This window comes from Myotis yumanensis, unplaced genomic scaffold (assembly GCF_028538775.1).
Source record: "Myotis yumanensis isolate MYYU_CA2020_CCGP unplaced genomic scaffold, mMyoYum1.0.hap1 SCAF_12, whole genome shotgun sequence".
NCBI lineage: Eukaryota > Metazoa > Chordata > Mammalia > Chiroptera > Vespertilionidae > Myotis > Myotis yumanensis.
This window is the reverse complement of record NW_027223763.1, coordinates 13242169-13386347: the sequence shown is the minus strand read 5'-3', so window position 1 is coordinate 13386347 and position 144179 is coordinate 13242169.

The window sequence follows — 144179 nt, the reverse complement described above, 5'->3', positions numbered from 1 at the left end:
ACTGATTGAGTGTGAGTCCGTGGCAGGTGCAGTGGGGCCGGGATGAGCGGGAGTGGCAGGTAGGAGCTGTAGGCAGCTTTGGACTGCGGGTTTTGGCCCAATCCCTGCAGGCAACCCTGAGGGACCCCACCTGTGCAGAAATTCGTGCACAGGGCCTCTAGTAAAGATATAAGGACATACACATTAGGTATTTCTGAGTAAGTTGAAATCCACAATGTAAAAACATGTTTCTTTGTTAAAGCTGCCGTTAGTGATAAACACTGATACCTCCAACTGCATGATTAATCCTCAAGATGACCCTGAGAGGCAGTATTGTTTTTCTTTTACATATGAGAAAATTAAGTTTAAAAGATAATTTTTACCAAGACACGTAAGTGGTAAATGTCACGCACAGTTCTGCGTATCTATTTTCAAAGCTTATGCTATATGCCATTAGGCTACAGTCATGCTGTCTTGTCTGACTGGATATAGACCAACTTGTTTAACCAATTCTTGGTCTTTAAATAATACTGGAGAAAACTACCTTTGAACATCACTGCTAGAGATACTAGCCATGTGATTTGGATGCATTATTGAAACTGTAAGGGGCTCATCTATTGTATTCTTCAGAGTTGTTGATACTGTCACCAAACACTATGTAATAGACTAATAACATGATTACAGGAACACTCAGATTAAGATGGAAAGAAAACTGGACTCAGTGTCCCAGGATCTGATTCAATCCCTGGTTCTGTCCCTACTAGCTGTGCATTGTTAGGTAAATCACTTGCTTTCTTTAAACCTTAATTACCTTCATACAAACAAGAGTATATCATTGAGCAGCCTTGACTATGAAGAGTCTATTCTAAAACACAAAACAGACTGCCTGGCACATGGCTGGTGCTCAGCATAGGTGTAATCTCATTTGCTGACCTGTGAGACAGACAATCTTTTGTTCTTGTCCCAATTTCAGAACTTGTCTGATTCTCAACTGAGGTTCCCTCATGTGCAGCATGGCGATAATTCCTACCATACATTGGAGAGTTCTTTGAACATTAAATCAGATGATGTAAGTGAAACCTGTAAGTAATATGAAATTAAAGGTTGGTGATAACTTACTTTATAAAAGCTTAATATTGCCAGGCCCTATGTTAATCACTTTATGAACATTATCTTGTTAAGTCATCCCAATGATCCTATCAAATAGGCACTATATTATGTCCAATGAAGAAAATTAAGTTATACAGTTAGAGAATAGCAAAGACAAGATTCAAGTGCATAGCCAGCACTTTTAACCATTATACTGTGCTGCCTCCACTGCATGGGGTGGTATGCATGGAGATAAGGCGAACAAAAGAACCTCAATTTCCTGCTGAGAATTTTTAAGTACTTTCCAGAGACAATGGGTCAGGCTACTCCAAGCCCTGCTCCAACTTCCATACCAACCTCATCCCTCCTCATCATGCAGGAGCTTGATTTCCTCATCTATCATTTCCTTTTTAATGACACCCTCCCATTCATCTGCCCTTCCTTCTTCACACCTCTTGGCATGTTGACAGTGGCTGGAGTTTCCCATTAAAGCAGTCATTCTTGTAGAAAAGGGAGCTGACATGATTAATGTCAGTTGGTGACTAAAGGCAACAGCATGCATCTCTGCACTCAGGTAATTGGGAGAATGGCATGGCCCAAATACATCTGGAACTCTTTCCAAAAGTTTGCCGGAACACGGAGAGATCAAATTTTACCATTTCAGGCTTTGCTTTTTTCACATACATTAACGTTCAGGGAATCTAGAATCAGGGAATGTTAAAACTGACTGTGGCATTTGTAAGAGTCTGTTTTAACATGCAGAGAAAAATGACAGAGAGAGAAGAAGGGTAACTTGCCCACGGTCTCTGAGATATTTCAGTGCAACAGGCAGGATATGAGCCCGTTTCTCTCAACTTGAACCATTGTGAGAAACTGATTTTCATTAGAAATCGTCTCTATCTGCCTCCACTGGGAATAGTGATAAAGTTGAAACGACTTCCATAAGTGAGTTCTCCATTTTCCCCTGGAGTGAAGCTCCTTAGGTAGCTAGCTGATAGAATTTTTAAAAAGTATCTCTCCTTTTAAAAAGAACCACTTCTTTCCTTGCCCAACACCTTTCTGCTGGTCCCCCGTGAACACGCCATTCTATGGGACTCCCGAGTCTCTCTCTGACTCACCGCTCCACTGCATTCTTTAACTTTATCCTTTCAAAGGCACAAGGTAGCATTATGTCCTGAATATAGAATGGAAAGTGAGAAGTATCTGGACAAAATAACAAGGGAGAAAAAAATGGCACTTCTGCCATGCATGCCTTTTCAGATATAAAATAAAAATTATCTGTGCATTACCTGGGAATGAAGTTCACAAAGTAGGGTTTCTTCCATCCTGCCCCTCCTATATATAAACTATATATACGTTCAAATGTAATCCCATTACATAAAATCAAAGTTAAAAAAAATGGGATTCCAAATTTACTATATTTGCATCTATACCTGTGTGTTTTCATGCTGAGCTAGCCATCTGACTTTGGTCAAGTCATTTTACCTCTCTAAACTTCAGTAGCCTCAACCATACAATGTGGAGGAATGACTTGATATTTTCTATTTTTAAATACATTATTTTATTGATTCAGAGAGGAAAGGAGAGAGAGAGAGAGAGAGAGAGGCAACAGTGATGCTCAATCACTCAGCCATGCCAGCCGGGCTGACGTGGTATTTTCTAACTTCCCTTATCTATGTATATAAAAGCCTAAGCAACCACTATGACAGGATGACAGGCCAATAGCTATCACGAACACTGACCACCAGGGGGCAGACGCTCAATGCAGGAGCTTCCCCCTGGTGGTCAGTGTGCTCCCAAAGCCAATCCCCCCTGGTCCCACTATGACAGGATGACCGGCCAGTAGCTATCACGAACACTGACCACCAGGGGGCAGACACTCAATGCAGGAGCTTCCCCCTGGTGGTCAATGTGCTCCCACAGCCAACCTCCCCCGGTCCCTCCCGCTGGCCGGCCAGATCCGATCAGCCCCAATAGGGACTGAGCGAGATGGCTCTGATCGGTCCAATCGCTGGCCAGGCCGAGGGACCCCACCCGTGCATGAATTTGTGCCCTGGGCCTCTAGTGTTCTAATAATGTACAACTGCATGTGCTAATTAAAGACCCAAGTGCTTAAAGGAGAAGACAGAAAAGCTGGGGTGGTGATGAAGGAGAGACAAGGAGAAAACACATAATTCTGAAAGACATAATTCCACATTAATAGGTTAAAAGTGTGGTAAAGGAGAGTAGACATTTGTCCCTTATGCATTCTTTCATCATTTAAAAATGGATTAATCTTCTCTTATATAGTCCCAAGAGATTTAACTAAAGTCAAGGTGGGATGGTTCAAATGACATATTTTAGATTAAGTGTATACATGACTTTTCTAACTTTCACAGCTATCCAGAAATTGGAATCATCAAAAGACAGCACATTGCTGATCAAGTAGAAACAAGGTGGTCTTTTATTTTTATTTTTACCAGATATATTCAGCAGGAACTTGGTGATTTAAAAAGTTGATTCTTAGTGCAATTGAGTTGAAGTATAACTAAATAGTTTAGGAGTCTGGGAGTCTTTGATTCCAAGATATACTTGATTCCCTAAGTCAGTGATCTTCTGATTCAGTAAGTAGGTTCTAAGTGTTGATATCCATCTGAGTATGTGCCCAGACAAATTCAATTTTCATTGTGCTTTGTTTTGTTTTCCCCAAACCTTGACTAAGGAACATTAACATGGATTTTCTTAGTCACTGCCTAAGTCCTATATGCTTGGCTATGATTTCATCTTTGAAAATAGAGTAATGGTGATGATAAAAGTTAACCTTTATTAAATGCTTACTATATGCTCAATATATGATGACTTATTTATAGATTATGCAATTAAAATAACCCCTTGAATTGAATGCTACTTAATTATTACCCCCATTTTATAGATGAGATCTCTGAACATTATGTTGGTCAGAGTTCAGTGGTGATGAAGAAAGTGATAGAGGAGACTATTATAACATTAAGTTTTTATCACAGTCTTATCAATTTATATTCATAATATCATTTATGAAAAGAATTGTGGCACAATAAAAAAAGCCATGAATTTAAGTCTTGATTCTGCCACTGAGTATCAATATTGATAGTTACTTTATCTGTCTTAATCTGTTTCCCCATCTGCGAAATGGGAATAATCATAACTTATTTATAATTATAATAATTCATCAAGACAGTGAAAGAGAAAATCGATGGCAAGCTTTATTTAGACTGTTATATAAAACTGATTTGTTGCTGTTATATTATTGTTGTATTTATGGCTTAAAATGCCTTCTTCACTCTTACTTAAGTGTCCTCTGCTCACACTGCTAAATCTCTTCTCTAAAAATCTTTAGAGATTTTTGAAATGTAGCCAACATGATATTTTTGAATGTACATTTTTGGGCAGAGTGTCCAGGTTCAAATCCCTACTCTGAAACTTGTCCCTCTATCTGGGTCAAATGATTAAAAAACTCCTAAAGTTATCATTTTTATTAATTTCTAAGAAAAAGAATAATAGTAAAATCTATATTTAGAGTTCAAATAAAACTAAAATTTAATTAGATAAGCAAAATGTTAATTATAATATACTAGTGGCCCAGTGCACAGATTTATGCACATTGAAAGGAAATTAATGAGAAGAAATATTTTAATATCGCGATTTGCCCTTTTTCTATAATAGAGGTATCAGAGATGAAAGAAAATTAGTAAAATGTATATGGAAATAATATATAAATTGATTAATAAATAAACAATAACAACATGATATAACAACAACAAAGACATGATACAAAACAACAAAAACGATATAAAAACAACATTGGTAGAAACAATGATTGATAAATAGATTAAACTTATTCTAATATCTCCCTATATACCACATTAAGAGTAAAAACACTTTCAGAGTGCTTGACTAATTTCCCTTGTGATGAAGTATTTACAACTTTATCTTTAATGTCACACGCTCTTTGAACTCGAGAGAAAGAAACATATAACTGACCATGTCTGAAAACGGGTTCAGGTAGGAATATTCCTACTCTGTCTACAGTTTGTCCTTGTGACTTATTAATAGTCATTGCAAATGCTGGTATCATGGGAAACTGTCTTCGAATTAATTTAAATGGGAGGCCAGTGTCAGATGGGGACAGATATCGCACATGCACGAGTCAATGTTTATTTTTAAATTGCCAGTGTGTGTCATGTGTACCAGCTGGTTTCTGGGTCACACAGTCGGATGGACATACAGTCGGTCACTTAGCCTTTTATATATATATATATATATATATATGAAAGAATAAATGTTTAATTGTGTTTGTCACCATTATTACCATCATCAACAGCATTTTTCATGCATATATTATAAAAGTAGTTTTGGTCCAATAATACATCATCTATATTTTATGTCTTTGTCTCACATAAGGCACAACTCTTACAAATGTGTCAATAAAATTTTGCTTATTTTTATATCCACTCATTTATTGATGGACACTTGGGCTGCTTCCAAATCTTGGTTATTATAAGTAATGCTGCAATGAACATAAAAAACACCACCTTGTAATACATTTACATAATGGAATACTACTTGTTCATGAAAAAGAAGGAAATTTTATTCTTTGTGACAGCATAGATGGACCTGGAGAGCATTATGCTAAGTGAAATAAGCCAGTCAGAGAAAGACAAATACCACATCTGGAATCTAATTAACAAAATGAACTAACAAGCAAATAGAGACAGACTCACAGATAAAGAGTAGGCTGATAACTGTTGGGAGTGGGGAGCTGGGTAAGTGGGTTAGAGGGAGTGAGCAAAAAAGGGGGGAAAAAGGAAAAGCACTCATGGACATGGACAACTCTGTGGTGATTGCCTGGGGAAAGTTGCTGTGTTGAGAGGGGGGAAGTGGAGGTCAAGATAGGGAGGATAAATAGTGACAGACAGATTGGACTTGGGATAGGGAATACACAATCCAATATACGGATGATATGTTGTAGAATTGTGCACCTGAAACCTGTATAATTTTGTTAACCAGTGTCATCTCAATAAATTAAGTTAAAAAAATAAATATTTGCTTAAACATTTTTGAACATCCCAATAAGTTCTATTTCTTAAATCATAAACTCTCAAAATTTGAAAAAATTTTGGTCACTGTTTTTGTCTGATTTTCAATCTGGCACTTGAATTTCATAACAGAACTATTACCTACAATTCTCTCCATTAATAATGACTTTTGATGGCCTATAGGTCTAGGAAATTTTTTTAAAAAAACTGTTTGAGCTGAGTAGATGAAGAATTTCCATTACTATTGTGTGTGTGTGTGTATGTGTGTGTGTGTGTGTGTGTGTGCATCCTTGAATATTGAAAATACCTCCAGAATCTCTAATAATGCCTTATAGGGTATTACAGTTTCAATGAGTTCAGGATGGTACATTTCTTCTCTACAGTATTCTTACCAATTAGTTGTCACATTGATACTTGAACCCCTTCAGTGGCTGGAGGTTTATTGCCCTTCAAAGTTATATCTATTCTCTGATATTCAAAAATTTTTAACCTGAGTACCATACCTCCCCTAGGTATATATATATATATATGTGTGTGTGATTCAGAATGAGAAAATTATATACTTGCTCTATTGTGACTCCTCAGACAACACCTGGACACTTGAATGTATTTTTATACATCATATTTGAGAGAGAAATAGTCTAGAATCTTACTATAGAAGACTATCAAAATATTTTCTCTTCTTTCTGTTAATGTGATGTATTTTATTGATTTATTTTCCTAGCTGAAGTACTTTTGCATTCCTGGAATAAATCCAGCTTGGTCATAGTGGATAATCTTTTTAGTAAGCTGTTGGATTTAGTTTGCAATGTATAAATAAGATACATTGGTTTGTATTTTTATTTGATATCATTATTTAGCTTTGGTATCAAGTAATTCTACAATAATAATAGAATTAGGAACTGTTCCCTCTCCTTTTTGTATGCTTTTGGAAGTTTTTGAAGGGTGGGTATTATTTAAATGTTTGGTAGAATTTGTCATTAAAACCATCTGGTCTTGAACTTTTCTTTGTCGATAAGGTTTTGAATATGGATTAAATTTCTTTAGTTGTTATAAGTCTGTTGAAATCTTGTATTTCTTCTTGCGTACGTTTAAGTCATCCTATCTAATAAAAGACAAAAAGGGTAATTGACCATACCTTCGCTATGCTTCCCATTGTCTAATCAGGGTGATATGCAAATTAACCGCCATCTCTGTTGGCGGTTAATTTGCATACGCAGGCTCCAAGCTGTGGAGCGAAGCCAAATGGCCCCGAAGCTGGCGAGCAGCGAGGCCTCACAGCCCCGGGATCAGCAGAGCTGGGAGGCCTCATGCCCCTGGGATCAGCGGAGCAACAAGGCCTCACGCCCCCGGGATCAGCAGAGCTGCGAGGCCTCACGGCCCCAGGGCCAGGCAGAGCAGCGAGGCCTCATGGCCCCGGATCGGTGGAGCTGTGAGGTGTCATGCCCCCAGGATCAGCGGATCCGTGAGGCCTGATGGCTGCGGGGGAGGGCAGGCAGGGGGCTCTGGCCGGAACCCAGACAGAGCGAAGGCCTGGATCCCGGGTGCCAGAGGAAAACTGGTGCCAGCAGCCAAGGGAAGGGAAGGCCTATTGCACGAATCTCTTCGTGCAATAGGCCTCTAGTTTACATATATCTAGGAATTTGTCCATTTCATCCAGAGTATCTCATTTGTTGGCATGCAATTGCTTATAGTATTTTCTAACATTTTCCATTTACGTAAGGTTGGTAATGATACTCTTTATTTCTAATTGCAATTATTTACTTTTCTCTTTTTTTTTGTCACTCTAGGTAAAAATTCGTCAATTTTGTTGATCTTTTCAGAAAAACAAATTTGGTTTGACTGATTTTTTTCTATTCTCTATTTTATCTTTGCTTTGATATTTACTATTTTCTTCCTTCTGCTCTCTTTGGGTTTAGTTGGCTCCTTATTATCTAGTTCCTCAAGTTATTACAAGTTATTAATTTTTGGTGATTGATTTTGAGACATGTCCTCTTTTTTAACATAAGCATTTTTAAATATACATTTGGCTCTGAGCACTGCCTTTGCTATACCCTGTAGATTGATATTACTTTATTGATATTTTTACTTTTTTATACATAATTTTCCTGATTTTTTAAAGTTGTTTGTCTATATTTCCCTTCAGACCTTTGAGCATGTTTATGAAAGTTGTTTCTTTGTATAGTAAGTCCTATGTCTGGGCTTCCTTAGTTTAGTTTGTTCCTTTCACTGAGTCCAGTGTTTGTTTTTAATGCCTTTAATTTTTGTTTTGAAAACTGAACAGTTAATGTAGTTACTATGAAAATAAGATATCCTTTCTCTGAGTTTTCTGTTTTTCTTTTTCATTTTCATTGTGAAAGGCTGTAGGAATACATTACTTAGTGAGTTTTCCAAACTATTTTTGCAAAGACTGTATGCCTTGTCATGTATGGCCATTGACATTTCTGTTCCTTTAGTTCATGCTCAGCTAATAATTTGACAGGAATTATCTTAAAAACCAGAATCTTAAAAATATCAACAACAAAAAAGAAGCACACACAAAAAGTAAAACCAAATACCTTTCTCATCCTTTGCTGACTGACTCTGCTGAGGTACTCTAACACTTAGCATGGGGCTCCCTCTTAGCCTAAGGTTCTATCTAAGGTGAAATCTTAGGGTCTTCTTAGGTCTTTGAGCATGCATGTTGCCCTGGGTATGCATGTAGCTTTCTACAACTAGATAAAGATGGTGTTATTGAACGTCCTAATTTCCCAAAGAAGATCCTCCAGGTTCTCTTTCTGAGCCTTAGGAAGCCTATCCTATGTCTCCCCCATAATCTTTACCTTAGGCATCTGTGGGTTGTTAGTTCACCTTGCAGCATTTTCTGGCAATGCTCACAACATTTCTTCCTACATTCCAAGCTAGACAAAACAAAGTTGACCAACATAGTGTCAGTCCTTCCTTCAGTAGCCCCAGAAATGTATTTTAACCCTGCTCCCATTACTATTTGTGGTCTTAGCTTCTTGATAGTTGGGGGAATTGGATAAAAAACTCTTTCATTAAACTGAAGGCAATATTGAGCTTGTCAGTTGATCACATAACCATTTTGTATTCTGAGCTCATCATTTGCCATACAAGAAGATTCCACTAGTCAATATTTATGAAGAATATTATTAGGAAATTATTTTTTAATAACATGGCCAACTAATATTGAGAGCAATTCATACCTTTATCCTATCTTCAAGACTTGCTAGAAGAGAATATATTATAAATTCTAAGATTCCCTGTAGTACATATATAATTAAAGGTAGCATTTAACAAATGCATTTACTTAACAAATTTTATCCCTATCTTCTCACACCTTAAGGAATATCTACTGAGAATTCATCGGAACAGAACATGGTAATTCGGTAATAATGCAATCCCATTGTCTCAAGACGATGTTCTTCTAGAGTAAGTTCCTACTCAGCAAAAAAAAAAAAAAAAAAAAAAGTAATAACTCAAATATTCTACTTTCTCACTCCTTGTTTAGGTCTTTCTCAAAGTTAGGTTTTATATGATTTGGCCAAGAAGTAAGTTTTATTATAGCTACTGTGCACCAATACTGACATCTGGTGGTTTCATGATCTAAGTGGCAGGTCTGACCCAGCTAAGCTCCCAAGGGGACATGCTAGGCATGACGGTGGGCTGGTGATAAATCAGGTTACCTAGAGGCCGAGCTTATCAGATGCATTCTCCTTATACCTCCCCAATGCAGACTGTGGATGCAACGGTACAAGAGCCATTCTTTATGTTCTCCATTCTTACCTGGTGCTTCACTCTGCCATCTCACCCTTGTCACCCATGGGATGAATTATCCAGACTAACTAATTTCACAGACAGTAAATTACAGACATAGCCAACGAATCTCCGTCTCATTAGGGAAGGTTAATTTAAGTAGACAATCAACAAAAATACAGGAGAAAAATTCAGCTTACATAGAAGATTTCTCTACATCTAGACTACACAATAAATTCACAACCTCAACATCTGCCATTACCAGAGAAAACACTTAGGAGGGAAAAAAAAAGAGAGAGAAAGAAAAGAAAATTGACTCATGGCAATTTCCTCTGATGAATGTTGAATTTCCAATTAGCATTTTAATTACTCAACCCAGACTCTCAGCTGTCTTGAAGATAACAAAACTCAACAGCAAGTTGTCATATTAATTCTGAGAAGGGAAAGTGGCCCCTGACTTTGAAGCACAGTCACTCAAGTTTTGCCCATTCTCCTCCCTATAAGCTACCTGATCAAGTGCTCAATGAAAGCTTTCATGGTTATATTACCTTGCTGGCAGCACTATTTTGTACTTGTTCCAGGAAACACAGTCTTCCCTCTTCCTTGCCATATGCCACTGGGCAAGATTTTTTAAAAATATATTTTATTGATTTTTTACAGAGAGGAAGGGAGAGAGATAGAGAGTTAGAAACATCGATGAGAGAGAAACATCGATCAGCTGCCTCCTGCACATCTCCCACTGGGGATGTGCCCGCAACCCAGGTACATGCCCTTGACCGGAATCGAACCTGGGACCTTTCAGTCCACAGGCCAACACTCTATCCACTGAGCCAAACCGGTTTTGGCACTGGGCAAGATTTTACAAACATTTGGGCCTACAGCTAACCATGTGAAATAATAAAAATGTTGGGTAAGGTGGCATTGAATGCCTTCTGGTCAAATTCCATGGATGTTTCCATAGTACCTGTAGTTTTCCCTTTACTTCAGAGCATTGACTTTTTTAATAAGTAAGCACATTCAAATGTCCTTTGTTCCACCTTGCTGTTTTTACATGTCTTTATAATTTATGAAAAAGGTGAGTTTTTGTGCATTCTCTGAAGGCCTCATGAAACAAAATTCCATGCACATCCATACGACTGATTTCAATTTTACATAACTTTCATTCATTTGTTCATCTCTCTAAACATTCAGTATTAGGCTGGACTGGGAGAGGGAAGTACCTAAATCACTAGACTGGAAAACCTCACTATATTCAATGATGGTCATGCCACAAATGAATAACTGTGTTCAGTTCATTAACTCAGTAAAGTTATCTGGGGAAGGGTATCTGGATTGGTAAAGGTTTAGAAATTCTAACTCATAAGGAAAAAAGGTAGATTTAGGGTTATTTAGCTTGGGGAAGACTTGATTGAGAAGGGAAAAAGCTGTAATAATAGCTGAGTTTAATAATATAGACATATATTTTAGCATATGAAAGACACAGAGAGAGGAAGTTTGGCTTAATTCCCTTACCATTAGAACTATCATCTTTGAATGACAATATGTGGCAAAATCTGCATGATGTTCAGCCAGGGCAGTTATATAGAGTGTTTCTACACTGGACGGGAGTTTGGAGTAGACAGCCTCTGACATTTTCCCCCTCTCTAAAATAATGTGACTTCTAATTATGCTGCAATTAAAAATGATGATGCAAATCTATATTTATCGACATGGAAAGATGCCCATGACATATTGCTGAGTGAAAAATAAAACGGATTTTAGAACAGTATGTTAGATATTATTCCATCTATATAAAATTTTGTGTACATTTCTGTATCAATCCAAAGAGAAATGTTTAATGGAATGCTCACTCAAACATGAACTGGCTATCTCTGGATGGTGGATTTCAGATTATGTTAATTTCTTTCTCTGTTTAAGTGGTTGTTACTCCTTATACTAAGTACATATTGTTCTTAAAACAATGAAGTTAATTAGAGTTTTAAAAAATGTATTTGGTGACTGCATAACTTCTTGACAATGTGTCTGGATTAGCACAAACTGTCAATAACTGAAATTGATTTGGAACCTGGGTGATCCGATTGACCATCCTTTTACCCACTGGGAAGCCTTTAGAAAATAATTTTACCTGATTTCAGTTTTCTTCTCTGTAAAATAAGGGTTAAACACTATCACACAATGAGCATCGATTAAGGTCAGATATAAAATGACCTTAATTAGTCTGAGTGCATCTAAAATGCTTGCCATTGATAAGTGCCTCACTGCTTCATAAACATTAGCTATTTTTGTTAAATTAACAATATTATTTTCTAATTCATTAAAAAGTATTTATTATGCATCTGAAATGATTCGCAGTTGGCAATATGAAGAAACCTGTTTTGGGTTTTATGGAAGTTTTTTGGGTTTTTTTGCAGGTGCTAGGAGCCTTCCTTTAACATGTCCTTGAAAATAAGCTCTTGGTTTGTCAGCCCACAGACAAACTTGTCCAATATTAATTTTCTCTCCTTAAAACCCCAAACTTGGAGAATCCTATTCTCCATTTTCAACATGAAAATTTGTAATGGGATTACAGAGGCAGGATCAGAGGCATAATGATGTCCCTTGTATTTTCTTCTGGCCTCAGACTAGGGCCTCTGTCAACTGCAGGTTTGCATGTACATGTGACAAACAAAGCATTAGCCATGATGAAGTGGCATCCCGAAGGCATAACCTGTGGCTGGAGATATATGGGGCCTGCCAGGTCTTTGCATCAAATATCAGGAGTCGTCTCTCTCATTTCTCACCAGCCTGAACTTGGTGTCCTTTCTTCCAACCTGCTCCTTTAAATTTCATCATCACTGTGCTCATGGTAAGACTTAGGTAGGATTTATCAATAGCCAGCAAGAGGAGCCCTTCACTTCTACTTTTCCATCAGGGCTGGCCCATAGGAGGTTTTATTACACCATAAATTAGAGCAGGGAAAGCTAATATACTCTATCCATTTGTCAAGAAAAAAAAAAAAGAAAAGAAAGCAGTAGCTCTTTACACTGAAGTTCCCCGTAGCAAATCTGTCACCTCAGTGAGTGGGTTTTGAAATATCAAAGGTATTTACTGTCAGATGCAACCCTGGAATGGAATAGCGAAGTGCAGAGCGGGTTGCAGGGCTGCCTCAGCACAGCGTGAGTTCTCCAAGCAGACTGCACCGGGCTTCCCAAGATGCCACCATGTGCAGAAGGAAAATCTCCAAGTGGACTGAGTGTGGTGAGGGTGTGAGGACCAGAGCCATTGCCCTCAATGTGCTCTAATATGTCCTAGTCCCTGGGAGAGAGCAATGTCCCCTCCAAGGAAGGTCTATTTCAGAGACTCTATTTGATAGAGCCAGGCAACATGAGGCCTCAAATTTGTTTGCTTGTTTTTCTGCCCAGCCTCGGTTCCAGGAAAGCTTTTGATGTGGTTTCATATATATTGTGTGAATATTTAGGAGTTATTCCATTTATACATCAATATGTCCTCACTGTGAGTCTATGTGGTTGGACCTGACTCAGGGCCTGGAAATTTGGAGACAAATAAGACAAAAGTCCTGCCTTCCAGCAAGCTCAGATCTTTACCTTGGTGACAGGTACTCCCTCAGCGTACAATACGGCCATTGCTATTGTTGGTTCTGTGTAGGATGAAACAGAAAACGAGGTATACATAATCTTAATTCCACTTGGGGAAACTGGAGAGAGTAACAGAAAAATGTATTACCTAAACTTGAAATTTGAAGGGGTATAAAAATTTTCCTGAGGTGTAAAGAGAGGACGTTCCATAGAGAAGAAATAGAATATGCAGAAGATCTGAGATGGCATACAATCTGGAAAAGCACATAGTTGACTCAGCACTGTTATATGAAAAAGGCAAAGAAGTAACTTAGATGGAAAATATAGAGTAAAAAGTGTCTTCTCACACCAATCAATCTGTGTTTCGTTAAAATGGGCTGCGAGAGGTGAGCAGGTTTGGATGAAGATTTCTGTGACATTGGATACACCATGTAACCTCTTAAATCTCAGTTTCCTTACCTAGGAAGTGGGGTTTATAACACCTACCTAATGGGACCTTTGCGAGGATTAAATGAGATACCATGTCCACATTTCTAGCACTATTTCATAGTCAAATATAAATCTGGATCTTGAACTCAAACTCTTTCCTCACCAACAGCTGTCACCAAACTCTACCTGGTGGTATAATCTTGCAAATTTTCCTACATACTGAAAAGCCAACATGTGCGAGCGCGCGCGCGCGCGCGCGCACACACACACACACACACACACACACACATCTTAAGGGGTTTGGAATAAGGGACAAACTATCAATCAAGCCCATTATCTACATCTTCTCAGTGAATCTTCATAAGTCTGTGCAGTAAGTGTTACTAATGTTGTCCTTTAATATGCTCAGATAAAAAGGTGGAGTTAACTTTGACCCTTTTCTTTCTAACTCACATGAAGTTGAACAGCAAATATGTTTAGTGCTGTCTTCAACATGACCCAGAATCCATCCCCTCCTCATCAACTACACTCTCACCAGCATGGCCCAAGTTACCATCACCTCTATTTAAGGTAATAAATTGTCTCTCTGTTCCCTGCTTGCTTATTTGCAGTCTATTTTTAATACAATGACTGTGGAAAAATCCTATGGAAGTATGTCAGATCATGTCACTTGTGTATGTCTTTGCCTTTTCTTTTCTCATTTTCTCCTCTCCTCTTTTCTCTCTCTCACACACACATATACACAGATATCTTTGTCTTTATTGTTCAATACTAATTTCTTTAGATTTCTCATGCCATTATTTTACTAAATTTAAAAATTTAATTAACGTTTACCCCTTTTGCTTTTTAATATAAAGATTTTGAACTATAAACTTCTTTTAGGTATCATTTTGGCTATAACACAAACTTTGGATAGGATTTTCATAGTTATTCAGATCTAAATATTTTTTAATGTTCATTATAGTTTATTACTTGACCCATGGGTAATTTAGAATGTCATTTTATTTATATTTGTGAATATACATATATATATATATAGATATAGATATAGATATAGATATAGATATATATACTAGTGGCCTGGTGCACAAAATCTGTGCACATTAAAAGGGAATTAGAGGAAATATTTTAATATTGCTATTTTCCCTTTCTCTATAATAGAAGTGTCAGAGATGAAAGAAAATTAGTAAAATGTATATGAAAATCTTCCTCCTGTCAGAGTCTGGGATGTACCATAAGAATCAGAGTCAAGTCCCTGCCCATCCACGTGTGCCTCGAAATCACACAAGACCCAGTCCCAGACCCAGACCCAGACCCAGACCCGGCCAGTCCCACTCCCATTGGGCTAGATCCAGACTCAGCCAGCCCCACCCCCGTCAAGCCCCACCTGAGGTCTTCCAGCCCGGGCTGGGGGGCACAGCCTCAGGTCCCCTGACACGAGGCGGGGTGCATGGCCTGAAGTCCACTGGCCCGGGCCAGGGCAGGGAGCACACCTTGAGGTCCCCATCAAGCCCTGCCAGGCGGGGGGCGCAGCCGCAGGTCCCACAGCCTGGCACCAGGACATGGGGTGCAGTCTCAGTTCCCCTGGTCCAGTGCTGGGGTGGGGGGTGCAGCCTGAGGTTCCCTGTCAAGCCCTGCCATGCAGGGGGCATGGCCCAAGGTCCCCCAGCCTGGCACCAGGGTGGGGGGCACAGCCTGAGGTCCCCTGGCCTGGCACTGGGGTTGGGGGCATGGCCTGAGGTCCCCTGTCAAGCCCTACCAGGTGGGGGGTGCAGCCTCAGGTCCATGCTGATTGCTCGTTAAAGCTAGTTATGTTTACAGGAACTCGACCTTCACTGTGGATGCAACCATCTTGTGTTACTGAAACCCTGCCTCCATTGTGGGTGCAGCCATCTTGACCATTTGGCGTGACAGTCAATTTTCATATTCCCTCTTTATTAGATAAGATATATATAAATGTGATTTTTTTTCTGATGTATGTGTGCATGACTACACATCATGCATATTTATTTATTTATATCTACTTTCATCTTCTTATACAGTGACATAGCAATTTTGTTTTGGTCAGAAAGTTTAGTGATATAATATTAATTTTGTGAAACCTATTGATACTTTTTAAAAATAGAAAATGATTAATTATTTTAAATTGTCCAGAAAATAATTGTTGGGGCCATATTCCACTAACCAAACTTGTTATTTATGTTGTTTGAATCATCTATATTTGCAATCAATTACTGAGAAATGTATTACCATTTCTCCATATGATGTGGATTTGTCATTTTTTTCCCCACAGGTCCATATTTTTTTAACTTTACATAATTAAAAACTGTATTATTAAGTGGCTTTAAGTTTAAAATTACATTTTCTCACAAAGTGAATCTGTTTTGTCTACAGAATAACCCTATCTACCTCTTCTAAATATCTTTTTTTATCCTTAGTATCCAGGTTATCTGAAACTTGAATATCATGCCATCTCAAAGGCTGTGTCTTCCTGTTATATCTTCCCATTATGATTTTCCAATATGTGGGTACATTTGTGTTTTAGATTTTCTCTGGTAAAGAGTCTATAAGTGGATTTTTAAATGCATTTTAATCTTTTAAATGCAGAGTAATTTTTTTGCATTGATCATGATTATTGATAGAGTTGGAGTTGTATCTTTTTATTGTGCGCTTCCTATGGATTTTAATTATCTACATTTAACTCATTTCTTTTTTCTCCTTTCTTTTGAAATGAGTCAATTTTCTTCTTTACTCATTTGGAAGTAATACATGCTACTGTTCTTATAGCAGTTACCTAACAAATCTTAACGTAACCATCTAAGCTAATAAAATATAAAATTAATCAATGTATTAATCTCTCCATTAAAAAAATCCCTGATCATATAAATAAACTTTAATTTGGGTCACATTCCTTCTGATTTATAAACTTTTGATGAGTAGGTTCAGACATCAATACATGTCTTGTGATTTTGAAACCATTTGGGTATTTTTCCTCCTACGTCATCCAGTGATAGTGTTGTTCTTTAGGGTTTTGCTTAATGTATATAATCTATCTGACCTCACATTATAGCCCCAAAGCTTTTTCATTTCCTTCATTTCCTTAAAACCCTTGGTTTAGGCCCCCAGGAACTTACAGGTGCTCTCTGAAGAATATTGTCTAGAATGCTCTTATTTATCCCTTGTGTCCATACTTTTATATAGTCTCTCGCCTCAGATTTATTTCTCTGATGTGTTTTTAAGATGCATTAAACACAAAAAAATATATATGATTTATTTAACTCAGCATACTACATTTTGTGTACTGACTGAGGCCTCTGAGTCCACCTAGTCTGCCAAAACTATATGTCTTTGGCCTTTTACACTTTCATGAGAACTATAAGACCACAGTATCCAATTTCAACATAGAGCAAAATATAATTAAACAAAAGAAAATCAATTAATTCTTGAGACTGTAATCGATAGTCAATAAACATACTACTATGTTTGAATTGAAGTGACAAATTCATAATATTGTTTTTTCAGTTTTCTGGAACTATGTCCAGAATTGGGAGGAGTTGACAACTGATTGAATATTAAGCTACCAGGATGTGCAAATTAATAAGCAATTTAATGAATTCATCTACATTAAATCCCTGAACTCTGAAGTTCTTTCCTCACGGGAAAATACAGGAGGCTTCATAAACAAGCGTAAGCAAGCGACATTAGACTTTCAATCATTGGGCAGGTAATTAAGGATTAGAATCCCTGGCTCTTCTCCTCATGTTTATTAGGTGTTCTTCATTAATCAGAATCGAAGGGCTCCAAAGCTGTCAGCTGGCGTGACTCCCTGGACAGCTTAGAAGCCTTTGCTCCTGATGTGACAACTTCACTGGGAAGATAGATCCTTGGAAGGTCCTTATTTGGGTCTCCAAGACTTAGAAACCATGCCAAGCGCTGTTCCCTGGTGATCTCTACAGCAGGGGCTTTAGCCAGACTTGAGTTTTAGTTCCAGTCCTGCCATTTTAAATCGTGTGATCATGGATTATTCTTTCCTCCTTTATGCATCTGTTTTTCCCTCTCTTGAGGTGAGGGATTTAAATCTTAGTCCTTCCCAATCTAGAGCTTTTAGGAGTCTGAAAGATTCAAATGACTGTGGCCACTGCGTTGACATGTATCTCATTTTGTTTTCTATTCATGAGCAAGAGAGTGAGGACAGCCATGAGTTAGCAAAGGGAAGTCATTCAATTCATGCATTTACATGGTGGTTGAGCAACATGGAACAGTGAGATAAGAAGGTCCAGCCTCATAAATATGTGCCCAGGATCTCCCCACCCAGATTCTTCAAGAGGCTCAATGTGTCACAAACATCTCTCATGAGCCTGGGAAGGAAAACCAAATGCATTATGTGTCTGTCATATTCTAGCCGATAAAATATCAAATAATATTCCTTCCCAAACCTGTGAGACAAGCATTCTCATCCTAATTTTGCAGGAGAAAAACCAGGGCTCAGAGAAGCTAAACAGCTTAGCCTTGTGAAATGAGTAGCACAAAGCACTCATTGCCAGGGATAGAATGGCACACTCGCCCCCATGGTCACGTCGTGTCTGTCACCTTTCCCTGTTGATGGACTGAAGTCCTGGTCCTACATCTCTCCTTGCAGGATACTGGGTGTGAGGAAGGACCATAACACCCCCTCTTGTACTTAGTTCTCCCAAATCAAAGATGAGCAACAGTATTATTTTCTCCCACATCATTGTTTGTATTATGATTTAATTAGAAAATATATGGGCACAATCATCGAAAGGTTTAAGTACATAATAACTAAGATTAGTCCTTGGGAGATGTGTCCTAGGATCACAGTAGGACTCTGATGTAGAGACTGGGGACCACACACCCTGGAGCTAGATGATCACAATTAGAAGTCATGTTCCCCACCTGCAAAAGGAGGATAATAAGAGCAAGTGCGTGTCAGGGTTGTGGTGAGGCTTGAAAGAGTGAATCCATGTGCAGTACAGGACCCAGACCTGGCACACAGAAAATGCTCAGTAAGGTTAGCTGCTATGAGTCCTACTATGTGCCTGGCTCCTGGGAGTATTTTAATAATACTCTGCTCCTCTCTGCTCATGTAAAAAACTACTTCCATGTGGTTGTGAGCACTTGACTCATATAAAAACTTGGCACATTCTTTTTGGCAAAGCTAAGTGGCCCATAATTCTTCCTTTTTAATCCTCCTCTCTTTCTTTATTAATGCACTTATTTATTGCATCTTTCCACAAATGGTATCACGTGCCTGCTTATGGGTGCAGGAATCTCACAGGATATTCTGGGAAGGTGAGGAGGAGGAGGAGGAGGAGGAGAAGGAGGAGGAGGAGGAGGAGGAGGAGGAGGAAGAGGGGCCCTGTTGGAGGTGGAGAAGGAGAACAGCTCTCCCAAGTAGGAGATCCAGTCTTTCCACACAAGACAGTGCCTTAGGGAGGAGGCGGGGCATGAGCTGCAAAGGATTTTGTTCAAGGCAGAAGCAAAGCCCTCAGGGGATTCCAAGGAAGCTTCTCTTTTCCTTTTATTGGAGTTCTGTGCTAGAGCTATAAACCCTCCAAATGAGTTGAGATCATTAGGGAAGCTCCACTGATCACTGGTGAAAAAATATAACAATTAAAACCAGAAGCCTCAGAGTGGGAAGCCTGGGGAGAGGCACAGGGGAGGGGAGGGAAACGGGGATGGCTTTTAATACTTAATAACAAATACTAATAATGGCAGCGAGTATGGGACTAATTAAAAGTTTCTAAAAAGAGAGATTGAAAGAGACAGAGAAAGGAATCCATCTGTAATATTTTGCCTGCCTGGAATCAGGAAGCACTACAGCCATGGGAAGGGAGTGAAGAACAAGGTGTCTGGTATTTGGTTTCAAGGTGGTCTTGAGTGACTTGAATGACCTTGGCAAGCACCCCCGGTCTCTCTGAGCCTTACTTTTCTCATCTGTAGAATGGTGCCTGGCATTTTGGCTCCTCGGGTTTAGAAACACCTGCGGGCTGTATTATACTCCATATATGAACAAACTGTTGTCTATCCTCTGAGGAGAAGCATTGCCTCAGAGTTATTACAAATGACCTCTAAGTTCTCTGCAACTTGGCAATTTTATGTTTCCACCAAAATAGATAAGTAAATAAAAGATGTGATATCTGAACTGGTATTTCAAATAGATAGAGAAAGTAATGGGACTTGAAGTTTAAATGACATTCTTGAAGGACTTTTGCCCCAAAAAGTTCCATTACCAATCTGTAATAGTCTCTGAATTTATTCCCATTAGACATTCATTCCTTTGGTGTAATCTTGCATGTCTTCATCTTTCTCTGATGAAAGTGCAAGTGTATGATAAGTCATCACGTACCACTAGCAATGAACTTCACATTAACGGGCAAATTCTTTCCTAAGGAGGCAGTTTTATGGTCTGAAGGAAAGGAAATAATTGACAAATTGGAAATTTGTAATGGCTCATATAATGCAGGCTTGGGTAGAAAGAGTGGGGCAATTGAATCTATCTCAAAAAATGTCACTGGTCACGAAGCACAGGTTAAAAAAAATTAATGACTATTGAATACCTACTGTGTGTCAGCTGCTTTAGATGTGCACGTCAGTTATACTGCATAAAAAAGCAAATATCTTAAAGGCAGAGAATTTAAAATGCAGAATGAATACACAATTCACCAGAACTCAAAGGACAAATAAGAGTGAGAGGCAGGAATGGACTCCAGGGCCCTGTTCTTGGTGCCCCCCTGCCCCCAGGCTGACCTCTCCCCTGCTTTCCATGCTCTGGGTCCCAGGAGGCCTTCAGGATGACAGTCAACCACAGCCCTGCCAATGAGTCTAGACCAGCGTGGGCAAACTACGGCCTGCAGGCCGGATCCGGCCCATTTGAAATGAATAAAATAAAAAAATAAAAAAGACCGTGCCCTTTTATGTAATGATGTTTACTTTGAATTTATATTAGTTCACACAAACACTCCATCCATGCTTTTGTTCCGCCCCCCCGGTCCAGTTTAAGAACCCATTGTGGCCCTCGAGTCAAAAAGTTTGCCCACCCCTGGTCAAACTTCACAGCTCCTTCACAGAGTCACCTGACTTTCCAATTTGTATTTTTGCAGCTTGAATCCACACTCAACACATTTTCGTCCTCTATCTCCTTTGAAATTCCCTAATAACTAATTGGTTGGTGGATGCCTTTTCCTCACAGGAGTTTTTTGATGGCATTCAGTTTTATGAATCAAAAAAATTACCTGATCATGTTTTAAAAACAAAGATCCTGAGGTCCTACCTCAGAGACTGACTCAGAATGGTCTGAAACCTGGGTGATTTTTAAGCAGCATGGCCCTAACAACCCCACCACAGGCATTTCTGATGTAGCTACTTTCAGGGGCTGCTCTTGGAGCAGAGCAGAGATGAACTCTGAAGTCAAGTCTGGGTCCTGCCATTCACTGTGAAATTCATACCTTTTTCAAACTGCTTCTGACAATGAGTTGAAACATCTATAAAACTATTGGGAGATTATCTACCTCATGGTGTAACCTTGAGAATAAAACGAGGCAGTATATTAACTCTGAGCTGAGAGTAAATGGTTTGTAGCAGTGGGGTAGAGGCAGCGAAGTATAGAAATGCTGGAGTCAGCTCTAGCCAGGGCGTGTGCGGGAGGCAACCTATCAATGTGTCTCTCACACATCAATGTTTCTCTCTCTCTTTGTCTCTCCCCCTCCCCTTCCACTCTCTCTAAAACATTCAATGGAAAAATATCCTCGGATGAGGATTAACAATAATAACAACAACAAAAATGAATGCTGGAGTCAGGGGGGTTGGCCCATTTGCTCGCTCTTTAATGTTGAATGAATTGCTTAACTTCTCTCTGCCTTTGTTTCCTCCTCTGAAAAATGGGAATTCCACAAAGGAAAATGGGAGCATAATGTTACAAATGATAACGTAGTTGGTACCTTTCTCAACAGGTCACTGTGAATATTATATACAGTGATACCTACAAAGAGCGTAGAACCCTGACTGGCACTGCCTTTTATTATTAACATTTCATAAATAATAGTTTCCTAAGGGTAGGAAATCCATCTGGTTCTCTGTGGCATGAAGCCCAGTGCTATGAGCAGAGCAGGCAACATTACCAAACGCCATGAAATAAAATAAAAAGCCAGTGTTGCGAAGAAGGGGGAGGTGGGCCCACAGTCAGAGAGATTCTTAGATGGTATCCAACGTTCCCAGAAGCAAGCAGGTGCCTGGCAGAGGCTTCCTCCGGCAACTTTTACCCCATCTTCCAAAACCAAAGCACATTCCAAGAGGGTTTTCATCCATATGCTTCTCATTTACTCGTTCCTCTCAAATCATCCAAATATTATTGGATGAAACTATTTGATGCCCCACGAGTAATACGAAAGAATCACAACATGATTTTCTTAAGACGCTTTTTACTGCCAGACAAGAAACAGCATGTTGGTAAACAAACATGTCAATCAAAATGCAGTGACAGGATAGTATCATCCTGATTTCTTCCCACCGCCCTAGCGCCCTAATGTGCATCTCACTCAGTTTCCCTCCGTTTTCCTTTTCCCTTCCCAGGGTCTGTGCGTTTCACTTGCTCCACCCCGATTTCAACAACACCTTGAGGGGAAAGTAGAGTTCACTCTCCAATTGTGCAGCAAAGATAAGCAGGTCTGACACTTGTTTCTACACATATCTTTAGAGGAAAGAAAAATACCAGGAGGAGTTCTGGTGTTCAAAGGCAGATAACTGCATATTTAAAAGACCTGAATAACACACCTAATCTTCCCATATTTATTAGGAGTTTTTAGCATAAATGTGGTAGAGACCTGTGCATTCACCTCCACATGTGAATGTCTCCTCTACTGTGAAATGTTAGTAAGTCAGATTGGAAGCTAAGTCTTCTTTTTAATATGTTTTATTGATTTCAGAGAGGAAGGAAGAGGGAGGGAGGGAGGGAGGGAGGGAGGGAGAGAGAGAGAGAGAGAGAGACATCAATGATAAGAGAGAATCATTGATCAGTGCCTCCTACATGCCCCACACTGGGAATCAAGCCTACAACCCAGGCATGTGCCCTGACCAGGAATCGAACCATGACCTCCTGGTTCACAGTCCGATGCTCAACCACTGTGTACCCTGGCGGAGGCAATGAACTCTTTAGGCAGAAGATGGTGATAGTGTAAGGGAGGGACACTTACTCTACAGACATGCAGAAAAGGACGAAACAAGTTTTGTGGGTTTGTTCATTAAGTGTTTTAAGTGAAAGCCAATTTTGATAGGATTTTAACACAAAATTTGGGTGAGCTATGGACTGGCAGTGTAGCGAGACTAAAGACTCAGAGGCACAAAATGTTAGGCAATATTAAGGAAATAACTTGTTCTGTTCAATCAGAATAAACTATCCCAAATTTGGTGTGTTTGACACCAGTGATAGGAAACTCACTATTTGTCCCAATAGTCCTTGGCACACATGGAATAAATTTTTTTTACCTTCAGTTGATACAGTGGGGCCTTGACTTACGAGTTTAATTTGTTCCGTGACCAAGCTCGTAACTCAAATTACTCGTATGTCAAATCAAAAAGTGAACGAGTGAGACACATGATGCTGGGCTGATGTTGTGGCATTCACTGTGACGTTCGCTGTGCCAACTAGGAGTGGGGTATCTGAAGCTGGCTCATAACCCGAATTTTAGCTCACAACTCAAAGCTAAAAATTGGCCGAGAGACGGCTCGTATCTCAAAAAACTCATTAGTCGGGACATTCATAAGTCAAGGCCCCACTGTACTTTTGTGAATCAATTAGATGACACAGAATTAAATATATGTGGTCTTTCCTTAAAATACTAAAGACATTTAAGGAAAATAACTATTTATTGATTCACTCAACTCATTGATTCCATACTCCAAATTCTGAACTAATTACTGGGTGTCGATGGTGATCAATCTGACTCAGACCTGGCCCTTATATAATAAGTAATGAAAACGCACTGTGATAGGTGCGTGATGAGAGAGCTTCAGGCGCTGAGGCATTAAATCGGGAGGAATATCATCCTGATTAGTGGGAGTGGTCTATTTCTGGTCTCCAAAATTATGTTGTCTCTTGTTTGGACTAAATCTCTCTTCCTTCAGTTCCCTCTCATTATCTTGTTCACTTTTCTGTGACCCTGTTCTAATCTACCTTCTCTTTTTAAATGTTTTAAATAGTACCAGGAGCCCCATCGGAACAGGGCATATTTGTCACCTGACACTTTTAATATGCTAGATTTCTATTTATGAAGTTTCAACTTGTAGCAAACATTTATGTTGGGTGGCTACTTTCATTTCTTCATTATTATGATGTTTAGATTAAGGTATAATTGACCTATAATATTACATTAATTTTAGGTGTACTGAACATAATGATTTCAATATTTGTATCTATTGCAAAATCATCTCCACAGTAGTCTAGTTATTATTTTGATTTTACCATCAACTACAACCCCAAAAGCTCACCCAGGCACACATACATACAACACACACAGCCACAAATATACGTGTACACACATTTTTGTAATTATAAATTTTTACAATGGGTGCAACTTCTATTTTCAGAACTTTCCTTTTATATTACTACATTCTCCCATTTTAGATACAGTTTCTTTCCTCCAGGCTGTTCAGATCACTTCAAATTCTGATTCTGTCACCCAACATATCATTACTATCATGTCATCTTCATATTTGATGATCATGAGCCCTCACTCTTCATCCAAGACATTGACAGAAAAGTTGAACAGGGCAGGACGAAGGGCAGAGCCTGCGGGTTGTTGGCAGCCCCTGTCCTCAAGATTGGTGTTGATCCATTCATTGGCACTCCTGCAGACCATCTTTCAACCAGGTACAAAACCAGTCCATCCTACCTCCATCAGCCCCCATTCCTCACTCTTTTCTACAAAGACATCCTAGAAGACTTTGAGAAATGACTTGTGGAAGCTAGATATGCTGTGTCAACTTCTTTCCCTGGTCTACCACGGGAGGCTGTAAATACTCTGGAGTTAAATGAGGTCAGTCTGGTTTGACTCGTGGAGAGTTCACGCCATGACCAAGGTGGGTGTGGTCCTCTCTTTGCCAGATTAGGACTTCAGAACGTGGGGGCTGTAAAGGATTGCAGAGATGAGCATATCCATCCTCATCCTTCCACAAGTGAGTCTCGGGCTTGAAATAACGGCCCCTGGTTACACAACTAGTGGGAGCTTGAAATGTAGTTATAACTTACATTCCCCTTTTCACACTGAGGAGGAGTGGAATTGACTTCAGAAAAAGCATTTCTCAAAATACAGTCTATGGACTATTACTTCTAGGCTAAAAAAATGTTCCCATGTTTAAATGCATCTGAAAACCTCATGCATGGCTGAACCACAGTTTCTTCAGTTATTATGCAAATATTTACTAACTAGAGGCCAGGTGCACAAATTCGTGCACAGGTGGGGTCCCTCAGCCTGGCCAGCTATCGGGGTCAACCAGGGCCAGCCTGCCGGGAGGAGGGACCTCAGGAGGTTGGCCGGCTGCAGGAGGTGGCTGTGGGAGAGCAGTGACCACCAGGGGGAAGCTCCTGCGTTAAGCATCTGTCCCCTGGTGGTCACTGCACATCATAACTGCTGGCCGGTTGTCTGGTTGTAACGGTTGCTTAGGCTTTTATATATATACATTGTGCCCTATACATCAGACCCTATATTAGGCACGGCTATGATAGCAAATAAGATCTCAGATAGATTTCTTTCTAGAGGGAGAGATAAATATTAAATAACAAATTACTCAAACGGAAATATTACTACAAATTATAACTTGCTCTGAAAAAAATTTATAGAGAGTTCTAAGAGATGGGAAGAGTGTAAGATATGGCTTATCTGAGAAAATGATATTTAAATATGTGAGAACACTCAGATAAGAAATAGCTTGTTATGTTCAACAACACGAGAGAACAAGGGGAGGGTGTTAGCCTTGATCCTGGGAAGAACACACAGAGCTCAAGAAGGGATTTGTTGGCAATGTTAAAGGAAAAAAATATATAAATATGAATAGAAAGCTCATTGATACATTTTGAGCAACAGAATGACCTAACCTCATTAGCATCTTGAAAATATTCCACTTGCTGCTCTGTGGATACAGTATGGTAGGGTCAAGAGGGAAAACCCAGGAACCTGTTAGGGAAATCTGGGCAAAGTTCTGGAATAGGAAATATAGCCTATTGAATATGACCTATCGTAGAAAAGAATCTAGTAAACAAACTTCTAGCCTCCGTCGTTGTTTCCCAATATTTTTCAAGTTAATTTGACCACAGTCCATTACTTAAGTAATACCTATTTCCTTCCATGAAATTCTGAGGAATACACTTAAGAGATGCTGCTTTGGGGTATCTGAGGTTCTAAAACTAGTACAGCTCTTGTCATTTGCTTGATTTGGAATTTTATTTGCTTCTTTATTTTCTTTATCAGCACATGAGTCATTTGTTTATGAGGGTCACCCTGGTGCTAGCTGCTTTACTTACATTCGAATTGCCAGTTGTCAGGCTTAGAAAAAGCCAAACCCATGAAGTAATCCCAATATGTAACCATGTTTACTTGTGTACCCTTTCATTCCTCACCTCCCTCAGCTCACACTGTTGTCTGTTCTCAGAATAGAATTCTAATTGCTCATTAATATGTAGGAAAACTAACTCCTACGTAAAAAATTACCTTCCAGACTAATTAACCAGCAATGAATTTCACATTTGGATACATTTCCATGTGTGGAAGTAATCTTATTTTTAAATAAGGGATGAGGAATAAGAGGACTAGAAGGAGGCAGTGAGGTGTCGGTGTAAAATAATAATCAAAGTCCACATGGGTTGTGTGGTTCCTGTACATGAGCTCTGTAAGGCAGGATTCTGACACTTTAGTATGCACATGGATTACCTGGGGCCTGGTTGAGTGCAGGTCTTAATTCAGTAGCTCTGAGTGGAGCCTGAGATGCTGCCTTCCAGTGATGCTTCTAGACCTTGGACCACACTTTAAGTAGCAAGGGTGTTAAGCACCATTTCAATTTCACATTTTATGGAATCCGCATATTACTTGTTTTAGCGAATGGCCATAGAAAACCCCAACTCCGACCATCTTACACAAGGACACAATGCACCCAGTGATAGGGCAGTGCCAACTATGATCGGTCATTATTTCTATAAATTCATCAGAGATGCAGGCTGCTTCAGTCTCCCCCCGCTGCTCTCCTCAGCAGTGCCCCCATTCTAAGGCTACTTCTCCTGTTCGTGACATAGATAGAGCCATGCCAATGTCCTATTCAGATATAACACCATCCAAAGGAAAACATGCCTTTTCTACAGTTTTCTTAATAATAATAATAATAATAATAATAAAAATAAAAATAAAAACCCTTGACAAAGGGCCCTCAGAAGATACCCTTCGAGTTTACTGGCCAGATCTGCATAAAATATTTGTCAACAGTGGACACTGTAGATATTCTAACATCTTCCTTCAGCCCATGCCCAGGACACCTGCAATTTATTGGGCAAACCCATTTATGCCCTGATTTCTTCCTAAGAATCAGCATCTCTGAGGCTGATAACCACCTCTGTATTTTGCTCAGCCTGTGGGTCAAGCTGGAAATGCCATAGTTGAGGTCCTAAGTAACAACATTAAACAAGTGAGGGTGGGAACTAAAATTCCTTAGGGGGTAAATTCTGAGTCCTACATTACATCTGCAGCAGCAATACCTCCCAGTGGCCCTCAGAGGAAACGGACCCATTCGCTCACCCTTGGTGGCTTTTGTTACTTTCCCTTCTCACTACATGGCTCCTTCACACTCCTTCTTAGGATCATGTCCTGATAACTCACTTGAACCTATAACCTTGTGTTGAGTTCTGTTTTGGGGAAACAAGTTCAAACAAGTTAAAATATCACAACCAGGCCAACTGGGGAATGGAATACCCCAATTGTTTTAGATGAATGGGTTGAAATCAGGGATCCCAGACCAGCAACATCAGCATCTGCTGGGTACTCATTAGAACTACAGATGTCAGTGTCCCTCCCCAGGCCCATGGGGCCGGGCTCTCTGGGGTTGGAGCCCAGAAATCTGCATTTTTAACAAGCTACCCTGATGACGTAGGTGCTTGTGAGGTTTAAATATTATTGGTTTCGATTAATCGGAATATATCCCTGGCTCTAGGGAAGAAACTTCTCCCATGAATCATCTGATCATGAGGGGGAGGGATAGCTATCTGGAGGAAATCATGTTTCCATTAAGGACAGTTAGGTGTGCTGGCAAGGGACAATAGATGCTTCAAAACCACCATTTCTGCTTCTGGATAGGGAAGTGCAGAGCATAACAGCAAGTTGCCCCAAACCTCAGAACTGGAAAACAGGAGGCGTAGGTTTTAACCCTGACCTATGACAACAGTCACAGCGCTCCTGACCCGGTTCCTATAGCTCTGTGGTTGCTGACGGTTTTGAGGCAGGGTTGGAGAGGGAAGGCCACTGGGGACAAGGTTTCCCTTGCCAGTATGTGTCCTGTAGTGGCAACAAATCCCATGAAAATGCAGATAGGGACAGAGTGCTGACATTTACATCTAGCATGAAACCCATGAACATAATAAGGGGAGAGGTAATAGTGCAACATGAAGCTTTTATTCATGTTAGGCTAACACCCTAGGGGAAAGAGTTCATTGTATTGCTGTAATGTCAGGCTTTCTCCTTTCCTCCTATGGGCATAAAACGGGGCTGCCTCTGATTTTCAATCAGTAAGTGAGAAAGCAGTTGTGGAGTGCCTCGAGTAGGACCGCATGAGCCATGAGGACCACGAAGTGCATGTGCAGAAATGTACAAGACATGGACCTTCCCAGGAACTCAGATCTATTTGGAAAAGCCACACAAATAATCATATTTAGATTTAACATCTATTGAGTGATTGAAATGTTCCAGAAGCTATGCTGAGTGATTTTACACATATTATTTCATTTAAAGACACACACACCATCCACTGTGGTGGGTGCATGAAACTAATATGAAATATTATTGAATGTCAACTATAATGGGAAAAATAAAAATGAATGAATTTAAACACACACACTTATTAATAAAGGATAACACAATAACAACATAAAATCAAATACTAAATTGTGTCCAAAATGGTTCTGAGAAGAGATAAACTATCATGAGAGAGAAAGAAACTATAAAGAGAAAAGCTATCATTAATTTACTACATGATGTTGGCCAACTCATTGCTCTCATTGGACAGTTTCTGTGGAAAGTGAGGGCATTGGATGAGATGAGTTTATCCAAAAATTGCATTCTGTGGAAGATCCCTCTTTAGGACAATAGCTATGCAACAACAACAACAAAAAGGTTGGGAGGCACAAAACAAAAACACGGAGGAAACATTTAGAAATATGATCCACAATATTAAGAAGGTGTGTTTCCCAAAAGACCTCTCAGAACCTTGAAGGTGCTTATGTGTTTTGTGAATCTCCTAGAAGAAAACCGTTTTCGTAGCATTTTGTAAAATTATTTTATTACAAAACCCGATATTATATGGTGCTCAGTAACTTCCCTTCATATCTTAGAGCCACTGTGGAAGATGTCGGAAATACGTCTCAGGGATAGTGGCTCAGGTTGGCTCACATAACCAACCTTTAAAGGATGATTCAAGTTCACTTCAGGGACCAGCAAAGCCACTTACAGTAAGGATAACAGCATAGAGAAAAATTGCTAGAATCATGTGTCTCTTCTCTAAGAGTGTAGACGGTTACGTACCTTGTATTTATCCAATAAATTTACGGTGTGTTTTCAGATACATCTGCTAATTTAAACCCACTGGCAACCCAGATTTATCTTTTTGTTCTCCATTTTAATTTATTTCAGTGAGAAAATGGAAGCTTGTAATGGTAGCATCAGACTTCCCCAATGCACTTTCTCTGTCTACTTCACCCCAATTGCTTCATTTTTGCTGAGCTTAAATGCTTATTAGGATTTCTGCATTGTAGAGTATACTGGGCTTTGGCTTTCTGTTCTCCAACCTTGCTATGTATTCTAGACTCTAGAATAGAGCCCAGCCCTGGGCGTGGTGTCTGTATTTAAATGCCCCCAACACTACATGAGTTAATCAGTTGCATTTCTCAAAGATCTTTGAGAAATCAAAAGTCTGCCTGGTAGGGAGTGCATTCTGAAGGCAGATGTCTAATGGGAGAAGCAGGAAGTTCAAGGCTGGGAAACCAGCTGGCTGGGCTCAGTCCCAGACCCTCTTCCTGGATGGTGTCAAGCAAGTCACGCCTCTTCTTCCAGGCTTTTGTCTCTTTGTATTTATAAAAAAAGGAGGGGAGCTTTCTGAAGCTCCCTCCAGATCTCAGTATATTTATTTTTTAATGCCAATTGACCAAGTCAAACTTAGCAATCAATGAGGTGATGGGTGTCACAACAGATAGCCCTCCTGGCCATTATTTGAATCAGGGCACTCCAAACCCTCTCAACCCCCTGTTCCTGCCAGAGAAGATGAAAGTGTCGTTTCTGACCTCAGCACAGGCCTTTGCCTTGAACTCTGCCATGTCTTTCACTTGACCATTTCCAGCTAGTTCTTTGTCCCCCGGCGAGACCAGACTTTTCTGAAAGAGTGTAAACTTCTCTGAATGATATTTGAAAATAAAATAGAATTGATTTCACAGCTCCTTGAACCTCTCCTATCAAGAATTGATTTTTTCCCTCTTCTGTTTTACACACTTGAAAGTGATTTGAGTGATGGCAGTAGAAACTCCAATACATAAATGTTCTTCAGCCTTTGTCCCTTTCTCTTAAAAATTATCCCTGAGAAAAGAGTGTGCGCACGCAAGTGCATGTATTTGTACAAGTGTCCTTTCATAGATTCATCTGCATTTGCCTGTGTTTCCATGAGCTCATCGATCTGCATGCACTGTACAGCTGTCTTTGTATTTCAATGTCTGTGTGCACTATGTAGGCAGCAAACACATTTATTTATGCAGGGAGTTTTTGTTTTGTTTTGTTTTTGGTAAGTGTGCATCCTAATGCAAGTTTCCATATGTGTACTTATAATCATGCATATTTTAGCACAGGAGTGTTTTGTATACATCTAGTTGCCTGTTTGTAAGCTTGTGGTCTGTGCATCAATTAGCTTATATATGGACAGGTAGGTTTGTGTCTAGGGGCTGTGCAAGAGTGTTTACCTATATGCACAGGTCTGTGTAAGTGCCTAAGTAGTTAGCTTGGCATTTCAAAGCACACCGAGCTTTACTATTTGCCTTTCTCCCCAAAGACAGAATAACTAAAGTCAACTTTTCTTGGATGCAGCAGACAGCTCCTGCGGGTTTGGACAGTCATTATGGACCATGGAGCGCGCTCTCTGCCAGCCCAGTACTAGCTGTCACTTCCTGGGGCAGGATAAAGTCACCCAACTGGACTGTATCCTAATTGTCTGGCAAGAGAAGGAGGTGTGGCAGATGCTACCGATGGACCCAGTCACCCCTCTCTCTGCCGCAGCCCAGGACCTTGGTTGGTTCCCTCGATGTCACCCCTGGAATATTGCACTGGTGCTGGGCCTCTGGTGCAGGACTATTTTTGAGTGACACACAGGCTGGCTGAACATGGAGCTGATTGAAATGCTGGGGTAGCAGAAGCTGTCGGTGCCAGAGAGGCCTTGCACACCTATTTCCCATCCCTTGCCTGCCTAGATTTGTGTGAGCGGCAGATTTGTGCTTCCTGTCAGTCAACCTGTCCACTCGTAGCTGGAAACGCTGCCAGAGTGGTCAGTTTGTGACAGTGATGCCTGGTAGGGGAGGAATTGGGCTCATGTTCAAATAGGCTGTTTGCTTCCTTTAGCAGAGAGCAGGAGCCTCGCATGGGTCCTGTGTCATTACCTGGGGAAAAATGCGGCACTCATCGGTTAAAGGTAGAGTATGACTCAGAGACTCACCACAGACACTGAGGAGAGGATGGGCTTTTATGGTCTGGGGGGGAAAGGGGTGTGAAGGTGAGGGGTTTGGATTAAAGAACCGCATTCTAGATTGGTAGTATGTACATCTAGGCTCAGGTCTTCATTCTTCCCCTAGTGGGTGGCAAGACTTTGGACAAGTTCCTTAGACAAACCTCAAAACAAGGTCATCATTGTCCCACCTCTAACCAAACAACCAATCCTGTGCACTCACCTCTTAGATATCACTCTTTTCTATCCTCTCTGCCACCACCTGAGCCCAGCCTGACCAGCATCCTCTTTTGCCTGGTCTTGCACTGACTTCCCTAATAGTCTCCCTGCTTCCACTGTGCCCCTTTGAAATCCATTCTCCACACTGAAGCCAGAGTGGAACCACATGCTCATGCCTCATCCCCACTTAAAGCCCTTTATGATCTTTCCATCATCTTTAGGCTGAAGTAGAAGTCCATTGGCCTGTGAGGATCTCCACGGTCATATCTATCTCCACAGCCCCATCTTTCCACCCTCTGCCCCTCACGGTGAATTCTAACCATTATTAATTTATTTCACGCACTAGGGTAAGTTATGTGCCTATTCAGCTCTCAGCCTCTGTCATGCTGTCCCTCTACTTGAAATGCACAGTTTTCTACTCTGTCCATCTGACCAGCTCCCACACATCTGTCCAGCTTAGGCTTAAACATATTTCCTTTGAGAGGACTTGTATGGATGGATCCCAAGGCAGATGAAACAGCCTTGCCAAATCACCCTCTACCACATTCTACTTCATTTGCATAAAACTGATTATATAGCACTAGAGCTGACTACTTAGTTGATAGTCTTCCTTGTTAAAATTCATGCTGTTTTAGGGCAGAACACAGGTTTGAAGTATTCACTTCCATTGCTCTATTGCCTAGCACAGTGCGGAGCACATAGAAAATGCCCCACAAATGTGTGCAAAGTAAACTAATAAATGAATGCCAATTAATAATCCATTACATATGATTATAATAAATTACTGCATGTGAAGGACTTCATAAACATAATATAGACTGAATGCATGTTACTGAAAGTAGGGGTTTGTTTTGTATAGCACTGAACTTCTTTCCATGCCAATAAATTATGGGGTACAGAGTAGGCTCTCTATCAATATTTAATAAATTAATACTTTTTTAAGATAAGTATTTCATGTCATGCTATACACATATTTGGAATATATAAAGTTTTTAAACTTTTCCCACCTAAATACCTGTAACATCAAGGAAGGTGACCCTAGAAGACCTGGAGATATAAGTCAAGCTGGGTAACCATAAGGAAAAAAATCCTTTCAAGTCTTGAGTTACAGCTCAAAACTTACGCAAATTTTCCATTTGCTACCACATTGTGTCTGTGTTTGTTCTATGATAAAAATAAGTTTACCTTCCTTGCCATGAGCACAACTACTAATTGAGACATATATGCCATGTATATCATCTGGCTTTGCACACTTTCTGGCATACGGCCACTTACCATTGCCAATAGGCTTATTCTACGTGGAGAATGAATGCAATCCCAATGGTTAATTCAGAAGCCATGTTGTGGCTAGAGATATGATGTGGAGCTGGCAGTCTGCCAAATATCAAGCTCATTTGGGGGTAAGGTTTTGGGGATGTCTCCTACAAACTAATCCAGGAGCTAACCCAGACAGGAGTAATTGTTCACTGATATCACACAGCTAGTGGAATTTGTCTCTTGCTTCTCCTATAAATGTCCTCTCACTGCTATCCACTAGCTCTTTTCTCCAGTAGCCTCCCTCTGCCTTTTCTCCTATCTGCCTGTTGTAATTGCACACATTGACTCATGCCCTTCCATTCTCTCATGCACAGAATACAAAGCTTTTGAGGCCTGTTACATTAGTATTATCTTATCCTCATATACCTTCACTACTGAATACATTCTGCAAATGTAATTAGCCGGCAATGTATTCTCTCTGCCTAATCATTAGTGAAGTTGAATAACTTGATGAAAAAGAAAAAGAAGTAACTTGCCCGAATGCTGCATACAGAATAAAGAACTCTGGCCTTTTTTAACCTCTCTAGCTTACGATGAGGGAGGACCCAAGTGATGGAAGCCCAAGTCAATCAAAAGTCAGATATAAAAATACAATGGGATTCGATGGGCATTTTTAAAGTAGTTCTAAATAAAGAATACCAAGGAGCTTATCTAGAACAATGCAGTTGTTTGTGGCACAAAGCTGTCCCATTCATTTCTGAATATTGTTTTCTCCTCTAAATACTAGGTAAGCAATTTTCAAAACTATTTCTGTGGCAACAACTTGTATAGTATCACCATTCTTTGGGAGGCCTCCCTGAAGAGTCTGGGGTCCTACTTCGATTGTCCTGGCCTTAAAATCACTTTTTTTAAACATTACATGAATGAACTTTATTTTATTCTTTTAAAATATTTATTGTTGAAAGTATTATATATGTCTCCCTTTTTCCCCATTGACCTCTTCTAGCCCATCCCCACACCCCACCCCAGGCCTCTATCACCCTATTGTCTGTGTCCATGGGTTATGTATATATGCATGCAAGTTCTTTGATTGATTTCTTCCCACCCACCCCCACCTTACCTTTGATATTCCACAGTCTGTTCCATGCTTCTATGACTCTATATCTATTTTGTTCAACAGTTTATTTTGTTCATTAGATTCCACATATGAGTGAGATCATGTAATACTTGTCTTTCTCTGACTGGCTTCTCATTCACTGATTTCAGAGTGTTTCTTTTCTCTTTTTCTCTTCTGAATCAGCAAAGCAATTAGGTAACCTTGTCTTTGTTCTAGCTTCGATTCCCTGGGAAATTTCTCCTGCTCTTTGGGAACAGTCCAGGCCATGGCCCTAGAGAGTTTACTCTCATGTCACTTTCAGAAATTGCTCCAGACGGTCTGAAACAACAAAGGCAGCTACACAACACATTGGCCACCTGGCCTAGAGAAAGTAGCATCCAAGAAGAAAGCAAGTACCTTTATATATGCAGTGTTATCTCCTTCTACTGCTTATCTTCATCTGAAAGTGTTATTCTAAGCTATAAATAAATGTGTGTGAATTATTTGAATATTATGTCACTAAAACATACAACAGTACGAGGCAGTAACAAGATTGCTGGCTAGAAGGTTAGAACAAGTGATCTCTTCTATTTAACAAACTTTGTGGTTTCTGCTCATTAAATCCCCTCTCTGAGCCTTGTTGTCTTTCTTAAATGAAATAATATGAACTGTATGTTTTACCCAGCTGGATTTGGAGCTAGGTCAGGATAAAGATCGTCACTTACTGATTACTGATTTTTGTCCACACAGCGCCAAATACAATATAAATAGCTGAGGATAAATTAGTGCTTATTGAATAGAATTGACGGGTTGTTGTGAGGTTGACTTGAAAAAATGTATGAGTGCAAATTATGAGTAATCATTATCATCACCGATATTATTAACTGCTACAATTGTGGAATTGACTTTAACTATTACCTGAGAGAAATCTTCAATACCTCAAAAATTTTAAATTCACGAAGCATTGCCAAAATATGTGCCAACTTTAGTGTTTTGTCAGTTTGTTCTGGTTGGTGCAAAATGTATCTTGATTTCTGGTGGTAAGCATGTGATCAAACCTAATGGTCAAAGTTAAGAATGTCCATAAATTTTGTAAAAGAGTGCAGATGATCCTTCCTGAGTCCAGAATCATGGTCTTATGCAAACATGTCATTACCCAAAGAATGCAAACATGTCATTACCCAAAGATAATCAGATGCGTGGCATCACTGAGGGTGAAAAAGCAAATTGGAAAATAATATTAAAATTGAAGCCAGAAGAGATGAAGAATAGTCCTTGGTCTACCAGCACTCTCTGTGTTACCATGAGTGGCAGGCAGAATTCCAAGCTGGCTTTCAGGATTTCCACCTCATGGTGTACACACCCTCTACAATCCTCTCCTTCCCCACATATGGTGGGACTTGTGATTAAGATGAGATATCCCTCCAATGGGTAAACTACATTATATGGCAAAGGTGAAGGGATTTTCAGATGCAATAAATGCCCCTAAATAGTTGACTTTAAATTAATCAAGAGAGAGAGAATTGTAAGTGGGGCTGACCTAGTCAGTTGAGGGCTCTAAATGATGGTCTAGAAGTTAGAGAGATTCAAAGCAGCATAGATGCTCTCCTTCTGGCTTTGAAGTCACCAAGCATCCTGTTCTGGAGAGCACCACGGGGCAGGGAATCATGGGAAGGTGAGGGCTTCAGACCTACAGTCACAAGCAATTGCATTCTGCCAACAACCAGCAAACGTGGAAGAGGATTGTGACTTCAGAGATCACAGCCCTTACTCGAGCCTGGTGGACTCTTTACAGATGACCAGCTCACCTTCACCCAGACTCCTGGCTGACAGAAGTTGTGAGATAATAATTACATGTGGTTGTACACTGCTAAATGTGTGGTGATTTATTGTGCAGAAATAGAAAAGCCATGCACTTTATTTAAATTGTCATCCTTCTCACCTCACTATTAAAAGAGTCCAGAATACAACCTCTTCTAAGGTTTTGAAATGTTCAATAACTAACCCAATGCAAAATATACTCATCATATGTATTCCTCAAAATTTTGCTTAAATTCTATTTCTTGTCCTAGATCAACTTAACACGCACTCAAACTCCCCAGCTGTCTTCTCCTCCAATTGGTTCCTAATCAGCTCTACTACATATTGTTCACATCTTGGCTAAAAACCTCACCAGCTATCCAGTGCCAAAGCTACAAACCTTGGGGTCATTCTCCATTCCTACCTCTCTTGCTTTGCTCATGTAGGATCAATGGTCATATACAAGAAATGTCCTTTATTTCTGGCCTCTCTTGTGCTTCCCTATTGTTTATCTGGACAACTCTTATGGCCTTCAAACAAAACTGTCACTTCCCATTTGGTCCGTTTTTTTGTTTGCTTGTTTGTTTTTTGTATTGTCATAGGTTATCTTTATAAAGAGAAAGCTGCTCTATTAACTCTCTTGCTGAAATATGCCTAAGAGCTCCTCCATATGGCAGTCTGTATTCTTCAAAATCTGGCTCCAGCCCTCTTGCCTCCTTTCCAGACTTGTTGCCTATGTGCCACACTTCACTTCCCATAAATGGAATGGGTTCCAACCTGTCCTCCTCCAAAAGAGGATATGTCGATGTCCTAGCCTCTGGTGTCTGTGAATGTGACCTTAGAAATAGGATCATTGTAGATATAAATAATCACATTAAGAGAAGATCATTAGCATTAGCCCTAATCCAGTAAGACTGGCATCCCTTGTAGGAGGAAAATTTATACACAGACACACAGAGGGAGGAGAAAGCCAAGTGAAGAGAGAGACACACAGGGAGAAGACCACTGTGTGAAGACAGAGGCAAAGAATGAGTTATGTTGCCACAAACCAAGGAACGTGTGTGGCTACCAGAAGCTGGGCGAGCTGAGGAAGGGCCCTCTCATAGATATTTTGGAGGCGGCATGTCCTTAATAACACCTTACTTTTCCACTTCTCGCCTCCAAAACTACAACACAATACATTTTTGTTGTTTTGAGCCATCAGTTCGTGGTACTACGGAGTTCTAGGAAATTAATACCATGGATAGGCCAACCCTTTCGAAGATTCATGACTTTGAACAAGCTACGCTCTTTGCAGAAATTCTATGAACGTATTTCAGGATCTAGTAAATAAAACACAGCCTTAGAAAAACCTTCTAGGAGAGCCTCCGACCAAGTTTGCTTTCTTTTCCTGATTTTTCTCAGAGCAAGCTTTCTGATGCCTGTTACGGGGCTTCTTACATGGGACTGTGCAGGCATGATGCTTTGGGCAGTCTCCGGCAGTGGACTGAAAACTCTTAGAGAGCAGGGGTTATGGCATTTAGTTCTTCAATGTATGCTTGTTAAATACAATAAATAAGTACAAAGAAGAATAAAACCTTTGGCATCCAGTGAGAATTAACTTTGAAAACAAATATTCTATTTTTAAATGAATTTGTCCTTTAGACATCTTGTAAGGTAGGATTGTTATTTCCAATTTAGAGATGAATAAACCAAGGCTCTATAAATGTTGGTTCCATTTACCCTTTTCCTCCCAATAGATAAACAAGCCTGAGGGGCCAGAGGCTGGGTTCCAAGTCTTGCCCAGATTTTACTATGCTACATTCATTTGGGGAACTAAGTAATTTTTTTCATGATCATGAGACCGATCCACTGATGGAATTTGTAATGGAAATTTAAAAAAATAAAAATTATTTTAAAAGGCTTGAGGTGAAATATGTGATATAATCCTTATAAGTCCAGCATTTATCATACTTTCATTGACATGAACAATAAATTACATGTATAGCATTATAATGATATAATATCTCACAGTCCTCAATGGCTTGTGGAATTGAATGGTCTGTCTGGGTGCAGTTTATGGAAGAAAAGAGAGACAGGAATGAATGTTGAGTCATTTGGCATACTGTTCAGGATTTCCACCAACTATCGTTTCCCCGTGTTATTGCCATTGTTTAAATAATGGACTATAAACAACATACACTCACTTAGACAAAGAGGAAACATTTAATGGGAAGTAAAGTCATTTTTTAAAAACATAGGTATTTATTTTCCTCTTTTCCCCCCTCAACTCATTCTCTCTGACTCTGTCTCCATATCTCTTTGTCTCTTAATGTTCTGGCCTTTACCAATTACCTAATCCAGTTGAGTCCAATTTCCCCACTCGCAGATTTGTGGTTAGGGGGCCATAAATGTATGGACAAACCACCATCAGTGTGTTGATGTGGGAAAATATGGTCTTCTGTTCTGTTCCCCCTCGAGATAAATGGGCCTGATGGAGAGCTTTCCTTCCCTATACGAATGGCTTCATGCCCCAAGGAACTGAAGTTGGAGAATTAACCTGAACATGGCTTGGCCAATATTAGTCTCCTGAGTACCAGCCCGTATGCAGCAGACATCTAACAAATGTTGAATGACTTCAGGTTTTCAGTTTATTTATGCCCTGGTATAGAGGGAATGGTGGAAAGTAAATTTCTGTGCTACATAAAATTTTGCTTTGACATTCAATGTCATCATGACCGTCTGGCTATAGTAATAACCAAAACAACAACAATAATGGCAATAAGAGAATAATAAGTGCAATGAAAAAGTAGCTAACAATTACTGAATACTTATTATTTACTAGAGGCCCGGTGCACAAAATTCGTGCACGGGGTGGAAGAGGGGAGGGGAGTCCCTCAGCCCGGCCTGCAACGACACCAGCATCTCTTGCCCCGGCCTCTGGCCCGAGGCCCCTCCCCTCCCTGCTCACATTGCCAGGGCAATGCCGCCAGCGTCCCGCCCCAGCCACTATGGGCGCCACCATCTTTGTCATGGAGTGACAGTTAATATGCATATTAATCTTTTATTAGATAGGATGGGTGCATTTTTCTCTGCATAAAACTAATTTCCTAATTCCACATGTGAAGTGAGAGAAGGTTCTTTCCTTCTATTCCAGTGGACTCGTACAATGGATGCACAGACCCTGTCCTTCTCACAGATGTGTTAAACTAAAGCATGCTTTACTGCCATCTCCCACCACTTCACTGGTGAGAAAAAGGAGAGCCCCATGTCTAGGGTAGAATAAGGGCTAATTATTACCATTTTAATATTGATAAGGAAAGCAAAAACTATTAATGTTCCAGAGGGAGTGTGAATTCCCTATAAGTGTTGAGTGTATTGTGGTCAGTTGGTCAGAATAGATACAATTCCAGCAGGCCCAACAGAGACACAGCAGGGGCATGTGCTGTTTTATTAGTCAGATTAATCCAGATGAAGCTGCAGCAACCAATGACCCCAAAAGTCCAGTGGTTTGAAACAACAAAGCTTATTCTTCCTTTATATCTTAAGAACATCCCACATTTGTGGAGGATTTCCATTCATATTTGACCAAGGCTAACAAAGTTCCTTTTTGAACATTGCTGGAAGCAACAGAAAGAAGAGACAATCACACAACCCAAAAGCTGGCTTCTAATTCTCTCTCTGACTTCATTTCTTACTCTCTGTTCACTGAACTCTAATCGGCAGCCTCTGACTGTTCCTTTAAAGCTCAGACATGCTCCTGGCTGAGCCCTTGAGCTTGTTATTCCTTGTTTTTGGGATGCTCTTTCCCACATGTATGCATGGCTCCCTCTCTCCTCCTTAAGGCTTTTTTAGATGCTTAATTCTCAATATAAAACTTCACACTTCATTTTCTGCCTGCAATAATCCAGGCACCTCTTTCTTATTTTATTATTTTCCCCTCTGGAACTTACTGTTTTTAAAATACTCTTAACATTTACCTATTAATTTTGTTACCCGTCTCTCCCACTAGAATTTAAGATTGCAGTCTGTTTTGTTGATCTGTGTATTTCTAGTACTTAGAAAAATGCCAGTACTTAGAAAAATGCCAGTTAACTGACAATACTTTTTTTTTGAATTGAATGAATGAATGGATGGAGGATAAACAAATGAATGAATGCATGAGGTTAATTTGATGTGGTTTGAGCTCTTAGTAAGAGCAACCTGGGATTAAAAGACCAGTCTGTCCATGCACACAAAAATTCATCAGTCTTCTTAAGTAACATCACTAAAAACCAATTCCTCTCTTACTATTCAAGCATAGCATATGCAGTGAGAACCAAACTACGGTGCTACAGCAAAACCCCATCATCCTGTGTGTAATCTACCGTTTCCAGGCTAAATACATTTTAGGGAATGGTCTAATGGCCACCAGGAGAAAGCCTCATTTCAAGGTATCATTTGATTGGAGGTTCCGGACCACAGAAAGTATTTTACTATGACTAATTTACTCCTTAACCTCAAACATAGGGTTCTGGGGGATTTTAGCTAAATACACTTTATGTCTCTTTTAAAAGAGCTCACTGATATTTGTCATACAATTAAAGCTGGTTTCCTCTCTTCAGAGGCAAAAAAGGAGAGAGAGATGAGCAATGTGTTCTTATTAAGAAGAAAGTAGAAAGATTTGTGTTGTATTATTTAAAAAAATCAATTGCATGTATTTTTTTTAAGAATATGAAATGCTTACCATGTCCCTGTGAGAACTCTCTCTAGAAATTATGCTTAGCATGTGCTGATAATGTTGCTATTAGCAGACAAGGACTTGCTCAATGAACCTGCTGCCACTAGAAGGAACAAGTTGGAGTTTTCAGGGATCCCATAAGTACCATCCCATTATTTTCCCAAGTATAACTACATTAAGAAACAGACAAAGGAATCAAATAGACATCAAAGTGTCCATGTTATTAGGAATAAAGTTATATCAGAACAGGTAATCTCATCTGCAACCACAGTTTGGTGTTCTGAAATTTTATTCTGTAATATGTACACCAGCCCTTTGGAAGGTCAAGGTCTACTCCATCACCCAATCTCCTGTAAATTTAGGACACAAGTGAACCAAGAAGGCTATTTCTTGACACTCTGAATGAGAGCTCTCCTGAGGTCCTGAGATGATCATGTTGAATTCCTTGTCTCAACTCTACCAAGTAGGGAATTTACTTCTCTCTTGATAATAAGAGAAGAAGGGACCAGAGAAATAGAAACATTTCTCAATTTTGTTCCCCGGGAAAAGAATATTATCCCTTATACAGCAATGTGAAGAATGGGGAATTTGTTTTCTTCCTTAGCAAAAGTAGCCCCAATCAGAACTCACCATTCATTGTCTACAGAAAAGATAATCGAATAGAAGAAAAAAAAACTTAACTTTCAAGTAATTATCTAACTACAACAGAACCTCTTCTGACCGACCACTTAATACTTAAAAAAATGTGTGTAAGGATAGTGAGAATGACTGGGAGGCTTGGGTTTTTAATAAAAAAGAAATTTTGGTAGAGAGATGAAACCATTTATATTGGCTGAAGTTTGTGTGATATCCAGATGTTATCAAATAGCTTGGAGTGGAGAAGGATTGCAAAATATGTTGTCAGTCAATATCTGTCACTGGATGCCCTTAAAAGCATGTTTCTTTATTATGAAGAATCAAAATTAAGCCAAGGCCAGGTAGACTGTCCTACCTTATTTTGGCAAAGAAATAAGACTAGATTCAAGTGTTACCCATTTAACAGGTCAGGAGGCTGACACTGAGATTCACTGAGTGATGGAATAACTCTTAGTGAGTGGACTAGCACCCAAATCTCCACCTTTGCACCCAATCCCAATCTTCTAATCACTTTTTTGCCTGCCTTTCTTGCTCATAGCATTTCCCATTGGTATTTCAGTGTACAGGATGAATCAATTTTCTTTGCCAGCATAATAGCAGGAAAAGACATAGTGAGTTTCAATTTCATGTACATGAAACTGAAGGCAGTCAATTATTTGATTCTATTAAATCACCAAAGGCAGTGAACTATATGGTAAATTTCCTGAGAATAGGGACTGAATTCATAGCATTGCTTAGATAATAGAGCCTTAACATGTACTTTTGTAATAAATGAGTAAATGTTCTGTCTTGGATATGACTGGTTTATGACGGATTGTGAGTGATTATTGTATGAAATTTGGTGGGATTGTTGCTCTATTATCTTCATTTACTGCATCTCTTATAATAACCTATCTCTTTACTCAATTCTCATGTTGCCTTATGATGGAGGACTTAAAATGTGGACAAGTTTTGAAGCCTAATTATTACTTACACTCCACCACTGAAACTTGCCAATTATTTAGTGCTCCATATTCAATCCTTGTTCTCATTTTGGAGAAAATATATATAGAGAGAATCCCCCCACCAACCCCCATTGGATAAGTTTTGCTGGGAGCTGGAGTGTGGGTGCAGGCACTTGACTTAGGATAGGCAACCAAGTGGCCCTGCCCATGACTTTGACTCTTGAGGGGCTGATTTGGGAATGCACAGATGCAGGGGTGGTAAGGGTACAGGGGCAAATGGCAACATCCAGGGGCCCTCACTGGCTATGGCACTGAGCTTCCAGTATGTGCAGCCCACAGATGCATCTCCTGCTGCCCAGCCTCTCTTGATTTCTGCACATTTTAGGAACCATGACTTGACTACTGTTGGGTCTGTAAACTATGCAATATTAGTTCAAGAAATGTTTTTATCACCAAAGTGTCCATTCTCTTTCTATTTTGCTACCAAAAACCACAGAGATTAGTACTAGGGAGTGGGTTATAGGCAACTGTCTGCCAGAAAAAAAAGGAGAAATTTGGGATAGATTACCTGACCTAGTTAGAGCTGAAGACAGTAGTAATTCTTTTAGAATCAGGTATGGGAATTTGGATGCCCATGGCCGGAAGCAGTGGTACAGCTAAATGAAGTAACACCTGTCTGTATCTAGTATAAAGTACCCACTAAAGTAAAAGGTTTGAGAACTGTGTTGTCACAACTCTAAAATCATATGAAGGACAGGAGCAGCAGAGTGAGGTGTCTACTCCTAATAACACTCTAAAACCATAAAGATGGTTTTAAAATATATAGTGAGTCTTGGAGCCTGTTGTACATTTAAAAAACAAACAAACACCTTTTGTAACAAATAAAATATTTAAAGGAAAACGCACAATATGATGACTGGGGGAAGTGCTTTAATACCTTTAACTTTTTGTTTTTTATTCTGCCACCCACATTTTCTCTAATACTCAAATACTTTATCAACCTAAAGCTTTGCCAACAGCCTTTTATTTTCTTGTGGAAGGATAGAAGTTGAGTTTTTTTGGTGGTTTTTTTTTTTTTTTTTTTGCTTTGCTTTTTGGAAAGTACAATATATTAACAGAATGTATGTAATACAAAAAAATACACTGACCTAAATAAAAAGAGAGAGAAAGAGTAATGAAAGGGTGATCAGCTACTTGGAAGAAAAGAGCAAGTGACCTCAACTTTGAGGACTCACCATGAAACTGGGGATTTTGAAGTCAGTAATGTTTTTCTTCTTAAAGTAGAGGAATGTTTCAAATGTTTGAGGCACCAATGACTTCCTAGCTCTGGAGATGTAAGGGGGTTTTAACTGAAAAATTTATGTTGGACATTCTTCCTTTGTTAAGTGCAGTTTAAAGAGAAGGTTGCATGAAGTAGACTTTGTCCAAATTCCTTGGCCTCCCAGGGGCATCTGTTCAGCAAGCGCCAGCAATGGTGGGGAGAGCAAATTCCATATGAAAGAGAAACACAGGTAGCAGTTTAATCACTGGCCCAGCAGTCTGGGCTATGTGATGTGCTTCATTTTCTGTGAAGTCTGTTTTTCCATCGTCTCAATGTAAATGGCAAGGCACTTCAAAAGTTATCAAATCCAAATTCCTCCTGAGAATTCTCCAAATCATGCAAGCTAATTATAAATGTTGCTTTTATATTTTTATATTACACTGTCTTTTTCTTTGTTTTCTTTTATTTATTTATTTATTTATTTAAAAATATATTTTATTGATTTTTTACAGAGAGGAAGGGAGAGAGATAGATAGTTAGAAACATCGATGGGAGAGAAACATCGATCAGCTGCCTCTTTCACATCTCCCACGGGGGATGTGCCCGCAACCCAGGTACATGCCCTTGACTGGAATCGAACCTGGGACCTTTCAGTCCACAGGCCGATGCTCTATCCACTGAGCCAAACCGGTTTTGGCTACACTGTCCTTTTCAATGGATGACAGTAATAATGTTTGTGCTGTGCATTAGCCATGGTGAGAGAATGATGTAACACTAACAGAAATGTTGTTGGGGATTGCCCTGTCAGATATTGTGCTAGCACTTAATATTTGTGAGCACACCACTGTACCACAGGTGACTTCTGTTCATTTTACCGATAAGAAGTTCTTCCCCATCATCATCAAAAATGTCTCACTTTTCTCAGAGCCTTTTTCAAATCCTATGCTTACACTTCACAGTTTAGCTCAAAACCACCCATTCACTTTACCTGGTTTATGTAACAATCATTTTTTTCAGCAAATATTTATTGAGCACTTTTTATATCCCAGGCACTATGTAAGGCAGGCAATATATTTGTGGGTGAAGAAAAAATTATATTTCTAACCATGTGCTGCTTACAATCTAATAGAGTAGATGAAGAATAAAGAAAACAAGCAGATGAACATACGAATAAAACGGCAATATGTACTCTGCAGGGAATGAACTGTGGCCAGTGGTGGAAGTAGGCAGCTGCGGAGGTGAATGCCCTCTCTAGTTGGAAGCTTTATGCAAATTAGCAAAGGCCATCCTTTGCCTAAAGTCCATGATGAACAAGTAAGTAGAATAAACACACAAATCAGTGAGAACCAGCGATGTGACAGCACTCCCTAGGATTTGTGGTATAGAACTTACAAAACTCTACGGCCTTGAGGAGATGACAAATAAGTTGTCACAGATGAGACGTGGCAGCTATGCAGAGAAGACTGAGGAATTATGTTCTGGGTGGAGGAATGAGCAGCTATGGAGCCTTCGAGATGGGGAGAACATAGGGTTTGAGAAACTCAAAACAGCTAAATATTACTAAGGCACCACGAATTAGAAAGGAGTAATACTGGGGAAACAGGCTGGGGCTAAAAAAGACGCTGGGGCTTTATTTGAACTGTAACTGTACTTCCCTAAGAGATTTTAAGCCAAGAAGTGACATAATCAGATTTGGGTTTGCACGTGGGTGAATACATGGGAGAAAGGTAGGAAGGAGGATACCACCTGCAAGGTCTGCGTTGAACAAGTCTAGTTACGAGGTAACAGCCTGGATTAAGTACTGGTTGGGCATAAGGACTTTTCTTGTCCCTCACTGCTAGCAGGCTGGGATCTCTAAGAGGCAGGGACTGTACTTTCCACACTGGACCTGTACCAGTTTGGGCACGTGGCAGGAGTGAAATACACATAAGAATAGGGAAGCGAGAACCTCACTCCACATTTTGTCTCTTCAGTGCTGCAGGCTGAGTTCTCCGGAAGCAAGCACTAAGATGGGGTTTGATCTGAAGGGGTTCGATATTAGGAATCAATGGATGCCTATGGAACGGAGGGGAGGAAAGCAGGAGGGAGAAACTGCCGCCACGCACTCCTAACAAAACTCCAGCTGACCCCGTTCGGAGCACTGCCTCTTAAATTGCCTGAGGGAGCCCATGAATCAAAGGCGCAGACTCCTGAAAGACATTTCCTGTTCCAGAAAGAGTCCTGTCTCTGCACCTTCTAAAATGTGATCATATCTCCGAGAGCTCAGCGGGGCCATGGGTCCCTGAAAAGGATGTAAGTCAAAAATCAGAATGATGATTAGAATGGGCTTGGCAGTGAAAAAACTGTTCTCACCAGAGATTTCATTAAGTGCGCCCCCTTCTCGGCTCCTCAGTGTCCCTATGTGCAAAATTAGAGACTTGTAGCAGATGGCCTTCACTGACCCTTCCAATTCTGAAATTCTGCGATTCTGAGAAAGAAAACCCAGTTCAGGAAATCTATTACAGCCATCGCTGTCCTGTTCCATTAGTCCAAATGCATCTAGACTCATCAAAATAGGTTTTGACTCGCAGGGACCAAATGTCTTCATTTAGAAGAGACGGGGAAGGCAGCCTTGCAAATGACACCATTTCTCCCATCGCCATTAGGCTCCGAGCGCTCTGCCAGGGCCGTGACAACCCCACAGCACGCAGCCAATTGGAGCAGAAAAGACAATAACCTTAATGGGAAGGAATTGGGAGCAGGGAGACGCCACAGATTGTATTAGGAGAAATGAAATAATATTTAATTTCCCTGGTCATAAATAATCTGTCTGCCCACATTATGAGCATATCAGAGTTGACAGGAAAAATATTCACCAACATGGGGAAAAGGGTCATTATATTTTCATTATTAGAAGGTAATGAAGGTGCGGGGGTGGGGGGCTATTAGATAGGCTTTACCACCCCCCCCCCCCCCCCAACAGATGGAACTGCAGTTGCAGAGGAGCTCAGAGGAGCTGGTAATCCTCACAATTTGTCATCAAGAGAATAACAATGACTGTGGCAATCCCTCATTCATATGGGTAGGGTGGCTTGTAGGTTTCAGAGTGTTGCTCCACAGGTTTCCTCAGAAGCACCTCACTACATGCAAAGGGTGAGTCACTGTGGAGACAAGGGCACGGCAGCTCAAGGATGGGTTAAATATTTTGGCAGGTTATTCAAAGAGCAGAGCAGTGATCCCCAAACTTGACTTTCTCTTATTGGTTTCAAATTTTGGCTATAACACCAAACAACCTGTACTATTGATGTGCAACTTTATTTGGTTTTATTTAAATAAACTTGATCTTTTACTTAAATTTATTTTATAGGATACTTTCAATAGCACTATCATAAGCAGAAGGTTCAAATCGCTTGCCTAAAATAGAAGTACATTCGATTCTCATTACTCATTGTAGTTATGTTCTATAAAGTCTCCACAAACACGCAATTGGCAAATACGGAACTGATACACCTATGGGAAATATAGGCTTAGGTTTCCATAAGCCTCAGGACACACAATTTCATCAATACATAGCCTTTTTTTAAAAAATGTGTTTCTGTTTTAAGACAGCGGATTTAATGCATACTGTTGGCTTAATATATATTGTTGACTTAATATATATTGTTGATTCACTAACATTCAGTTCACAGTCAACCATACTACACCTCATGCCTGAATGGAGCTTATCTAACATGTAGTTTGTCAGGCACATTCTTTTGCTTAGGAACACAAGATAGCACTTTAGCACTGTACTTAGGAGCTGTATTAAACCAAAAAAATCACTACCATTAAAAAATCCACAAAAACGGGGAAAATGTGGCACTAAATAGACCATGAAAAGGACACTTGTTTTCAGTGTTAGAGCTGAAACAAGAAGGCAGTGTCGCCGTGTGCAGCCTTAGGTGGGAGCATATGAGTGGGGTGACTCAGTTTTTTCATTCACCATGCCGCATATGTTCACTGCAAAATGCTGCAAGTATTGATTTTGGGGTTGCAAATACATTTTAATAAGTAAGTGAATTCTCAAATATGAAATCTTCAAATAATGAGTATTGATTATATCTTCAAAATTAAATCCAATGGAAACAACTAAATTTTATTGAATCCTAAGTAGATATTCTTGGACTCTCAGTATGAGGCTTATTTTTTTCTTTGTTAAAAAGGAGGATGACACATATCTAGGTTGTGGTTCAATTCCCAGTTGGGGTGAGTACACGAGGCAACAGATCTATGTTTCTCTCTCAATTCAAAGCTTCTGTGTGTGTGTGTGTGTGTGTGTGTGTGTGTGTGTGTGTGTCTTTCTCTCTTTCTCAAATCAAGAATCATATCCTAAGGCAGTGATGGCGAACCTATGACACGCGTGTCAAAGGTGACACACGAACTCATTTTTTGGTTGATTTTTCTTTGTTAAATGGCACTTAAATATATAAAATAAATATCAAAAATATAAGTCTTTGTTTTACTATGGTTGCAAATATCAAAAAATTTCTATATGTGGCACGGCACCAGAGTTAAGTTAGGGTTTTTCAAAATGCTGACATGCTGAGCTCAAAAGGTTCGCCATCACTGTCCTAAGGTGAAGATTAAAAACAAAGCAGGATGAAATTAGGTGTTAAACATCTATTAGCCCCAAACTGGGAGTTTCTCCTTAACTTAACCTGAAGAATTGGAAGAAAGTGAAAATGAAAATAATTTTCTCATCATGTGATTCACTCTTTCTTAGTGTTAGATTTTATGTAGCACCTGCAATCATTTTGAGAACCTTTTCGGTCACCATAGGTATTATGTAGGAACATTTGAAGGACACCAAGGCTACAAAGACTATAAAAATCACCCATATGTCCTGAAGCTCAGGGTTTTCTCAATATTGTGATAGGAAAAAATGGCTATTTTCCCTCCTCAGTCTCTGACCACAAGGTCATAGCTAACTCACCTGTATGGACAGCTTATTGGAGCTCTGAGCTTACTTTGCATTGCATTTTAGTTCTCGAAACAAACTCTTTACTAGTACTTTTGAGATGTACAGAAGACTGCAGCAAATCATGGGAGTTCAACCGGTTGACCCTGTCTCCCCTGCACGGCTAATAATTTTTCCATGCTTCAAAAAATCCAGAGAAGAAGTATTTCTCCCCTTTCAAAATGTGTTTCAGAAATCATTTCATTCCCTTGTTTTCTTTTGTTGAGTTCAAGAGCTGAGCCTGAACTCAGCAGAAGAGTCATCTTTTGCTATCAATTTCTCTGTTGGTGGGAAGGGCCCTTCTGGGGACTTGATTCTTGCATTACAGCCCAGAGTCTACTTTGGCTTAGATTTGCTCCGATTGCTTTACGTTAGCAACTTGTATGAAGCCACATAGCAAACACTCCATTTATATAGACAGTATGAATGAATGAAGAAGAAAGGTCTAAAATCACCTTACTTTTACCAGAGTTGCATCATTTCACAGGTTAATATTGAGTTTATGGTCAAGTAAATATCCAGGGCTCTTTCTGTCTTTGTTCTTTAACATTTCTTACTAAAACACACTGTGTCAAATCCTACAGGGTGAAGAAAGGAAGGCCAAGGGAGGTTCTGTTCCTTTCCCAAGGTCATGCTAAGGTTGGGCCAAGGTTTCAGGCGCAGAATGCAGGTCAGCCAATGCCTCAGACCAGGGCTGCTTACGGCCAAGATTTCTGCCCCTCACACTGCAGTTTCACAGGGATTGCTTTCACAGTTTTAAATTCTCCTGCTTTCATCTCACCTCTGGGACCCAAAGGCCATTCTCAGTGTGAGAAGAGGGATGGATTCAGGGAGTGAGAATGTGGCCCAAGTGAGTAGGAAGTGGCTTTTCTCTTCTTGGAGGCAAGCAGCTTTCACTGGGGTGACTCCAATGACAGATGTCTACAGCAAACTCCCTGACCCTCATGGTCTCCAGCCCAAGAGGCCTGGACAGCCCACAGAGGCCGTTCCCCCAAGGGGTGGAAGAACAAGGCAGTGAGACTTCTGGCCATGTCTCTTTCTGATATGACCCTCGGTATCCTCCATCCAAGGCCCTTGGATGCCTTCAGTGCCTCCACTTTCTTCCTCCGTCAGCAGTCCTTCCCCCCAAATAAAGCATCATTGGCTTCCCCTCCAGATTGTCTAACAGCTGCTCCTGGTAAGTACCCAAGCAGCTGAGTGTCTATAGGAAATGAAGCATGACAGGCAGCTGGCTGTGGTTACTATAGAGAAATAGAGACACAAAGAAACTCAGAAAGATAATTTTGAGTTCAGCAGGGACATGGAGGGGAGGGGGCGCGGCAATAGGATACAAGGAACAGAGGTCAGATTCAAGGCATAGAATACCAGAGATTTATTTGGTCATTTCAAATCATTGTCATCATCAGATTTTTAAAAATACAGATTTGTGGATTTCAAAAAAAGGAAAAATTATCACAAATAAAGGGGAATATTGCATAATGATAAAGAGGTAAATCCTTCCAAGAAGAAATCACAATCCTAAGTATGTGTGTGCCTAACAATAGAGCCGCGTACAATTAAGAGTGGAAATTCATGAGGGAAAAACAGAAGGACTGAAAGGAGTAAGAGATATATCCACTATTATAAATGAAAAAGTCAATATTGCTTTTTTCAGTAATTGGTAGATCAAGTAGATAGAAAATCAGTAAGAATATAGTTGACCTAGACAGCACAATCAATCAACTTTATCTAACTGGCATTTATAGAATATTCCTTTAACAACAGCAGAATGCATGTTCTTCTTGAGCTCACAGGGGACATTCACCAAGATGTCACATTCTGGGTCATAACACTTACATTACAAAATTAAAAGAATAGAAATATTACAAAGCATGCTCTCTGACTACAATGAAATTAAGCAAGAAATCAATATCTGGAAGATAAATGTGAAATCCTCAACTATTTCGAGATTAAACAACATATTTCTAAATAGCACATTGGTCAAAGATGATATCACAAGAGAAATTTTAAAACATTTTGAATTAAATAAATACTAAAATATGACTGATTAATATGTGCAGAGTGCAATGAAAGCAGTGTTAAGAGTAAAATTTATAGCATTAAATATATATTTAAGAAAAGAAGAAATATTTAAAATAAAAAATATTACATTCCATCTCAGGAAAACAGAGAAGTAAAAGCTAATTAAATCTGAAACAAGCTGAATCAAGTAATTAACATAAATCTGAGCCAAAAAAATCTATGAATTTGAAAACAATAGAAAAAAATCAATTCAACCCCAAACTATTTATTTAATAAGATCAATAAAATTGATAAACATCTAGCCAGGCTAGTTATCCTGAGTAAAAAAAGGCACACATTTAAATATCAGAAATTTAAGTTGGGTCATCAATACCAATGCTTTGGACATTAAAAGGAAAATAAAGGAAAAGTATAAAAAAACAATATGCCCACAAATTTGATAACCTAGATGAAATTTACAAAGCAATGAAAGTACTCTATGCAAAAATTCATACAAGAAAAATATAATCTGAATATAGCTACACATTTTTAAAATTGTATAATTAATAGCTTCTCCCAAAATCACCATGCTAAGCCGGTTTTATAGGTGAATTCTACTAAACATTAAACACACACACACACACACACACACACACACAGTGATACCAATTCCCCACAATCTCTTCCAGAAAATAGAAGCAGGGAGAACATTTCTTAATTCATTCAATAAGCTTACATTACCCTAAGAAAAAAACATGTTAGAGACTAGAAAGGAAAACTGTAGCCCAATATTCCTTATGAAAAATTCCTCAATAAAATATTACCAAACCAAATCTAGTAATGTATATGAAGAATTAAGGAATAGCACGAAAGGGTAATTATCCCAGGTAGGCAAGGCTGGTCTCCAAAACTAATCAATATTATTCACTAATCAGCAAGTCAAAGAAGACAAATCACATGATCATATCACTTGATACAGAAAAGGCATTTGACAATTTCCAATACCCCATCAATATACTCTCAGAAAACTTAGAGTGCAGAGTCTTCAACTTGGCAAAGAATATCTACAGAAAAACAAACCAACTAACCAACCCACAAAAAAACAAGTTATAACTCAAATGATACCAAATGATCAGAAACTAGACACTTTCCCCTAAGATCAGAACAGGGCACGGATGTTGTCATACTTGGTCACTGCAAATACAATATCCCCAGATAGGTTACTCTGTTAGTCCTGCACATAATATCAAATTTTGAATGAAAATCTATAATTTTAATGTAAATTTCCATACCTTTTCCAAAACTTTAGAGTTTATATATTCAGGGTCATATTTAACAAGAATCTCTCTACCACACAGTCATAATTCTCTGAGATTGTGACTTATGTATATATAACAATTATATATATATGTGTATATATATATATATATATATATACATATATATATATATATATATGTAATGCCCTTGATATATATATCCTGTGTAAGGCAGAGCTTCAACATTATTTTTCCCCAGGGCCATCTATTAACTGATTTGTCCTTTCCCTACTGGTTTTTAGTACCTCTCCATCAGATACTAAGATGCTACATATAAATGGGTCAGGTTTAAGCTCTTTATAGTCTTTATCAAGAATCTTCACATTCTTTTCCTTCACTGGTATGTTTGACCTTTACTATTTAAATCCATAACATTTTTTTTACTATGATTTTGTCTCCATGTCTGATTGAAACAATTTTCCCTCTTTGCTTTTTCTTTTGCAAAGTTTACTTAGGTCTTTGGGAAAGTTTTATTTTTCTATGTACATTTTAGACAATTTGTCTAAGTCTTCAGTGTTTTTAAAGTAAATGTTAAACTTTCTGGGTGTTTCAGGATTGAAGACAATTTTACAAATGCTCTTCAGCATATCTTTAGGGCTTGGAAAAACTGGATCACAGGTAGGCGTCACTTTCCGGCCAGATGCTGTTTAGAATGCTTTACATGCTTTATTGCATCGATTTCTCACAGAAACTCCATGATAATGGCATGTCTTATTAGCCCTGTTTTATATAGGACATAGAGAAAGGTTAAGGGAATTTGCCAAGGTCACTTTCTTAGAAAACATCACATGAGGTTCAGCCTAGTCTGTTTGGCTCTGAAGCAAGTTCTTAGTCATATATAGTTTTTCAAATACCCTGTAGAATAGGTTCCATTTCCTCCAGGAAGTCAGTCAGCAATGCTTCCCTACTCTCTTATCCCTAATGGAAGTCATAGCTTCCTTCTTGGAACTCCCATGACTCTTTGGGGCTATGTGTTTACAGCATGAAGAAAAGAAGATATGATTGCCCCCAAGCAATATAGTTTATTCATCTTTAGGAAGTTGGTTATTGCTAGTTATAGATATGCTCCTCTGCATCCTACCCCTAACCCATTGAGAAAGACATCCTCCTAAATCCCACGACTGCCTGAATGTTTGATTTCAGATGGCACCATTGTTTCCAAATGGATATTATCTTTGCCTGCCATTCCCTTTTCCTCTTCTCTGTGGGGCTACATTATAGACTTGGTGCTGGTAGCAATGACAGTTGACATTTTTTATTAACTTAAAATTGGTGTTTCATTTCTGTAACATCTGATATCAATGATGTATTTCATTATTTTCACTAGGCCCTCAAAGGAAAAACAAAAAATTAGTGGCTAAAGTTAGGACACATAAAGTTGTTGGTGGCCTCATTTTAGCAGCCCACCAATTCATGAGTTGACACATAACATACCATAACATAACAAAACATAACATAACATAACATAACATAACATAACATAACATAACATTACACAACATGTGTTTATTTGTGTTCAGGTCTTATCTTCCCCTAGACTGTGAGCTGTATCTGTGCCCGTTGAGGTTTGTCTCCACTTTGTATATGATTGGTGAACTCAAATTCAGCCTTCCTGACATGTCAAGAATATAAAAAAATGAGGAAATTTTATTTGATATTATAACATTAATTTGTATAGTTTATATATACATTAATAGTAAAATTAATATAATAGAACAAAATATTAAGTGAATTGAGCAGATTGTAAATCTGTAATTACTAAAGGATTTTATGTTTTTATAAACATAAAGTAGGTGGCTATCTCTGAATGGTGGAATCATAGTGACTTATTTTATACTCTTATTTTTTTTTCAAATTTCATACATCAAACATTGATGTAGAAATGGCTAGTTATTCACCAAAATACATGCTCTCCTTTTATAGTGTGGTATCTGTTAAGAGAAGGGTACTGAACAGGAACTACATTTCCCAGGCCCCCATGTGTCTGGATAGAATCATGTGACTCCATGCTTTCCTATGGAATGAAAGAGGTTGGAAGGCATGTCACATCAAGTCCTGAGACAGTTAAAGAAACAGTGCCTTTTATATCCACTGTTTCCTTCAGAAGGAACTCTGAGGTCCTAAAAGATGTCAGAGCCACACAATGGAAAGGACCTGTGTCTCAAAAATTACCACTTGGAAGCTGCCTGCTAAATAGGAATATTCAGATTATCTAGGCAAAAAATAATCCTCTAATGATAATCAACTTCCTTTTCCTGAGTTCTCCTAGGAATAGAACATTTAGGTACATTTTTAAGGAGTTGATCCAGGGAGCAAGAGTCAGAGGTTAGTGAAGTGAGGCAGAGGAGGAGGAAAAGGGACTACATGGTTGCCTTACTGAGTTGACCATCACTACAGGCAACTGATGCTCAATCCCACCTGGATGCACTCATCTCAGAACTATCTACCTACAGGAGAGGAGGGGAAGGCATTCGTATATCTGTTCCCAGCTCCCGCTGGTCAAGATCTGATCCTTTGGCCGAAACCGGTTTGGCTCAGTGGATAGAGCGTTGGCCTGCGGACTGAAAGGTCGCAGGTACGATTCCGGTCAGGGGCATGTACCTTGGTTGTGGGCACATCCCCAGCAGGAGATGTGCAGGAGGCAGCTGGTCAATGTTTCTCTCTCATCGATGTTTCTAACTCTCTATCTCTCTCCCTTCCTCTTTGTAAAAAATCAATAAAATATATTAAAAAAAAAAAAAAAAAAGATCTGATCCTTTGAACATTGACTCTGGCTTCCAGGTTGCACATTTTCCCAGACAAAATATTTCACATAGCTGTTCCTTGATATGTAGTCAGAGAAGCCCTGGAGCAAAAAGCTAGAGATGCCTCATGTGTATTTGAGGCAAGGAACAGCTAGGATACACCGGACATGGCTGGAATAAGAGGTGAGGTCCAGAGGGCTTGAAGTGGTACACAGAGATGTTTTGTAGTCACTGAAAATGTATGTATGGTTGACTTACTGCGGTATCTACAATATCTTACCTCAACTAGAATAATCTATGGTACCTTTGTAATCAGAAAACTTCATACACACACACACACACACACACACTTTTTTTGTTGGTTCTTTAAAATTGCTCAGAATCCTTATTACACTTAATTCTTTTGACTGACTTTGGAAGCACAACTACCAAGTGAGACATGCTATACTGCTCAGGGTCTTGCTTCATTTCTTTCTCAAGGACGCAACCACCAAAACCCATCAATTCAACCTCTAAAGCAACATTCAGAATTTCCCCTGCTTCCACACCTGTTGCTCTTGCTTCAGTTGGGGCCTTTTTCAGTCCATGCCTCAAATATTGCTTGAGACTCCAATATCCCCTATTTGTTGTCTCTATCTAAAATTCTGATGCAAAATTCTGCTTAAAATTTATTCAAGGGCTCTACCTGAGGAATTCTACATGCTTCATTCAGTCCCAAAGCACATCTCTTCTTTCCATCATGCCCGGGGCTGCACTGCACTTGGGGCAGACACTAGCAACACTCAGGAAACCCCAAGTCCTTCCAGGCCCCTCTGATTTTGTACATGCCTCTCTATCCTGGGAATACTCTCCCTCATTTTTTCCTGGAGCAGGAGTTGGTCAATTACAGCCCTTAGGCCAAATCCATCCTCCCACCATGAGCTAAGAATGTCTTTTACTTTCTCAAATGATTGAAAAAAAATTTAAAGATAATGTTTTGTGACACATGGAAATCATATAAGATTCAAATGTCATTAGCACCGGTCTTGTGGGAACACATCCTTCATGCTTGTTTATTCAGTTACAGGTTGTCAATAGCTACTTTGGTGTGACCGACGCAGAGTTGAGTGATCTGTGGCACTCAGAGCCAAAATTACTATGACCTGTCTTTTTTAAAAATAGATTTTTATTGATTTCAGAGAGGAAGGAAGAGGGAGAGAGGGAGAGAAACATCAATGATGAGAGAGAATCATTGATCGGCTGCCTCCTGCAAGTCCCCCACTGGGGATCGAGCCCACATCCAGGGCATGTGACCTTGACCAGAATTGAACCTGGGACCTTTCAGCTTGCAGGCTGATGCTCTATCCACTGAGCCAAACCGATGCTCTATCCACTGAGCAACAGAAAACATTTGCCGAGAAATTCTAACCTCCTTGCAAACCCTGCCGATGAAGGGCCATTGCACATCCCTGTCCCTACAACATTAATTCTTCCATCCAAGAAAGCACTGCTTTCACTTAATGTAAGCTGTGCATTTATATACCTTCTCCCTACCATTATCCCATTACCTTCTTGGGAGCCAAGGTTGTGCCTTATTTATCTCTGATTATCTCCTGCCCACCAGGATGGTGCCAAGTACCCAGTAGGGGCTCAGTCTACATCACATGCCCAGCTTCCAGATGCCACACTTGCTTTTCTGGAACTTGGTGGTTAAGAGCATACGTTTTGGAGTTGTGCTGCCTGAGTTGGATGCTGGATCTAGCGTGCAAAGGTGTGCAACCTCGGGCAAGTTTCTTCAAGCCCTCTAAGCCGCCGTGTCCTCATCTCAGAGCCAAAGAATAGAATAAAATAGTAACTGCATCATAGATCTGTTATGAGAATTACATGCAGGAACATAGGCAAAGTGCTAAGCACAGTGCAAGCACGTTGTCTATTTTCAGTTGATATTATCTGTCATGTTGATGACTACACATTTCCCAAAGCTTAAACGGAGCCCTGGGGTCTTCCGGGAGGCATTGCTGACCAGATAACATCCCTCTATACACAGCTCCATGGCATTACTTGTAATTTTTTTAGCTATTTTAATGTGCTCCTGTGTTGTTCAAATAAAATGGTGTGTTTGTTGAGGCAAGGGTAAAAATAAGCTTGAAAAAAATAATCTTTTCCTTTGATCTAAGAATCGCTGTCAGTCTTGCTTTGCTTACATCTATCTTCTCCCTGCTGGGTGGGTTTTCCTTTGCTCTCCATGTTTCTTTCTGTTGGCGATCTTCGTCTCCCACTGCTTTCCCGCTGGATGTGCTTGATGACTTCATTTTGTTTTTCAGCCCCTTCACTCCCCCTACCCCAACCCAGGCCCTTCACCTTTACTATTTTCCCTCTCTCTCCTCTGCCTTATCTGTCATCTAATTTTTATTTCTCCCTTTCTATTTCTCTTTACCACCTGTCTCTTATTTTTCCCTCTCATTCTGTGATTCTTTTTTGTCTTACATCCCTTCATTTCTTGAATTAAAAGTTTTTCTCTCTTTATTCTTTTTATTCCTTCCATCTTCTTTTCCTCTCATTTTGCTTTCTTTTTGTCATCTCCCTAGAATATCCCTGGTCTTTCTTCACTCCCCACTTCCTTCTGTCTGCCTGCTCCTGCCACCTATGCTGGGTCCCCTCCCAGGGTCCCACATGGGGTAAAAGCCGCCCTGCCCCCAGATGACTTGGAGCTCAGCAAAAAGCTATTAGTCACCTGGCGGAGGAAGAAGACAAGCTGTTGGAGAGAGCAGGGTGCTTGGGGAGCATCTCGAGGCCGGGCAGAAAATAGAGTGGCCAGGAAGGACGAGGAGGCGGTGTTTAATGGAATGGAAATAAAATAGGTGAGAGAAAATGAGATGGAAAAACAGAGCCGTGCGGCACAAGAGAATTTGGTTGGAACGAGATTATTGTCAGATCAGCTGGGGGGAGAAAATTGAAAAACGGGCCTGTTACAGTGAATTCTTTGTCATCACCACGAGCTTTTCATTCTCGGCTCTCCTGCTTGGCTTCTCGACACTGTTCTGTTCTTTCCTAACTGTACTGTTTGACTCTCCTCACCAGCCTTTGCTATTTACCCAATCCTGTCGGATCCCTGTTTGCTGATTTATGTTCTTGGGCACTTGGGGCTGGCCACGGGTTGAGAAAGAAACCATGTGACATGGTGGTTAGAAGCACAGATTCAGGAGTCAGAGAGGACTTGGAACATGGCTCTAAAAACCAGATTGTTTCTGTTATACAAGCTAAAGGGGGCTATGGTGTAAAATGACCCCTTCTATCACCCAGGCCTTGGAACAGATTCACTTGGGCCACAGTCTTATTTCTCCTCTTATTAGTCTTGTGTTCTTGGCAAAAAAACCCCTTCTCTGGTCCCATTTATCTTTATCTCAGGGGTAACACAACACTGCTCACTCTCATAGACATGGTTGATGTGAAGATTAAATGAGATCATTGAGGTCAAGGGCCAGGTACAGTGCCTGGTGCATAGTCAAGCTCTATCAATGTTTGTTGGCTTATCAGGAATATTTTAATAGATCCTTCCATCACTCTCTCGCTGTACACTGAGGTCAGCCTTCTGGGATTACCTTCTCACTCTAGACAGGTGCTCCTGGCCCTGTTCTGCTCCCCTCCTTATTCAGGCAACTTTCCTACATGGGCATCTGGGAAAGGCCACGATTTGCTCAGCAACAAGATCTGAACCTTGGCAGACTTCACCACTGCCTGCATCCCCACCCACCCGTTCCCACACTCTCCTTTCTCTGGGTTCCTGCTGGGGACAACAGAAGAGAAAGGTTGAACCATCTCCCAGGAGAAGCAGCCCTCCCCATGAACTCACTGCTGCCAGCTTAAATAGATATTCACAATTAAATATACTTCAAACAAACTCCCCCCGCTGGATGTGTGACTCTCAGGAGAGTCTCATCACAAAACCCTTTTCTTTCCTTCTCTCTCCTCTCCGCCCCCAGTGTCACCCCTCCCTCCCCTGCCTGCCCTTTGGAAATGTTCTTTACACCCACCCCATGCTTTTAACCCTGATATTAGGAGGGTGCAACCCAGCAGGAAAATTCCAAAGATGATCTCACCGATTCCTCCTAAATGCTTCATTTCCACACAATGGGACAGCCAGCCCGTGAACCACAGGGAGACAGGGAGGTTGGCTGGGCACCCTGCGGACCTGGGACACCGAGGCCAGTCCTGTGCAGGTTGACTCCTGCAGGTCCCTGGGCTACACTTTACCTCAGTGTCCTCCAGGCCACAATGCCAAGGACCTCTGCAGTTGCCTTTGGCTCTAGTGCTCAGAATTCCCAGCTCTACTCTGGCTCACACAGATATCTGCGTAGCCCTTCTTCCTGCTTCGTGTATCTGTTATGTGGATAACAACATCCCTTTCTGGAAAATTATCACCACTCTTGTCCTGTGCCCTCGGATCAGATTGTAAGTGACGTGCAAATTCCAAAAGCATGCAAGTCTAAAGGGGGCTGTGGCGAGGACCCCTCTTCCTGCAGTTAGGACACAGCAACAGGGTTGTGTGACAGTGAAGTAGGGGGGACTCCCTTCAATGCCAAGCCATCACATTTCAGAAAGAAAAGCACTGGGTACCACCCCTTTAGATCTGAATTATTTTTAAAAGTGTGAAAAAGTGTTTACATGGAGGTACAATTCAAGAGAAAGAGGAAAGAGAAAGCACTGAGTTTATAAGAAGCCTGGTTATTGGAATACGCTAACAAGGAGCCACAAGTCACCCAACGTCAGCGGCAGCAGGGGTTTCAGTTTGGTGTATATTTGTTCTGCTGTTTAAGCTGGGAATTGTGGCTTCATCGGGTGGGCTCTTCTCAGATTTTGGAAAGTAGATGCCTGTTGTGACGCAGACCCCCACATCCCAGATGTATCTGTGGCAATGCAAGGAAGGACATGGAAGTAACCAAAGAGACTTGATGATAACAGAATTTTAAGGCCTAAAAAGAAAAAGACATTCAAAGCGATATTGGGAAACCATGGGGGAAAGAGGGCGTTGTCCATAAAATTTAAGAAAGGAAGGAAATAGAAGAGGGATGTCTTAAGGTGAAAATTGCGATACAAGAAGCAGGAACGTTGCATTGGGAATAACAAGAGCTGGCTTCTAATGGAAATGGTACCACACTACCTTGCGAGCCTCTGCAAACCTCAGTAGATGCATATGTTAAAATAGGAAAACAAATGGCCTTGCCTACCTTTCCTATCACAGAAAGTTATTGGGAAAATTAAACAAAAAGAGAGCAATGAAAATAATTAGTGAACTGTGCACATGTACGGGACATTTTTTAAAAATCCTGACCTGAAAACGAAAATTTTTCCATTGGTTTGTTAGAGAGAGTGGAAAGGGGGAGGATGAGGGTGGGGGGTTGGGGAGAGAAACATGGACCTGAGAGAGACACATCCATTGGTTCCCTCCTGCTAGGTATTAAACCTGCAACCCTTGACCAGGAATCAAATCTGAGACCCTCCTGTCCAAAGGCTGACATTTTAACCACTGAGCCAAACCGGCTAGGGCAGAGACATTTATATTATAAAACATTATTCCTGAAACAAGATTATTATAGAGCAGTCCATCCCAAAGAGCCAGGCCCTGGGATCTCTGAATAAAATTACAGCCTGTAAATGAGGCTCCTCAAATCTCTCCATGCAGTAGCCCTCCTCTTGCCTGAGAAGACTTGGAGGGTTAACCGTCTCCAGCACAGGACGTGCAAAAACAGACTGTTTATCTGCTTGAAGAGCCTCGCTTGGGAGGAAGCGTGGGTTTGCTCTGTAAGCAAATGGGGCAGTGAGCCTCCTGCTTCTCTTCTGTGCCTGCCTCAAGCCTCTACGATGCCTGGAAACATGACCTTTTTCCCCATCGGACAGTGCAGCAATCCTTATACTAACACAGCCGCACTGTGGGAAATGCCATTGGAAGTCATGCTGTCCTGTAACCTCTGCTCTCCCCCCCAGTGGGAGTCTTGCCAACCATCTTCAATAGCATGACCTCCTGCATTTTATTTCTCGCTGCTGATTGGACTGAAAAGAAGCACCTGAACAACATGGGCCCAACCCTAATTCCTTGCTGAGAGTGTGGGAAACACAGAAAGAGACATGTCAGCCCAGCTTCTTTCTATAATGTGGGTGTTTTTCTCTTTCACTTTTTGCGTAGACTGGAAAAGTTGGGGAAGCTTTGAGGCCGGGAGAAGGCAAAACACACCAAGAGACCATTAAGATAGTTTTACCCAAATGAGTCCCACTTCATGCCAATTCTCAATTGCATCTCTGCCTCAAGGATCTGTGAATCTCTCCCGTATACTATTAATAAGGGTTCTTTCCATTTTAAATTCCCTGGAGGTAGTTGCTGTAGTTTGAAACCAACAACATAATTTCTTTGGAAATCCGCATTCATTAGGTGAGAAGAGATCTCAGATTAGGAGCTAAGCAGCACCCGTTGTAGTCCTCCACTCTCACAAAATCTTTGTGGGCAAGTTGCTTACCTTTCCTGAACCTCAATTTCATCACTTATAATCAGCAAAATAACCTGAGCTACTTTGACGGCTGGCTGGGATTAATGGATCTAGGAAAGTTTTATGAATTATGCAAATGTGAAAGATTATTATAAGAGATGTATATTTAAATTATTTCTAAAGTGGTTCTCTAGTCTAAATCAGAGGCCCCCTAACCTCAGGCTCTAAATTAGATTTTGGATGTTATTCTGTACAACAGCTCAGCTAGTTTACCCTACACTCCTTCCTTAAAATGCCCCACATTTTCTCGTCATTGTTGGTTCCTATGCTGCCATCCGTTCTACACTGGTATCTCTAGCAACTGGTTATTCCTCCCATCACCTCCCCATCTCCTTTGACCAATGCCATTCCTGTGCTCTCATATTTGAAGAAATAACTCCAGGGCCCCAGCCTCCATGATTATATTTTAAATATTCCCAGTGAGAATACTTGCCATCTACACAGGAATAGCACAGGCACTTTAGGGCACACCTAGCATCCTGCTTTATGGTGGTCCATGTCCTATCAACTTGTGGTGGAGAACCCAGACTTGACAGACAGACAGATATGAGAGTTTGAGTCTTGGCCCAACCTCTTCCAAGCTGAATGAGTTGAGGAAGTTCCTAACTGCCCTGAGCCAGTTTCCACATTTTAAAAATAAGTGGGGATGATGTAGTCAGCCAGTGGGAATATTAAAATGAGACTGGAGTGTGAGAAGGGAGAGAGCAAGATAGTTCCCCCTCTAACCCCCGCCTCTGCCACCTCCTTCACTTCCACCTTGTGTGGTGTCTACATCAGTGTCTGGGACTCTTATCTTCCTCTGTCCTCTTCAGGAGGATCTGCTGTGGTTCCAGGTGATCCTGGCCCAGGGTTCCTATAGGACAACATCTTCCCTGTTCCCTCAGAAGCTTAGGGATGGTTGTGCATTTTAGCTGTGGCTCAGTTTGGGTTGCCTCACTGTCCCTCTTTGGCCTCTAAGTTCTTCCATCAGCTGCGTAATAGATTTCCTATATCACATTTTCCTGCTGAGATCTGATTGGTACAGGCCACTCCACCCACATCCCAGGTAGACTGCCCATTTATTGCAAATAGCTATTATGTCTACATCTTTAGATTCCCTTATAGGATATTACATATTCAGTTTGTAGTAGACACCTTTTTAAAAAAATTCAATATTTTGAACACAATTATTTATCAACTTCTGCCTGTCCCTATTATCAAGGGCATCATCCCACTTTAGCGTTAGGTCTAAGCCAAGAAGACTGGGTGGGCAATGTCCCCATCTGCCCTCTGATGTTGTATAAACGTGCAGGTACCAATGGTGAGGAGACAGGATTGTGTGGTAGACGTGCAGGTGCCAGTGATGAGGAGACAGAATTGTGTGGCTCACCGGCTGTAGCCCATCTTCACAGCAGCTTGCTCTGTAATATTGTTACTTCCTAGATGTAATAAAGATTTTATGCATCACATTTAGCTCTGTCTCACTTCATTTGCTGCGTTAAATATATTTCATTTTCATTTAGGCTCGTGTGTCTACAGGCAAAAGTGTTTAGGATTTGAAAAGCCCAGTCAGTAACCATAACTTTTAGAAATAGTACCAGGGTGCATGGTACAAGATCCAGGACTGAATGCTACCTGGCCGTACCTTCATCTCTTCTGGATTCTGAATGAAGGGGATTTCAGAAATTAGGCAACACATGTTTCTTCTCTGAAGTACAATTTCCTGCTAAATCAAGAATGGTAAAGCCATGTGATGCAGACTGCCTCTTTCAGTGCCCAGAGCAGATATTTATAATTATGTAGAGCACATTGTCATGAGGTCTTGAAAGACTTCTGAACACATCTTTCCAGGCAACCATCACAAATCATTTGGGGTTGATTTCCTAGATAAAATGTGTTGCCATCTCTTCTCAGTGTTTTCCACTTCACATGGGGGCATGTTTGTTGCCTCCCGATATCCACGTTTCTTCTCCTCCACTATGGAGAAGCCATGAGCCTAGGGGAGATTGAGTGCCCCGCTTTGTGCTATTCATAATTGACCTAACCCAATCAAGAACTCCTCGCCTCCTTGCTAGAGGGATTTGTTTGAGTAACAGAGGCATTCCACGCCCAGGGCCAGGGATACTGATTAAGAAATGAATGGATGTGGGGCTGAAGTGGGGTCACGGGGTCATGGAAGGTTTTCTAGGGGCTTTTGAGAAATAGTTCCCTTGACCGTCTGGCAGAGCTACCCAAAACCATGCCTCCAGCTCTTCCTGATCAATGAGGTATGAGAAACAGCTTATTCATTTTGACTCCAGGAGTGAAGGCAGCCTTACAATGAAGCTGAAACCGCCACAAAAGGAGGCAGAGCAGACAGATAGAAGGAACCTACTTGCTCTTAGAAATCTCCGAACCACTGCGTCAAACCCACCCAAAGAGCTTCCTACTTCTGGATTTTCACTGTAGGAACTCAGAAATCCCCTTTAGTCATTGGGGTCACTGGGAGAGGAAGTGTCTGTTACTAAAAGCCCCGATTCAGCAGCACACCCAGCCCCCGACTTCAGGAAGCTCTGCTCCACTCACTGCCAGCTCCACACAAAGACTGACTCCAGCTCTCAGATCACATCAGGCCCATTTTTTTTCTTCTTCATTGTTCTTACTTAAATGCTCACTCCCTACAGATCTCCACCACCTCGCGGCACCGGACTCATCTTCTTCACAGTTGATTTTCATTTGTTGCACTGCCCTGAATAAGCCACAGCTCATTCCTCTTTTTCATATTCTAATACTCAGTCAGAACATTTCTTTGGAGATGGGTAGGAGAGAGTGTCGTATGGGCTCTGATTTAAACTTCAGAGTTGCAGCTGCCCACCTTGGAGTCAAACTGCCTTGGAGGCAATCCATTCATTGGCTTTTCTTTTTTGTGTATCATTTTATTTTTTATTTTTAAAATATGTTTTATTGATCTTTTTTTTTTACAGAGAGGAAGGGAGAGGAATAGAGAGTTAGAAACATCGATGAGAGAGAAACATCGATCAGCTGCCTCCTGCACACTTCCTACTAGGGATGTGCCTGCCACCAAGGTACATGCCCTTGACTGGAATTGAACCTGGGACCCTTCAGTCCGCAGGCCAATGCTCTATCCACTGAGCCAAACCAGTTAGGGCTTTGTGTATCATTTTAAATGAGTTTCAAATAATTTTATAATTGATTGGGACCTTGAATGATGTAAGGCCAAATCCCTTCAGATAAGAAAGAGGAAAGTAAAGGTCTAGACATGCCGAGTGACTTTCTCCACATCACCTAGTTAGGGATCTTAAAGAAGGATTATAACTCAGGTTGGCTGACTCCCACCCAGGGCCCTCTTTCTTAACCTATGCCCACTTTTCTGCACAACATCAGTTTTTGAATGGAAGCTTCAGTTACAAATATTCTGTGTAGAGCTTCCAGAATTAGCTGCTCTCAGACAGAAAAGCATGTGGAGGTAGAAATGGTGCTGCTGTCATTCACCGGCAAGACAAGGACCTGATCAAGCATCCTGACAGGTTCAAGATTCTCCCATAATTCCCCACATCAAGAACCATGGAGGCTGTCAGGTTGTCTGTGACAGCCAGGGTGGCCAGAGTGGTTTAGACTTTTAATCCAGTCAAATCCATTTTCAGATTGATAATTTGAAGTGAATTTTCTAAGAAACTGGTGAAAGAGTAACAAAGAACATTTGAAAACCATCCGATCCTATTTCAGTCTTTAAATCCAAAACTCTCCAAGGGTTCCTATAATATTTTACTTGAGACCATTGAGGCTTCCAGGAGGCGTCACTGCCTCAGTGGTTAAAGACTGTGACTTCTGAAGTCAGATCCCCGGTTTGCAGCCATCGCTGACACTTACTGTCTCCATAACCTCACCCCAAGACTCCGTTTCTACTTCTGCAAACTGGGAATTAGAGTAGCACCTATTCCTTAGGATTTTGGGGACCATTAAATAAATATTTAAGTGAAATGCTTAGTGTCTGGCAAATAATATACTCTAAATAAGTGATTGGTATTAATGTCATCATCATTATCATCACCATCACCGTTATTATAATCATCAAGTATAATTTTTGTAGGAAAAAAAGGAAGCGCACACACACACACACACACACACAAAGAAAATGAAAGAATGAGTGAAGAAAAAGAGGTGAATAAGCATGGAGACCCAAGTTAGAGACATAAGAAGCACACAAGGAAAGATGAAGAGGGAAAAAAATAAAAAAGGAGAGAGGTAATTAGGGAAGGGAAGAAGAGATGACTGACTTGCTTGTTCTATTCATGTATATTCAGGACTGATGTTTGTTCCAGGTACTGTTCTTGTCCCATAAATGAAGCTTCTTCATGCAGTTTATAAGAGTGATAAATATCAAATAAGTGATTATAATTCTACCTAGAATTATAACCTGCTGTAAAGACTACATTACATGGTCAAGGCAGACCGCTCTGTGGAAGGGACGTTTACCAAGGGTTTTCTATAACCTAAGCATGGGATAAAGCCTATTTGCATACATTCTACATTAACTCATATGGGTTTCATGCTTTCCTTTATTCATTCATTTATTTTATAGCAATTATACTCCAGGCCTTCAGCATCATGCTTTGCATCCAGTTAGAAGGCTGTCCATTTGGTCAAGGAGCTCCTCATAGAGCAGGAGAAGAAGGCACACAAAGGAATCAAGGTCACGTAATGGGAGTCATGAAGCAATACACAGAGGGGAGGAACTTATTCCTGGAGGGTGGTAAGGAAGAGATCCAGAAGGAAAACAGCAGTTTTTTCGCCAGTGACTCTATGACTCTTTACTAGCCTCTATGGCAATTCAGAGATGCCACCTCTTCTGTGAAAGCATCTTCTCCGGCAGAGAGGTTATGACATAGATCCTGAGTGTCTCTGCCCCATGAAAGTACGTGACATGGAGGGAGGGTAGGGAGGGGGTTTTCAGGGGAAATGCCAGCAAGAGAACTGAGAATAGCACACTTGGTTCTTATAGGCAAAACATCGACACAGTGGGTGACTAGCAAGGTCACAGAACTCTGCCATTAGCAAGAATGATGCAGAGAGCTCTATGCTGTATACTGCAACCTAACAGGACCAACCAACCCATCGAGGCTCTCCTACCTCATTTGCTTTCTTCCAGTTTCTCAGCCAAATCATGCCTGCTTGCTCTCAAAGACTCACAAAGTACTAGCTCTTTATAAAGCTGATGTCAGAAAAAGAGGCTGGTGTACTTATTGTGGAATAACACTACCATACTAGGCTCCTGCTGGGTGTCTAGACCAGAAAGGTGGGGAGAGACTGAGTCTTAGTCATCTGGGTCCATACACAGGTGGGCTTCAGGGTCTGCATGACTGCACAGAAATTCAGGCCTGAATTCACAAGCATGTGCCCGTATGCATTTCTGCAGGAGGAATTGGTATCTTTTGTCAAATTTTGCAGGGATCAGTGAGGATAATACGCCTAATACTGATCATACAACTTTCACCTTTTACGAACTAAGACTAAGTTTGACTAATAAATCTGTTCATGTTCATAAACAAGCACCAAAAAAAGGGAATTTATATACATCAATTATATGAATTAGAGCTGTAGGAACATTTAGTCCATATCATAATTGACTGTAAGAATATATGAGCTCATTTTTCCCCATTTCTACAGCTTTGGAAATATCAACAGAGAGGTTGAGCAATTTTATCAAGGTCGCACAGTACAAGGCAGAGCTAAAACTAAGATCCAGACCTCTAAGATTTAGAATTACACAGAGTGGGGCAGAAGTAGGTTTACATTTATGAGTAGGAGAAACACAGTATCCTTGTATTATTATTATTTATTAATTATTGTATCATTTTCCATGCAAACAACTGTAAAACTATTTTTACCACACCGTATATTTTTAGGTGCCTTACATTCTTTCATCTTCAAAGGATTAAACACAGAAAAAAACATTTTATGTGAAGACTATAAAAACAGAGAGCAGAGGGAAGATGGTGGGGTAGGTAAAGGCCTGTACTTGCTGCCTCCCACAACCACATCAAAATTACAATGAAAAGACAGAACAACCATCATCAGACCGTGGGAAATCTGGCTGAGCAGAAGGCCTACAACTAGACAAGTAAAGAAGAAAGCACACTGAGACTGGGAGGAGGTGTGGAGGCATTGAACAGGCTGATCTGGCACCCATGTGTGCTGCTTTTTTAATTGGGAAGGAGATCCTCTCTGTGGAGACCTCCCGGAGGAGTAAGGGGTCCCAGCCCCACACCAGCCCCCCAGCCCAGGGTCCCAGAGCTGGGAAGAGAAGTCCCCATAAGTACGGGCTGTAAAAACCAGTGCGAATTGGGGCTCAGTGACATAGAGGCTGCTGGAGACCCAGCTGTTCCTCTTAAAAGGCCGGCACCTGGAACTGAACTTACAAGGTCCCGCTTCCTCCTGCTTTCTCTGAGCTCCAGCACCAGGGCGAGGCTTTGGAAGACACAGACACATACAAGGAGGAACTGGATTGTCTGGCATTGGGGCAGGAATTCAGGGTGGCTTTCTCCCAGACCAAGGTGCTCACAGGAATCATTGTTCTTATGCTGGGATCTCCCCTGTCAGAAGACTGGCAGCCATTTCTGTTTGCTCCACCCTGGTGATTACCTAAGATCCTGCCTCATCCAATTTACAACCCACCCAAGCTGTGTGCAGCAGCTTTTGCATATGAATGGCCTGTCCTTGCTCAGGCTAAAATCAACAAGCGGCACCTGGGTCAGGGAGTCCCAAACCTATCAACCAAAGTCCCAAGACCTGGCACCAACACCAGCCTGCCTGGCTTCACAGGTGGGCTCATCTGGGCGCTTCCAAACCCCATACAAAGAGGACGAATCTGAAGATCTCTCTGTAGCACCTGCTGGGTGGCCCCAGGCAGTGGCTGACTTTGCATCTCCCTGGAGATCCAAGAGCCAGTGTACCCAGTGGTCAGTGTCAGACCATATCAGATTACAACTCTACATATCCATAAGTGACACATTAAAATGGCAGACTCAGTAAGCACCAAAGCCCCATTGAAGCAAGTCCTGCTCCATAGGGGTGTCTCCTGCGCAGCAGCTCTCCCACTGTAGTCAAAGCTGGTCCTCATAGCCAATTGGACTGGAGGTCAATTCCTCCCAGTGACACCAACAGCAATCAAGTCTCAACTACAACAAGACTGTGCTCACAGCCCACAGAGGGGTGCACCTAGAGGGCCCAGCTCAGGTGACTGGGGAGCCACTGGGCCTTATAGGAAACCCACTACACAAGGACACTCTACCAACTCAAGGATACATAGCAGCTCTACCCAGTACATAGAAACAAATACAGGGAAGCAGCCAAAATGCAGAGACAAAGAAACATCTCACAAATGAAATAAATAGAAGAAAGCAAACTACTGGATATAGAGTTCAAAACCATGGTTATAAGGTTACTCAAGAACCTGCTAGAAACCCCCAAGGGACTTAGTGAGAATTTCAAGGATCTTAGTGAGATGCCAAAAAAATGGAAAAGGACCAGTCAGAAATCAAGCATAAACTGACTGAAATAAAGAATAATATACAGGGCTTCAACAGTAAAGTGGAGGATTCCATGAATCAAATCAATGATTTTAAATATGAGGAAGCAAAAAACACCCAACCAGAAGAGCAAAAAGAAAAAAGAACCCCAAAATATGAAGATAGTGTAAGGAGCCTCTGGGGCAACTTCAAGTGTACCAACATACACATTATGGGGGTGCCAGAAGAAGAGAGAGAGCAAGATATAAAAAATCTATTTGAATAACCAATGACAGAAAACTTCCCCTACCTGGTGAAAGAAATAGACTTGCAAGTCCAGGATGCACAGAGAGTCCCAAACAAGAGAAACCCAAAGAGGGCCACACCAATACACATCATAATTAAAATGCCAAGGGCAAAAGACAAAGAGAGAATCTTAAAAGCAGCAAGAGGAAAGCAGTTAGTTACCTACAAGGGAATGCCCATATGACTATCAGCTAATTTCTCAACAGAAACTATGCAGGCCAGAAGGGAGTGGCAAGGAATATTCAAAGTGATGAATAGCAAGGACCTACAAGCAAGATTACTCTATCCAGCAAATCTATCATTTAGAATCGAAGGTCAGATAAAGTGCTTCACAGAAAAGAAAAAGCTAAAGGAGTTCGTCACCCCAAACCAGTATTATATGAAATGTTGAAGGGTATTCTTTAAGAACAGGAAGAAGAAGAAGAAAATGATAAAAAATATGAACAACAAAATGGCAACGAATACATACCTATGAACAACTGAATCTAAAAATAAAAATAAACGAATAAGAAATCTAATGAACAGAATAAACTGGTGAGTAAAATAGAATCAGAGGCATGGAAATGGAATAGACTGAGGATTCTCAGAGGGGAAGGGGTAGAGGGGTGGGAAGAGATTAAACAAAGATCTTATATACATATATGCATTACCTATGGACACAGGCAATAGGGTGGCGAAGACCTGGGGTGGGGCAGGAACCAGGTGGAGGGGGGTAATGAGAAGAAAAAAGAGGGACATCTGTAATACTCTCAACAACAAAGATTTTTAAAAAGGCTATAAAAACAAATATATGAATTCATATTAGTATAAAGATGTTTTTTTCTCTCACTCAAATATGATATATTCTGCCACTTATGTGAAGATATTATATATATTGATAAAGAGTTAATTTTAATACAAAAATGTGGTATGACTATGAAGGTTTAAACTGGAGCATGGCAATAAATTACCATTATGCTACCCAGAAAGATGGCTAAGTGTGGTAGACGCGAAAAACTTGAAAATACAAATCTGGCTAGAGGTATCTCTCTGTATCTTAAAATATATAAGGAGCCTGGCTGGCATGGCTCAGTGCCTGAGCATTGACCTATGAACCAGGAGGTCAAGATTCAATTCCTGGTCAGGGCACATGTCAGGGGCCAAGGTTGAGGGCTCTATCCCCATTCTGGGATGTGCAGGAGGCAGCCAATCATTGATTCTCTCTCCTCATTGATGTTTCTATCTCTCTCTCCCTCTCCCTTCCTCTCTGAAATCAATGCAAAAATAATGAGGTGTATTATAATGATAAAGAGAACTATTCAATGCTTTGTTCTTACCCCTGCTTTTACCTTTTAGTTATTAACTTTGTAGTGAAATGGAAATAGCATGGAATTCATAAAGAAACAAGTTCACATTTAAATGCTGGACCTGTCACTTAATTGAGTTACTAATAAGAAGAATCCTATATAATAAAAGGCTAATATGCAAAGTGTCCCCTCGGGAGTTCGACTGACCAGGAGTTCCACTGCTTGCTATGACATGCGCTGACCACCAGAGGACAGCACAGAATGAAGGAAGGCCCTGGCCCGCAGCTGGCAGCCAGGGGAAGGAAGGCCCCAGTCAGCAGCTGGCAGTTCAGGGAAAGAAGGCCCCGATTGACCCTGATAGCTGGCCAGGCCTAGCGACCCTACCCATGCACGAATTTTGTGCACTGGGCCTCTAGTAAAAATATAATGCTTATCATGTCTGCGGTAGTTGTGTGTCTGAGACTGGGCTAATAAATGTATGTTCATTATCTCATTTAATCTTCAGAGTTATACATCAAAGTTGCTCCTCTTATTATTTTCATTTTATACATGCTGAGAATTCACCAAGCATGTTGTGTGCTTATACACACACACACACACACACACACACACACACACACAACTTATTCAAGATGATACAACAATCCTGTGGCAGAAGACTCAGTTCAAATTTATTCTTAAAGTTTCAGGGATTTAAACAAGTATGATGCATAGTTCCCCTTACTTTCTGGCTCTCTTCCTTGACATACCTTCATTGAATCTCAGTTTTGTTTTGTTTTTCATTTAAGACCAAATTAAAAGGATCAGCTACAGTTCTTTTAATACATTATACTGAGAATTAAATGGGATTCTGCATGTAAAATGCCTCGGCCATAAAAGTATGCTTACCAAAGGTTGTTCCCTTTCTGCTTCTGAATCGTCAACCTTCTCTCTCCTTGGAGTTCCCCTCCACTGGCTCAGCCCCCTCATCCCTTTCCTGCCCTCCCCCTTGCGTGGGCACAGATGGCAGCAAGACCCAATGACATGGGTCATCGTTACTGCTAGCTGTGTGTCTGGGGTCAAGTGATTTCTTCATTATCTTTCCTTATTGCAAACAGCTTTTGTAAGAAGGGTCCATTAGTAAGTACTGATGCTGGCAGGCAGGGGGTGCAGTCTGTCAAACAGCTGAAAGGAAGGACTGTCCGTTCAGCAGCAAGACACAAAATGCCAATTTAAAACAAAGATTGAATAAGTGTAATGTAACTAGAGGAACAAGCACACACTCATCAATGATGAATAAGGGGCAAAGGAAGTTTCCGGGTGTGTTGTTTGGAGAAAGTGTGCAACTTTATGAAAGTCCATGCTTTAAGGCAAAATACAGTTTAAATCAACTTGCAAAGAAATATTTTTAAAAAAGAAAAAAATATTGCAATCACGCACAATGGCTACCATGTGCAATGTGTTAGGAATCATATAGGATCAGGTTGCAAACACCGTTTTCAAGAAGTTTACAGACTAATAAAGTAGTATACAGTGGTTTTTGAGAACATAGTTTTTGCACTTCGAATGTAAAGTCCAGTTCTATGACCTTGAGCTGCCTACATAAATCTCAGTTCCTTACTTGTAAAATGGAAATTTTAATGAAACACCATAGGGCTGACGTGAAGGTTAGGAAAGCATGTGACCTTGTGTCTGGCACACGGACATGCCCTCAACATCACTGATTTTTAAGAGCAATACGAAATTATACCAAAACATTGTAAGACAGAAAATTCTATGAGTAAAAAGATAGCTTTTGAGGTGAACTTGGAGTTCAAAAATAACATGTGTTTGCTTGGATCAGGAATTAGGAAATGAAGCGTAAACACTGATATTGCTCCTGGAGAAAGGGTTATAATTTGGCCTTTCTAATTTTGCAGACGGTTATAGGCAGGCATAACAACGGAAACAAATTGGGCAGCTGAGAAAGCTTGGAGCAGGAGAAAGGAGCAGGCAGAAGTTGTATTTGTCTTTAAATATAGGGTGTGGAGGTGGAGGTTATTGGAGATAAGATGCTGAGAACAATTTGAATCTAGATCTTTAAAGGTCTTAGATGTTAAACCATTAAGTTAGGACTTCAAAGTCTAGAAACAAAGTTGCCGATGGCGGTTTTCTGAACAGGATGGAAATGTCATCATTTCTTTTTATGAGGGCATAGTTCCATCTCTAGCTTTACCTTTGCATAGTGTGGTGTTTGAGAGCATGAGTTTGGATGTCCAGTGGTCTGCTTCTAAGGCTCAGCTCACTGCAGAATTCAGTCACGTTATTTCACCTCTTTCTACTTCAGTTTCTTCATTAGTCCGCTGGCATTGTTATGATTTCTAACTCATAGCAGTAATAGATGGTGATTAGATGAGACAATACATTTCATCATTTAGAACACCTTGCTTCACCATTGCCTAGTACCAAAGTTCGTCAGTTAATCACTAATGCCCAGTCAATGCCATGGTTATTACTTGATAACTGGGTGGCTGGTGATGCTGCTGCTTTATCAGTTTTTCTCCTACTGCTGGTGCCATATATCCAATTTCATCTTGGACATAGATATGGCTATGCTATGAACCTGTGTCTAAACTATCATGGTATAAAACAGAACAACTTTGGTAGGACGGCCATGGAGATGTCAGAGCGGGAATGACAGGGTGGCTGGGGCATCATGAGGAAGAGTATGCTGAGAACTCAGGGCCCAGTGGTCAGACCTAGGGATTAAAGCTCAGAAAAGCATCTGCCGTCCAGGAAAATCACTGGTAAGTTTGCTGGAGGAGGCTAGCTCCCATTTGAAGTTTGGCTCAACTAGCCATGAATTTCCCTGCTGGTTTGTCCTAATTCTGTCTCAGAGACTGGACTTTGTTGAGTAATCTTGCAATTTTTATCCCCAAGCTACTGACGCTCTACTGATTCTCTATTACTTTCCATCAAACCAGCCTTCTGTGTTCCCAACCCCTGATGTCTAGATATCAATGGAACTTCATACTCTTCACAGCTCCCGGGGCTACACTGATTGGAGCTTCCTAACACCTGCTGGAGTTTAGAAATAAACAATCAGAAGAGCAAATGACTTGCTCTGAGCCACATGCCCAGTTAGGAGAAGCACTGGCCTGGGACTCCGGGGTGTCCTGCCCGGCCATACACATTCTACCCTTGCACAGCACGGCCTGTCTATCTGCCTGGAGCCATCACACTCCAATGGCACTGTGTGCAGACCAGATGTGCAGGAACATCACCCTCAGACAAAAATGCCACCACTTGTATGGCACTTCAATGGCTTTCATTACACCTCATGCATCACAGCGTAATAATGGGCTGTTAGTCTTACTTCAAAAGCCAGGCAACTATGGGAGAGAGGACGGTTTGGGAAATAGGTCCTATAGGATGGCTTAGAGGCATTGGGACTATTTAGCCAAGACAAGAGAAGGTGGATGAGTAACTTAATAATAATCATCAAGGGATATTAAAAGACCAGCTGTAATCCCTTGCTACCCAGGGCAGTAGGAAGGAAATTGCAGGAGTGAGAATTTAGTTACAGCATTATGAAATACTTGATTTTCTTTTCTTTAGTTGTAAGGTGTATTAGACACCAAAACATGATACTGAGCAAAATTCCCTGGCGATATCCCAGAACAAAATATATATGTCTGCCAGGGGTTCCTGAGCACTACTTCTTGGACCAATAAGATCAACGTACTTGGAGCATCACTTACAAATACAGATTCCTGGGGCCCATTTCAGACCTTCAGCGTCACCATCTCTGGGTATGTTAGCAAGGCCCGGGGTGAGTCATGTGCACAGTCGCATTTGGAAAGCCCTTGCACACGGAAAATAAGTACAATTTAACAGAGCAAGGATGTCTTGAGTGCCCACTTGGTGATCCTACCACTGCTGTTAGCCTCAGGGAATAAAGATAAAAGAATGCAGTATAATTTTAGCCCTTGTGGAGCTTTCCCATAAAGTAATTAAAGACTAATGATGAATGAGGGCAACTGTTTTGTCTTGAATGTAGTAGTGTGATTTGGGGGAAATTTCTTAATTCCTTTGGCCTGCGGTCTTAAGTTGTTAAATTGAGAAGTTGAATCAAATGGTTCTATAAGTTTTTGTGAATCTTTAAAATAACACAAAACAGAATAAAGCCTATTTTTAAAAATTGCTAAATGCTAATTAAAGAGAATGAGAGGGGCTATCAAGAGGAAGGCCAATTCATGTGGACAGGACTTAGTGGAGAAGACCTCCTGGAGAACAGATTTAAACTTGCATTAAAGCCGAAACCGGTTTGGCTCAGTGGATAGAGCGTCGGCCTGCGGACTGAAAGGTCCCAGGTTCGATTCCGGTCAAGGGCATGTACCTGGGTTGCGGGCACATCCCCAGTAGGAGATGTGCAGGAGGCAGCTGATCGATGTTTCTCTCTCATCGATATTTCTAACTCTCTATCTCTCTCCCTTCCTCTCTGTAAAAAATCAATAAAATATATTTTAAATAAATAAATAAATAAATAAACTTGCATTAAAGGGTGGATATGATAGAAAAATCTATGCATATGTGGGGGCTCCATTTTTTTAAATACTACTGTGTAGAAGGTACACACATTATTTCATTTACTATATTACATCATTTAGTACCTACAAAGACTTGTGAAAGTAGGGACAACTTTTAGAGGATTTTATCATAAACTAGTCATAGGTGTTTTATAAATGTTATCTCATTAAATAATCCCTAGTACATCAGTTTCCAAATGGAGTGATAGACCTTTCTCTGTCTTTTTCAAAAGAAATTCTTACATTTGCATGACATAGGGAAGGAAGGAAGGAAGGAAGGAAGGAAGGAAGGAAGGAAGGAAGGAAGGAAGGAAGGAAGGAAAGAAAGAAGGAAGGAAGGAACAAAGGAAGGAAGGAAAGAAGGAAGAAGGAAGGGAGGAAGGAAGGGAGGAAGGGAGGAAGGGAGGAAGGAAGGGAGGAAGGAACGGGTCTGTGGAAGTAAAAATTAGAGCATACAACCTTAGCCGAGTGGCTCAGTTGGTTGGAGTGTCATCCTGTACACCAAAGGGTTGTGGATTCAATTCCCACTCAGGGCACATACATAGGTTGCAGGTTCGACCCCCTCATTGTGAAAATGATGGGACACAACCTACTGATGTTTCTCTCTTACCAGTACATCAATGTTTCTCTCTGTCTCTCCCTCCTTCTCTCTCAAAAATCAATTAAAAAATACATATCCTCAGGTGAGGATTAAAAACAAAACAAAAAATTATAAAGTACAGAAAACTGCAAATACAAGTCTAATTTGAGTAGAGGATGAATACTCAGTTGATTTTAAGGTTGTCTGTTAATATGATTGGATTTTATTAATTGAGGAGTGACAAGGCAGTGGTACATGTAGATTTCAATAATGCATTTTTTAAATAAGACTTCAAGATTTAAAAATTGAAACATAAATTAATAAAGTAGTTTTAGATTTCCCAAGTAGTTGAATATTTTCTTATTAAGTATGTTTTGATTGTTTTGATATTGTTTTCTACTTACTAGTATACAAAGAAGGACTTTCTCAGCTTCTAAAGAACTTGGGTTTGGGATATTTTTGTCTCAAGTCTTCATTCAAAAATTATATGAAGTTTTTGAATAAAAAATAAACTGATGAAAAATATAGGACTGGAGGCATAGCTACGTGGAACAGAAAGACAGATCTCAGAGCGGAGGGGGAAACTGGAGGAGATTAACCAAAGAACATATATGCATATATGTATAGCCCATGGACACAAACAATATTGGGGTGAAGCTTGGGGGGTGGGGACTAATGGAGGAGTTTAAGGGGGGAATTGTGGGACATCTGTAATAGTGTCAACAATAAAAAATTAAAAATATTGATGAAGTGATCAACTCATATTTATCTCGGTATGAATGACACAAATTCACAAAGATCCCCATAATTCAGAGCTTGGACTTGAACACCAGTTCAAGATAAATGTAAATCTTTGTTCTGCCTGAAGAGCTGTGTGGCTGAATAAAAGTTGCCTGCCTTTCTGAAAATCATTTGCCTCATCTATAATGTTGGCTGTTTCTGTGAGAACTCAATGATACAATGCTAATATCATCTTTCATCCATCAGTATGTCTTATGAGGTGTAATCATAATGCAACTGCCAAAGTATTATTTTTTATCAAATTTATCTTTATTGTTGAATGTATTACAGATGTCCCCTTTTCTCCCATGGACCCCTTATAGTTTACATATGCCCTGTGCCCCCGGGCCTTCGGGCCTTCACCACCCTATTGTCTGTGCCCATGGGTTATGCATATATGCATATAAGTTCTTCGGTTAATCTCTTCCCGCCCACCCACCAACCCCGGCGTCCCTCTGAGATTCCACAGTCTGTTCCACGCTTCTATTTTTCTGGATCTATTCTGTTCATCGGTTTATTTTGTTTATTAGATTCCACATCTGAGTGAGATCATGTGATACTTGTCTTTTTCTGACTGGCTTCTTTTTCTTGGACATTAGTTGCTTCACTGCCCTTAGACAGACACCTTATCTACTCTGCTCACCATTGAAAAAGTTCCCAGATGACTATGTTACAAAATTCTGCCACAGTTTAATAATTAATACACCCTCTATAGTCCTCACAACTTGGAACTTGAGATAAAGTTAAGCTTCTCTCCTCCCCCCTTCTAAGCCTGCTTTAGTCTAATACCAGGGACAAAAGGGTATGTGGACAGTGCAGCCGTGGGCAAACTACGGCCCGCGGGCGGATCCGGCCCGTTTGAAATGAATAAAACTAAAAAAAGAAGACTGTACCCTTTTATGTAATGATGTTTACTTTGAATTTATATTAGTTCACACAACCACTCCATCCATGCTTTTGTTCCGGCCCTCCGGTCCAGTTTAAGAACCCATTGTGGCCCTCGAGTCAAAAAGTTTGCCCACCCCTGGGATAGTGTCTACTCCTCTCCCTTTGTATTCTGGTTCTAAACGCCCATGCCTGGGGTAAGGCTTAGGAGGAAAGGAAAAGGAAGGAACAGGAAAGTTCCTCTTTGATCGGCACTGGGTCCTCTTTGGGCATCACAGAAATGAGATGTCATCCATGTTTGGGCATCACAGAAGTGGAGATGCTTTCCATGTTCACCATGGGTTCTTCTGACACTACCTCCCCCAATTCTGAGTATATCTCACCTGGTTTTCATGATGCATCTCCATGCCAACTTACCTCCTAAATCATTTGATACAAATCCATGAGGTGAGATGGATTAAGGTTTGTGTCCCTTGGAGGTAAATGCCCAATAGCTGTTCTGGAGCCTGAATGGATGTGGAGGGCATCTGGGGAAGGGTACTTGATGGCACAGGTAGTTTAAACACACATGCATATCCTATGTCTGTCCCCTGAGAGGGCCTGGGAGTAGTGACATCCTACAGCAATAATCTCAGTCAGTACCCAGAACTTTGTCTCCAGTAAAAGGAACCAGGTGTCTTAAGAGAGATGGCTGATTTCAGGTTTGTGGGAACCACAGTTCAAGATGATCCTGATAAAGCTTTGCATGTTAGAAAGAGTGCGAATACGAAAAATGTGGACATGTAAACAGGGCACAGAAACCAAATAGAAGAACCTCTCATTTGAATAAGCTAGACATCAAATTAAATAGCAATGATAATGAATTATACCCGATTAAATAAAATAGGCACATGTTCATCCATTCTGATATAAGTAAATAAGTAAATGGGAACAATGTAACACTTGTCTTTATATGAGCACGCCAAGTAATGGGTAAAGAATGATGATGAGAGAAAATCACCATTTGGCAACCCCCGTAATTAATATCTCGAACTAACATTAATGGATGCTGTACTAGTGGGTGAAAGTTTGATAAGGAAGAGAACATTTGCCTGGTCACAAAAGAATCCTTCATGTATTTTATATTATAAAAGTGACTTAACAGTGGAGAAACTTTGTAGATATAACATAGACTAATATCACCAGTAATGCCACAATTGCAACTGTGTACCACTTGATAGAACACAATGAGAAGAATACAGAATCTCCATTTTTATATTTTTGTCAAAAATACCATATAAATCTGATCATGAGGAAATATCAAACAAATTCAAGTTGAGTGCTAGTCTATAAAATAATTGGCCTGTAATATTAAGCATTAAAAACAAAGGAAGGCTGAGAAATGGGTCCTGAAGGAATCTAAAATATATAACAAAGAAATGTGACACAAGATTACGTATTAGACTCTTTGGCCATAAAGGACATTTACGGAAATTAAAGATACTTGGAAGTAGCTTACGAAATGAGGTGTTAGTAACACATCAGTGTTAATTACCTAATTTTGGATATTGTATTGTAATTATGTTGGAGAATGTCTGTTTTGTAGGATTTATAAATTAAAATGTTTACGGTTGATGGGACATCATGTCCACAACTCACTCTCAAGTGCTTAAGGGAAGAAAAATCTTTGTATTATTGTTGTGAATTTCTGTAATTTGAAATTACTTCATTTTTTTTAAATAGAGGAAAAGTCACACTGATACTTTCTCTGCTAATATCAATGACATATTGTTCCAAGTCCATCAGAGCATGACCTGATGGCATTCAGATGCAGAATGGTGGCAGTAGCCGGTTAATTAGCTATTTTAGACTATCCATATGCACAAGCTAATTCACATGCACAAGATAATTTGGTAATTTGTTTTATTTCTGAGCCATACCATAATGGTTCATTGTTTTTTTAATCCTCACCCAAATATATGTTTTTATTGATATTAGAGAGAGAGGCACAGGGAGAGAGAGAGAGAGAAAGAGAGAGGGAGAGGGGGAGAGAAACATCAGTTGGTTGCTTCCCATACATGCCTTGACTGGGGATAGAACCACAACCTAGGTATGTACCTTGACCAGGAATCAAACCTGCAACCTTTTGTTGCATAGGATGATGTTCCAACCAACTGAGCTACCTGGCCAGGGCTAGGTATAATTCATTTAATAAACAGAAAAAAATCATTAAGGTTGCCTAAAGTTTGTTGAAAATGATGTTATGGTTACATCTTAACAGATTTTAAGTACTTTCTGAGAGAAGAATGGTTGTACTTATTTCTTCTGTGGGCACAAAAGGGAAACCAACTGATGGTAGACTGAGGTTCCCATTTTATATTCCAGAAGAGATAACCTTATGAAGAAATTCAATGACTTGTGAAGTAGTATGTTCCCCATGGAGAGATCTGACCAAGCCAAGTCTGTGTGATGACCTGTTAAGGATATGGCAGAACAGAAAAATACATAAGGAGAAATGTAAGCTGCCGGGTTTCTAAATTCTCCTCAAATGGAAGTCCCTAGGATCTATGATTTCTTGAGCAATGGAAGATAGAATTAATTAGGTTAATCAGATGTGGAGTCTTACATTGGGATGTTATTATTCTTACTCATATCAAAGATGTTCCAATTCTTAGGTTTAAGTAACAATTTAAAATGTTTATTTTCCCTCTGTAATTTCAACAACCATCTCATGTTGATAGGTCTGGCTTCAGAAGGAAGAGGAAAAAATCTGTCTGTACTGTCAACATAACAAAAATAATGAGATTATGGAAGAACACTGACTAATCGTCACTTCATAATTGAAAGATGGGCCTATTAAGGGGACACAGCAGGCCTGAAGGAATTGTGCGATCATTTGCACAAATGCTAATTTTGATAGGTGGTTCTTCATACCCGTAAACATAATGTGGCTGGGCCAGCATGATAAACAAGGCATTCTTCCCCCAGGAGGCCTGTTTCTCAGTGAATCAATGTCAAGAGGGCCATTTGCTGGGGTTGGGCAATGGGTATTCATTCTCTCTTCTTCTTGTGCTCATGGATAGAGACAATCCGAATCCTCAGAATGCTGTGTTTATAGAGGCAACTGCCTTCTTCCCTAGAGAAAACATCTTTCTCTAGATAAGGTCCAGGTGTACACATGAAGCCCGGAGCCAATCACTTCGCTTCTCTGGCCTTTGTTTCCTCACACATAGGACATTTGGAATAGATAGCGCAAGGCATCTGCAGGGTGTGATAGGGCAGAAAGAACTCAGACTCTTAAGTGAGAGACCTGGATTCAAATCCTGCCTTGGCCACTTGTGAGATCTTGAGCAATTATATTGAGCTCTCTCAGCATTACCTCCCTCAACTGAAAATAAGTGAAAATAATAATACCTTCTTTTCAGAGTGTTGGGTATGCTGGTTGGCACACAACCTTTGATCATTATTTGCTGAGTGGCTGAATTGTATATGTTAACTTACTACATACCAATATTATGTATCTTATCAAATAATCAAATATTTACATATATGAATATATACCCCTGCAAAATCCAGAGACAATAGAAAATGTGATCTAGCAATAAAGACGTGCTACAGATCTAGGTAAGCATGAATTCTCTGGCCCCACAACATGAGATAGGTATTTAGTAAACATTTATCACATGAGTCAATGAACAAATGAACCAAAGGAGCAGTGGCAACCCCCATGCTCATAAGGGCAGATGCATAATTTTAATAACTTGTAGAATTTTCAGAAAAGGATGCTGACTTCCAAGTTGCCTCATGTGTATCCTGCTTTTTCTCCTTTTCTCGGCTCCATCTGGTTTGCTGTGGTAGCTTAGTGGTAACTTAGGAATGTTTCTCATGGAAGGCTCTGAGCGCAGTTGCATCTAACCCATACGAAAAGGCCCATGGGTCTATGTGCAACCCTAACATGAGTTGCTTATAAGCACCCCCTGAAATAAATAATTCAGGGGCTGTCCTCAGTCACACATGAGGAAGCCCCATTAAATCCAACAGTGAATGTAAATGCAGTGGTGGGATCTGAAAATATATGCATTTTATACAATTCCTCTCACATTCTTTGGGAAAAAGATAATGAACTATAATGTTAAGAAACATTCCAATTTTCTCAAGCAGGATAAAAGAAGATTGGATAAGTTGAAAAAAATTGGACTTAAAAAAAATTCAGTATTTGATGTTTAAAAAAATCAAATGAAAGGCCACAAATTAAATGGAATAGCTCATGTTAATGCTGAAACTTGCAGGGCCAGTTAGAGCTCATTAAGAGGTGATGGGAACTATGCAGATGAGATGAAGTTTGGAAAGTGGCTGGTTCTGAATCCATTAGAAAGGTTACAGGGTTGTTTGGGTGGGTTATGTTTTATGAAGGAATGATTAGAAGCATATTAATGGGCCAATGGGTTATGAGGCTGGGGTTGGTTTGGTGATATAATGTCTAGTTTAGCATTAGGGTGGGGATGAGGTTGTGTGGCTAGGATTAAATTTGAGGGACGGGTCAGCTATGATCATATTAGGTGGGGTATTGGGTTATAAAAAGTGCCCTGTTTGATGACAATAAGAAAATGAGGATCTAATTAGACTTCACTTGCATCCCCAGCACTTCCAACACTCAACTGCCTTTATATGTAGAAATTGCTTCCCAGATTTTATGTGGTGTCTGGACCAAGATTGCCCCCCCGCACCCCCGCAAAGAGCTCACATAGCAAACAAAGTCCTTAATTCCCAGCAACGTTGAGGTCTTCACTGATCACTGATGTGTTACCAAGATCTAAAGAAATGCACACTGGGGAAAGGGAAAGGAACTCTGAGGTAGAGTTGTGAAATTTCCTCAGGAGTGGGCTGAAGAGGAGATGGCATTTGAGGAGAGTCATGGACAGCTGAATGTACACTTCTTATGTAGGTGGTAACGGGGGAGTTGAAAAGGCAATCTAGGAAAAGGGTGTGTTCTGTGAAAACACTTGGCATGGAAAACAGACCGGTGTCTTCAAGGAACTCAGAGGTCATATGTGTGCCTGTGTTGGAGTGAGCTGAGAATAAAAGAAATAGGGCTGTGTCGGTGTGTGTGTGCGCGCAGTAAAAGACTGGGCAGAAGAGAGGTTGGCAGTAGCTAGAGTTTGAAGAAAGAGTGGTTATAGGCTGTGCAAATAAATGTAGACTTGATCCTTATAGCTAGTCTGTCCCCAGATATATTCCAAAGCAATGTCCTAACTACACAAAAACGATTTTATAAAAGAAGAACTTTGTGGACTCAAACGTGTTAGCTAATGCTACACTTTAAATTCTCAGCCTCTGCCTCTTCTATGGATGTTCTGTTCACTTTAGAATTTTAAATGTGCCGAGGAATCCTGCAGTTACAAAAGCGTGATTCCCTCCTCCGCCGTGTTATATGCTCTTTGATCACAGATACCTATTCACCTGCTCCAGCCTCAAACAGAATGGTTATTAATATCCCTTTGAGTAAATGTTCTAAGGAACACACATTGTGAAAACACTGCTCTAGAAAAAGAGAAGCTCTTATAACAAAGGCTATGAAACAAGATACAAGGATACTCCCCCCTCCCACTTTTACAAAGAAAATATAATGATGCTGAAAAGATAAGTGACAGCCAAGAAAATGGAAAAAATGTTGAAGTCAACCTATTAATTTGATCTACACTAAGTAGATATATGACCTTGAGAAAATATCTTCTCTGTGTGTCTAAGTTTTCTTAAGTATATGATTAGTATAAAAATTAACATTAAATAAGATAATGCATGTAATGATGAACGAACACAGAACCTCAGACATAGAAAGAACTTGATTGATGCTAATAGTTCAAGTTCAAGTGGGGGAGCTCTTCCCCACTCATGTCAAGGGCTTTCCTTTTATTTACTCTCACCTTGGGACATTGTAGGGAGACATCTTTATAAAATAGTGCAAGGGTGGGAGAGTAAAGCTTGTGGACCAGGTATTATTTTACTGCTGGGCTGTTGGATAGTAAGGATAACTGATGTTAATTGAATGAGGTATTGACATGCGAAATCTAAGTATCCAACTAGAAAAAGAAGCTGGTTTCTGAGTGGCTGGTTCCTAGTCTTATAGAAAAGAAGCCACTAGCTGATGAAGAATTGAGCCAATAAAGATGCTAAGCTCAAATCATGGACTTTTTTGAGATCCTCATCCCAGCCTCCATGCTCATTTCTCCATGGATGGCCATCAGCTGGGGTCTATTTTCTCAACATTTGCCTGATAGACTTTTTAAATATCCCTTCTGACCCTCACCAGGCTTCTTGGCTATTCCCCTTTTATTAATTTAAAAACACTCTCAATATCGCCCTTGGTGGCATATCAGAAAGATTCTGGATATAAATCAAGTACAAATAATTACTAACAACTAAAGTGGTGTTACCCTTTTCCCAGGGACTGGCATTGGTATACTTAAGAGAAAGAAGTCTGATTGTCTGATCCCTGCTTCTTGGGGAGAGTGAGGGAGGGCGACCTGAATCCCACCTGGGCAAGCTCCCTGCCCATCTCCCATGTATCTACTTCACAGAAATCAGAAAATAGTTAAGTTTCTTTATCAAAACAGGCTAAAAATTCAAATCCTTTTTCATTCTTATTTTATTGGGTTCAACTATATAGAAACATATATATATATACATATATGTAATTTTTTTTTTTACTTTTTCCTCTTCTTGGATGCTGAGCAGTGAACAGGCACTTTTCTCTGTCACTCACAATACTTTATTCACATCTCTGTGTTTGGATTTTGTCTTTTGTTTTTAAGTAAGTGTCCGTCCAAATTTTAAGCTACTCCAAAACAGTAACTTTGCCTTACATTTTCTTCTGTCTGCTTCTTTCCCAGCCCAGTGCCCAGGGTTAAAGAATCATTCAATAAATGACTATTGGATAAATATACAAAAGAATGAAAGCATTTTCTAAAATCTCAATAGTGAGACTCAATGTACCCCTGATTTTAACAAGAGGGTCGAAGCAATTGATTGCTATTGTCCATTTCAGGTAAGACACCATGTGGCCTCTGATTACAAACAAACAAACGGAACATTATGAGTAATCTTTTGTTGAACTATTTCAGTAACCTGTCTTTATTTCCCTGGGAATGTAAATCTAATAGATTTATTTATTTTTTAATGTTCGGAAACAAAACTTGGTTTGTATGCTGAATCTGGAGCGGGAGTGAATTGCTTGCACTGTGTTAGAAATCTGTGAAAACAGGGGTGTAGATGAGGACAACTGACAGACCTGTAACTATGAAATCACAAATGGGCGCCACCATAATAATCAGTTGTCTTTTTATATCAGGGACAACTTCCCCAGCAAGACTGCCCTCCCTCACCTCCCACTGCATTATTGCTCCCTGCCAAGCTGTCAGCTCGTGCTCACATTGCTCATTAACCGCACCATCAAAGCAGGTGTATGGCTAATGGAAACAACCCACAATTTTCCCTGTGATCCTTCATGCTTCAGGTCCCTGGACTTTGGGACTCATTCTGCTTGACTTGCTCCCCATTCTCTCTGCTGAGCAGGCACACACATGCTCACACCTGGGGGGACAAAGGAGTGGCCCCTCCAGAGGGGACAAAGAGTGGGAACCATCTGTGATGTTTGCAGTAGAGAAGCCTTTAGATGAATTCAGGAGCTAGACTGAGCGTGAAAGAGACAAACCAGGAAAATACATGAATATACCCCAAAGCACTTGATAGAAAATATCCCTTTGGTATTTCCTGCACAGAATATCTTCTTGTTGGAAGATATTTGCCCTGGGAAATATATGAATCTGCCCATTTCTTCATCCATATGAGCAAGGCACTGTTATCTGCTATCTACTTTTATGTATGTCCCTCACCATCCCTCCAGACTAAATCACCATTATCTGTTACCCTAATCCCTATAATAAATTGCCTGCTTCTCCATTATGCAGCCTAAAATGCGATTTATAGAAATCCATTCTGTTTTGGATTCCCCCACTCTACCCCTGCTGCTTACAACTCTTAACTTTTCCCCATTCATCTTACAATAACATTCTAAATTCACGAAGGCTCACGGTGCCCTGCACGACCCTGCGTCTGCCTAACTCCCCAGCTCCCTCCCAGGCTACTTTGCACCTCAGTCACTAGGCATCAGTTTTCTGCATAAACCCAACTTTGTCATGCTTCAGGGCCTCCACAGCTGTTATTCCTTCTGCCTGAAAACTTCTTCCTCCAATCCGTCACCTGTCCTCCTACTCATCCTATAGGCCAAAGCCTAAATATTACTTTATCCTAGTAACATCTAATCCACTGGCAATCTGCACCCACCAGTTTAAATCCACCTGCCTGGGTCTACTCTAACATTGCAGCTTTGACTTTTTTTTTTTTTTTTTTTTTTTTTTTTTTTTTTTTATTTTCCTCTTAAAGTATTACAAAGGGTATTACATAAGTATCCTTTCCCCCCCCCCCCCCCGCCCTTGACAAACCACTACCCTCCCTTACCCCCCAGTGTCTTATGTCCATTAGTTATGCTTATATGCATGCATACAAGTCCTTCGGTTGATCTCTTACTCCCCTCCCTCCTGCCCCCCAACTCTCTCTGGCCTTCCCACTGCAGTTTGACAATCAGTTTGAGGCAGCTCTGCCTCTGTATCTATTATTGTTCAAAAGTTTGTAATGGTCTTTATTATCCATGAATGAGTGAGATCATGTGGTATTTTTCCTTCATTGACTGGCTTGTTTCACTTAGCATAATGCTCTCCAGTTCCATCCATGATGTTGCAAATGGTAGGGGTTCCTTCTTTTTAACAGCAGCATAGTATTCCATCGTGTAGATGTACCACAGTTTTCTAATCCATTCATCTACTGATGGGCACTTAGGCTGTTTCCAGATCTTAGCTATGGTGAATTGTGCTGCTATGAACATCTGGGTGCATATATCCTTTCTGATAGGTGTTTCTGGTTTCTTGGGATATATTCCTAGTAGTGGGATCACAGGGTCAAATGGGAGTTCCATTTCCAATTTTTTGAGGAACCTCCATACTGCCTTCCATAGTGGCTGCACCAGTCTGCATTCCCACCAGCAGTGCACAAGTGTTCCTTTTTCTCCACATCCTCTCCAGCACTTGTCGTTTGTTGATTTGTTGATGATGGCCATTCTGACAGGTGTGAGATGGTACCTCATTGTTGTTTTGATTTGCATCTCTCGGATGATTAGTGACTTTGAGCATGTTTTCATATGTCTCTTGGCTTTCTGAATGTCCTCTTTTGAAAGGTGTCTATTTAGATCCTTTGCCCATTTTTTGATTGGATTGTTTATCTTCTTTTTGTTAAGTTGTATGAGTTCCCTATAAATTTTGGAGATTAAGCCCTTATCCGATATGACGTTGGCAAATACGTTTTCCCACGAGGTGGGTTTTCTTGTTGTTTTGTTGATGGTTTCTTTTGCTGTGCAGAAGCTTTTTATTTTGATGTAGTCCCATTTGTTCAGTTTCTCTTTAGTTTCAAGTGCCCTAGGAACTGTATCAGTGAAGAAATTGTTTTGGCATATGTCTGAGATTTTGTTGCCTTTGTATTCTTCTAGAATTTTTATGGTTTCCTGTCGTACATTTAAGTCCTTTATCCATTTTGAGTTTATTCTTGTGTATGGTGTAAGTTGGTGGTCTAGTTTCATTTTCTTGCATATGTCTGTCCAATTTTCCCAACACCATTTATTGAAGAGACTATCTTGGCTCCATTGTATGTTCATGCCTCCTTTGTCAAAAATTAATTGAGCATATTGGTTCGGGCTAATTTCTGGACTCTCTATTCTATTCCACTGATCTATATGTCTGTTCTTGTGCCAGTACCAGGCAGTTTTGAGAACAGTGGCTTTGTAATACAGCTTGATATCTGGCATTGAGATCCCACCTACTTTGTTCTTTCTCAGGATCGTTGCAGCTATTCGGGGTCTTTTTTTATTCCAGATGAATTTTTGGAGAGTTCGTTCTAGATCTTTGAAGAAGGCCATTGGTATTTTAATGGGAAGTGCGTTGAATGTATAGATTGCTTTGGGTAGTATGGACATTTTAATGATGTTGATTCTACCAATCCAAGAACATGGTATGTTCTTCCATCTGTTTATGTCTTCCTCTATCTCTTTTTTCAACGTCCTGTAGTTTTCTGAGTAGAGGTCTTTAACCTCTTTAGTTAAGTTTATTCCTAGGTATCTTAATTTTTTTGGTGCGATGGTAAATGGGATTGTTTTTCTGATCTCCCTTTCTGAAAGTTCACTGTTGGTGTATAGAAATGCCTCAGATTTCTTGGGGTTAATTTTGTATCCTGCTACATTGCCAAATTCATGTATTAAGTCTAGTAGCTTTTTGATGGAGTCTCTAGGGTTTTGTATGTATAATATCATGTCATCTGCAAATAAGGACAGTTTTACTTCCTCTTTTCCAATTTGGATGCCTTTTATTCCTTCTTCTTGCCTAATTGCAATGGCTAATACTTCCAGTACTATGTTGAACAGGAGTGGTGAGAGTGGGCATCCCTGTCTTGTTCCTGTTCTTAGGGGAAATGGTGTTAGTTTTTGTCCATTGAGTATGATGTTGGCAGTGGGCCTGTCATATATGGCTTTTATTATGTTGAGGTATGATCCTTCTATTCCCACCTTTCTGAGAGTTTTTATCAAAAATGGGTGTTGGATTTTGTCGAATGCTTTTTCTGCATCAATTGATATGACCATGTGGTTTTTTTCTTTCACTTTGTTTATGTGATGTATCACATTTATTGATTTACGGATGTTGTACCATCCTTGCATCTCTGGGATGAATCCTACTTGGTCATGGTGTATGATCCTTCTGATGTACTGCTGGATCCGATTTGCTAAGATTTTGTTGAGGATTTTGGCATCTATGTTCATGAGGGATATTGGCCTGTAATTCTCTTTCATTGTGATGTCTTTACCTGGTTTTGGTATTAGGGTGATGCTGGCTTCATAGAATGAGCTTGGAAGCGTTCCTTCCTCTTGAATTTTTTGTAGTAGTCTGAGGAGGGTAGGTTTTAGTTCTTCCTTGAATGTTTGGTAGAACTCCCCTGTGAAGCCGTCTGGCCCTGGGCTTTTGTTTGCTGGGAGCTTTCTGATGACTGCTTCAATTTCTTCCATAGTTATTGGCCTATTGAGGTTTTTAGATTCTTCCTGATTGAGTTTTGGAATGTTGTATTTTTCTAGGAATTTGTCCATTTCCTCCAGGTTGTCCAGTTTGTTGGAGTAGAGTTGCTCGTAGTATTGTTTAACAATCATTTGTATTTCTGTGGGGTCTGTTGTTATTTCGCCTCTATCATTTCTGATTTGGTTTATTTGGGACCTCTCTCTTTGCTTCTTGGTGAGCCTGGCTAGGGGTTTGTCAATCTTGTTTATCCTTTCAAAGAACCAGCTCTTGGTTTCATTGATTTTCTGTATTGTTTTTTTGGTCTCTATTTCATTGATTTCTGCTCTAATCTTTATTATCTCCTTCCTTCTGCTCACTCTGGGGTTTTCTTGTTGCTCTCTTTCTAATTCTTTGAGTTGTAGAGTTAGATGATTGACTACCATTTTTTCTTGTTTTTTGAGATAGGCCTGTAGAGCTATAAACTTCCCTCTCAGGACTGCTTTCATTGTGTCCCAGAGGTTTTGGATTGTTGTGTTTTCATTGTCATTAGTGTCCAGGATGTTTTTAATTTCTTCTTTGATGTCATCGGTAACCCAATCAATATTTAATAACATGCTATTCAGCTTCCAAGTGTTTGAGCATTTTGGGTTGTTTTTATTGTAGTTTATTTCTAACATTATGCCATCGTGGTCTGTGAAGAAGCTTTTTATGATTTCAATCTTCTTGAATTTGTGGAGACTTTGCTTGTGACCCAATATGTGGTCTATTTTTGAATATGTCCCATGAGCACCTGAGAGGAATGTATATTCCGCAGCTGTGGGGTGAAGTGTTCTGAAGATGTCAATTAAGTCCATCTGATCTAGTGAGTCATTTAGGATTGCTGTTTCTTTGCTGAGTTTTTGTCTAGCGGATTTATCCAGTGATGTCAGTGGTGTATTAAAGTCCCCTACTATGATTGTATTGTTGTCGATCTCTCCCCTGATATCTTCCAGAAGTTTTCTTATGTATGTGGGTGCTCCTGCATTGGGTGCATATATGTTTACCAGGGTTATATCTTCTTGTTGTATTGATCCCTTTAGTATTATGAAGTGGCCTTCCTTATCTCTGGTTATGGCCTTCACTTTGAGATGTACTTTGTCAGATATAAGTATTGCTACCCCAGCTTTCTTTTCCTTTCCATTTGCGTGAAAGATATTTTTCCATCCCTTCACTTTCAGTCTGTGTGAGTCCCTTCTAATGAGGTGGGTCTCTTGTAGACAGCAGATGTATGGGTCATGTTTTTTTATCCATTCAGCCACTCGATGTCTTTTGGTTGGAGCATTTAGTCCATTTACATTTAAAGTTATTATTGAAAGGTATTTGTTTGTAGCCATTTCTTTTTGTGTGTGTGTGTGTGGCTGTTTTCTTTCTGAGCTTGATATTTCTTCTTTTTACACCAGTCCCTTTAGCATTTCTTGCATGGCTGGCTTGGTGGTGATAAACTCCCTTAGCCCTTTTTTGTCTGTGAAGCTTCTTATTTCCCCTTCAATTTTGAATGATAGCCTTGCTGGATAGAGTATTCTTGGATTCAGTCCTTTGCTTTGCATCACTTTGTAGATTTCCGTCCATTCTTTTCTGGCCTGATGTGTTTCTGTTGAGAAATCATTTGATAATCTAATGGGAGATCCCTTGTATGTTACTTTCCGTCTCTCTCTTGCAGCCTGTAAGATTCTCTCTTTATCCTGAACATTTGCCATGGTAATTATGATGTGTCTTGGTGTGGGTCTTTTCGGGTTCACCTTGTTTGGGACTCTCTGGGCTTGTGTGACTTTTTTCTTCCCCACCTCAGGGAAGTTTTCTGATATTATTTCTTCGAATAGGTTTTCTAATCCATGTTCATCTTTCTGTTGTTCTGGCACCCCTATTATTCGTATGTTGTTTCGTTTCATGTTGTCCCAAAGCTCCCTTAGGCTCTCCTCCTGTCTTTTAATTTTTTTCTCCATTTGCCGTACAGTTTGAGTGTGTTTTGCTTCCTTGTCTTCTAATTCACTAATTCGGTCCTCCGCTTCTCCCAGTCTACTGTTGATACTTTCAATGGAGTTTTTTATTGAAGCTATGTCACTCTTCATTTCTTCTTGGGACTTACTTAAGTTGTTGATTTTTTCATCTGTTTCTTCTAGCTTCTTGCATAAGTAGTTGAGTTTTTCATCTGTTTCTTCTTGCTTCTTGAACATGTGGTGCATGTACTCTAGGAACCTTATTCTGAATTCTTTTTCCGTCATGTTGCATATCTCTGTCTCACTTAGCTGCTTTTCTGGCGAGTCCTCCTTTTCTTTCCTTTGGGGGTTTCTTTGCCTACCCATGTTTGATCTCGCTGACATATGTAGATGTTGAGGTGTTCAGTGGCTGCTCCCTGGGTGGCAGGGGCTCCTTGGGTTGTGGTTGCTGCTCAGACGGTTGCGGTAGCAGGTGCTTTCCAGTTGGCAGCAGCTCCTCTGGTGGGTGTTGTTCACAGCTGTGTTGGCTCTTCTGGCTGGTGGGGGGAGGCTTCACGTACAGTTGCTGTTCCACAGACAGAGGGTGTGGTGATCAGGAGGCTGTGGTAATCAGGAGGCTGCGGTGATCAGGGGGCTGCTGTTGCTTGGATCTGCTGCGTTGATTTAAAGGCACAAAATACAACAGAGCAAGGCACAACGTACCAGGCACTGAACACAAGTATATTCACAATATTAATAACTCCAAATAAAGGTGACCACCCGAATTAAGAGAATTAGGGGATAAGGGAGAAAGAAGAGAAGAAGGTAAAAGAGAGAACAGAAAAGAAAAATAAGAAAAAAACAAACAAAAAAGGAGTGCAAAAATAGAATTGGGAAAAAAGAGGGGGGAAAAAAAGAGAGCGAAAAAAGAGAATGAAGTAGAAGTGGGGAAGAGACTCCCCGTATGAGGAGCAAACTCCAATAGAACTGCCACTAATCTCAACAAATTCCAGCAACAGATCCCTGGAGATGAATGCAAACTACAAACCACCAATAATATCCAGAGGGGTAAGGGAAAACAGAAGCACAAAAATAGCTGGGGTGGGGTGGGGGAGGGAAGGGAAAAACCAGCAGAAAAAAAAAAGAAAAAGAAAAAGAAAAAGAAAAAGAAAAACAACCTCACAACCAGTCCTAAAAAAGAAGAAAAAACACAAAACAAAACAAACAAACAAATTAAAAAAAAAAAAAAAAAAAAAAAAGCCCAATATATTCAACAATCAAGAAAACAATAGAAAGATAAGAGAGAAAAAAAAATGGTTGGAAAGTGAAGAAGGATAAAGAATAGGTGTATAAGGATTTAGAGCAGTAGATTGGAAATAGGATATATAAGTAGGGTGGAATTAGACAGGGGGTAAAAAGAGGGAATTGGGAAAGTCTGGAGCAGGAATAGGGTAAGAGAAACAGGACACCAAAAGGGGAAAAGTAAGGAAGAGGGTTTTAGCAAAGAGGTGGAATTGAGATAGGGAAAATTAATGCTAAAGGAACGATGAAAATAGAATGGAGAACACTAATCCCAAAAGAAAATAAAGAGAAAATAAAATGGCACTTTAAAAAATGGTAAAATGGTAGGAGTAATAATACTGGTTAAAAATAAAAATGTGGTAATTGAAAGGGTAAAATCAGGTGATGGAAAAAGAAGAAAAAGAGAAAAAAAAATTGGTTTCTTAGTAAAAAGGTGAAAAAATTAAAAAGAAAAAGGAAAAGAAAAAATTTGCAGTAGTGATGGTCTTTCGGTTCTTCTACTCTTCAGCCTGGTTCGCCTTGGTCCTGCCAGGTATTTAGGAGAGTGTTGCCTGCATTACACTGTTCCTCCGTGTTGTAAATCACAGTCCTGATTTTAAAGCAGGCCGTATTTGTGATCCAGTCTGCCTTAATTTGTATTCCCCTAAGAGTCAGTTTGTGGCTCAACCTCTGGGTGGCAGTGTTTTTGGGTTGGCCTCTGAGGCTATACAGCTTCTCTATCCTTTTTTAAACCTTACCCTGCTCTGTGTTGTTGGTGGGACTGAAAATCCCTCTATAGGCCAGACCCTGGTAACTCCCAGGGACTAATCAGCTTGTTTTAGTCCTTTATCTCATACAGGGTGGAATCTGGGTGTGGCTGTGCTCCTTGCCTGGGGGGCTGGGGGGAGGAATTCCACCCTCTGGAGGAATGGCTGCCCCAGTCCTGGGCCCAGGGGGGTCTCAGCACTCAATTCGCTGCCACCTCCTCCGGCTCCCCCTCTTTCCTCAGCCTCTCCCCAGATTCCCCTCGTCTGCACCTTCACCCTCTCTTCAGCACAGGTGAGTGTCTGTATCCGAACTGTCCTATGAGCAGGGTTCAGTGAAAACAAAGAAACAGACAAACGCCGGCCGGCCGCGGAAACGCTCCTCTTACCGGTCTGGGAAACGCTCCTCTTACCAGCACTGCATGGTCTGGGAAACGCTCCTCTCTTATGGGCACTGCACGGTCTGATCAGTTCCTCAGGATGCCCCCTTTAGTCTCAGTTCTCCGCAATCACAAAATCCAAATCTCAAATCTCCTGGCGCCAGCAAACCCGCGGAACTCCTTACCCTGGTCAGGGTCTGTGTCTGTCCCAAGAGACGCGGCTGTCTGCCATGCGGTCTCCCTCCGACCCTCTGGGCTCAGGTCTGGCAAACTTTCCTGCCCAGATCCCTGGTTTTTAACCTTTCCAGGGGAGGTCTGCCCTTCCAGGCTGCAAGCCGTCTCACCAGCTGAGTAAATTTGCCAATTCGGGGTGGGTGTTATTAGTTTCAGCTGCTTACTCCGTTTGCTCCGGGACAAGACCTGGGACGCGTCTGCCTATATCGCCGCCATCTTGCTTCCTCAGCTTTGACTTTTTTTTCCATAGCATTGATCAGTTTATGGTCGCATGCAGATCTGTTGATGCAACGACATCTGTCTCTTTCCCTAAACCTGTGGTTATCAACCAGAAGTGACTTTGCCCTCCAGGAGACATTTGACAATGTCTGAAGGTACTTTTGGTTGTCAAAACTGGGCAGGGAAAGGATATGACGGGCATCTGGTGGGCAGAGGCCAGGGATGCTACCCAGCGTCCTACAATGAACAAGGCGGCTCTCCACAAAAGAAGACTCACCCAGCCCCAATGGCTATCGTGTCAGTAATTGGGAGACCCTGACATGGGCTCTCAGCTCCATGATACAGGCAGAAACCATGTCTGCCCCAAACATTTCTGTTTCCCCCGAGCAGAAGCTTCACTTAACATGTAGTGGGGTGAACATATGCTGACTGAAGGACTGATTGGGTAATCCCATTTACAGTATTCCAAACTCAGGCCAGTCCATCGCTGTTTAATTTTACTGAGCATCATGATATATCCAGCCATGTGTTTGTGAATAGGAAGACAATGGTACAAATGAAGAGCTCATGCTATCAGAAGCCTTAGCATGTAGAAGAGGGGTAAGAAAGTAAGCAATAGGTTAAAACTGAGGAAAGTTAGATTTTGATGCATCATACATGATAGCAAATTATTCTACCAGTTGAGTAACAGAGGAAATTCAAAGGAAAAGGCAACCTGGGTCTTTCACTCACTCAGTAAGTATTCATTGAGGACCAGATGCTGGGGTGTAGCCTGAGTAACACAGCCAGGACTCCTGCCCTATTGAAACAGCCTAGAGCGGAAGGCATACAGGAACAGGTATGCTATGCTCAACAAGATCGTTACAATCAAGCTCTACGCTCTGGAAACAAGTAAGATGATAAAAAAGCGTCCACTTAAAACAGAACGATCAGATAAAATCCTCTTTGAGGAGGTGGCATTTTAAAAAAGGTTTGAGTATAATTGTGAGCTCACATGATTGTGAGCCATTATCAAAATTGGACAGATATACAAAAAAGTGTATAAAATCATTTTCCAAACAGACGCAACATCATATGCAATGTCTCAGATGTAGGAGAGACCTCTGCATGCTGGATGGAGAGAAGAGAGGGAGCCAATGAGATTCAGGGAACATGGTATCAAATGAAGTCAGAGGACATCCGGGCAAATTATGAACATACTCTAGGCAGCAATAAAATGTGTGGATTTTTATCCTCGAAACAAGGAGAAACCATAGAGGCATTTTCCAAATTTACATTTGTATTTCAAATGATCAGTCTGGCTGTTTTGTGAACATAAGTGGACAGAATGGAAACAGAGAAATCTGCTAACGAGCCACTGCGCAGTCCACGAGAGAGGGGTGACACTTACCTATGGCGGCAGACGCGGGAAACAAGGGAAGTCAATGCACTTGAGCTGTTTTGCTGAGTTACGGTAGACAGGAGTTTGTAGTAAGTTAAGTGTGAGAAGTGAGGGAAAATGAAAATCAAGAGAATGTCCAAGATCGAGCCAGAACTGAGTGTGGGAAGCGCTATGTGAGTAGGAAAGTTTCAAGGAGAAAAGAAGTTCCTGTATGTTGTTGGAAATGACCAAATACTGGAGATTAGATAGAGTCCAAGCAAAACATGAAACTACTACTAGCGGTAACACTTACCTAGACTCATTATGCGTCAGACACTCTTCTATGCATTTTACAGACACTGGCTATTTGAATCTTTAGAACAGCCCTGTGTGTTCAACATGTCCAGCCTCCTCACTGACAAAAGAAGAAGCCAAAGGAAAGAGAGCTGAATTAACTGATCTTAGGCCAAACAGCAAGTCTCCTGGAAGTGGGGATAGGAATAGGCGGTTTATAGAGGGATCTGAAATTCAGAATACAGTTCCCAGCTGGGGATGCCGATTTGTAAGCCATCAGAGTTCAGAGGGTCAGGATATTTTATGGCTGTGGAAAAAGAACATAAGCAGAAAGAAATGGCCTTTAAGTGACGGTAATTTGGTTAATTAAATGATGTAAAGAAAGGTAGAAACAAATGAATGTCTTATTTCTACAGTAAATTTCTATTCTGTACTATGGGAACAAATAGAAAATACAGGGAGTCTTCTGATCTTTGGGGCATTGAACACAAGGCTAAGTAGCTTTGTTTTCTGGAAGTATTCTGGAATATTTGAGAGTCTTTGTGAAAACGAGCCAGTATAAAGGGGCGCTTAGCAATGGTGTTCCAAGCAGTAGTAGGTAGAAGAGTTAAGAGTGGGTAGAGAATAGAAGTTTTGAAATCATTTAAAGGACAAGCACAATTCCACATTTCCTCTCAGGGACAAGGAATAAAAGAACAGAGTAAACAATACGTGGTGTTAGCAAAAGGGGCTCGAGAGGGGCCAATAAATCCATTTCAGCAGAACAGCCCAATTTCCCTGGGGATTCTGTGTCTCAAAATGATATTTCTCCTTCGTGCCTCCAATGCGTCCCTTCTCTTTCATTTTACTCGAGGATAGATGATTTAGGAGCTGGTGGGATTTTGTCACAGGAAGTACTCTCAGAGTTTCAGATTCACAACAAATGGAGCTTGGATGAGAAATTTCAGCCTGGTATAGATATGATATCGTGTCTAAAAATCTTTGCACATAGAGTTGAAGATCGAAAATATGCACATCTAAAATCTTCACACATTTAAAATCTAATTTTCAGTGTCTAAATACAGGAGTGGGGCAAATATAGATTTACAGTTGTGAGTACACAAAACACAGAATATATTCTTGTATATTACTTATTAGTTATTGTGTTATTTTCCATACAAACAACTATAAACCTACTTTTGCCCCACCCTGTACTTGCTGCTAGCTCCTTTTTCCCCCCTGAATAATCCTTATGTGAAATTTTGCTGAAGAATGTGGAAAGGTAAGTAATATTTATGATTGTCTTCTATATTTTAGGCTCTGTATTAGGCATACCACTCCACAGCTACAGCAAATGGCAATTAGGTTGTCTATTTATCTAGCATAATAGAGTTCTCTACTTATGTAGAGAGAACAATTTCTCATTAGACAACAAAGCTTACACAAAAGCGATATAGGTGACACCATGGGCCCCAAAGCCACAATTTTCAGGGTTTAAGTCCCAGCTCCCATCTAATGTATAGGTATATAAACTATACAAATTTATAGGAGAGGAGATTTAACAATCTCACCTTACTTTATCACTAAGAAACAGGAATATTAATAGAAATCATGATGGGGATTAAGAGTTAATAGATGTAAGCTGCTTAGTATAGCATCTATCCTATTACATCAATAAATACTATTATTGTATCTCCCATATATAATTGGAGATCAATAAATACTTAATGTTGATCTTTTAGGAAATGGTGCTCCCTAATATAGATTGCTTAAAGGAGTGGTTTGACAGTTATTTGTTGAGTGTGGTATGGCTGAAGGAAGGTCTGGCTCAGATTGAAGGTGAGGGTGGAGTTCAGATGAAGACAAGAAGCTGGGTCTTAAATGGTGTGTAATGATCACGTTCAATCTGTGTCATTAATGAGTCCTAAAGGCGCTTCTTTGAAACCAGACGTTCTGGCCAAAGGGCCCATGCCCATACTGTGACTTATGTATTTATAACCAGCAATTCCATTTTCAATCACAAAATTGTTCCAAAATCATTTGTGCACCTGGGGAGAAACGGGTCAGGTACTTACAGAAGATATTAAAAGGGGCCCATAAATCAACAGAAATGTACCATTGGAGATTGTGAGACACAGAGAGGACCTGTTTATAAGAGAGCAGCCAGAAGATTTGTAGTAGAAGTGAAGACAAGCTGGAGAATGGTGACATCACCTCAGAGACCCAAAGGTGAGAAATAATAAACAGGCTTCAGAGAAGAAGTATTTTCAGGGGAGAGTTGGTTTCAGGAACAAAAGAAAGGTGAGGGAACATTCTGTGAGAAGGTTTCTGATATAAAGGAGGCCTTTATAATAGAGTTGAGATTAGATCTGGCACAGAAGGAAGAGCTGAGGGAAATTGCAGGAAGCAGGAAGCATAGGTGTTATAAACAGAAGTTCATACCATATGTGACTGCCTGTGTGTATGTGTGTGGTGGGGAAGAGAAGGATCCGGGGCTTGAAATTCGAGGTTGAGGGAGGACCCCCCTCCTGATGAGAACAGAAGTGCACTGATGGTTCTTTAGATTTCGGGACAACTGATCTGAGATTCCAGGTGCTTTTGAGAGCAAGCACAGTGGCTTCCCAAACCTCTACAGAAATATGTGGATGCTACCCAAAATTGATTACACATAATGATAAAGTGTTGGTTCAAAGTCCCTGGCATTAAAAGGGATATGCAAGATGAATTGAAGCAGTAAATAGCTGTAAAGTACAGTTTAAGGGATTAGTTAAAGCAACCTTTCCAAAAGGCTTAGAGTGTTATTGAAGGGCCCGGACTCTGAAGTCAGACTGTCTGGGCCACACTTGATTCCATCACTTTGTAAATGTGTGATCTTAGGGAACATAACCTTCTGATGCTTCTGTTTCCACACCTATAAAACGAACATGATAATACTAACAAAAGAATTCACTTTGGTTTAACGCATTATTTAAAACAATTCTTGGCAAAGACTAAGTCCAACAGAAGTGTCTTAAAATACACAAGAATACACATAACAGCTGTTTGACTTTGGGTAAATTAGATAAGCCTTCCAGGTCTTAGCTTTCATATTTGTAACATAGAAAAAAAAAAGATACCTCACAAATTGGGATGATTAAATAAAAATTAAGTGAGATAAACCAAGGAAAGCACGTCATACTATGTCTTACACATAGTGGTAAATGATATTTTCTACTATTTGTTATTATCACTATTATCATTACTCTATAAAACCATACATTACTTTGAATTTAAGGCTTTTAACTTCATAAAAAGCACAAGCTATATGGAAGAAATCACCCAACTTAAAAAAAAACACTATTATTTTTTAGTATTTATTCCTTAATAAAATGACCTGTGGCCTCAATTGATATTTTCCTAATAATCCATTGTCATTTATTAACATCATAACTAAAAGAAATATAAACATCTATTGAACATAACATAAACAATAATACATATATTATTATTAGCAGAAAACCAGGCTCTAAGAGAAATAAATTCCACTTTAATGGGGAGCAGGAATTTTAACTATGCAGACATTAGAAGGATTCTCAGGTGTGCAGATAGAAATGACAGAACCCAGGGAAAATAAATAAAATATGAATTTTGTACATAATACGTACAAACAAAAAGCAGAAGAAAGCTAGTATTTATTTACCTCCTTCCGCATGGCATGCCCTGCTCTTAACCAATATAATTGTCTTCCTTTTCAGCAGCTGAGCTCCTGTGGGATCTACACTGGGCCTTGACTACTCCTATAAACTTACCACCTATCAAAATTCTTAAAACATAGTAGGAAATAAATAAATATTTGCCAAATGTGTTTATAAAGAAAGGAACAGGAGTCTAAAAATAATAGACTGCCTGCTCCATAAGCAATGCACTGTGTAGGGGAAAATTATACATTTTTATAATCAATTTCACACATTGGTCACAGACTCATCTGTAACATTTTAAAAGTTATAATTCTAAGACCTTGTGAAAGCAACACTGTGTGTGTGGGGGGGTATCTCTTAAAAAATGATGATGAGCTTATCACAATTCTAGGATTATTTTTTATTTTGTATTAGAAAATATTGGGAATTCCCTTTTCATCTATAAGACTATATTCTTGAAACTCTTTTTTTTCAACCCCCCCCATACAAATTTCACTTCCTCCCATATGTCTTGATGCTTTTTCAGTGACACCACTGTCAGTCTCCATTCATATACCTATAAAATGAATGTAATAGTCATACTAGCAAATCCCCTGTCCTCAGACAATTGTCTGTGTACCTTTTCTGATAGCTCCCATTTTTTATCACTGATCACTACGCCCTCCACCTATTTGTTCATCTTTATAAGATCAATGTTTGCCTCTGGAGGTTTTCACACACTTTCTGGGATGCCAAATTTTGAATCCTGCAAAAGTACTTACAGTCTCCCCTAGTCTGCTTTTAGCCCATTTTTCTTCATTTTAAAAGATGTTGTTAAAATTCAAGATGTCTTGTAACAACCCCTCCTGCAATTAAGAGACAGATGGGTGTCTGGACGTTTTAGTAGGGAAAAAACAAAATAATTCAAGAAACAGCTGTAGTTCAGAAAAGAGCAATTCTGCGCTGTCCATGGTGCTGAATAGCTGAATATGATTTTTTTTATGGGTATGGCAAAGCATTAATTGCTTGTACAAGAATCCTAACAGAATTTGATTTCTACAAACCACATGAACCAGCCTGGAGTGTGTAAAAGAATACTAAATGTATATAAATATTAAAAGTAGAGTATATGTCATTTTACAGAATTAAGATATGTGTGACAGTTTTAGCATTTTTCCCCCTCCATAATTGAACATGTTTTATTTAGATATAAACTGTATTTCCATCATTTGGGCTAAATGTTTCTTTATAAGTAATACATATTCAAACTTTCTTTCATTACTTAGGATCCAAGATTAGTCCCTGAGCTTGTGAGTGTTCCTGGTCAAATACAGCATACATTCAAAGACATTTATGGCCAATGCATTTGTTGAGGATCTAATACAGCCATGGGCAAACTACGGCCCACGGGCTGGATCCGGCCCGTTTGAAATGAATAAAACTAAAAAAAAACATACCGTACCCTTTTATGTAATGATGTTTACTTTGAATTTATATTAGTTCACACAAACACTCCATCCATGCTTTTGTTCCGGCCCTCCAGTCCAGTTTAAGAACCCATTGTGGCCCTCAAGTCAAAAAGTTTGCCCACCCCTGATCTAATATGTTGTGATACCTTATACCATACATATTTTGGGACACATATTTGAAAGTTAGAAGCAATATCATACAATTTTCTAAATCTTATACTTCTGGGGAGAAGCCATATGATTACAAGATCTTTAACTCAAGTTACAATGACTTAGACATTGATGAATAAAGGGATATGGGCTCTGAGTGTGGGAATAATCAGGCTCTGACTTGAGACACTGATACAGATGATGAAAGGGCCTATTTTAAAACCTATGCGAGTGCTTTGCCCAGTGCCAGATAATCCTATCAGTATCTGGGGACAGGAGGAAAGCATAATGGAGAGAAAGACTGAAATCCAATTGAATACATGGAATTTGTCTGCAAAAAGGCAGATATGGCATGGGAATGCTCCAGCGAGATCAAATGGCTTAAGGAATGTTTGATGACTTGCTGCATTACCCATGGGTTCTTTCACTTTGAATCATTTCACCATGAAACACTCATCAGCTGGCTGCAGAGAGAATGACAGGGTGAAAAAACATCTCTGCCTTGTCTAAACGTTGTGGGGAGGCTGCTGCAGACAGGTCCATCTTGTCTCCTCTCATTTATGTTAACAGCCTCTACACCACTCTTTCAATCCACTGCCTCCCACCATGGAGACCACAGTACTTTGTTCCTTCATGACACGTAATCACAGAAGGCTTGGATGACATGTCTCTCTACAGCTTCATTTGAACGCCCCCTTCAGCTATTCCTCTAACCTTTGACTTCATGACACACACATCCTCTCTCTCTCTCTCTCTCTCTCTCTCTCTCTCTCTCTCAACCAAACTAACAAAACCCAAAGTAACTCTGTCAGTAATAATCTTAATAAAATAAAATTGTGCTAATAACATCTACCAGTGATAGTGTGTGAGGATTGACTCTGTGACCTGTAAAATTAACATCTCTTGCAAGGAGGGTCTCTGAGTATGTATTTTCTTTATATTTTACAACCTGACCTTTATCTTCTGAGCTCATTTTCATCCAAATGACTCTTCTCTGTTATTGAGAGTGAGTGTTCTCGTCACAGAACCATCATATCAGTATTCTAAACCACCTTTTCCATAATCTGCCCCAGTCACTCTCAACAAATGAGATTTTGGCAAATCTAGCAGGGAATTTGGCAACCCTGGCCTCCAGAAACTAATTTCCTGTTAAATATTATGCATTCCTAAAGAAGCATACACCCCTACGCAGTTCCATATACTTAAGGGAGATTTTACACCCTAAATTGAGAACCACTGATAACTTCTTGTGGTGACTTATTCAAATTAACTACTCAAGTAACTTCCAGGACTGTGGTTAAAACTCAATATCCTGCATTTAATTCTTAGGCTGCCTTGGTGGGAAGGAAGACACATAGAGTGGGAGTGAGTTCAGAAAGAAAGTCAGTGGAAAGAACATTCTGCATATTCTGATGGTCGTGGTTATAGTTGTTTTAATTCATTAAATGCGTATAATAAAATCTGTTCTACCTGGATTTGGGGTTATTGTGCCCGTAAGTCTGTCTTATGCATGCAAGGGAAACAACACAAAATTCAAAGAATTATTACAAGTAAAACTGTGCTAATTGATTTGATAGATCATTAAAGTATATTCAAAAAGCATACAATTTCATCTTAGGAACAGTTCTCTTTTTTTGGTTTGTTTTGCTCTCTTTCATTTCCTTTATAGTTTCACATTTGAATCTCACAAATTGTCTAATACCTCTCCCAGCTGTTTCCTCAGGCCAGTTGCCATCAGAAGCCATTGGGAAGAAAGAACTACTTCATAATGGTTCTGAAAGGAGCTCAGGCTATCAAGTCCTTAACAGACAGTGGTGCAGCTCTAGGCATGGCTGGCACAACTGGTGGGTGCTTTCTGGAGATCCCCCAAGGATTCAATAAATGGAATAAATGGGCAATGGAGAATGAAGTGAATTGGAAAAGTGCCTGCCTGACTTCATAAATACAAGAAGGGAAAGAAAAGGAAGGATTTATCTTCCAAGACTAAGTATGTTTTACTTAGACTAGTGTACGCATATATGCATGCATTTGTGCACACCTGTGCACACACATACCTACACCTTAATTTGTCTTTTGCTTTAAATTTATCAAGATTGCTTGTGCTTTATTCTGACAGTAAGTTGACCCACCTGGACTTCAAGTGTAGTTAAGGAAAACTGTACCTTATCCAGAGCATAATTTGCCTCTGTGTCTGTTGCTGTAAGAAGTCATATCTCTGGGATTTGACAGTCGCCAAAGAGAGAGAAGACAGCCTAAGGGTCTCAGGCTGAAATTGCTTTTACTTAGAACTATTTATCAATGTGCTTACTCCACTTTCTCAGCGTTTTTCTTCTGTGGATTATTTTGTAATGCAAATACCTTCAAGCTACCCCTGAGAAAACGGAATGTCTGAATTTGATGCCTCCTCTGCTAACTTGGTGCCCTATGTCCCTCACTTAACTGGAATAACTGGAATAATCAATACTTATTGACTCTCTGATGCTAAATACTGAATAGACATGGCCTTATTTACCATGACAAACAAATATATCTATATAATAAAATCCTAAGCGACTGTTACAGCAGAATGACTGGGAATGACTGGTCACTATGATGTGCACTGACCACCAGGGGCAGATGCTCAATGCAGGAGCTACCCTCTGGTGGTCAGCGAGCTCCCACAGGGGGAGTGGCTGCTCAGCTAGAAGCCAGGCTCACAGCTGGCGAGTGCAGTGGCGGTGGTGGGAGCCTCTCCCACCTCCGCGCTAAGGAGCAGCGAGCCAAGCGGTAAGGAGCAAGGGATCTGAATTGTGGGGATCGGGCCTAAGCCAGCAGTTGGACATCCCTAAGGGGTCCCAGACTGTGAGAGGGCACAGGCTGGGATGAGGCATACAATGCCCCCCCCCCCAGTGCACAAATTCTGTGCACCAGGCCTCTGGTCTGATAAATATTGGTATCAGTTAAAGAAACTGAGACCCACAAAGATCAGTAATTGAGACTTAATCCTCAGTTATAATACAGGTAGAAACTGAGATTTGAACCAGTTTTTGCCGGCTGAAAATATTCCCGCTTTCTTAGGAATTAATTTCCAAATTATCTTACTCTCCTCTCTTATTCCCATGGATTTATATATTATATTTAAACACAAGAAACAATACAAAAATTATCAAGCAGGACTACCTCAAACTAAAAAGCATCCACACAGCAAAAGAAAGAGTCAACAGACTAAAAAAAGCATGCTATAGAATAAAAGGAAATGCAGATTGTATATGTGACACGGGAGTAATAGTCATAATATATATATAGAACTGATACAATAGCTAAAAATAAAATAAATAAATAATCCCATTAAAAATAGGCACAGCATTTTCCAAAAAAGACAAACAAATGCCTAATAGGCACAAGAAAAGGTGCTTGGAGTCAGTAATCATCAGGGAAATGCAAATCAAAACCGCAATATCACCTCAAACCCAGTTAGAATAGCTATTATCTAAAAAGCAAGAGATAAGTGCTGGCAAGGATGTAGAGAAAAGTAAAATTCAGAACCATATGTCATGCATTGAGTCCACATTCAATTTTTTTTTCCTTATTTCAGCCAATTTTATAAAAGTACCTGTTTGGAAGGTTAAGATGGTTTTTAGTAATTACATATTTATGGAAACTTTTATATCATGTTCATTGATTAAATATGAGATTTTTATTTGGGTCTAATCTAAGAACATGTGTCCTTATAAGTAAAGAATATGTCATGACTCTGTTAGAGATGTGACTGGAGAAATGGTCAGAAAGATGCAACACTGTCTCAGAAGAACGAAGGAGGAAGCCAGAAACCAAAGACTGCAGCTACTGATGTGCATACATATCAGGGGCTATAAGAATGTGCCAAGCCTGTGCTCAGCACTCAATAAATGGCAGCCCCTTCCCCTCACTGCCACCTGTGGGATGCAAACAGCAAGTGTCAGTTTAGAGTATGTTGTCATTATTACATGGGTTGGAGTAGTGTTTCACTTCTGCTGGGTTTTAAGACACCACACTTGCAGACACACACACACACACACACACACACACACGCACACACACACACACACACACACGATTCAATAAACTGTGGGTCCCACCATCTTAAATGAGGACCTGCCTGTTGAAGTCTAAGGGGCTCTCATCAACATCACCTCCAAATTTCCTTGTCCCTTCCCTGCAGGTGCCCAGCCTAGCTCCCACACATTCCTCTGCCCAGCAGAACTGAGCAAACTCCATCATGTCAGGGTCAGCAGAGCCTGGCTTCTGAAGTGGCTCTGGAGACGGTTTCCAAGAGACGTGTTATTAAAGAAACAATGCCTTTGTCTGGGCCGCAGGGCTAAGTGCTGTGTGTTTCCAGATGCTTTCCTGGAACACGGGGGAGGGAGAGCAGCTGTACGTCGTTCATGGAGCGGCTGACACAGGATAGGGCAGCACGAGGAGAGAATGGCCAAGCTCTCAGGGCTGCGGGCATGATGCAATTTTCTGTCCCTGACAAAAAAGAACTCCGTTTCCTCCTCCTTTGGCCTGCACCTGCTCCAAACTCCAGCATTCCTGTTTGTGTGGCTGCCAGCCTTCCTTTCTCCTTCACTGGATCATCTAAGCTTAAAGCATTTTTATTTCTCCATACAGATCTTTCTTGTTCCACCTTTACACCCTCACATGGTTCCTTCTGACCAAGATAAGGAAAGTACAGCCAAGTAGTTCAGACCACAGGCTCTGGGGGTCTGAAAAGAAAATGAAGAAAAAAAAAACACCCTGCTTCGTTTGGAATCCTGCTTTGAACACATAATCTCTATGTGCCTGGGATAATTCTCTTCCTCAAGACTCACATTCATTATAATAACAGTACATTTAAAAAACAGTAGCTAAATTAATGTTAATCTTTACTGCTCTATTTTCCTATAGAAAATTAAACTCAGAAAGAAAGTGCATGGCCATACCCTTCACTAAATCTTTTGCTAAATGTCTCCTCTCTCTCTCTCTCTCTCTCTCTCTCTCTCCCCCCCTCTCTCTCTCATTCCTATTACCACGGCTAAACATATTTTTATATTCTTGTGGTTATGTGTAGTGTACTCTTCATGGATATATAATGCCTTTATGTTTCTGTATCCTGATGCATTTTAACTCCCAATCAGTGTGCAATTAAAAAAGAAATCAAGGGCATTGAGACTAAATTTTTTTAAGGCATCTTATAATCCTATATAATAAAAGCCTAATATGCTAAGTGCCTAGTCGTCCAGTTGGCTGTTCAACCAATCAAAGCATAATATGCTAATGATATGCTAAGGCCGCTGAACCGCTCGCTATAACGTGCACTCATCATCAGGGGGCAGACAGTCAACCGGTTGACCAGTCACTATGACGTGCACTGACCACCAGGGGCCAGATGCTCTGACCAGTAGGTTTGCTTGCTGCTGGGGTCTGGCCCATAGGGGCTGAGCGAGATGGGCCAGACATGCCCTGGAGCCCTCTCACAGTCCCTTCCCAGCTGGCCAACCTTCTGTGTCCCTCCCTGACCCCGATCCTGCATCAGTGGGATCCTTCAGCCTAGCCTGCACCCTCTCGCAATCCAGGACCCCTCGGGGTATGTCAGTAAGCCCATTTCAGCCCAATCCCGCAGGCCAAGCCAAGGGACCCCACTGGTGCACAAATTCGTGTACCAGTCCTCTAGTGAAAACTACCAAGTTCAGTGTCCTGGGTCTCACATTGGGGCCTCACATTTGAGAAAATGGGTCCTGCTCACTTTTCCAAATTTCCTGCTTTTTCTCATTGTTCCAGCTTTAAGGCTCCTCCCCATCTCCACCACACACTGAGCTCACAGGTGCCATAGGACATTCATTTGCTTATCCTTCAAAGGCTCATATCCCCCATAAAGCTTTTCTGAGGGTCCTCAGCCATCACTGCATCTCATAGCACGTGGGGTGACACAATTCCCTTTAGAATTCAATGTTGTAGCAACTTGCATTTTGCCTCTTGTTGGCTCCAAAAGCAAATAATTCCTTCTGGACTAAGATGACATTTAGTTCATTTGCATATTATTTCAATTCATGCAATGGAGTTCAGAACACATTAATGACTCAATAAATATTCTTAAAGGTCCATCCGTTATGAATCCTCTGCCTTCATCTACCCCTCAAATGCTAACTCATTCTTGTCCCTTCAGTTTGGAGCTGTGATGGTAGCCAGTATTTTCAGATGCCAGCATGCTTCTCCCTTTCTCATTTTTCTGCTAATGGACTTCAAGCTTTCAGATCAGAGCAGTGCTCATGTGACCCAAGTCTGAACAAAGCAAGCAGACAAGTGCGTAAATTAATGAACACATATTGTATTTTTCTGACCACCATAATTGTTTTGGGAATGGGTACATGAACTAAACATAATCTGCTTCCCTGGGACATTTCTGCCTGGAAATGCTGCCTCTTTCCTGGTGGTCATGGTACCTGGAGAATGAAGCTGATAGTTGCATTCTCTAGGGCTCCATATTTGGAACCATGTTTAACAATGTACAAGAGTCAATACAAAGAGAAAGACAAAGTGTGAGGATGAGCATATTGGACAAATCACCTGCACCTAGATTAGGACGTACTGCACTCCAATACCTCCTTTACCCTTGCACGTATGAGAACCTGAGGAACTGGCTTAATATGTTTTAATTCCTCAAGCCATGAAACTATTCCTATTACTAAACACTATTTCTTCATACGCCCTTACCTGTTGCCAATCCGAAATGTTCCCTTTGACTTTTCCTTTTCAATTTACCAATTTCTGAAACTAGGTCAAGATCCCCCACCCCTCAGATGAAATCTTCCTCAAGCTTGTCCACTCACTGTCTCTCTGAATGCTTGGGGTGTGGGCTGTGAGGGTGGGATAGGGGTCTATGAAACATTGTGCATTTGATCGGAAGAGAGACTGGAATAGAAAGCAGAATAAAAGAGCAAGAAAAATTTAGCAAATATGCAAAAAGAGGCAAATGGTTAAAATTATGGCACATTTGTATTAGGCTACTATCTATGTACATACTAATGTTGAACACAATATGTAACAAAATTAATGCTTATGTTACACATGACCCAAGCCAGCCAATCAGAGACAAAAAGAATAAATTCTGGGGCATTTTCTTAAAGCTATCTGGAAAGCAGAACCACTCTTTTCTCTACTAGACAGGAACTAAGAAAGCAGTAGCCTCAGAAGATACCAGAAACAATGCTGAAAACATGGGGCAACAAAAAAAAATCTAAGAGACATCATGATTGGGAGGAGAATAATTGATCCTCATTGTATATTTTGTGCCCTGTTATCCAGCATCTGAATTTAGTAACCCTGGATTCTCTTTACCATGAGATCCATTAAATCTTTTAATTTTTTAAAACTTAATTATTTACCAATTTATTTTTATTTTTTATCGTATTAAATGTATCGGGGTGGCATTGATGAATAAGTTTGTATAAGTTCCAAGGGTACAATTCTATAGTACATCATCTCTATAATGCATTGTGTGTTCATTACCCAAAGTCAAGTCTTTTTATGTCACCATATATTTGAACCCCTCACCTTTACCCTCTTCTAACTCCTCCTATCCCCCTTTCCCTCTGGTAACCAGCTTACTGTTGCCTGTACCTATGAGTTTTTAAATTAAATTTATTGGGGTGACATTGGTTAATAAAGTTATGTAGGTTTCTTTTTATCATAAGCTAATTTGCATCTAGGTTTCTGTTCATAGCAACCAAATCCCACGCACAGAGGGAACTGAGATGAGATGGGAACACCACCTGAGTCCAGAATTTCCTCATTGCCTACAGTTAAAAAAAAAAGGCCAAAATAATAGCACCATCTCTCCACCTCTAATATGTTGGTGGATGCCTTTACTGAAGCATGGCCAGGCGTAATGTCACCATGTCCAGAACCATTTGCAGATGTTACTCTTCTGAACAAACATTGTCAACACCTTCTCTTTGTACAGTGGGAAAAGGAATGTTATTTGTCTTTCATCCCGATGGCCATATTCCCCTGCGGAACTATTTCAATTTAGTGAAGTAGAGAGGGACCAGCAGTTTGCGACTCGTGTTATGAATGTGGTGCTTGAAATGCCAGCGCCAATGACATGAGACGCAGGGCCTCATTACTCCTCAGCTCGCCCACACTCGGGCTGTGCAGGACCCAGTGATATCTGTTGGCAGAAAGACACATTTGAATTTCAATGTGTCAAGTATCTCTAGCTGTACTTTCCATGTTGCAGGCTGCAAATGGCATTTGTTTGTTTGTTTGTTTTTATCCTCACATGGATTGGTTGCTTCCATATGTGCCCCGACCAGAGATTGAACCCGCAACCTTTTGGTACATTCCAACCAACTGAGCCATCCGGCCAGGGCTGAAAATGGCATTTAGAAATCTTTTAAACATCCCAGTCACTCAGCTTTCTACCTCCTACCACTGGCTAACACTAAACTGGATATATTTACTTCCAAGTTGTAATAAATTAAGGAATAGGTGGCCTAGGGAAGAGCATGAGTCTTCAATCACAAAACATCCAATAAATTAGAACTTTTCAACCACACTCTTCATACTTTAGATGAGGCACCATGAAGATGGTGGGGGAACAGAGCATTTGGCTTCTGAAGGCCAGTTTTGGGTCTCCGCTCCACACTTTCCTAAATAACTAAATTTGGTGAAGCTGACAAACCTCTTCCCAGCCTTAGTTGTGTTTCAGCTCCAAACCGAGACATGACCCCACCAAACACACACTCTTACGAAACCAGACAGAGCCACACCATGGCTGACATCAGGACCACATGCAATGATCAACCACCCTCTACCCTGGTACCTAACAATCAGTAGAGAGCAGGGCCCTGACCAGGACCCTAACTCCCTTAGTCATCATGATTCATGATTTTTCCCTGTACAACCCACACCCTGGAAGCCATGGGGGAACCAGGTTTTTGAGTGTTAGCTAACCTGTCTCCCGGCTTGGGCCACTTCCTAAAAATAAACCCTGATTTCCTTTGTTGCAAACTCCTCTTCATATCTTATTGGGCTTGGCTGTGCACAGGTAAGTGGACCCTTTTAGTCCGGTAACATGTATAGGGCAAATATGAAGACTATGAAAGAGTTATTTCATGTAAATCACTTAATAGAACACCTAATATACACTACACCAGTGGTTCCCAAACTTATTTGGCCTACCGCCCCCTTTCCAGAAAAAATATTACTCAGCCCCTGGAAATTAATCTTTTTTTAAAAATTTTAATAGCAGTTACTCATCACCCCCAAATGCACCTGTGGCCATCACTGCCCCCCGCCCCCCCAGATCGCTGCAGCGCCCACGGGGGTGGGGGGGGGCGGTAGCGCCCACTTTGGGAATCACTGTACTACACAATGCTCATTTCTTCTTACTATTATTATTTTTATTAACAACTTTTGCAAGGTCATATAGAAAATCAGAGGCATAAATGGGGAATTTGTTCATATCACTACATAAGAGGCTGTTGATACACTGGGCTTCAAATTCATAACTGACTCCGAATTCCACATAGTTGCCATTGTACCAGATTGTCTCTCTTTTCAGGAGGGTTGTGTGTTCAGCACACACAGCAGAGCAAAGCCAAAGGCAATGTTAGATTTATTTCACTGTCATTTCAAACAAATCAGTGCAGACCGTCGTATCACTTTTGAAATGCATATATATTTTTTAAAAGAAGCAAAAAATAATGATAATAACCACCAACTGCTTGCAAAGTAAATTGTGCTCACCCCTCTGCTCTCCATTTGCAAACATATTTGGATTACATCTGGAACAAAGTCATTAGTGGCAGGAAGACAGATGTTCAAAGTTTGGGTGTGCATGTAGACATCGAAAATTGATGTTGATGTTATTTACTCATTTGATTCTTTACTCTTTTCCCAAAAAAGATGAATGTTGCGCTTTCTCAAGATTTATTTCTTCTTCCTTTTGTTCCCAAGGTGACAAATCAAAGTTCACCCCAGGAACTTGCGAAGTATATCATGGTGGGAGAAATCCATCAGATGGGGAATAATATTAATAACTAGTATTGTACAGTTGTCAATCAGTGTAGAGTTTTTTCTCAGAAATAATTTAAGGCTCTTCTTCAAACCAAAGCAGTATGTATGTGGCAACGAAAGAATAATGCACACTGCTATTAATAGATTGACTAATATAGCAAATGTTACCCTAGATTTCAATTTTAAATATAATTCATTAAAGTAAAATGAAATTTTCATTGGGTTCATTTTGAAGACATACACTTAAGGGAGAAAATACATGCAATATGATAGTCTATAATTAAAGAAAGTACATAATGTGCCATGGATTGCACAAATAAGAAATTTGATGAGGGTGGGAATAGAAGAATATGAGGCAATGTCCTTGAGCTATATCTATTTAGACTGCTATAATAATCCATATTTATTTAATGGAATACATTGGAAATTGTTTTACCCTGAGATCATTAACTACTGAAAGTGAAAAAGGTTTTCTTCTCAACAGAAACATAATAGTTATATTACTGGGTAGAGCCCATTTTCAGATTAACATATAAATTTCTTTTTGGGCACTAATCAATGAATGTGCTCTTCATGTCTTCTCTGCTTCCATAGAGAACTAAAATCCAACTTATATAGTAAAATGCTTTAAAATTCATGGAGGAAAGATTATGGGTAATGTGCAGTAGGGTGGATGTTATGGACTGAATGTTTGTGCCCCCTCCCCAAATTCAAGAGAGCTCTCTTGCTCTTTCCACCATGTGAAGGTACAGCAAAAGACAGCCCCCTGGAAACCAGAAGAGTGTTCTCACCAGACATTGAATCTGCCAGTGCCTTGATTGTGAACTTCCCAAATGCTAGAACTGTGAGAAATAAATATTTTTTGTTCAACCCCCTGAGTCTATGGTATTCTGTTATATGGTATGTGCTATATTAGCAGCCCAAACTGACTAAAACAGAAGCAAAACCAAAGTAATTTTTTTCCATTATACATGACATGTTTTTCTTTGTACATTTTCTGGTGCTGTCACTCAATTTGGAGCATATTTTCCACTCATTTCTGCATGTCTAATGTGTACCAATCTTAAAAGTACCAGCCTAAACTTCACTTTACCCATAGAGCTTTCTCTAAATCACCCATTTAATTTAGAATTTCCTTCAGTTTTGCTCTCAAAGCACTTTGCTATGCCTATGGTTTTAAGATTTAAAACTGATTTTTTAAATGATAGATTTCTATTTTCATAACATTATGGTCAGAGAAGATGCTTGATTGATTGCAATCTTCTTAAATTTATTAAGATATGTTTTGTGTCCTAACATATGGTCTGTCCTAGAAAATGTTCCATTTGTATTTGAAAAGAATGTATATTCTGCTGCTTTAGGGTGAAATGCTCTGAAGATTTAAATTAAATTCACCTGATCTAGTGTGTCATTTAAGTCTGCTGTTTCATTGTTGATTTTCTGTCTGGAAGTTCTATCCACTGAAGTTGATAGGGTATTAAAATTCCCTACTATGACTGTATTATTGTTGATCTCTCCCTTTATGTCCATGAATATTTGCTTTATATATTTGGATGCTCACATGTTGGGTCCATAAATATTCACAAGGGTTATATCCTCTTGTTGGCTTACTCCCTTTATCATTATGTAGTACCCATCTGTGTCTCTTACTATAGCCTTTGTTTTGAAGTCTATTTTGTCAGATATAAGTACTGCTACCCCAGCTTTTTCTTTTTTCATTTCCATTTGCATGAAATATATTTTTACAGTCCTTTACGTTTAGTTTCTGTGTATCTTTTGTTCTGAGGTTGGCCTCTTGTAGACAGTATATATATATATATATATATATATATATATATATATATATATCTTGTTTTCTTATCCATTCAGTTACCCTATGTCTTTTGATTGTAGCAGTTAAGCCATTTACATGTAAAGTGATGATTATTGACAGGTATGTATTTATTACAATTTTATTCTTTTAACTATGTTCCTCTGTTCTGTTTTTGTTTTCCCAATCGTCTTAAAGAAAATTATTTAACATTTCTTGTTAGACATTTCTTGTAATACTGGTTTAATGGTAACAAAGTCCTTTAGCTTTTCCTTGTCTGAGAAGCTCTTTATTTCTCCTTCAGTTTTAAATGATAGCCTTGCTGGGTAAAGTAGTCTTGGTTGTAGGTCCTTGTTTTTCACCATTTTGAGTACTTCTTGACAATCCTTTTGGCCTAAAATATTTCTGTTGAGAAATCAACTTATAGTCATATGGGAGCTCCCTTGTAGATAACTGTCTTTTCTTGTGCCCATCAGTAAATGAATGGGTAAAAGAAGCTGTGGTATATTTACACAATGGAATATTACTTGGCCATAAAAAAGAAGGAAACATTACCCTTTGTGAAAGCATGGATGGACCTAGAGGGTATTATATTAAGTGAAATAAGCCAATAATAGAAAGACAAGTACATAATTTCACTTATATGTGAAATCTAATGAACAGAATAAACTGACAAACAAAATAGAACCAGAGGCATGTATACATGGAACAGACTGACAGAGGTCAGAGGGGAGAGGTATGGGGTTGGGTGAAAAAGGTAAAGGAATTAAGCAAAAGAAAAAAAACAAACAAACAAAACAGCAACCCAAAAAACAAAACTCATAGACACAGACAACAATATGGTGTTACCAGAGGGAAAGGAGGATAGGGGAAGGTAAAAGAGGGTAAAGGGGAGATAAGTGGTGATGGGAGGAGGCTTGACTTGGGGTGGTGAACACACAATACAATAGCAGATGATGTATTATAGAATTGTTCACCTGAAACCTACATAATCTTATTAAGCAATGTTACTCCAATAAATTCAATACAAATTCTGAAAATCTGAACATGATTTTTTTTTTTTTTGCTTATATGCTTATCTCCCAAATTCATTGGTAAGTTCCTCAAGAAAAGAACCTGTGATTTGTTCATCTTGCTCAACATGGCACACATTGTATAGTAAATATTCAACGAACACTCATTGAGAAAAATAATACATGTTATTTTTTCTTTATATTAAGCTTTTTGTATCATCTAACCCAGTGCCTAACACATAACAGGAGCAAAATGAATGTTAGGTAAATATTGATATTTGAATGTTGACCAAGCAGGGTCAATTTCCATTGTTTCACAAACCTTATGTTTAGGGTAACTCATTTTTTCAGTTTATCATGATTCAGTTCACAAAATTAGCCCTTTGGGAATTTTTTCTGCCTTTGACCTTCTCATATCTACTTCCAAGAGGCCTTTTGTTCCCCAGAGATATTTGTTATTCAGGGAAATAATGCCCTAGGGTGACTAATTGTGTAATAAATGAGAAGAATCCAACACAGTCGTTTCCACACCCTAACTAGTGCCAAGTGTTTTCGCCTATAGTCCATTGTGCTCAAAATACAAAACAATTGTATTCACTGAAGACTTTTGGGGAATGATTTTTTTTATTAAAAAAATGTTAATTTGCTATTAAATCTCTTGTTGAAAGACTAATAGCTTAATGAACGCATTAAACATGTGCAAATTAGGTTTTTTTAAAGTGCATTACTTAGTTTCAGATTGAAAGGGGGTGATACATCACAGTCATCTCTGTGGGAATTAATGAGGCATTAGGCCATCTCCTGTCATGGAGGCCAGACTTATGAACGATCTGCAGAATTGTACATGCGAAACTTGTCCTGTTCTCTCTTTCTACCCACCACATACATCTCTTCTGGGCCTCCTGCTTCTGCAGCCTGAGCTTTGGTACTTGAAATATAAATGTCGGTTCACCATCAGTTTGGAAGTGAAAAGTAGTCTACTGCAAGTGACAAATGTTGTTTACCCCTTACTAGAAAAGAGAGTGGAACAATGAGTGCATATATTAACATCACAGGGGATGGGTTTGGTAGTCATTCAATTGCCATCTTGCCTTGTGAAGACATATAACCTCTCTCCATTTCCCTCAATCACCCACTCACTCTCAGACATCTACATTAAAATAAAGAGCCCAAGGCAAGGCAAGTTATCTTAACTATAATAAGTGGCAAGGTGTTCTCAACTCAACAGCTTTTGTCACCAGCTCTCAATCTTTTCCCATCACAAGCACAGCTTTTTCTCCCTGTATTTGTTGACATATTTGCCTTATCTTGCAGTTCCCAAATCAGCAATTCTAAACCTCCATGAACAAGCAGCATTTAAAAGCCGTTGGTTTAATTCCAGGACATAAACTCGTTCTTGCCTACATTTATATTTATAATTAGCAGGTATGACATTTAATTCTGTTTCAAGAATCTTGGATAAATTTTCAGTGTATCTTGAGGCAATTGAAGATGTCATGGCCTATTCAAAAATCTGGGATGGAGATCACTAGTATACACATGTGTATAGGCACAGAAATAACATCTAGGCCTAGCTAGTTTGGCTCAGTGGATAGAGCGTTTGCCCATGGACTGAAAAGTACCAGGTTCAATTCTGGTCAAGGATATGTAACTCAGTTTCAGGTTTCATCCCCAGCCCTGGTCGGGGCCATGCGGGAGGCAACCAATTGATGTGTCTCTCTCACATAGATGTTTCTCTCTGTCTCGCCTCCTCCCTTCTACTCTCTCTATATATCAATGGAAAAATATCATCAGGTGAGAATTAACAAAAAAAGAAATAACATCTATGCAGGACATGGAAAGATAACAATGTTAAAAAATATTTATTTTACACTTTAAAAAGCATTGCTTATCTTTGCATGGCTTCTTTAAGAAGATCTCTATGAACCATCCTACAGAATGTAACAACTTTCCCTACTTGCTCAGCTAGAATCACAAAACTTCAGGCTGCAATCTATCCGTGTCTTGCACTAGCCACCAAATTTGCCCACTGTCTTCCAAGACCATTTCAACCCGTGATTCACATTTAACAATGCTGGATTTTCTTTTATAACATAGCCCCCGTAACAGCAATTCCTCTCAGGCCACTTTGAGTAATTCAAGAGCCAGTAAAAGTCCATTCTATTCATTTATACTCTTCCTAAAAGCAGATTTGAGACAAGTACTTCTGTCTATTATCAATGACATAGTTGAGGAATCTCATGCTCTTCATCCAATGGCTCTTTTGATAGATCCATGCTTCATTATGTAACATTATTTTGATTTTAAGCAACAGAAACAGACTCTGACTATTCATTAGAATAAGAGGGGGCTGATTTATTATGAGGGAAATGGGGTAGTTCATAAAATGGATGATGGAATTGGACAATCAAGGCTTCAGAGTAAGGAGTTAGAGCAGACCCCAGGACCTCAGCAACTGTAGCTCCTGGATCTTTCCTTGCTGCCAATACTATGCCCAGATTTCTGAGATGTGTAGAATATGACTTGAGAATCTGACTTGCATACAAGTCATCTCAGGACATGTACCTCTGCCTTGATCAATAAGCTTTGGCCAGGGAGTTAGGGTCAGTCAGTAAAAATAAATATTCTGGGGTCTAGTCTGTCTGTATTGAGGGCCTCACTAGAGTGAAGTATGCTATGACAGTCTACTGCTATGCATCCTCTCTTGAGAAGCATGTATGGAATCTTCCTTCAATAGCCATATAAGGCCCTCACCTCAGTAAGGCCCCCAAACCTCTCCCCAGCATCCTGTCGCATTTTATTTACATTACATTCAATGTATAAGAATAGCAGTGCCCAAAGGAAGGAAGTTTTTTTCTTCTTTTCTGAGATGAAAAGGGTTGAGTTGACTTGAAAAGTCAAATTTTTCACTGTTATTCCTGCCTCCCCAGTTAATATGAGAAGAAAGAAAAACACTAACATGTTGTACCATTATGAGACTCTGGAGATCAAGGGGTGATCCTTTTAGAGCATCTTTCTAGAATATCAGCTATTCTGGAGGCGATCAGAAAAGTATCTTTTCCTGAATCATGAATATTGGTCATTGAATGATATAGGTGACAATATCTAAGTATTGAATCCTCATATTCCATTGATGTATTTTAGTGCCTCTCCCCTAATTATAAAAGTAATATGTACTCAGTGCAGAAATGTTAAAAGACCAAAATGCACAAAATATAAAAACATTTACTCATGACCAACTCTATTCACACACTGGCATTGCCACTGTGTTCTTCATATTTTATATATTGTTTTGTAACCATTATTATTATTACTGTTATTATTACAAGTGGCATATATTATTCATAAAATAATTTGAATATATGAAGAAGCAGAAAAGGAAGTCACTAACAATCCTACTACACAGTGATGACTTCTTTAAAAACAAAGTGGTATATATTCTTTCAGGTTTATTATAAAATGACGTTTCTGTCTGCAGACATTCCACTATATAAATGCATTTTAATCTACTTAATAATTCCCTGACATTGAGTATTTAGCTTCTTTTCAATTTCCTTAGCAATAACATCACTGCAATTACTTTCTTGATGAATATGCTTTTCGGATTCTTTTTCTAAGAATTTTTCCAGTTAAATTCCTAAAAAATTGAATTGTTCATTAATGATATGCATTTTTAAGCTGCCTCATGGAACATGTTTTCCTATTTGTTTTCAATACTCTTTCAGATTTATTATGTCATTTGATTCTCTCAATTGTGCTATGAGAAAGGCAAGTGAGACATCATTATCCTCTTTCACAAGTGGGAAGACTGAGATTCAGAGAGTTCTGCCTAGATCATACGACCCATAAGTGGCAAAGCCTGGCATCTGTTCCAGGTCCTTTGTCTCCAATTCATATTTAAACACAGATGTGCAACTGACATAATGATCCAGTTCTAATCCTAAAAGAAAAACATGGCATAATAAGATAGCTGCATTTATTGTCTAACTATCCCGTACCAGGTATTCTGTTAGATTATTTCAGAGACATGATCTGATATAATCCTCATAGCAAACTGTGCAATTGGTTTCACTGTCTCCTATACAGATTACAGGACAGAGGATTAGTGAGGTTAAGTAACTCCTTCAAAGACACAGAGCAAGGAGATGGAGTGAGGATTCCAACTCCAATTGCAAAATCCCTGCTTTCCCCTAAGTCCCATGCTATGGTCCTTAATTACAAGACTCCAACCAAAATCATTTCCTTCTGTTGACACCTATATCTGAATGAGCCCTGCTTCTACTAAGTTTGAGAGAAAGAGGTGGGGCGGGGTTAGAGGATTGGGGTAGGGGAGAGATGCGTATAAAGAGTCAGGGATAATTTTTTTTTAATTGATTTCAGAGAGGAACGGAGAGGGAGAGGGAGAGAGAGAGAGAGAAACATCAATGATGAGAATCATTGACCGGCTGCCTCCTGCACACCCCCTACCAGGGATCAAGCCTGCAACCTGGGTACGTGCTCCTGACTGGAATCGAACCTGGGACCCTTCAGTCCATAGGCTGATGCTCTAGCCACTGAGCCAAACCAGCTAGACCAGGGTAATTTTTTTTTTTAAGATTAGGCACAGAATCAACTAAGGTTAAAGAGGTAAGATCTAAACCCACAAAATCCTCTAATTGCTTGCATTAGAGAGGAAAAGGAAAGGAAATGGAAAAAAAGAAAAGGAAAAGGAAAGGAAAGGGAGCTAGGGAACAAATGCAGGAGCCTGAGGGAAGTGTAGGGCTGGTAAATGGTTAACAACCAGCTTCCTCCTGAATGGATGGAGGGTGGGGTCCTTTGTAATGTTTACCAATCTCCTTGGTGTAAATACTCCCACACAGAGGCTCATTGCAACCTACCAACTGGGCTTGTGACATCCTGAAGGGTGGTATTTTGTTAAGTTTTTGAATTTTACTGGGTCTTCGAGGTACAGTTCTTGAAATATGGTACTCATTACAGTAACAAACGAACAAACAATTCTTGAACCTTTACTTTGTATTGGGAGGTATGCAAAGCATTTGGAATACAAAGTTAAACCAGACTTGTCCCAAAGCGAAACATAAATAAATAAATAAAGCCTCTCAGGCTCGTAGTGAAAAAGACATGTAAACATCTTAATGTGATCTATGAATAATAATAGGAGCCTATCCCAGGAACAGTGATGATATATGAGCATATTAAAGTGATCAGCGCCACTCCATGAGGCCATCTGAAGCTCCTGCACTTTTCATCTATAAATTTCACCTCTTTCTGACGTTACACAATCTATAGCAATTAAGAAAACCACTGTAAATAATCTGCATCGAATAAGTGATCTGTAGTCAAAGATGTCCTATATTTCAAGCGACAAGGTTCCCTTCCGTCTCTTCACGTCTACTGACAAACATGCCACATAATGGCATTCTCAGGGGCTCCTCTAACGGCATTATGCTTGCACATGAAGACTGGACCTATTTTCAGAAACTTAAAAAAATTACCAAGGGAGGTACTTTCATCATTTATTCACATGCAGGCTTTTTGTTTTTTTATTTATTAATGAAGTTTAGAAAAGCGTTCTTGTAGAGCACCAAGTAGCTTTTTTATAAAAATAAAATATGACTAATCCAGGCTCCAATGGTTCTGCCCCAACCTAGTGTTCACTTTAGGAATATACAGCTCTTCTCCTGAGAATCACAAAACACAATGACCACTTCTGGGCTTCTGGGTAACACGAGACTAAGTCAAGGCAACTGAGAGTTCATAAAACTAAGATAATTAAGCAGAGTTCTATGTGTTTCATTTACTTGAAAAAAACCCACAATATCAAAATATTGGTTCTATTTTTCATTCACTGAGGATATTTAAGAAAGGACTCAATAGTAATTTGATGAGAATGTCTTAGAGAGGTGTCAAGTATTGGAGGTTGAGGGGTTTGGTTAAACTAGATCATTGTTTCCCAGACTAAATTCTAGAAATTGGGGGGGAAAATTAAGAACTGTGGCACAGAAACAAATAAGTTTAGGAAACACCATGCTCAAGAACAGATTCACAATGTATTTCAATGTTACAAAGGATTCAAAAAGTTCTACAGGTAAGAAACTAGTTTCACTTTGACTCACTCAGGATTTTCCAAGATGTTTAATTTCAGGAACTCTTTAAAAACAGTGAATTATGACACACCCCTGTACCGCTCACAGCACCAAGTCTGCACAGCTGTGAACTAGAATATTTTAAACATTTACTCTAATGCAGCGGTCGCCCACCTTTCAGACCTCACAGACCACCGGTTGGCGACCACTGCTCTAATTCACTGTCTTCATCAATTTCATATTCTATTAAGACAATGGCTCAACCAATTTAAATTGTCAATGATTGCCAAAGAGAATTTGTTATGAAGGCTGGTCAGTGTTTCTCCCCTCATTTTGCTTAGTTGGTCCAGCTCAATGTTTAAATCTCAGTACAACCATCACTTTTTCAGAGGAAGAATTTTCAACCTACTGACCCTAAACAGCCCTTTCAGAATAGTTATTAAGTTGTATTATTATTGGATTAATGTATCTCTCACACTTGAAGCTGAAAATGCCATGAAGTAGTTTATTTTTGCTGAAAGTTTTATTTATCTGGCTAGTCTGACACCTGCCACACACTGGTTGCTTAAAAATATCTGTCAAATGCTCAAAGAACGAACCTCCTAGAAGTTTAAGGATCCCTCCCCCCTGAAAGCATATGCCCAGCCTTGTTCAAAAGATTTTGTTAATCACTTAGAGAAAGGCCAGGAGATGTGTTTATTATTTTAGGAATTGTTACAAAGCTTGGAGAGTGGGTATGGAATGATCAGTGACACAGTCTCTTCGGGCTGAGGCAATGGACTGAATCCCTAAATCTGGCCTTTAATAGGGATAAATGGTTGGCCAGCAAAAAACCCCACTGAACAATTATAGTACAGAGAAGACAGCACTTCACAGCCTGTCCTTTACTTATAAAACAACACACACACACACACACACACACACACACACACGTGCACACACACATATCACTGATTGTTCAATAGGCACAAGTGAGATGTTGATGACACAAATATAAGTTGACTAACGCATGACAACAAAACAACATCAAGATTTGGGAATATGGGATTGGTGCATAATTCTTTCAATTATAGAGGCAGACTTTGGGGCTTTGAATCTTAGTCCTGCCCCTTAGCAGCTGCATACCTTTGGGGAAGTTACTCCACCTTTCGGTACCTTAGTTTCCTCATCTGTACACTGAGAACCTACCTCAAAGTTGCTATACAGATTAAAAGACTTAGAGTCAAGGTACTAGATCAGTTATCTCTCAATAAACTTCAGTGATTATTTGTCATAATAATTATTACATTTACCATAATTCTGTTTTTAATTTTGCATAAGAAGTTTCCATCAAAGAGGGCATGAAAAGGCAGTGTAATACATCAGCAGTGCACACGATGGGTTCAGGTATGACCTGGATTGAAATCCCATGTACATTCTTACTAACTGTATAATCTTATGTTGTTTACTTAACCTATCTCTGCCTTCACTTCCTTATCTATTCTGGGTAATTGAAAATAAATGAGTGGCACCTGAGAATCACTCAGTTTGGTGCCCACAATAAGTGCACAAATACACAATGAATGAGAATTCCAGAGGAGAATAACAGGATGCTTGAATAAGTGAAGCCAAGCAAGACAGACACAGGGCAATGTCTCAGTGTTTTAAAATGATTGAGGGGTTCAAATAAAAGGATAAAACTTTGAGTTTCACCAAATAGGTATAGGCTACAGGGAGACGCAAGTTAAATCAGTATAAAAAGAAAAGAATATTTTAACAGTCGTAGCTATCCCAAGATGGGATGGGAGGCCTCAGAAGGTAGTAAGCTGTTCACTTAAGGATTCATTTAAGCTTATACTGCACACCAATGTGTAGGAGTTGAACTAAATATTTTATAGCTCCTTCCAATCCTCTGTGACTTTAGTTCTTAACATCCCATTAATGGTTGTGTGTGAATGTTTCTTTGGGCAGAGTTGTGCTCTGACTCCTTAATGTGAGAAGACAGGGGGTGGGAAAGGAAGACCAGGAAAACTAATTTGAAAGCAAATCTACATCTCACCACGTCACTCATAAATACCTGCGCAGTAGAATTTCTGAACACCCTGGCATAGGAAGCGAGTGTTTTGACTCATAGTGGGTTGGAATATTGGTATCCATTCATTGCCACATGAGTGCGGTATATTGTACCAATGCTATAGAGCATCTTCCACTCTGACATCCTGCTAATCACATCAAAATGTCATTCTTAAGGCAAGAGGGGTTAGCTATGCTCAAAAACATCATATCTCCCTTTAATCTGAAAGGGAGATTTCCTTCATATTGAGGCAAAGGCAATGGGAAATGCAAATGCCAGGTCAGGATCTGCCCTTCACATAGGGTGAGACTTAGCATTCAAAGGAAGACAGAAATCGGTGGGTAGAAGCCAGGGATGTTCTGCATAAGAGTTGGCTGAATCATAATAATAAGCAAAATATAGTAGCAATATTGGTTTCTCTCTTAAGGTGTACCATGAGAGAAATGCACCTGCATTATCTAATTTTTCATCAGGGATGAAATACGTAAGATTTCTCATGAGATACATAAGATTTTCAATACAATTTTCAAGATGAGGAAACTGAGTTTAGAGGGAGGAAGTTGCCCTAAAATCACAAAGCTCAGACATGGCACAGACAGATTCAGTCTCAGCCAATAGATTCCAAAGCCCATGCTTTCACTTTTGTGCTATACCACGTCTTACTCTCTCCAAGTGCCTGCCCATTCATGTTCACCCAGCCTTCTCAAACCCTCCTCCTCACCAAAACATTCCACGTGACCTATTCTAAGTTACTGTCTCCTCTCCAGACCCTCCCAATGCACCTTATGCATACCTGTACCACCAATGTAGCATGTAGGTCAGTTATTTGAGGCATTAGCTCCCTCAATAACTTCTGCCCCAATGAAATGAAGGACATTTACATATTCTCTGTGTTGATCCTGTACATAGAAATAGTACTGGAACATAGAAAGGTATGTAGAATAATATCATTACTACGTATAATATGTAAATAATAGCTAATATTTGTTGAAGGATCACCATGTGTCAGATCTGACCCTAAGCACCTTTCATGAGCTAATTGAACATTACAAGAAACCACTGTATCATCTCCATTCAGCAGAACATTTTAGTACTGCTGATACTTAATTACATCAACATGTCCTTTCTTATCCTTGTAAACTACAATGATTTTAGTCTAAGTATTCCTCACCTCTTGCCTTCTGCCTCTTCTAAATAATCATTTACAGGACTCCCATAACTATCTTATAAAAGGTGAGGTTACATTAGTCCGTTACCCTGGTGGTCCATTTTCTGCAGGAAAGAATCCAAATTCCTTAGTTTGTTAATCCAGCCCTTGCTAATATGGCCTCGGTCATTCTTGCATCTGTATTTTTTCCTCTCCTACAGTTACCATACACCCTAAATCACTTGTAAAGTCCATATTTCTGAGTCATTTTAAATTATATTCCGAATCCTAAATATCCTCTTCTGAGCTTATCTTCTAGAAAAAGTAAACATTCCATCGAAGCCCTGATCACACCCAAGTCAAGGTACCATCATCTCCTGCCTGGATGATTGAAAGAGTCTCTTGCCTGATGTTTCTGTTTCTACTCTTGACCCTGCCCAAAGGGTCCCCAACAGCAGCCCAAGAGAACTTTCTTAAAAAGGAAGTCAAAGTATGTCACTGCCCAGCTCAGACTCTGTGACTGGCTTCTCATCAGACTCAGAATAATATCTAAACCCCTTCCCTCTTCTGCTGAGATCCACACAGTCTGACTCTTCCTTCTGCTTGACCTCCCCTTCCACATGCTTCTTGTCTCTTCACTTGAGCCAAGCTGGCCCTCTGTTTCCAGAGCACGGGCTTTCTCATTGTCCACCCGTCATTGACTTAGCAGTCTTCTATTTATTCCCTGGGATATTGTGATTTACAATAAGAAAAATATATTTGTTCTTTGTCCCAGTTTCTAGCATGGAGCTCCTACAACCCTTCGAATTTCCTAAGTGTTGAGAGGGAGTTTTGGAAAACACCAAAGGATGGGGGTTGGGTGCCACTGGAGAGAACCGTGTGATTACATTTCAGCCCCACCCCATGACCTCCAAGGAGGGGAGAGGGAATGGAGGTTAAATGAATCCCCAGTGGTCAATGATTTATTTATTGTGCCTATGTCATGAGGCCTCTGTAACAACCCAAAAGGACTGGGTTTGGAGCTACCAGGTTGGTGAACAGGTGGATATTGGGAGAGAGTGGCAGGCCTGGAGAGGGCAAGGAAACTTTGAGATCTTTCCCCATATCTTGCCCTACGCATCTCTTCCATCTGGCTGTTCCTAAGCTACATCTTACCTAATAATAATTAAGCATGTAAATTGACTGTCCCTCCACTACACTCACCAGCCAATCAGGAGAGTATGCAAATTAACCCAACAAGGATGGTGGTTAATTTGCATACGCAAGCGCAGAGAGAAAACTGAAGGCTCTGGCCAGAGCAGCAAAGACTGAAGGCTGAAGAAGCTTCGTTTCTCCACTGCAGCCGGAGTGAAGGCCTGCCAGAGGAAAACCGGTGCTGGCAGCCAGGGGAAGGAAGGCCTATTGCACGAATCTCTTCGTGCAACGGGCCTCTAGTCCTTTTATAATAAACTGGTCATCTAATGAGTAAAACGTTTCTCCAAGTTCTGTGAGATACTTTTGTAAATTAATCAAACTCAAGGAGGCGACTATGGGAATCTTTGATTTATAGCCAGTCTATGAGAAGTATAGGTAACAACCTGGGCTTTGACTGGTGTGTGATGGGTTGGGGTGGTCTTGTAGGACTGGCCCCTTCACCTGTGGGATCTGATGCTACCTCGGGAAAGATAGTGTCAGAATTGAGTTGAACTGCAGGGCACCCAGCTGGTGTCCAAGCATTGCCTAACCCCTTCCTCCTCATTGGAATTGATACCATAACCCCTTAATTGCCCCATCTGGATTGTCAACTGTGTCTCTCCCTGACACCTTTATTTATATCTCTGCTCAAATGTCACTTTTTCAGACAGACCTTCCTTGGCCTCCTAACTCCTGACCTTGATTCATCTTTCTTCATAGCGTTTCTGCCACATGAAATCACACTGTATTAATTTGTGCACTTCTTTACTGTCTGCCTCCCCACTAAAATTTTCTAAGCTCCATTAGGTTTGAGGTTTTGGATTATTGTGTTCTCTGTGTTTTTTCTTAGCAAATAATGCTGGGCACAAAAATAAATATTTGTTAAAAGAATGAGTGCTGTTCCATGGCATTTTCCTCTTCATCCTAAGAAAAATAATGTTTCTTTATGAGTCTCAGTGGATAGGGTTGGCTAACTCATCCTCCTTCGCACATGACAAATTTGTATGATTTGTCCTTACGAGGACCTGCTCCTATTTAGTTTACTCCCTTGCATCCCCATTTCCCTCCCTGCATCACAGGCAACTCGTCTAATGTGTTTAACAGGACACTTTTGTTTATATGAGTTCTTGTATGTATGTTGTCATTTTGTGGTCCATACATTTTAATGCACATAAATGAAAATGTGTTGTGTTTCTCATTTTGTTTTCTTGGCCCACCTGTGGCTACTGCACAGCAAGGATGCGGTGTCACATGACCTTCTGGTACCTTAAATGTGCAGCTGCCACATTTTACCTGCCTAGTGCTCCAAGGAGAGGCTCTTACAATCCTCCCACCTGACATTGCCATGATCACCCTCTGACTCATTCCCTTATATTCCTGAAAATTCCTTTTGAATAAATACCCAGAGAAGACGTATAGGACCACGGATGGCCAGCATGTCCTCCAGAATGCTCACCCCATCTATTCCACAGCCAGCAGGGCGAGGTGGCTTCCTAGCCTCACATCCCTGGCAATGTTTGCCATTGTTGAGCTTTTCAAGTTTTTCAATACGCTTTCTGCATTGTGTCACCTGTGGCACACAGTACATCCTGTTACCAGGTCACTGTTTCTGTCATTCTTTTTAGCCTGTGTTTCCTAAGCATGGAATTACACAGTTATTTCTGTATGCCAGTCTAGTCAAGTGCCTTTTACAAAATGCATACTTGATAAAAATGTGTTGAATAAAAAATAAGCTGTGCTTCACTCCAATTTCATTTAGAATATTTATTTACTTTAAAAATGCAATGTGCCAAATGCTATTTTAGGTGATACAGACATATTTCTCTACTTCTTTTCATCCCTGTTTACAAAGGTGTAAACTGAGACTGAGCAAGTTTAACCAATTCAGCTGAGGTTTCTCAAGGGATATACAGGTTGTTGACACTTGTGAGTACACAAAACACAGCTTATTCTTGTATTATTATTAATTAATTATTGTATTCTTTTCCATACGAATAATTATAGACCTATTTTTGCCTCACTCTCTATATCTAACATAGGGTTTGAACCTGAGTCTGAGTGACCCCAAAGTCAAAGCCTTAATAGTTTCTATTCATTCTGATCAACCCTTGTAGTAAGGAGATAAATGTGTCGCTGAAACTTGTTTCTGAATTGTTTTACAAGTACTCCATCCCTCCCCCACAGGTAACATGATATTTTAACTGTGCCATAAACCACAGCTCATTAATTCATAAGATAATGATTTCCCATATTCGGGATATGTGTGAAGTCCCCACTGGTTGCAATAATCTTTAGCATTTGGGGTACATATATTTCTAGAGAGTTCTTTTCTGAGGGGATATCAACAAAACAATCTATTAATGTAAAGGCAAAATCCTTGCTTAACTGCAAGACGTTAGAGGATTTCTGCAATGCTGGCTAAACTGTATTACTGGTAAGTCCATGCATAGGTATTAATTTCTTACTTTGTGCTAGACACTGTGCTAAATTCTGACACATGAGGATGAATGGGCCAAAACTCACTGAAGGACATGAGCATGTTGAAAAGGTAAAGACAAAACGAATAGAGAAGTGACAGGGCAAAATTTTAAAACATTTCAGGGACACAACCCAGCTCTGGGGCAAGGGAAGCTTTTGGGAGGAAATGATGGCAATAAATAGGACCTAGGCAAGGGCAGAGGGAGAAGGAGGCATGTGTCCCAAGAGGAGGAAACAGAATGTGCAAAAGCCTAGAAGGAAAACTAGGCTTTATGTATTCAAGGAAATGAGATAAGTTGAACATGGCTTGAGTACAGATTGCAAGGGGAAGGGGAAGCTATTAGTGTTAAAAGCTATTAGAGTTAAAAATTCTCAACTAGAATTGAGTAGGGGCCAAGTTATGCAAGCCCATTATGAGGTACTTGAAGTTTACATATGAGGGCAATGGAGAGCCTTTGGATGGTTAGCAAGGCAGAGGGATGGTGTAATCCCATGTGTACTTTGAAAGATTCTCCTGGCTTCAGAAAAATCAGAGATTTGGGGGATGGGATTGGGAATGGGAACTAATGGTGGAGGTAAAAATACCACTTTGAAGGCATTTGCAGTGGTCCAGGTGAGTAATGATGATGGTGTGAACAAGAACATAGAAGTTAAAAATGGAGACAACTGAACAAATTTAAATATTTTGAAAGTAGGATAGACTTTTGGACAATTGTATATGGTAGGTAGAATCAAGGATGATGCCCAGGTCTCAATATCAATTTTGTGGTATAACACAGAATGTAGATTCCACGTGATCCCTGTCTCTATCCTGAGCATTCTGCAGCAGATGCTTCATCAAACTAATCTGTAGAAGAACAAGAAACAGAATAAACCTAAGACTAGAAAAATTTTCCCGTTTCCCAGCTTTCATTTTAACTTCTTATTATACCTGAGTCCATAATGCCTAAACTTCTTAGTGGTTGGTCCTTGTTCCCATCCCCTTCCAACTCAAACCAACAGAGCAAACAGTGAGTGAAGGTGATAAACTCATGACCTGGATGGCTCAGCAAGACAGTTGTTAGCAGAGAGTCTTCTTTTTAAACTGTTTTAAATTAGTTTATTATTCAATTTTCCTACATATAACAAAAAAGGGGGATAGTATGTAATGAATATACTCTTCACTCATATTCAACAATTGTCAAGATGTTACCATACTGCTTCATTGATGATATAGATTTCCATTTGTTTACAACTAATTTTGCATTTTTTACATATGTTGGAAACTTTCCAGATAGAAGTTTTACAAATTTTGTTAAGTTTATGCCTAGGTGTTTTTTTCTATTTTGTTATTATAAATGGAACTTTCTCTTTCATTAAAACGTCTAATTACTTGTATATGACATAATTATTAATTCTTATCACTTGATTTATATCCCGCTGTTTTACTGAATTCTACTGTTGTTTATAATAGTCTTTTTCATTGGGTTTCTTGAGTTTTCCAAGAGAGTCTTTATTTTATTGGTGTTGGATCTTTGCATGGAACACTAGTACCACCTCATGATCTCTCTCTCAGCCCCTGACTACTTCACCCCACAGAGGTAGGAATGGATTATTTGATAGAAAAATTTGAAAGGAGAAAGCCTATGAATGGCTTAGACATGCCTCTCAATTTCATAGCTTTTGTGTTATTTTCCAACATGTCCCACACCTCCTAAATGCCACATGTGAGTTCTCCAGAGGTCATAGCCCCCATTCGCTCACTGCTCCTTGGAACAAGGGTCTTTCTCAAAGCTTATTTCTAAACATTTCACTATCTCCTCCCCATTTCACCTTTTCCCCCTTATATTCCATTTATGTCTTCTTTAAAACTTCTCCATTGTTTCTTAGTTTTCCTTTCTCTCCCTCATCATTTTGTCTCACTTGTTTCTCCTTTAATTTGGAAGTCTAATTCATGTTTCAATATAAATGATAGCAATTATTTATGAGTATTTGAAAACAGCCTCTCTTTCTTCTGTTCCCTCAGAAGAGATCAGAACAATTTCATATCTATTAATTAAACATCTTTCTTCTGTCATCCTAAATTATTTTGGAACCAGTGTTAGTTTCTGAATAACTTAGTTTTGTAAATGTGATTAATTAGGAAATATCAAACATTCAAGGTCTTCCTTCATATGTCAAATATACATCTACTAGAGGCCCGGTGCACGAATTCATACACCAGTGGTGTCCCTTGGCCTGACCTGTGGGATCAGGCTGAAACTGGCTCTCCAACATCCCCCGAGGGGTCCTGGATTACGAGAAGGTGCAGGCCAGGCCAAGGGACCCCACAGGCACACGATCGGGGCCAGGGAAGGACACGGGAGGTTGGCCAGCTAGGGAGGGACCGAAGGAGGGCTCCAGGGCATGTCTGGCCCATCTCGCTCAGTCCTGATGGGCCAGACCCCACCAGCAAGCTAACCTACCAGTCGGAGCATCTGCCCCCATGTCATAGCAACTGATCAACTGGTCAACTATCTGCCCCCTGGTGGTCAGTGCATGTCATAGCGAGCGGTTGAGTGGCCTTAGCATATCATTAGCATATTATGCTTTGATTGGTTGAACAGATGACCAGAAACTTAGCATATTAAGCTTTTATTATATAGGATTATAGGTAATTTGTATTGCATCATATTTAAGTCTGTTAACCCTGCCCTGTAGCCAATCAGCCTATAGGGAATCTAAGATTTTTTGGAACATGTCCTGGAATTCCCTCCCATCATTGGTTTATTGCACACCCTTCACTACTTACAAGAAGGAACTCAAAACACTTTTTCTAATAAGCTGCCTTTGGTCAATGTTATACCAATCATTTATATACTCCATGGCTCCATATATACATTCTACACAAGAACTTCACTAAACATTTTAGACTTTTTCTAAATGTGCCCCTCATGCTGAATTTGTAAAATAAAGCTATGATTTTCCTCCTAGAAGATGTGGATCAGAAGTCATTAAAATGAAAGTCTGAGACATGGGTAATGTGATACTGATTTCCTCCCCACACATTTCAGAGAAGTACAGTGTATTTGCTGTGATCAAGCCTACATTGGCTTTACTACAGGTGATGTTATGCCCTTTGCTTCAGTGGCTCTGTGTTGGATGTTTACTATTCCTAGAGCAGCATTTAGAAACCATTAGTTACCACAATTCCCTCTGGTCCCATCATTAGAAATGGTACAGCATTATAATGAAATATAATAAATTATTTTATATTTGCATCTTATTAAATTATAACCATCCTTCTTCTGTTCCAGGAGTGATTTTTGCTCCCATTAATGTCTATAATCTGTAGGTACCATGTTTGCTCTTTCTTTTGCATCTTCCAATACAATTTATCTGGTACTCTGTACTCAGCAAGTGATCAATAAGTGCTTGTTAACTAAGTTGGCAGAAAATTGAGTCTTGGCATCTGCTCTCACAAAGGAGAGGCATTCCCAGCCCAGAATGTATGAAAACAAGGAGTCCACAGAGAGGGGCCACTTGGAACCTTGGCAAGTCACATACTGTCATATTGCCTCAGAGTCCTGTGCCCTGTACTTAGGGAGTGAGGGAGAAGGTGATCCAACCACTAATCAAGGACAAATGATTGCAGGGAATTCTCATACCAGAAGGCAGAAGAGACATGATGCTAGACAGGACATCGATCTCCCAGGAAATCGCAGACATTGGGAGGCACTCTCACTGTCTAGGCCCTCCAACCCTGCCCAGAACCACTGCCATGGGGAATTCAGATATGGGAAGATACACCTTCGGAGCAACAGCTATCATGGATAACTATTTCTACTGTGAGTCCTTGTGGCTCCCAAACTCATCATTTGGACTTCAAGTAGGGACTGGTGAATTTTTCATCATTGGATTATTTACTACCTGATGGTCAACTAACATAACCCCTTGAGGCTTAGATGGCAGGTTGAGGAACAAGATCCTGAGTTTTCAGACCACTCATCCTGTGTGGTCTATAAGTGACAACTAACTATCTTCCATACTTCTGTGAGATGTAATGAGCTACCTACCTCCATACTTCTGCTCATGCTATTTCTTCTGCTTGATGAACCCTCATCACTCCATTTCTCATCTTTTAGATCCAGATTCAAAAAACAAACAAAGAATAACATAACACATCTCTCTTCTTTAAACCCAGGCAACAGAATGGAATGATTTCGAGTTTGAACCTAAAAGACAGACTTCTAGGATTAATATCCCAGTTCCTTTACTCACTAGCAGCATGACCTTAACCTCTCTTCTAGAGGCAAGGTAACATGTGGATACTAATTTACTTACCTCAGGGTGTTGTGGAAAATAAATGATTATGTATGTATGTCTATATGTGTATTTATGTATGTCTGTTTATGTACACGTCCACTAAATGTCTGACATTTAGTCAATGCTGAATGTGTGCTATTGTCATTGCCCTTTAATTTCTTACCCCTTTGAATTTCCATAATTCATTCGCTCTTTCTGTCCCCCTCCCTCCCTCCCTCCCTCCTTCTCTCCTTTCTTTCCTCTATCTCTTTTGGTCTCTCACATGCCCCATTTCTCATGTACATTATATTATAGTGTAGCCCTGAAGTCTATGGAATTGATAACTATCACCCAAGTAATATTATGATTAAGACCCTCCCCCCTCAAAATGTGTCCTCAGAGGGGTGCCTCACATGTGCACACAGAGAAGTCCGGGAGATGCACTCAGCCCCATAGATCAGCTCCGTGGTCTTTACATTCTGCTCGGGGTCCTGAGTTGTCTCTACCGCTATCTGCACTAGGAGAAGCCTTGCTTTCTGCTGCCATTGTCCACCAAAGGAGTGCCAGTGTTCCTGCCCAGGGCAGTGTCTCAACACGCTCCCAACCTACCAGTCCTGGTATTGCTGAAAGGATGTTGGTTCTGCTGCTTGGATGAAAAGAGACTAGGTATTGAAGGCCTGGGATGGAGGGATAGAGCCCTTCCTTCCAAGTTCTGCATCTAATGTTGGCTCCTGATCTCTTAATCTGTTCAGGCCACTCTAACACAATACCCCCGGCTAGGGTGGCTTATAAACAACAGAAATGCATTATTTTATAGTTGTGATGGCTGGAAGTCCAAGATCAGGGTGCCTCTTCAGGGTCACAGAATTCTCACTGTATCCTGACATGGTGGAAGTTGCTAAGGAGCTCTCTGGGTTTCTTTTATAAGAGCATTCTCTTCTATAATCCCAACCATAAGGGTTCCACTCTCATGAGCTGATCACCTCCCAAAGGCCCTATCTCCTAACACCATCACATTAAACATTAAGATTTCAACATGTGGATTTCGAGGGAACACAGATATTCAGACTATAGCACCTGGTATCCAAATCATTAATGCTTTGTGCTCAGAGTAGTTTAAGGCCTGTGAGACATCCATGTTTCCATTACTTTATAAGTTTTTTGTTCCATGATCTATTCAAATCCTTACTTAATTGGATTGTTACTTTTTCCTTTCTTAACTATAAAATGAAAGACCTTGGACATGTGAATAGTTGCTATAAGTCTATAGGTGTGTGTGTGTGTGTGTGTGTGTGTGTGTGTGTGTGTAAATGCTGATTACTTATTATCAACATCATAGGTAGTTTTGAATATATAACAAAGATAAGAAAATAAGCAAAACTAACATTGTAAAACACAAAACATTATTTAACTCTTTAAGAAATGCGTCTACTTAGAATAGTCCAAGGATTTTATGTATGTGTTTATACTTATAGCTCACATCAGCACAATAACTTATAATTTCAAAGCAATCACATATTAAGTTATGTTCTTTATAACGTAGGAGTAGTCAAATTTTACATTATTTTCTCCTTTATAAGGAAAATGGTAATTAAGTTTCCTCATGGAAACTCCTCATGGTGGCCAAGTCTCAAGATTAAATAGACAGGCTAGGAGTTATCTGATACAGTCTAAATTTACCACTGAACATACTAGCTCCCCCAAGATAGCAATGGCTTTCATTCTTCTAATACTAAAATAATTTCCCATCTGTTTTATAATTTTATTTGTAACTCATAAAACTTGAATTTGCATAATACAATCTTGACAATAGCATTGCATTCAAAGAAATATAGTGTAGCAATAATAAGTAATTATGTGATTTAAAGGATTTCCTGTAGGACCTAAGAGACAATCAAAAGGGATAGATATTCCTTCTTCCAGCCTGCAGAAGTCTTATCTTTCTTACCCATTTTTCTTCCACTATTTTTACCTCTCTCTGAGGTAAATTTTAGCTCACTCCAACCCAACTTTATCATAATACCAGAAAGTAATACCAGAATTAACACCAGAAAATGGGCTCACAAAAACAAAATTCACCAAAGAGTCTGGAAATATGTAAGAAAATGAGTGGGTAAGATGTTTTTCTTTTGAAGTTTTGGAGTCGGAGAAAAGGAGATGATAAACACTTGCAATTTAATCTCTTACTTAAACTTATCAGACATCCCAATAAATTTGTTGCCAGACAAGTGCGCCTGGCATTATTACTGCTTCATTTTACAGAAGAGGAAATCAAGTCTGGAACAAAATAAGTGGAAGGATGTTTTCCTACTGTGACAATATAAAGACCAGAGTATATGCAAATGCAGACTTGTAGACACACATCCTATTGCACCTCGCTCCCCAGACCGATCCTCCCGCACGTGCATTTGATGCTTAGTCATTTAAGGCCCACAAGGCATAGAGGAGGAAACAGATCCTGTGTTTATTTATCTACCTTTGATGTACATGGAGTCCTGAAATTACAGTTTTACCTTCTGATGGGGCCAGTCTTTCATTCCTGGTATTGATCAAAGGCTGCTTAAATGATAGACTGAGGCAGATGGAGAGGAACAGCTAAACTAAGGTCTTAGCCCAGAACTGCAAGCTCAGAGGTGAAGCTCTGTTTTTTAATTAATGAACAGAGTGATGATGATAATCAGAGAAGAGCCAATGACTATAAAATACCCCAGGACTCTCTCCAACTGCCTTTGGGAGCTCCAACTTCAAGCTTCACTGGAGGTTCTGAAATTCAGTCATTCTCATGATCTGTAAGTCACCTCTCTTTCCTCTGGTCAGATTTATCATTCTTGAAAATTGTAGAATTCTAAAGCTAAACACAATAAGGACAGGCATCTGACTCCAGACAGGTGTTTGCTTCCAGATAGCAGAAGATGCTATAGCCTTCTGTTCATCTATATCCCATAGAGATGCTTTCATCTGATATCACCTTTCCCGACTCCCATTATTCTCCAGCCACACTGGCCTCCTTTCTGTCCCTTGAGCATTCGCACTAGCTCTTCCTTGTCCTGGGAATATTTTTTTTTCCTTAGGCCTTTATACAACATCCTTATCATCATGTAGTGTGTGTATGTGTATGTTAATATTATTTCCTCTTAGAGACCTTATTCTCCACCTCAATTAAAGGACCCTGTGTGAGACTGAGCCCTAAGGAGCAGATGCCAAGATAGAATTAAACATGCAAGAAATTTATCAGGGGAAGTGCTTATGAGAGAAAATGGGGAAGGATCCTCCCAGGAGAGGCTGGGAGAGCTATTAGACTAATGCAATTCTGACTCTGCCTGGAGAGAGGGGAAGAAGGTAAAAGCAATGTAAGTTACATTGCAATTGTAAGGAGAGTTTGGTAGGGCTATAGGGAAGTCCTTGGGCTAAAAGTTGAATGTAAGAGGATTCAAACATCTCCCAAACCTTAGAATCCTTGCCAAGCTCAATCACGGACTTGGACTAGCCCCTGGGATATGTGGCCTTGGTGCAAATGGGGTGATGGACATCAGGAGCTAGCAATGCCACACATTTGGAAATCTAAGTGGTGCATTCTCACCACTTATATACCTCCTCTCTTCATTTTCATCCTATTCTTCTATATTTTCTTCTGTAATTGTATTATTTATTATTTATTCATTTATCATTTGTCTCCTTCACTAGGCTAAAAATTCCATAAATGTGGGAACATTGTTTATGTTCATGCACAAAGTTACCTATCAGGCGCACAGTAGGTGGTCAGTAAATATATATTGGCTTGTTAGATGACTGAGTCAATGACTGATAGGTCATCAACAAACTTGTGACCATCAATTATGCTCCTAACTGATCTTCTATGATTATTTCTAGAAATCTTCTCTCATCTATTATGACTATGTCGTCTCATCCCTCAACAGCTGTTTGCTCCTTTTTACCCACCTCCCAATCCAACACAAACTCTAAAACTCTCTTAATTAGCCCTGTTCACATTACAGCTAAATTCAAACCTCATCAAATACCAACCAAATGAGGCCAGTCTAATGATAGACTTTGGAAGAATTGTAACATTTATAAAATGCTTACTACTAAGAGAATAGCATTATAGATCATTCATTCTTAGTACTTAAGTGTGTAGTGAATACCTTCTAGCTCAGTTAATGATCCAGTTCTTTCATTTTATCCTGAGACTTCATACCCATCCTAAACTTTCTGGCTATGGTAAGGATTGACATTCCTCCAAATGTAGACGTGAACAGGGCACTCTGTCTCTGTAGGTTTCTAAGCCATCTTGGCTGTGCAGAAAGTCCATCTCCCTTCCCCTTCTTTCTCTACAGTATCTTTTTTCCCATAAGATAAAAATTTTGTAAAAGAAGAGACCGGGGCTAGCACCAAGTTCTACACTTACAGAATGTTGAACTGGTGTAAGGTGATGACAGTGATCCCAAATATACACTGTGCCACTGCTATATGCAAAATTTTGAAATTCCATCAAAACCTACCTTCTTCTTTAAAAAAAATTATCTTTATTGTTGAAAGTATTGCAGATGTCCCCTTTGTTTCCCATTGACCTCCTCCACCCTGCCCCCTGCCCCAGGCCTACACTGCACTATTGTCTGTGTCTGTGGGTTACGCATATATGCATTTAAGTTCTTTGGTTAATAAAGCCTATCTTCTTCTGTTACATTATATATAACCAACTCTTCTTATATTGCCACTGAGATGATTAATTCAGGGTTTTGTAACTTACTCTTAGAAAGTATCCTTGAAGCTATTTCATTTTCTATTATTTTATTTATTTACTAGAGGCCCAGTGCATGGAATTTGTGCACTCGGGGGTGGGGGGATCCCTCAGCCCAGATGGCGAGAGGGTGCAGGCCAGGCCGAGGGACCCCGCTGGTGCAGGATCAGGGCCGTGGATGGATGCGGGAGGTTGGCCAGCCGGGGAGGGACTGTGGGAGAGCTCTAGGATATGTCCGACCCATCTTGCTCAGTCCTGTCCTGATTGGCCGAACCCCAGCAGCAAGTTAACCTACCAGCCAGAGCGCCTGGCCCCTGGTGGTCAGTGCATGTCATAGCGAGTGGTTGAGCGGCCTTAGCATATCATTAGCATATTACACTTTGATTGGTTGAATGGCTGACCAGCCAACTGGACATTTAGCATATTAGGCTTTCATTATATAGGGTTTATTTTAAATATATAATGAGAACAATAAAATATTGTGTTTATCAGTGGTCCTCCTATTTTCTGCAGTCACATAATTTCTCCCCCACAGACAAATTCAGCCATATAAGTATCCCTACAGTGACTCTCAATTGTCTTTGCCCATAAAATAAATTCCAAACCCATTATATGGCTTCCTCTTGTAGCTCCCTTCTACCTCTCTGAGCTTGTTTGTCTTAATTAATTTTACAGTACACAGTTGATGTTCCCCACACTAAATTTCTATTTCATCTCTAGCCCTTCCTTCTTGAAACCTCTCCACCCCCACTCTCACCTCCTATCTGGTTTGCTCCCTTCACCTGGGAAGTCACTATGGTGGGAAAGCTGTCCCTCACCTCTGCTCCCCCCAGGCTGTACTCTGTGTTCCTCTTCTGGGCTCCCATAATAACCTTTACTTTCCCATCATTGGACATTTCACACTGTGTTACAATTAATTAAGTTTATGACACAAAAGGTTAGGAATCACATCTGTGTTTGTTACACTCTTGGGGCTTGTAGAGTGCTGACAGTAAGTAGATATTTGTTGAAGAAAGGAGTGGTGTGAGGAAGGCAGGAAAGAAGGAAGGGAGGGAGGAAAAAGAGAAAGAAAGGGTGTGTTAAAAACACAACAGGCCCAGAATAGAGTCACTTATGCTAAGCTCTAAGTCACCAAACTGAGACTTAAGTTACTGAACATTACAGCTCTCCCAGAAATGGAACGGTAACCAGCCAGTTAGGTGATCTGCTGGCTAGACCCCTGTCCTCCCCTTAAGGAAAGGAACTCTGCAGTATCTGACCCCTTTGTTGCCCTGTACAATAAGTCCTCACTTAACATCATGGATAGGTTCTTGGAAACCATGACTTTAAGAGAAATGGCATGAAACTAAACTAATTTTACCATAGGCTAAATGATACAAACAAGAATGAGTTTCCTCCAGCCTGTTTCTGAAATATCACCCTTCTAAACAGAGACTCAAAAACACTTCCAATATTAAACACTGAAATAAATGTGAGCTGTATATACATTTCAGAAAGATTAACAAGAACAAGTAAGATACTTCTTTTCCAACCCACTTATTCCAGTTCAGGGTCAGGGGTAGCTGGGCCAATCCAGGAGTTCAGGTGCCAGGAGGAAACACACCTGGAGAGGGCGCCCCTCCCTCACAGCGCAACTCATACCCACCCATGGGCATTCACACCCACCCACGGGCACTCACACATGCCCATGGGCATTCACACCCACCCACAGGCACCCAGACTGGGCATTCACACCCACCCTCGGGCACCCAGACTGGGACAATGAAGATACACCTGTTCCTCTCATGTGCTCAACTGTGGGAAACCAGAGTCCTTGGAGAAAACCCAAGACATGAGGAGACCTCATGAGGAGACCTGCCAACTCCACATAAACAGTGGCCCGACTGGGAATCGATGTTTTTTTCTCATCAACATTGAACCAATGAGGACCTGCCACATAAGGAACTTGCCCCCTCTCAGGCCTACAAAAGTCTTTCACTCCCTGCAGCTGCTCAGAGCTCCTTTCTGGCTGCTAGATTGGGTCCTGCTGGATTCCAATTGAATTTTGCTCAAATAAACTCTTAGAAATTATAATCTGCCTCAGTTTATCTTTTAATAGTCCTGGTGATGAAAGGGAACCAGAGAAGACCCCAAGGCCCCAGCCAAGGACAAGAAGATGCAGGTACCTCTGAGCCCTGGAGCCCGCTGCTCTCTCCGGACCTCAGCCTCGGCCTCAGGGGTGGTGGGGAGTCCCCAGGGCCCCAGCTACTCAGCTCTGCAGACTGTATTTGAGCCTTTCTTTATCCAACTGTGTCCAAAAACCAGCCAGAGTCCACTGGGTCTGGACACCTGCCTGAGGGGAGCTGGGTCCAGAAATCAACCCAAGTCTGACTTAAAAGCCAGACTGGGTTCATGTCTGATTGGGTCCAATTTAGAAACGGGACTGGGTTTGTGCCAGTCTGGGTCCAACTTAGAAACTGGACTGGATCTGACTAAAACTGAACGGGGTCCAGTGTGAGGCCTCCTGTGTATAAAATTTTGTCTTAAAGCTGAAGAAGTAGGTTAACTGGACCAAAGACAAACTTGAATTACAGAGGCCACACTGGAGAACTTATAACCATTGTAGATAAGCTTATCTAATTACCTGGTGCCCTAGAGAGGAAAGGGGCTCTCAGACAAACACTCACCATAACAAGCAGAGGAAAAATGATTGTTCCTTCACTACAGTTTCTGGTGACTACGATGAGACCTGCTGGGACACCCCACTGGCTCCAGAGCCTGCAGACGCAATTCCAGGGAAACTGGCAGAAGACAAAGGGTAAGACTTCTTAGCAAAGGCAGCTCCCATAACTCTATCTGGGTGCCTCGCTGAGAGAGGAAGCTACAATTTCATGTTGTCCCTTCCTTTCTGAATTTAGATCGGCAGGAAATAAATGAGTAAGAATTAGATCTTTGAATCGCGACTTGTGAATTTGCTTTCGGGTGCCCATTGCTTGTGGATCTTTTCTCTCCCCCATTGTATGTCCCGAGAACTTGTCTTGGCCATTGTCATGTTGGGGGCCCACAAAATATGGCCAGGCAGAAATGTGGGTTGCAGCTAGGGTCCTACCAAGTATTGGCAGCTTTCAGGGAATTGTCGAAATCTTGCTTTCGGTTATCTTCTGGAAAGGCTCTATGTAATTGGCTTAAAGACAAGCATGCGTTTTTATAAAACAAGCATGCTCTCAGAAATACAGAAACTAACTCATTTACCCGTCAGAAGAGCACTGGATTGTCAGTCTGGAACCACATGCTCGCTGTGCATCGACAGGCTTCTCATATTCCCTCTCTGAGACTTGATTTTAATGTACATCTGATTAATGCATTTAACTAGACACGATCTCTAGTCTCTGACAGCCCTGACAGTCTGTTGTCTTAGGTTGCCCATGCCCACTCTGCCCTGGGAAAAGGCATCTGTGTCCCTCTATCACTGACTTGCCCCTCTCCCTCTGCCAGCATCCCTTCAGGACAATGCATCATCTTGGACCCCCAACGTGGTAGCAGGCAACCCGACAATCTCATTTACCCACAACTATTTCTGTCATCGGGACCCAATGTATCCAATGGCCATTTACCACACATCGTTAATATGTTTGCTATATTCTGTTGGCGGAATATGAAAGTTCATCAGCGAGGCTGCACACAGGGAAAGCATATTGAAATGAGCATTAGGGATCTGTCGGGCTAGAGTTTATAGCCTTTTCTCAGTACTACACTGTAAGTAAAACAAGCCCTGATTGAGTCAGCAGCCTCCTGGGTACTAATTTGCCAAAGTGTGGGGAACATTAATGCTAGGTTTATCTGCCTGCATTAGGCAGGCGGGTGGGGGAGGGCTGGTCGGTAGATTGCTTTGGCTTAGGGGTATTACAGACCAGCCGGCACATTTCACAGACACCAGGAGAGAAGCTTTCAGCGGGTTTGGCCTTTTATCTTCTTATCGTTTTATAGATTTTGGAGATGTAGTGCCCTGGAGTTTTAATACTTAGTTTGCAAATCCTCCTTTTAAAACCAATGCATTGAAATGCAATGGAAAAGAGACAGGAAAGGAGACATAGTCAATGTCTCCTTTGCAAAGAAAGAATGAAAGAGAGAGACAGGGAGAGAGAGAATGATAAAGAAACAAGGGTGAGAATCATTAAAATCCAGGTTCCTAAGTATGACTGATGCAAACAGCCTTAACACCTTTCACCCTTCCCAGGCAACTTCCAGTAGGAGTTCAGGCACCCTCCCTGGGGAATTGCTTCTCTGTCTAGAACTCTGTAGATGCCAATGCTGTCTAATGGGATTACAAAGCTTTATACTTTCAAATTAATGCACTGGGAAAATGAATTTGGAAACAAAATTTCTTTTTTTCCCCCCTCTTAGGCATAGGCTAGGAAGCACAAAATAAGGGAGAACATCTCTACCCATGGGAAGAGATCTGCTTCTCTGATTTTGGGAGAGTCAGAAATTTTTCAGCAGGTGATTTAAAGTTGCCCAGGTTCACTGGGGGTTATGAGTATTAACAGGTAGTTATCTCAGAGTAGCAAAAGTCAGTCGCTCCCATTTCTTTTTCCTTAGCAGGAAGGCGTAGCCATTCCTTATTCCTTGAGCAGACACTTAGTATTCCAGGGGCCTGAATCTACTTCTCATTCTAGTGGCGTGCAGCTGTGGGTCACCTGGCTAATGCTGGGGCCATGCCACCTTCCACAGGCGCGGAGCTGTGGTCATTGGCATTCCGGAGGCATTCTGAGGCGGCAGGTCATTTATTATGCCAAGGTTAGTTTGTCAGCCTGCAGAGCCAAGAACCTTATGCTATGCTAGTTGAGACGGGAAGCCACCAGGAAGATGTGACTCCACTGGTGTCAGAAGGATGGAGATGGAGAGGAAGAGGGAATAACAACTAACTGCAAAGAATCCTCAACTAGTTCTTAGTACAGCAGGGATAAGATGTGGAGCAGGTACAGTCAGAGATGGGGATTTTCTTGAGAGGAAAAAGAAAAGTATAGATACACATCAGATTCGAAATGTCTGCTCTGACTTACTAAATGAGAAGCAAGTTATAAGGTAATGATGAGTCAGACCAGCCGAAATTGGGTTCAAATCCTGGCTCTGCCCCTTATTTCCTGTGTGACTTTGAGTGATTTGTTTATCCTCTTAAACATCCGTTTCATCATATACAAAAGGGGGACAATAAGAGAGCTATTATTTTAAGATGAGAGAACATCCTGATCATCACAGCCCCTGCCTCAAAGAAAATACTCTATACAATTATGTGTTATTTATTAATATTAATGTTGATTGGAGATTCTTGAATTGCCAGGATGAAGATAATGATAACTTTCCTTAATATATCATTGATACTCACTCACTGTTTTCCATTACCTTCTACCACATGTCAAGCACTGTGTTAGGCACAGAAATGGTTTAAGTGAGTCTGGACAGATTGCCTGGACTGCCCAAATGACCACAGACTCAATTCCATAGGCTCTCAGTGAGTATCGACTGGACAGATCCCTTTTCTAATCCCTGTAGTTAACACAAAGATCAAGGGGATTCATTTTTTGCCAGAAAGGAAACTATGACACATATTTAGATAACCATGGATGCTGAGAGAAGGGAAAAATGCACATTCTCTCCAGTACGTGGAATTCAGAGAATGACCAGACATGCAGACTGGACATTTCTCCAACCCAGCAGTCCCAAACGCCATTATGATGGTGGCAACATGGCTATACCATCCTCAGCATTACAGCTTCACAAGTTCAAGTCCACAGGCCAGGGAGTTGAAGATAGATGAGGAAGAACCCTGATTTTTATGCTAGGAGTATGGATTTTATTCTGCAAGGAATGAAGAAAAAAATTTTTTAAGTATTTTGTTTTGCTTTACTTTTTCCCCTGCAGACATAGCTGTTCTTATGGATCTCCTGCATGACTGGCCAAATATTGAAGCAGAATGTGTGTGTGGAGGGTGTCAAGATCACCAACCCAGGACAAGAAGATTGTGATATTTGTGTTCTGGGGCAAAGGAGGCAAGCCAGACTCAAGGGGAGGGGGGCAAGGACAGTGGTAGGGGACAGAGCCATGAGCTCAGGGAATCTGTATGTGACCTGACTTGCTATCTGGAGCCGGGTCCTTAGGGGCCTGCTCCCCACAGGGAAGCCCTAACCGTGTTGCCGCCAGTAAGCCCAGATGAGCCCTAGAAGGTGTCTGTGTGTCACAAGGGCTGTGGCCTCTGCAGAGCCCACTGCAGAGGGTCCTGGAGTGTGGCCTAGAAATGCACTGGCTGCTTATGAATGTGGATTCTGTAATCCCCACCAGGAGTCCACTCACTCACTGTTACCTCAAGCCTAACACAGTGCTTGACATGTGGTAGAAGGTAATGAGTGAGTTACCTGGGGCAGTTCCCAGGGCCCATAGGAAATAAAGGTCAAAAGGTCAAAGCTTCTGCTGTGGCGTTCTCAAGAACAACAACAAAATCCAGTTGAAACAGGATTCTTGGAGCAACTGTGTGATTCATCCAAACATCTGTTGACTCTCTCCTGGTTCTAAAAACTGGGAATACAGGCTGGGGACAAAACATACGTTCCCTGCCAGAGCAGACCCAATAACCTATAAAAGCTCAGGGTCCCCTTCAGAAAAGGATACAGAAAAATAAATAAATAAAAACTTAGACAAGAATGTACATCTTGATTTAAAACTAGAAAAGAAATCATAACAAATTACAATGCTAATCTGTTCACAATGCTGAAATATTGACATATATTTCACATAAGGCAGATAAACAACATTATTTTTCTTTATAACTTGCATACCATACCTCTATTATGTTGTCTATATTTTACCTGTATATTTTTTGTTATTTTCTCATGATGATGTTGTTATATTATTTTCTACAGTCAATTTTCGGGTGTCTTTTTTTCTCAGGCACTATTTTTTCTTAGTTGACACATTGAAAAAGTTCCATTGGGCTTCACAACTCATGATTGACAATTTGTCTCTAAATACTTGGCACTGATGTCATTTTAGGGAAACTAGTATCACATTTCTTTAATAGAGGAGCATTAAGATTTCAGAGAATGTCAAGTTCTCTTTGGGCAGTGGTGTATCTTAAATAGTCTTGTCAGTGATGATGCTCATGATAGGTTTGTAATCATGGTCCACATTGAATGGACACGTTGACTTTCATGCTAACTCTGTTGGTGTCTGTAGCTCATGTCAAATCAGCAGGAACTCAAGGAGAACATGCAGAGTTTTGATTGGTCCAGGCAACTTAGACCAATGGGAGAGATGGACAAAGGCACAGTCTCTGAGTGTCACCACAAATAGTTCAGATACAGCAGTGAGCAAGCTGGACAGCAATGGGTGATGAGACTGGAAAACATGTGTTGTGCCAAGAAGATGGGTCTGGAGTGAATGTTCACACTGGCAAGGGGCTGAGGCATGTTAGCATGCCTCAAAAGTGTGAAAACAGACTCCTGTGGACTTATCACGAAATGTACCAAAGGGCAATAAGGTGCTATGCTAAGATCATCAGTCCTAGAAGCAGACAGATACCTATTGGAATTTTAGCACTGCCCCTTACTAATCTGTGGAATCTCCCTAACAATAAGCAGCCCCGGAAGGGATGGCAAACTACACAAAAACACACTCCTCCAAACCCCACAAGTTATATCCCCAATTAAAATCCCCTTTACCTGGGTGCCAAAAGGCCGACACCACTGGACATGAAGCAAAGTGTCTTAGGGGAGTGTCAGAGAAAAGAGGGGCAGTGATCTTGACTGATTATGTAACGGAATATTTTCCTTTGGATATTTTTTGAAAAACAACAAAACCATAACATAACCATGTGATCGCATTGCTAACACAACCCCTGGGGGTCCTGAAACTTAAAGTTGATCTGCCTCCTGGTACACCTGCCTCTGCTTCCTGTGGTGTCCATGGAGCTTACCTCCTAATTGGAGGAGACAAACAATAAACACAGGAACACAATAATAAATAGACAATTTCAGATCGTTATTATTCAATGAAGACAGGAGAATGGTACATGTGATAAAGAGTTACTGCGGGCAGGGGAAGAGGCATCCCTTAGAACAGTGGTTCTCAACCTTCCTAATGCCGCGACCCTTTAATACAATTCCTCGTGTTTTGGTGACCCCCAACCATAAAATTATTTTCGTTGCTACTTCATAACTGTAATTTTGCTACTGTTATGAATCATAATGTAAATATCTGATATGCAGGATATATTTTCATTGTTACAAATTGAATATAATTAAAGCATAGTGATTAATCACAAAAACAATATGTACTTATATATGTGTTTTCCGAAGGTCTCAGGCAACCCCTGTGAAAGGGTTGTTCGACCCCCAAAGGGGTCGCGACCTGCAGGTTGAGAACCGCCGCCTTAGAATGAGGGGTCAGAGAGACCCCGGTGAGCAAGGCAGCTTTGAGCTGAGATCTGCATCAGGAGAAACCAAACCTCCTGAAGGCTGAACCTTGAGGTCCAGAGAGGGGCCTAGTCTAAATCACCACAGCAAATCAGAGCAGGCCGAGGACAGCAGGTAAGACATCCTGAACTGAATTAAAATGCCACTCAGGGATTTCTTGTGAGGTTTCACTTTAGATATTCTAGCGATATGAACACTGAGGTAGCCCTTACTGCTTTCACCAAGTCCCAGGTAAAAGGAATTATTTTTAATCATCAAAATCCAAAAGCTGAGCAGTCAATTTTATAGTCAAACCGCCATTTCACTATGTTAAGATAATCACAATGATTAGAATAACTCATTTCAGGACCATAAAATCATTTAAAAAGAAAAGGGAGCCATAAAAGCTCTGAGAGATCAATCAGGGAAGAATTCTGTAGATTATTTTGATTACATGTCTCTATCAGCATACATAAATCAATCAGTTCGTTAATCAACTAAAAAAATAGAGAAGGAGGGAGGAGAGGCATATAATACTGACTTATTTATCTACTTATTAGTTATATGATGTCATTGCAAAAACACAAAGCACACAAATTTTAAAATATGCACTAGAGCCCGAACGGCATGGCTCAGTGGTTGAACATAGACCTAGGAACCAGAAGGTCACAGTTTGAGTTGTGGGCTTGATCCCCCGTGGGGGGACGTGCATGAGGCACCCAGTCAATGATTCTCTTACCATTAATGTTTCTATCTCTCCCTCTCCCTTCCTCTCTGAAATCAATTAAAATATATTTAAAAAAAATAAAATATGCACTAGAAATAAATGAAAGTAAAAGTTCCAGGATGTTCTTTCCTCACACCAGTGGATCATGTGTATGCACTGGGAGGAAGCTTTGTCTGTCTGTTAAGACAG